This window comes from Esox lucius, chromosome 11 (assembly GCF_011004845.1).
Source record: "Esox lucius isolate fEsoLuc1 chromosome 11, fEsoLuc1.pri, whole genome shotgun sequence".
Lineage (NCBI taxonomy): Eukaryota > Metazoa > Chordata > Actinopteri > Esociformes > Esocidae > Esox > Esox lucius.
The window spans coordinates 36,703,128-36,825,023 of NC_047579.1; the positions used below are offsets into that span (position 1 = coordinate 36,703,128).

A 121,896-nucleotide genomic window follows, 5' to 3' on the forward strand; every position below is an offset into this window, starting at 1 on the left:
CTACCATTTTCATAGAACTTTTTGGATTTTAGAAATTGCCATCACAGTGTCTCCGTGAGGGACTTGGTAGAGTGAAGCATGATGACATGCTCTCCTGTTTGGTGGGGGTAGTGTAGCGACCTTGGTAGGGCCGCTACTCGCCCCTCCAAATGGGATATCCCCATTTGCAGCAGTGGTTAGTGTGCCCATCTGGGGAGCCGAAAGTCACGGGTTCGAGACCCTGCCCCACCAGACGCTACAGTATCAAATGTTACGAGTGCTATTCAAACGTAAAATAACATACGAACACAAGACAAACGCATGATATTGACGAACGCTATGAAAGAAAAAAAAGTTAACAAAATGTTTGGCCTGTGTTTTGAACCAGCAACATTTGGATGAGAAGGCAGTCACCTTATTCACTGCCCCACACTAGACATGTGGATTTAGGATGAGCAATAGCAATGTCGCTAGAATATGTTATAAAAGCATTTTATCATTAACGTTAGGCATCACAGCACTGGGGTTAGGGGTAAGGTAAGATCTCACAGCACTGGGGTTAAGGTTTGGGTTACGGTTAGGAAACAAGAACTGCACTGCACTGGGGTAAAGGTTAGGGTTATGGTTTGGGTTAGGATTACAAAGAAAATCACTTCAAAGGTTACAGGTTCCTCACCGGAGCAGTGGGTAGCCTGCCTGTCTACGATGTGGAAGGTCACCGATTCAAATCATGGTAACTGCTTTTTTTTCTCCATTCCGTCTCTAACGTTATTTTACTGCACGTAATATATCTTACGAAATCCCCTGCCTAAAATGTACGTAAAATAGTCTACGTCTTCCTTCTGAGACCAGGTTGCAAAAACGCCGTCCTCACTGTTCTTCCACCAGCCCAGACTGATCTACACATCATGTGCCTTCCTCTTTTATTTCTGCTGCTATATAAGCCAGTTTTGCATGGGCTGTAAGTCAGAAAAAATACTTGCGCTACGATACCCCTTCAGTCTAGTTGAAAACTCCAGTTGGCAAAATGTTCGCTTTTGGTCTCTGTGTGACCTTAAGGGGATTATTGCCAAATGGATGCGTTTTCTTAAAATGAAATTAGTTTTTGTTTTGGCACTCTCATTCATACTATTCAGATACATTGCATAAAGATATATTTCCAGTCTATCTCGAATCAAGTAAAAACAATCCAGCTGAGGGAAAAATCTAATTAGATTTTAATCTGTCTGTCTCATCTTTTTGAATGCCTGCCATTTAGCAAGTAATCATCGTTGGAGAACAAATACCGGTTCCTCATGTCAGCACAGTGACAACAAACAACACATCTTTCCTTCCCAGCTATGAGGTAGGACTTATTTCCTTCCCAGCTGTGAGGTAGGACATATTTCCTTCCCAGCTGTGAGGTAGAACATCTTTCCTTCCAAGCTATGTGGTAGGACATCTTTTCTTCCCAGCGATGAGGAACATGGTGGTTGACTGGGAGGGTGGACATTAAATAGGTCGCTCAATATAAAACCAAAAATGTCATCACCAGGGTTTGAGTTGATTCCCGGCCGTTCACTATTCTTCCAATTCCAATTGACTTCAATATGTTTCTGTTAAGGTGAAATCAAATATTTTGCGTCTGTTTGGGCATGGTCATGGAATCAGTTAAGATGATACACTGATTAGGCTACACTTGTTTTGAGTGAAACATCTTTCTTCCTCCAGTTATTCGTTGTTACTCATTGAAAATTCCACATTTGAAAGCGAGTGGTTTTGATTACATACGACACATAGTACTTGACCGTACACAGTTTCTGGGGACCCATATTCCCTCACATCGCCACTTTTCCAAACAGTGGCGGAAAATCACAAAATGCATCTTTAAATCAGATGTAAAATATATGTCAGTTGCTGTCTAGATGATCATCCAGGAACTGTGATTGAAAATTAGCTGGCTGGCTAAAACCGGCACTTTTATGGAAATGTTGATTCATGTGCACTGTCCCTGTAAAAATAAATAAAATAACAACAACAATCCACCTTGACAAAGCCTGAAATATTTTTAAACGAAAAATGAAAGATTAAGCATTTCGGGTATGCAGTTCACCTACTCTGTCACTCTGTCACATTGAAATCGAATGCCCCCTCTCTCTCATTTGGACCGCAGACACCTGTTTGTCAGTATCACCCTCACCTGTGTTCCTCACTGTCCCTATTTAAATTCCTCCTTTCCTGGTCTACTTGTTGGTCATTGTCGGATTCTGTTCCTTTTTTCTTAAATTGTTCTGTTATTATGTGTTGTTACATAATAACAACACGATAACATTACTTAAAGACCTCCGTTTACCCAGTGACTTTATCCAGCTTCCTATGTGCCACATTACATACCCAAGAAGACATTTAGTTGCTACCAAAGGAGTTTCTAAAGTCTACTGACTTTTAATTGTCTGAATAGTCACCTGCAGACACATCCTTTGAAAATTAGAGGGTGCACAATCTTAATGAATTTGGATCAGGCAGTGGTCCAGTTATCAATGCTGTTAGAGCAGTAAAAAGATCAGGCAGTGGTCCAGTTATCAATGCTGTTAAATCAGTAAAAAGATCAGGCAGTGGTCCAGTTTTCAATGCTGTTAAATCAGTAAAAAGATCAGGCAGTGGTCCAGTTGTCAATGCTGTCAGAGCAGTAAAAAGGGATGTCATGTGATACCCGAGGAATAGTCTCAAATCAGTGATTGGAATCCAAAACAGTCAGTTTATAAATGATCATAACCGACAATTATAATTTCAATAGACAGCACAAAATGTGTGTTAATATGCAGAAATAATATTCGGTTTAAAGCAACAAAATTGGGGGATGATTACTCATACATTTCACTGTTCTTTATGCTGTCCTGTGTTTCTCTACAGACTGTGAACTTCCCAAAGGAACCTGAGAGAGCCGGTACTGGTACAGGGTTTCAACAGTACAACCCGCCTCCACAATATAACTATGTTTTCCCCTGAAAAACAGGCCCAAGTAATTTATTTTCTATGTTGGAATCATGTTTTAATCTAGACCTATGTTTCTGATGCAGTGAAGTAATGTTTTAATTGAGACCAGTGTTTCTGATGCAGTGAAATCATGTTTTAATCTAGACCAGTGTTTCTGATGCAGTGAAATCATGTTTAAATCTAGACCAGTGTTTCTGATGCAGTGAAATCATGTTTAAATCTAGACCAGTGTTTCTGATGCAGTGAAATCATGTTTTAATCTAGACCAGTGTTTCTGATGCAGTGAAATCATGTTTTAATCTAGACCTACAGTATGTTTATGATGCAGTGAAATCATGTTTTAATTTAGACCTACAGTAGGTTTCTGATGCAGTGAAATCATGTTTTAATCTAGACCAGTGTTTCTGAGGCAGTGAAATCATGTTTTAATCCAGGTTTATGTTTCCTGTTGAACAAAACATGTTGTGTCGCTCCAGGTTCAATACTGTTAAGTATGAACAATGCAGTCTCTAAGTATCAGCTGTGCTTGGCTTGGGCTACAATGAAAATGTGTACTGTTGGGGGTACTTGAGGACCGTAGTTGGGAACCACTGACTTACATGAACAGAATCGAAAAATAAAGACTGAAACTGATCAAAATTCTCACCACAAGCACAAACGCGACAAGGAACAATGACCGACAAATGAGGGGGGCAGAGGAGCAACGATTAAACACATACTGATTACTTAATTGGGACCTGGTGTGAGTGACAATTGGAGACAAGACAAATGAAGGAGTCCGGGGTGAGTTCATGAACCATGGGAAACCGGGAGAAGCGGGAGATGACGGAGCTGTCCGTCACCTCACCGTTACTGTTCTAACAAAGACTCAAATGAGGGAACATGCATTTTGAAGTCCCTGCATTGGCTGCCTATTTATTTTAGAATGTATCATGTTTTATTATTAATTGTTTATGAATTAATAATATATTTTTATTCAAATTACCTTTGAGGTACTACTTGCACTGTTTTTGCTATCCAGCTGGTCCTATTGCAAAAGGATAATGATGACCACAGCAGTGGTTTTATACTTTTCCTTGTTAAATTAGATTTGTCCCATTTCTTATATTACTGAAGAAGCCAATTCAATGGTACACAAGTGGAAGCCAAACGTAAGGTAACATCCTTTTTAGGGCATTTTCTTTATAATCCTATCTGTTTTAACTAAAAGCCCCCTCATACTAGCCTTACTGATAACAATTATCTGTCATGTCATCAATGTTAGAATGCCCACAGGTTGAACAAGGACTTAAGGTATGTTTTATCTTTCACTTTACATCCCATTTCTTGGGGATGTTAGTTGGCATGGGTGTTTGATGTTATGGGTTTTAATAGTCACATTTAGAATAAAATAGAAATTCATTGATCCCTGAGGGGACATTTCTTAGTAGCAGCAGCATAGCACAATTTACATTTAGAGTGGATATAAAAAGTCTACACACCCCTGTTAAAATGCCAGGTTTTTGTGATGTAAAAGAATGAGATAAAGATAAATCATGTCAGACCTTTATCCACTTTTAATGTGACCTGGCATTTTAATTGGGGTGTGTAGACTTTTTATATCCATCGTACATTTTGCATTACATTTAGCAGATGCTCCTATCCAGAGCGACTTACAATAGGTGCATACATTTAAGAGAAGCTAGATGAAACAACGACAAATCAGTGGTAGTATTTGGACAGTGAATGGGCAAAAGTAGTGCTAAAATAAAGAACATACAAATAGGCATAACACAGCTTTTAACACAACAGAGATGGTGGACGTCGTCTAATATAATTACTCATTGAAAAGGAAGGTTTTCAAATGTTTCCTGAAAATGGGTAGGGACTCTGCGCTTCTAGCCTCCAGTGGAAGCTGGTTAAAAAATGTAGGAACCAGGGCAGAGAAGAGTCTTGACTGCGTGGATCAGGAAGTGGCTTCCCAAAGGCGTGGGACGACAAGGAGCCCAGACAAGGTTCGTACAAAGAGCCTGTGTAGGGATGTAGGATTTGAACATTGCAATATAATATTAAAACTGTATGTATTCTTTTTATCAAACATTTGTTTTCAATACACATCTTCATTACTTCAATCATTGAACAGTAATGTTTTAATTCTGGCTTTATGTTTCAAAAGCTGTGATAAAAGAAAATGGTTTCTATAAAGTTAATTATAGATTCTGCATTTTTATATATAATATCAGGACACCAATTGTATTGGTATGAAATCATATACATTAATAATGATAATAACCTTTATCTATATAGCACCTGTCATACAGGGAATGCAGCTCAAAGTGTTTTACATTAATAAAAGTAAAGTACAGTGAAAGACATAAAACAATAAAATCAGACATTTGCATCAATAAAAATAAAATGACCAAAATTATGTTGTTTCAGAATGTCTTAATCTTGCCTATGGGGTAACCTAAAAGCTTGAACTAATGTGGTTTCAGGGGATCCGCAGAGTAAGTCAGTTAATTTGACAGCCTTAGGGTGACCAGATGAGAATGGGTAAAATTCGGGACAAGGGAGGGGGGGGGGGAGCGGCAACATCCAACTTCACAACTTCATAGCACAGTCAAGCAATCTGTATGACTGTTGGTGGGTCACACAGTGGAACACAGATGTCAGCTCAGCAGCAGCTATTTTATTATACATGGAGTCATCCTCCCGCTTAAAGAACGAGGAGACCAACGTGTTGGTCTGTACAGTTGTGCTGTTAGCTGTATGTAGTTTGCTGCTAGCATGCAGCCTGACGTCGGACTCCCCCCGTGTGAAACACCAAACTCCTTCCTACATACATTGCAGAACACTTTGTTTGCATCGCATAAAACTGCAGTAGTCCAGGGGTATTTCCCTACCCAGTCCTCCTGGTATCTGCAGAGGCGTTTTTGCTTTTTAGCTACGGGTCCCGGGACACCAGCCTGAGCCTCCATTTCAAAAATGAATGAATGAAAATTCGCGCCTGTAGCCACCTATACATACTATTGCAACTTGCAGCCAATGAGCAGCCGACGGGAGTTGGCAGCAGGACGCCTCAATGCATGGACAGTTTTTAATGTTCTATCATCCTAGAACTAAAATATATATATATTATTTGAGAGTCTGCTTTTGAGACTTTGTTCTAATTTTCGGGACAATTAGGGCAGGATTCGGGATTTGGGACAACTGCTTGGATTTCGGGACTGTCCCGAATTTTTCGGGACGTCTGGTCACCCTAGACAGCCTGCACTAGCCGGTACACAATCAGCTTCTGTGTAATTCCTTGTATATTCAATAAATTCAACTTTTGATATTTGGACTCCTGTCATCTAACATGTTTAGTATTTGGTTTCTTATCCTTTGCATGAAATCCAAAAAAGTCCAAAGAAATCTGTCACTCAATTATAATTCCTGGACACTGGGTATCTAATCAAGTGATGCCCAGCAAGGCATGTACAACACCTGTCTTCATTGTTTTTTTCAAATGACATTTGACTTTTACTGTATACATTTTTCTTACTTAAGCGTTTAAATTTTTATTTAAAAGACGAAAAACACATTGAGAAACGTTGACTGCTTTGGGGTGCAAACCATTCTTTAAGAGTCCACACACTGTGCTAGGCAATGAATGTTGAATCATCTAGTTTTTTTCTTAGAGGAAGACTAGCAAACTAGCTAGGTTTCTTCAGAGTCATGAATAGTAAAGAGTACTATATTTACATAATAAAAGGTGGTGCATGCTACGGTGGTTAATTTAGCATATCAAATCAGACAAACATTTATCTAGCACCTGCAAGCGTTTATCTAGCAGCCGATGGTAACGGGTCTAGGCGTTAGATTAATAGGCGTAGGCGTTAATGTAACAGGCGCAGGCGTTGCTTTAGCAGGTGTCGGCTACAGGTGTAGGCGTTTATATAACAGGCGTAGGCGTTACCTTAACAGGCGCAAATGTATGCGTTTGTAACAGGCGTTGCTAACAGTCGCACGCGCTTATTTAACAGGCGCATTCGCTTATTTAACAGCCGTAGGCGCTAAACAATCGCGTTCTGAACGCATTCATTCTTACCCCTTTGTCGTTCCATATGTAAGTAGCTTTCGTAACATTATATATTTTAGCAAATTCGTAACACGCTTAGCGACTTTTTTTCAAAAAAGCAACTAGCAACAAATCCAGCGACTTTTTGTGGTGTTATTGGAGACTTGTTCTTACTCCTCTCAATGAGCAGCGGGTGCCGCCGTGGGCCCCTCCCCCATTTGAAAGCACTCACAGGCGGCCCAGTCCTCGAACAGCAGTTCCTCCGAGCAACATATTCTCGAATGATTTTGTTGAAAAATCATGAGGAGATTTTTGGCACAATTTAAAAAATCAACAGGTTATGACAATTAAGGATCATTCAAACTTTTAATAAATGTGTGTTTTCTGCTCCTTCAAATTGGAGATGAAAAGGGGTGTGTTAAATGTGTTTTGCGCCCTCTGGTTGGAAACCCTATACATCCACGCCTTGTTTCAACTATAAATGCACAAAACCTCAATAGGTGTGTGTCTGGTGACATTGAAAACTGATCTGACTGGATGCTATATTATGTCAGCAAACATGACAGCAAACCGGTTAGTTTACTGACACTCACTACACATCTCTTGTCTTCAGGGAGAAAAGGTCAGTTAAATTTTTATTTATTATTATATTCCACATTAAATAATGGTTATTTCAGTGTTAAAATAGTTTAGCTTTATAAAAAAGATTATCCATACATAGTCTGGATATGTTTTTAGTAGTATTACAACTTTTTTTTACTTTGTTTTTATTCGATGGGGTGTCTATATACAGCTCCGAAAGAAATTAAGAGACAACTGCACCTTTTTCTTTCCTATCCAAAAAGTCAAAAAGGAAGGTTTTGAGTGAGGAACAGAAGGGTTAAAATTAAGAGACGTGCACGTGCAGGTGCAGTTGTCTCTTAATTTTTTCCGGAGCTGTATTATTAAATTAATTAGTTAGAACTCTTGGCACAATAATTAATCATTAGTCATTGTTATTACCAGGGAGCTTGAGGCTCAACCAGTCAGATCACCTCACTACTAAACAGATATTCTGTCTCGGCTGTAAAAGATGTCCAACCCTGTAACAACCACAACTAATGGGGTGGTAGTCATCACCACTGTACACCCCACGGAGAACGGGATGGGGGTCACTTCTGCCCCTCATTCCCTGGGACAGATTTCCGGTCAGGGCATCCAAAAGCCCTTGGGGTAAGCGTTCATGTTTTAGATCAGTTTTTAGATCAAACCAGTTCCACGGAGGGCCGAGTGTCTGCAGGTTTTCGCTCTCACTTTGTAATTAATTGACTAATTAGGTCACTAATTGGTTCGTTTCTACCCCCACCTGGTTGTTTAGGTCTGAACTGGGAACCAATTTAAAGGAAAACCCAAAAACCTGCAGACACAGGGCCTCCGTGGAACCAGTTTGAGACCTCTGTTTTAGATCATTCAGAAAATATGGTATAGTTATTAAAAAAGAACTTTAGGTTGACTGAAATTAAAGTGAAGAACACTGCATGTATTGTACTATATTGTACTTTTCTTACACAGACGGTGCAAATCATGATTGCTTTGGTAATGCTGTTGATAGGAATCGTAATGGCTTCATCACCACGTCCAGACAATATTGGAGTCCTTAGTGGAATTTTTGCATGGGGATCTATAATTGTAAGTGAGCGACTCTGTCTCTAAATCGTACAATCCATTTCCTGTCTGGAGAATACAAAAAAAATATCTTCAGTCATTGTCAAATTGTTCATCGATATTCATTGAGACATTTGCTATTCAAACAATAAAGGCTTTCAGTTTTTATTGTCTTCTGTGATTCCAATTCAACTTTAACTTTAGTCTTAAAGTAAAAATACAGTGAGGGAAAAATATATTTATCCCCTGCTGATTTTGTACGTTTGCCTCCTGACAAAGAAATGCTAATTTTAATGGTAGGTTTATTTGAACAGTGAGGGACAGAATAACAACCAAAAAATCCTGAAAAACGCATGTCAGCAATTTTATAAATTGATTTGCATTTTAATGAGTGAAATAAGTATTTCATCCCCTCTCAATCAGAAATATTTCTGGCTCCCAAGTGTCTTTTATACAGGTAACGAGCTGAAATTAGGAGCACACTCCTAAGCTAAAAGGGAATGCTCTTATAATCTCAATTTGTTACCAGTATAAAAGACACCTTTCCACAGAAGCAATCAATCAATCAGATTCCAAAACTTTCCACCATGGCCAAGACCAAAGAGCTGTCCAAGGATGTCAGGGACAAGATTGTAGACCTACACAAGGCTGGAATGGGCTACAAGACCATCGCCAAGCAGCTTGTTGAGAAGGTGATAACAGTTGGTGCGATTATTAGCAAATGGAAGAAACACAAAAGGACTGTCAATATCCCTTTGTCTGGGGCTCCATGCAAGATCTCACCTTGTGGAGTTGCATGGATCATGAGAACGGTGAGGAATCAGCCCAGAACTACACAGGAGGGTCTTGTCAATGATTTCAAGACAGCTGGGACTATAGTCACCAAGAAAACAATTGGTAACACACTATGTCGTGAAGGAATGAAATCCTGCAGCACCCGCACGGTCCCCCTGCTCAAGAAAGAACATGTACAGGCCCGTCTTAAGTTTGCCAATGAACATTTGAATGATTCAGAGGAGCACTGGGTGAAAGTGTTGTGGTTAGATGAGACCAAAATCGAGCTCTTTGACATCAACTTAACCCGCCATGTTTGGAGGAGGAAGAATCCTGCCTATGACCCCAAGAACACCATCCCCACCATCAAACATGCTAAGGGGACAGGACAACTTCACAGGACAGGGACAGGGCCATGTACCGTCAAATCTTGGGTGAGAACCTCCTTCCCACAGCCAGGGCATTGAAAATGGGTCATGGATGGGTGTTCCAACATGACAATGACCCAAAACACACGGCCAAGGCAACAAAGGAGTGGCACAAGAAGAGGCCTAGCCAGTCTCCAGACCTTAATCCCATAGAAAATCTGTGTAGGCAGCTGAAGGTTCGAGTTTCCAAACGTCAGCCTCGAAATCTTAATGACTTGGAGTGGGACAAAATCCCGCCTGAGATGTGTTCAAACCTGGTGGCCAACTACAAGAAACATCTGACCTCTGTGATTGCCAACAAGTGTTTTACCCCCAAGTACTAAGTCATGTTTTGCAGAGGGGTTGAATACTCATTAAAATGAAAATACATTTATAACCTTTTTTACATGCGTTTTTCTGGATTTCTTTTGTTGTTATTCTGTCTCTCACTCCTCAGATACATGTACCATTAACATTATAGACTGATAATTTCTTTGTCAGTGGGAAAACATTAAAAATCAGCAGGGGTTCAAAAAAAACAATCACTGTACAGTGCGTATAGAAAGTCACTGCCCCCTTTCAAAATGTGAATTTTTTGTTGCCTTACAGTCTGAAAATGAAAACACATGGAATCTGACTTTTTATGGCTTCATTTACATACAGTAACACAATAAGTTACAAAACATATTTTCAAAAAACTCTGAAAATGTATTTAACAATATTAGTATTGTGTACTTTTTATTTCTCCGGCTACATCAGCCAGTTTTGTATATTCTGGAAGAAGCATTTTGTAGAGAACATTTGTGACGTGCACCTGAATAATCTCTTCTATCTTGTTCCTCAGTTTGTCATTGCTGGCTCTCTCACTGTTGCTGCTGACAACCACTTGAACAAATGTCTGGTCAGTATGAATGATATTTTCATACTATTTATTTGGCTTTTGATTTAAAGTTATACTTCAGTACTCTCACAAGTCTCTTGTGTTTTTCTCTGACAAAGCAAGATGTGCGTTGGATGTTGCCTGTGAGGTAACATTTCTATACCTTTCAGAGGTACATCATGGAGAATCTCTGCATCGTAATATGGGAATATGTCCGGAACGTATCTGCAGTAATAGTGGAGTGATAGGGTTTCGCAACATTTATTCATCAGAAATAATTTAGGGTGAAACCAAAGGCTCTTCCTAAAATGCAAAAATTACATTTGTTGATCTGAAGAGGGCTGTTCAAATGTCCTCACAATCTGACAGATTTGGAGCGCTTTTGCAAAGAAGAGGGGGCAAATATTGCCACGCTAATAGACTTCTACCCAAAAAGACTGAGTGCTGTAATAAAATCAAAAGGTGCTTCAACATAGTATTAGTTTAAGGGTGTGCACACTTATGCAACCAGGTTATTGTGAGTTTTTTATTTTCAATTTTTTTATTTTTATTTTCCCCCTCAATATTCAATTGAATTGTTCACATTATGGGTCACATTAAAGGTGGAAAAGGTTCTGACATGATTTATCCTTGTCTCATTCTTTTACATCACAAGAACCTAGCATTTTAACAGGGGTGTGTAGACTTTTTATATCCACTGTATGTTTAATAACAATCACTTCAGTTAAATTAGTCACTTCAGTTTAAAAATAAGAATAAGAATCACTTGACCTAACAAAACACATGTACTTTTACATGTACTTGTAACAGTAGTTCAGCAAATGTCCATAACAGAAATCATTGATCCGTTTACAATTGTTTTTATATTATAAAAATATAATGTGAATCCCAACTTATCCCAAAATATTGTTTTCACCACTTTTGTATGCTGGTCAACCAAAAGTATAGTGGAGAGTTGGTTTGAATACAAAATTGTGCTTCCGCAGAAAAAGATATTTTGACATATTGACCCTGTAACATGACATTCTATTTGAAAAATTATTTGAATCACTAATATTTCCATGTCTTCTCTCTGCTCTTTTTAGGTGAAAGGCTCTCTGGGAATGAATGTTGTCGCCGCAGTTATGTCGTTCGTCGGCATCATTCTGTATTCTATGGACACTGGGGGTATCATGCTGTACTACTACTGTAATCATCCAGCGAGTCACGGCCATTATTATGATACAGACATTGTGTACTCAAGCTGTCCAGCTTATTTGGTATATATACCAAAAATAATATAATTGTTCTATTTTCTTCTCATTGCTCTAGAGACATTTGCAGATTTCATGAGTAATTATCATGAGCTTATTGATATTAGGTTAATGTATTTCAATTGTGTCTCTCTCTATGTCTGTCCATAGACCAGATCTCAAGGAATTTCGGGTGTTTTGGTTATTTTGTCACTGCTGGAGTTTATAGTGTCCATCTGTGTTTCGTCCTTCGGCTGCAAAGCCGTCTGTCAGTGCTGCAAGTGCTGTCTGTGCTGCCACACACCTGAGGTGAGACATGTATAATAGCAACCTGCATATCCGTTTCTTTGGAGCCAATCTCCCTACAGTCAGGCTGTTATTGGCTTCTCAAACTTTCAGCCTCTGCACAAATGACACCTGACTGTTAACAAAAGCCTAAATGTGTCCAATAATAACACCAGTGTTGCCTTTTTACATGTATTCCTCCAGACATTCCTGACTAAATATTTTTTTTGCTTTAAAATTGCTATTACATGTTTTCAGACATGTCCAGACGCTGTGTAAAAAGTCTTTTTTTATGTATTTTTATTCAATTTCTGTCGCCAACTGCGCTTAGTTACAGTATGCTTGAGATATGGGTTTCGTTCCTACTAAAGGTGAAAACAGACATGAATTTCTCTGCCTTTCCCTGACTTCCCTGATTTGGTTGGGTTGTCTTTAGTACAGCCATCTGATTTTCCTGTGACGAAACCTCATTTTCACATTTCTTGGAAGAGCTGAAGGCTTCCTGTAGTCCTCATTCTGGTCCCCTGCCTTATAAAACATTTGCTGGACTCAGTCGTCTCTCAATCTTTGAAGGGAGCCCTTCAGGTGTAAATACTGTTCACCTGCTCAACAGGTTCAGTGTACAGTGTACTCCAACATCATTAACATGTCTTGCCTGAGCTATGAGTCAGGGAAAGTCACTAAAAACCTCTTTCCACCTGCTCCAGCATTTTTCCATGAGAATGTCACTTGAATCTTTTTTTCTGATTTTGAAGACGGCCTCAATATGACCTGCCTTTCAGCTAGGTGTGTGGTGGAGGCTTATTCTAGGGGCTGGATGTCAGTGGGAAGGCGAAGCTGCTTCACAGCATTGTCCGTTAAAACACATCAAACATGGGGAAAGGCCAAGGGCTTTGATACAGCCTCACTGTCCTCCCTGCAAGCTCAATGTGGTGGTGCCCCCAAGTGGCGGGACCTAGGAGGTACTGTTGATGCCAAAACTTAACTCCCAATGTCAAAAAATATATTTTATAACCAACTCGAAAATGGAAAAGTGTTCCATTAGCATGGGCCTTGTTGCTTATGTCAACCAATGACATCAGGGCATTGCCACCATGGCTACGCAGGCTTACAATCTTTGGTTCACATTAAGCAAATGGACTCAACATGGCCCCTCCAAGAACTGCCACCTTAACGTGGTGGAGGGGTTTGAGTACCCGAGTGACCCTAGGAGCTATGTTGTCTGGGGCTATATGCCCCTGGTAGGGTCTCCCAAGGCAAACAGGTCTTAGGCGACGGGTCAGACTAAGAGCGGTTCAAACCCCCCTTAATGAAGAACAACATAATGAGTACCGTGACGTCGCCCGGTATGGCGCAGCCGGGGCCCCACCCTGGAGCCAGGCCCGGGGTTGGGGCTCGTATGCGAGCGCCTGGTGGCCGGGCCTTCCCCCATGGGGCCCGGCCGGGCTCAGCCCGAACGGGTGACGTGGGGCCGCCCTCCCGTGGGCTCACCACCCACAGGAGGGACCATAAGGGGCCGGTGCGAAGAGGATCGGGCGGCAGTCGAAGGCGGGGGCCTAGACAACCCGATCTCTGGACACAGAAACTAGCTCTAGGGACGTGGAATGTCACCTCGCTGGCGGGGAAGGAGCCTGAGCTAGTGCGTGAGGTTGAGAGGTTCCGATTAGAGGTAGTCGGGATCACCTCTACGCACGGCTTGGGCTCTGGAACCACACTCCTTGAGAGAGGATGGACTCTTCACCACTCTGGAGTTGCCCATGGTGAGAGGCGGCGGGCTGGTGTGGGTTTGCTTATAGCTCCCCAGCTCTGCCGCCATGTGTTGGAGTTTACCCCGGTGAACGAGAGGGTCGTTTCCCTGCGCCTACGGGTCAGGGATAGGTCTCTCACTGTTGTTTGTGCCTACGGGCCGAACGGCAGTGCAGAGTACCCGACCTTCTTGGAGTCTCTGGGAGGGGTGCTGGAAAGTGCTCCGACTGGGGACTCTATTGTTCTACTGGGGGACTTCAACGCCCACGTGGGCAACGACAGTGACACCTGGAGGGGCGTGATTGGGAGGAACGGCCCCCCTGATCTGAACCCGAGTGGTGTTCAGTTATTGGACTTCTGTGCTAGTCACAGTTTGTCCATAACGAACACCATGTTCAAGCATAAGGGTGTCCATCAGTGCACGTGGCACCAGGACACCCTAGGCCGCAGGTCGATGATCGACTTTGTTGTCGTCTCATCTGACCTGCGGCCGTATGTCTTGGACACTCGGGTGAAGAGAGGGGCGGAGCTGTCAACTGATCACCACCTGGTGGTGAGTTGGATCCGATGGCGGGGGAGAAAGCTGGACAGACTCGGCAGGCCCAAGCGAACTGTAAGGGTCTGCTGGGAACGTCTGGCCGAGTCTCCTGTCAGAGAGATCTTTAACTCCCACCTCCGGCAGAGCTTCGACTGGATCCCGAGGGAGGTTGGAGATATTGAGTCCGAGTGGACCATGTTCTCCACCGCCATTGTCGAAGCGGCCGCTCGGAGCTGTGGCCGTAAGGTCTCCGGTGCCTGTCGAGGCGGCAATCCCCGAACCCGGTGGTGGACACCGGAAGTAAGGGATGCCGTCAAGCTGAAGAAGGAGTCCTATCAGGCCTGGTTGGCTTGTGGGACTCCTGACGCAGCTGACGGGTACCGACAGGCCAAGTGGGCTGCAGCCCGGGTGGTTGTGGAGGCAAAAACTCGGGCCTGGGAGGAGTTCGGTGAGGCCATGGAGAAGGACTATCAGCTGGCCTCGAAGAGATTCTGGCAAACCATCTGGCGCCTCAGGAGAGGGAAACAGTGCCCTACCAACGCTGTTTACAGTAGAGGTGGGCAGCTGTTGACCTCAACTGAGGATGTCGTCGGGCGGTGGAAGGAATACTTCGAGGATCTCCTCAATCCCGCTGTCACTTCTTCCATTGAGGAAGCAGAGGATGAGGGCTCAGAGGTGGACTCGTCCATCACCCGGGCTGAAGTCACTGAGGTGGTCAAGAAACTCCTCGGTGGCAAGGCACCGGGGGTGGATGAGATCCGCCCTGAGTACCTCAAGTCTCTGGATGTTGTGGGGCTGTCTTGGTTGACACGCCTGTGCAACATCGCGTGGCGGTCGGGGACAGTGCCTCTGGGATGGCAGACCGGTGTGGTGGTCCCTCTTTTTAAGAAGGGGGACCGGAGGGTGTGTTCCAACTATAGGGGGATCACACTTCTCAGCCTCCCCGGGAAAGTCTATGCCAGGGTACTGGAGAGGAGAATACGGCCGATAGTAGAACCTCGGATTCAGGAGGAACAGTGTGGTTTTCGTCCGGGCCGTGGAACACTGGACCAGCTCTATACCCTCTACGGGGTGTTGGAGGGTTCATGGGAGTTTGCCCAACCAATCCACATGTGTTTTGTGGATTTGGAAAAGGCATTCGACTGTGTGCCTCGCGGCATCTTGTGGAGGGTGCTTGGGGAATATGGGGTCCTGGGTCCTTTGCTAAGGGCTGTCAGGTCCCTGTACAACCGAAGCAGGAGCTTGGTCCGCATTGCCGGCAGTAAGTCAGACTTGTTCCCAGTGCATGTTGGACTCCGGCAGGGCTGCCCTTTGTCACCGGTTCTGTTCGTAATTTTTATGGACAGAATTTCTAGGCGCAGCCAGGGGCCGGAGGGTGTCAGGTTTGGGGACCACACAATTTCGTCTCTGCTTTTTGCAGATGATGTTGTCGTGTTGGCCCCTTCTAACCAGGACCTTCAGCATGCGCTGGGACGGTTTGCAGCCGAGTGTGAAGCGGTGGGGATGAAAATCAGTACCTCCAAATCAGAGGCCATGGTCCTCAGTCGGAAAAGGGTGGCTTGCCCGCTTCAGGTTGGTGGAGAGTGCCTGCCTCAAGTGGAGGAGTTTAAGTATCTAGGGGTCTTGTTCACGAGTGAGGGAAGGATGGAACGGGAGATTGACAGACGGATCGGTGCAGCTTCTGCAGTAATGCAGTCGATGTATCGGTCTGTCGTGGTGAAGAAAGAGCTGAGCCGCAAGGCGAAGCTCTCGATTTACCAGTCAATCTACGTTCCTACTCTCACCTATGGTCATGAGCTTTGGGTCATTACCGAAAGGACAAGATCCCGGATACAGGCGGCCGAAATGAGCTTTCTCCGCAGGGTGGCCGGGCGATCCCTTAGAGATAGGGTGAGAAGCTCGGTCACCCGGGAGGAGCTCAGAGTAGAGCCGCTGCTCCTCCACATCGAGAGGGGTCAGCTGAGGTGGCTTGGGCATCTTTTTCGGATGCCTCCGGAACGCCTTCCTGGGAAGGTGTTCCGGTCCCGTCCCACCGGGAGGAGACCCCGGGGAAGACCTAGGACTCGCTGGAGGGACTATGTCTCCCGGCTGGCCTGGGAACGCCTCGGTGTCCCCCCGGAAGAGCTAGAGGAAGTGTCTGGGGAGAGGGAAGTCTGGGCATCCCTGCTTAGACTGCTGCCCCCGCGACCCGGCCCCGGATAAGCGGAAGAAGATGACATGACATGACTCAACATGGATGTGTCTGTTTTTTAGCAGGTGATCATTTTTGGAGAACAAATGCCGGTTCCCCAAGTTGGCATGATGCCTCCAAACCCTGCGTGTGTCCTTCCCAGATGTGAGGTATGACAGTCCCTGGTTGTGTTAGAGGGTGGACATTAAATAGGTTGCTCAAAATAAAACCAATGTCATCAACAGGGTTAGGGTCGAATCCAGGCCATTTAGGAAATGTATTGCCCTTCTAGTTCCAATTCACATCAATGCCTTTCAATTTAGATGCCAAGTGTGGTTAACTTTTTGACTGGGACAAATAAACTTGATAATTGCCTAGAAAAGGAATCGGCACGTCGTAATGCCAATAAAACCTAGTGCCAAAATGGGACACTACCAATAAATATAGTCAAAGATATAGATAAATGTCACCTTTTTCTGTAGATATTGCCTATAATCAGAGGTGAACCTACACGAAACACAGACCTTATTTCTGGCTGATAAAAAAATTCCCTATGGAAGAATTAAATGGTGTAATAACACAAATAAAGTTTGGCCGCAAAGTTTTATAGGGATTATGACTCATACTATTTCAGTCAATAGGCACAGGCAAAGTCCTGGACGAAATAATGCTTTAATCACGTTTACACAGACACTGGAAGAGGCATTTACCTTTCAGCAGGTCAAGGACGTTTTTGCTCAAATTAGTTTAATATGGTAAGATGGCAGTCTAGCCATGATCTGCCACATTTTAACACAGTCTTGATGCAACTTTTGAAAGTATAATGGAAGATATTATGTACTAATTTGATGTGTATATACATCCTGCCATAAGAGGGCACTGTTGCCCTTAGAAAAGGGGTGGTCGTTATACCTTGCATTTTTGTTTGCTATCAAATGCAAGATTACTAGAAGTGTCACACTGTCCCATGTATGTGTTTTTATGAATACAGTTACAAACATAACAGAAGACATTCAATAATTCTGACGGGTAAAGCATTTAGAGAGTTACCCAGGAATCACACATTTAATCAGGGATTGAATTAGGAGTGTTAATAATTTCTTTCCCACTTTGACATTGTTGGAAATATACATTTATATTACTAACATTTTGTAAAACAACCAACTGGCCTGTATTTCTCTACAGACTGTGAACAACCCAAAGGAACCTGAGAGGGGTAGTATGGGTACAGAATTTCAACAGTACAACCCGCCTCCACAATACACAGCCGTCTTCCCCTGAAAAACAGACCTCACATGGATATTTTCCATGTTGAAGTCATCTTTTAGTCTTGGCCGATGTTTCCTTCTACAGAAAATCTACTTTAATGATAGGCCTGTTAGCAATTAAATAAATGTATGTTTTAATGTAGACCTGTTTTTAATACATTTAATCATGTTTTATTATTTTTAATTCATTGCGTGGCCCGCGAGCCACAAATGCACCTTGGTGGCAGAATGTGTGGCCCTTGATGTGCCCACCATTGCATTAAAGGTTGCATGGTTTTGTCTGGTGGTATTCCTCAAGCTAATGTTTTATCAACCAAAGTGTGTCTATACCTACATTTCCTACTAAACAAAATCAAGTTTTATTCAAGGCCTGTGATGTCTATTAAATTAATTACATCCAAATACATTTAATTGTGTTCTTGTCTAGCCCTATGTTTCCTACTGTATTAATCAAAATGTGTAAATTTACACTTGTCTTTTCGCATCGCATCATCTTCCGCTTATCCGGGGCCGGGTCGCGGGGGCAGCAGTCTAAGCAGGGATGCCCAGACTTCCCTCTCCCCAGACACTTCCTCCAGCTCTTCCGGGGGGACACCGAGGCGTTCCCAGGCCAGCCGGGAGACATAGTCCCTCCAGCGTGTCCTAGGTCTTCCCCGGGGTCTCTTCCCGGTGGGACGGGACCGGAACACCTTCCCAGGAAGGCGTTGCGGAGGCATCCGAAACAGATGCCCAAGCCACCTCAGCTGACCCCTCTCGATGTGGAGGAGCAGCGGCTCTACTCTGAGCTCCTCCCGGGTGACCGAGCTTCTCACCCTATCTCTAAGGGATCGCCCAGCCACCCTGCGGAGAAAGCTCATTTCGGCCGCCTCTATCCGGGATCTTGTCCTTTCGGTCATGACCCAAAGCTCATGACCATAGGTGAGAGTAGGAACGTAGATTGACCGGTAAATCGAGAGCTTCGCCTTGCGGCTCAGCTCTTTCTTCACCACGACAGACCGATACATCGACCGCATTACTGCAGAAGCTGCACCGATCCGTCTGTCAATCTCCCGTTCCATCTTTCCCTCACTCGTGAACAAGACCCCTAGATACTTAAACTCCTCCACTTGAGGCAGGCACTCTCCACCAACCTGAAGTGGGCAAGCCACCCTTTTCCGACTGAGGACCATGGCCTCGGATTTGGAGGTACTGATTTTCATCCCCACCGCTTCACACTCGGCTGCAAACCGTCCAAGTGCATGCTGAAGGTCCTGGCTTGAAGGGGCCAACACGACAACATCATCCGCAAAGAGCAGAGACGAAATCGTGTGGTCCCCAAACCTGACACCCTCCGGCCCCTGGCTGCGCCTAGAAATTCTGTCCATAAAAATTACGAACAGAACCGGTGACAAAGGGCAGCCCTGCCGGAGTCCAACATGCACAGGGAACAAGTCTGACTTACTGCCGGCAATGCGGACCAAGCTCCTGCTTCGGTCGTACAGGGACCTGACAGCCCTTAGCAAAGGACCCAGGACCCCATATTCCCAAAGCACTCTCCACAGGATGCCGCTAGGGACACAGTCGAATGCCTTCTCCAAATCCACAAAACACATGTGGACTGGTTGGGCAAACTCCCATGAACCCTCCATCACCCTGTAGAGGGTATAGAGTTGGTCCAGTGTTCCACGGCCTGGACGAAAACCACACTGTTCCTCCTGAATCCGAGGTTCTACTATCGGCCGTATTCTCCTCTTCAGAACCCTGGCATAGACTTTCCCGGGGAGGCTGAGAAGTGTGATCCCCCTATAGTTGGAACACACCCTCCGGTCCCCCTTCTTATAAAGAGGGACCACCACCCCGGTCTGCCATCCCAGAGGCACTGTCCCCGACTGCCACGCGATGTTGCACAGGCGTGTCAACCAAGACAGCCCCACAACATCCAGAGACTTGAGGTACTCAGGGCGGATCTCATCCACCCCCGGTGCCTTGCCACCGAGGAGTTTCTTAACCACCTCGGTGACTTCAGCCCGGGTGATGGACGAGTCCACCTCTGAGCCATCATCCTCTGCTTCCTCAATGGAAGACGTGACGGCGGGATTGAGGAGATCCTCGAAGTACTCCTTCCACCGCCCGACGACATCCCCAGTTGAGGTCAACAGCTGCCCACCTCTACTGTAAACAGCGTTGGTAGGGCACTGTTTCCCTCTCCTGAGGCGCCGGATGGTTTGCCAGAATCTCTTCGAGGCCAGCCGATAGTCCTTCTCCATGGCCTCACCGAACTCCTCCCAGGCCCGAGTTTTTGCCTCCACAACCACCCGGGCTGCAGTCCGCTTGGCCTGTCGGTACCCGTCAGCTGCCTCTGGAGTCCCACAAGCCAACCAGGCCTGATAGGACTCCTTCTTCAGCTTGACAGCATCCCTTACTTCCGGTGTCCACCACCGGGTTCGGGGATTGCCGCCTCGACAGGCACCGGAGACCTTACGGCCACAGCTCCGAGCGGCCGCTTCGACAATGGCGGTGGAGAACATGGTCCACTCGGACTCAATATCTCCAGCCTCCCTCGGGATCCAGTCAAAGCTCTGCCGGAGGTGGGAGTTAAAGATCTCTCTGACAGGAGACTCGGCCAGACGTTCCCAGCAGACCCTTACAGTACGCTTGGGCCTGCCGAGTCTGTCCAGCTTCCTCCCCCGCCATCGGATCCAACTCACAACCAGGTGGTGATCAGTTGACAGCTCCGCCCCTCTCTTCACCCGAGTGTCCAAGACATGTGGCCGCAAGTCAGATGAAACGACAACAAAGTCGATCATCGACCTGCGGCCTAGGGTGTCCTGGTGCCACGTGCACTGATGGACACCCTTATGCTTGAACATGGTGTTCGTTATGGACAAACTGTGACTAGCACAGAAGTCCAATAACTGAACACCGCTCGGGTTCAGATCAGGGGGGCCGTTCCTCCCAATCACGCCCCTCCAGGTGTCACTGTCGTTGCCCACGTGGGCGTTGAAGTCCCCCAGTAGAACGATAGAGTCCCCAGTCGGAGCACTTTCCAGCACCCCTCCCAGAGACTCCAAGAAGGTCGGGTACTCTACACTGCCGTTCGGCCCGTAGGCACAAACAACAGTGAGAGACCTATCCCCGACCCGTAGGCGCAGGGAAACGACCCTCTCGTTCACCGGGGTAAACTCCAACACATGGCAGCAGAGCTGGGGAGCTATAAGCAAACCCACACCAGCCCGCCGCCTCTCACCATGGGCAACTCCAGAGTGGTGAAGAGTCCATCCTCTCTCAAGGAGTGTGGTTCCAGAGCCCAAGCCATGCGTAGAGGTGATCCCGACTACCTCTAGTCGGAACCTCTCAACCTCACGCACCATCTCAGGCTCCTTCCCCGCCAGCGAGGTGACATTCCACGTCCCTAGAGCTAGTTTCCGTGTCCGGGGATCGGGTTGTCTAGGCCCCCGCCTTCGACTGCCACCCGATCCTCTCTGCACCGGCCCCTTATGGTCCCTCCTGTGGGTGGTGAGCCCACGGGAGGGCGGCCCCATGTCGCTCGTTCGGGCTGGGCTCGGCCGGGCCCCATGGGGAAAGGCCCGGCCACCAGGCGCTCGCGAACGAGCCCCAACCCCGGGCCTGGCTCCAGGGTGGGGCCCCGGCTACGCCATGCCGGGCGACGTCACAGGACACAAATTATTTATCATCATTAAGGGGTTTTTGAACCGCTCTTAGTCTGACCCGTCGCCTAGGACCTGTTTGCCTTGGGAGACCCTACCAGGGGCATATAGCCCCAGACAACATAGCTCCTAGGGTCACTCGGGTACTCAAACCCCTCCACCACGTTAAGGTGGCAGTTCAAGGAGAGGACTTGTCTTTTCCATTAAACAAAATCATCTTATCTGTACTTCTGGAAACATCTTGAATTCACTCCAGGATTTAATGGTTTGTATCTGCCGTGTAGTTAGTTTAAAAATAAAAACATTGGGCCACTAAATAATGTAGGTTGATGCAAACAGATGTAAGGTTTTACACAGTTGTGAGGCTAGTATATGTCTACTGTAGTACAAGGTCAAAATCCCAAGGTAAAACAGTCAATGTATTACTACTATGTATGTATTAGCGAATATGCCATCTTCATAAACGTTTTAATTCAGACATTTTAACATGCAGAGTAAAAACACAATGTACAGAAATTACATTTGTTAGTGGGTGGCAAAAAAAAACTAAAATCCTGAAACCTGATTTTACCAGCTTCCACCAAAATTATTCTACAAGATTTCATTATAAAGATTTCAAATGCAGTTGCATATTCATAGATGTTAACAAAAGGTTTTTACTTGAAAGCAGTTGTACTAAAATATTTGTTTACATATACAGCAGTCAATAGGTTTTTGTTAGTGAGGAGGGAATTACATTTGTGTGTACAGTCACGTCCTGGGAAGGCAGGCCTGCCAAGCCAGTGAGATCAAACGTGCAGTGAGCCAGTGAGATCAAACGTGCAGTGAGCCAGTGAGATCAAACACCCTCTCTCTCCCTCCTGTGCAGCAGGGACACCTGTTCATTTCGCATTATTGCCCTCACCTGTGTCTTTTCAGTCATTGTTTGGATTCCATTTCAGTGGTTTCATTGCCGTTGTTTCTGGTTTCCAGTTCTTTTTTATTTCTGCTACTGAAGTCCCCATTCTCACTGGGGGAAAGTGTGATTTTGTGATTGATATTCAGAGTTTGATTGTTAATAGAGCTCCCCAACAACATCCTACAAAGACAACAGTGATATACACTCACCTAAAGGATTATTAGGAACACCATACTAATACTGTGTTTGACCCCCTTTCGCCTTCAGAACTGCCTTAATTCTATGTGGCATTGATTCAACAAGGTGCTGAAAGCATTCTTTAGAAATGTTGGCCCATATTGATAGGATAGCATCTTGCAGTTGATGGAGATTTGTGGGATGCACATCCAGGGAACAAAGCTCCCGTTCCACCACATCCCAAAGATGCTCTATTAGGTTGAGATCTGGTGACTGTGGGGGCCATTTCAGTACAGTGAACTCATTGTCATGTTCAAGAAACCAATTTGAAATGATTCGAGCTTTATGACATGGTGCATTATCCTGCTGGAAGTAGCCATCAGAGGATGGGTACATGGTGGTCATAAAGGGATGGACATGGTCCAATGCTCAGGTAGGCTGTGGCATTTAAACGATGCCCAATTGGCACTAAGGGGCCTAAAGTGTGCCAAGAAAACATCCCCCACACCATTACACCACCACCACCAGCCTGCACAGTGGTAACAAGGCATGATGGATCCATGTTCTCATTCTGTTTACGCCAAATTCTGACTCTACCATCTGAATGTCTCAACAGAAATCGAGACTCATCAGACCAGGCAACATTCTTCCAGTCTTCAACTGTCTAATTTTAGTGAGCTCGTACAAATTGTAGCCTCTTTTTCCTATTTGTAGTGGAGATGAGTGGTACCCGGTGGGGTCTTCTGCTGTTGTAGCCCATCCGCCTCAAGGTTGTGCGTGTTGTGGCTTCACAAATGCTTTGCTGTATACCTCAGTTGTAACGAGTGGTTATTTCAGTCAAAGTTGCTCTTCTATCAGCTTGAATCAGTCGGCCCATTCTCCTCTGACCTCTAGCATCAACAAGGCATTTTCGCCCACAGGACTGCCACATACTGGATGTTTTTCCCTTTTCACACCATTCTTTGTAAACCCTAGAAATGGTTGTGTGTAAAAATGCCAGTAACTGAGCAGATTGTGAAATACTCAGACCGGCCCGTCTGGCACCAAAAACCATGCCACGCTCAAAATTGCTTAAATCACCTTTCTTTCCCATTCTGACATTCAGTTTAGAGTTCAGGAGATTGTCTTGACCAGGACCACACCCCTAAATGCATTGAAGCAACTGCCATGTGATTGGTTGATTAGATAATTGCATTAATAAGAAATTGTACAGGTGTTCCTAATAATCCTTTAAGTGAGTGTATATAGAATTAGGTGAAGGTAAAGAGCAAGGTACACCCTTTGGTTTGTCAGTTTTGTTCCGTTTTTCAAAAAACTCCCTGAGAAGGCCGAATTTTAGGAAGAAACCCAGAGGACCCAGGCTCAGAGGGGTGACCAGTCCTCTTTTGGCTGTGCCAGGTGAGATATTAAGAGTCCAATTGGAATAATTAATAAATGCATGTGGGCTAAATCCAGAGTCTATTTAAATGTAGACTAGTTCAGAAGTATGACCAGATGGACAAGGACAAGGACAGCAACGGGCCCCCCAAACCAGGTACAATAGTATAGCAGCGTAAGACCTTGGAACTGAGACGGGGGGGTCCGGCAACACTGTGGCCCTACCCGGGGGAGGCCCCGGACAGGGCCCAACAGGCAGGAAATCAATCCACCCACATTGCCAGGCATCAACCAAAGGGACACCCACCAACCGCAACCACCCTAAATGAGGGCTGAGTATTGCCAGCAGAGTACAGCCCAGTATTAGTAATATTGTATCTGTCAGGACTCAATTAAAATGATCAGATATATGAATGAACTTTTTCTCATGGTCCTTCTCATCCTGCAAACATATCTTCAGGATCACAGGAAAGAACCGCAATGACTAAGGAGAAGATAGCATAAGTATTTCAATCTTTTGGAGCTTCGAGTCTCTCGTTGTCAGCTGTAGTATAGAGAATTAATGCAAAAAAGGTATTTGGTCTATTATCATCTATTAGACTAAAATAGTAGTATTAGTTCATTTTAAAAGTTGTAATGATAGGATAAATATCATCACGTTTAAAAATTACTTTTATTACTATGTTCTAATTATCTGAATTGAACCTTGATTTTGACTCTTGATTTTGAATCTAGACAATGAGTTGCGCTTGTTGGATTTTTGTACAATAATTAATGCCCCCTGCCTGTAGTCAGATGTTTTTTAAATATTCTAAATAATACCCATAATGAACATGGTTTTGTTGATGGTTGTAAATAGGCTTACCACCTGTCCTGTATAATATGGGATCGTCCTTTATTGAAAAATAAAATGCACTGTCCCTTATAGAATCAATACGGGACGCGATTTGTCCCGTATTTTCGAGCACATCCTACACTAATGCATACACTACATTTTCACAAACTGGGATTGACATGATAAATAATAAAACCAAAAGAGTTTAATGAGACATTGCAGAAAGTAATAGTAATTCAGAATGAAAGGCGTGTCTGTCGTTCAACGTCATCGTTGTCCTGGTTACGGAGACTCATTTGAATAAAACCAACAACAGATGAAAACACAGTAAGAGGATGTTAAAAATAAGTAAAGAGTGGAGTTGACAAAAACCAAGGGACAACCTCAGACTGAACTCAAAGCAAGAGAAAAAAAGTGGCTCTTAAAATTTGATTTAAAATTGTCAATGGTGGAACTTGACCTAATGTGGGATGGGATATTCCAGAGCATGGGAGCAGCAACAGACAAAACTAGGCTTCCTCATCCTTCCTGTATCGTGTGTTCTTGCTTCTTCCAAATATACCCAATAGTTTATTTTGAAAGGCCAAACATCTTGCCCATGTCTATGATCTGATGTTTTAATCCTTAATTGATGCAACTGTTCTCTTATTTTTCCACATTGAAGGTGGCAACCCTAAAGCATGATGGGCTTGGGGCGGGTCAATTTGCAGATAGGGGTGTATAGGTTCAGGTGTTTTTTTTCTAGAGTCTGCGGGTGATTTTGTAGTTTACAGTCAATCAAATCTGGCAACACTGAGAGTAGGCCATGTCGGTAAACTTCCCGTAACTGCAGACCAGTTGGTTTACTGATACTCAGTACACATCTGTGGGTGTCTTCAGGGAAAAAGGTCTGTTTAATTTCGGTTCATATTTGTCATATTCCACATAAAATAATGGTTGTTTCCCTATAAATTACCGTTTGGCTTTATTTAAAATATTATCCATAATTAAGTTTTTAGTACTATCATAATGATTTTGACTACATTTAATTCCTTGGGGTGTCTATATCACATAAAATGTATTAGGTACCATGCACTTACGGTGTTCCGTTCAGATTTACCCTAACTGCTGATGCTACAACGAGAACCAATATAAGTATAGCAAGGTGCATCACCAGACCCGGGCTTTCGGGCCTCTAGCCCTAGATATTTTTTGGTCAGCCCCTAGTGTTCCGCTAGCTGACATAAACACTGCGATGGAGTCAACATTTGCAAGGTCAGTCGACAAGTGCTTCATGAATGGTGACTTCTGTATGCGCTGTGTATTGTCAGATATCGCAAGAGAAGCAAGCAAGCAGGGCTGTCAAAACAAGCCCAAATCAAACAACTTGGAGCTGCAGACAAAGCCCCCCAAACCAACGCCTTTTTGCACACACGTACCATTTAGTTACAGAGAGCTGGCTGCTCTAATGGGGCCGAGTACCTGACATATAAGTTACATTAAAAAGCTCTCTTAAAGGTGGAATTACATTTCAAGCCACACTTTGATAACGCTTTGTTTTGTGGTGTCCTTATTACAGTGTACTTAGATATGTAATTACACTGTAACACGTATTGTAACTGAGTGTAACAACACATTGTTACAGTGTAAGTATATAGTGTAAATGGTTGTTATTAAGGTATGTTATTACACCTGTGTAACAATAAACGCTTGTTACCATGTTTGTTATAAATATGCAGATTTACAATAAATCACCTTTTTGCTGTTTTATTTTTATTTCATCTTAATTTGATGCATTATCATCAGGGGAAAACAATTTGTCTGAGGGATGAAAGAGGAAAGCCCATGCTCAATAGCCTAATTACTTCCACATCAACCTGCACTCATATCTCTGGTAACTGCACTGGATTCTCTTTTAATTGCATGCTGGTTGAACTAGGCTTGCCTGGTTACTTTTCTGGTTTCAAAGAAACTGTTGTTCTTTCCGTGGCTTACTTAAATCTTGTAACGAGTGAAACTGTGAATGTCTCCACAATTATTTAGTTAGAAAGAGTGGAAATTAAACTTAATTTGGGTATTTTAATCCTATTTAACTTGGTAGAATTCATTTTTTATTGACCTACACAGTGTTAACTGTACGAAATAGCTTGAGTGTACAGATCAACATGAGCACAGTAATTAATTAGTAATTGTACTCACCAGGAAGTTGGAGGCTCAGCCTGGCAGATCACCTCACTAGCCTACTAAACAAACGTTCTGTCTCGGCTGTGAAAGATGTCTAACACTGTAACGACCGCAGCTAACAGGGTGGTGGTCATCACCACTGTACAACCCGCGGGGAACGGGATGGGGGTCACTTCTGCCCCTCATTTCATGGGACAGACGGTGTCCAAAAAGCTCGGACGATTCCAGTTAGGGCATCCAAAAGCACTTGGGGTAAGCATTCATGTTTTAGATCATTCAGAATGTTTTATAGTATTGTATATACAACAAGATTTTAGTTTGAACGTAATGAAAGTGAAGAACACGGTATGCATTGTACTTTGTTTTTCTTTCACAGACGGTGCAAATCATGATTGCTTTGGTAATGCTGTTGATAGGAATCGTAATGGCCTGGTCACCACGTCCTGACAATATTGGAGTCCTTAGTGGAATCTTTGTATATGGGTCTATAATTGTAAGTGAGCGACTCCGTCTAAAAATCGTACATTCCATTTCCTGTCTGGAGAATACAAAAAAGTATCTTCTGACATTTTTTTTTTCATTGATGTTCATTGAGACATTTACCATTTTAAAACGAATGGCTTTCAGTTTGTATTGTGACTGCTATGTGGTTCTAATTCAACTGTAACTTCCGTCATGAAGTTGTTATAGAAAGTCATAACCCCTTTCAAAGCTTTCACCTTTTATTGCCTTTCAGCCTGAAATGAAAAAGGGGGCTTTATTTACACACAGGAACCCATAATATCCAAGTGAAAGAAAATATAAAAGATATTCTCTGAAAATGAATTAAAACTGAAATATTAAAATACTCTATTATACATTCCCACATCCAACTTTTTTATTTCTCCTTTTATTTCTCAGATTTTATATGTTTTCATTTCAGGCTGTAAGGCAACTAGATGTGAACATTGTGAGAGGGGCTGGTGTCTTTATATACCCTCTGCATGTTTAGAACACATTGGATCCTATTCCTGCAAGTTTTCACCAGAGCCTATGACATAAAGTAGTCAAATGTAGTACATTTTGTAGAGAACACTGCTCCATACTCTACAAAATGCACTACATTTGTCTACTTCATGTCATAGGCTCTGGGGAAAACTACAGTTGAATAATCTCTTCCTTGTTCCTTCTCAGTTTGTCATTGCTGGCTCTCTTACTGTTGCTGCTGACAACCACCTGAATAAATGTCGAGTAAGTATGAAATAAATTATTTCCTCAGTAAATGTTTGACTTTTGATTTAAGGTTCTACCTGAATACTCTTACAAGTCCCTCCTGTATTCTCTGACAAAACAAGTTGTCCACTCGATGTGAGTTAATAACTATGGACTGCCACTTTCAAGACTTGTAATAACTGTCATACACAAAATTAAAGGTGCATTTCGTATATTTTTTGCATCTTAATATGGGAAAATCCAGAACATATCTGCGGTAATATTGGAATGATAGTGTTTCGCATTTATTCATCACAACTAATTATGGGTGAATCAAAACATACCTCTTGAATGCAGAAATTCTATTTGTCAACAATAGCCAAAATATCTTCTTTTGTCAAATGGAAAAGCTGGACACTCTCCAGAAATCTATGAAAAAACCATGGCAGATGGGGAATGGAAATTCTTCAACAAATTTTCTGTAATTTCCAGGTTGCTAAAACTTTACACATTTGACTGAATTTTGGTTCAAGTGGGAAAACAAGCATTGAACAGTTTAGCGAATCATTGTTCCATTTGCATTTCTTTTTATATTTTTAGAATTTCCCAAAATATAATTTTAACAGCTTGTCGACCAAAAGTAGAATGGAGAGTTGGTTTGAATACAGAATTGTGCTTCCAAAGAGAAATTGGAAGCCAATCTTTGCATTGGCTTCCAGTCAGTTACAGAATAGATTTCAAAGTGGTGTTTTTAGTTTATAAATCTCTGAATGGTTTAGGACCCGAATACATTTCTGATATATTTGCAGAATATAAACCGAGTAGGGCTCTTAGATCCATGAACAACGGTCAGCGAGTAGAGCCAAAAGAGTCCAAACTAAACATGGAGGATACATTTTTAAAGCCAGGTTAAAAACACTTCTCTACTCACGTGCCTATGACTGAGCACATCAACTTAACCACACTGTTTAGCCATATAGCTTCCCACTTTTAATCGTTAGCCTTATAGCTTCCCACTTTGAATCATTATACTGTATGTTTTCTTATTGCATTTTTTTATTATTACAATGTATTAATTTGCTTAGATGTTTTTATTTGAGCATTTGTTTTTATATTATTGTACTTTCATATATTTTTTATTTGTAATGCACATTGAATTGCTTCGATAATGAATTCGACAAATTGCCCCTGTAATATGACATCTTATTAAAAGAAATAAAAATGTATCACTAATATTTCCATGTCTTCTCTCTGATCTTTCTTTTAGGTGAAAGGCTCTCTGGGAATGAATGTTGTTGCCGCAGTTACGTCTTTCTTCGGCCTCTTTCTGTATTCTATGGACACTGGGGGTATCATGCTGTACTTCTACTGTAATCATCCATCGAGTCACGGCCAGTATTATAATACAGACATTGTGTCCGGAAGCTGTCCAGCTTATTTGGTATATATACAATTGTTTTATTTTTTTCTCATTGTTCTAGATACATTTGCACATTTCATGAGTAATTATCATGAGCTTATTGGTATTAGGTTAATGTAGTTCAATTGTGTCTCTCTCCATGTCTGTCTATAGACCAGATCTCAAGGAATTTCGGGTGTTTTGGTTATTTTGTCGCTGCTGGAGTTTATAGTGTCCATCTGTGTTTCGTCCTTCGGCTGCAAAGCCGTCTGTCAGTGCTGCAAGTGCTGCCACACACCTGAGGTGAGACCTGTATAATAGCAACCTGTATATCCGTTTCTTTGGAGCCAATCTGCCTACAGTCAGGCTGTTATTGGCTTCTCAAACTTTCAGCCTCTGCACAAATGACACCTGACTGTTAACAAAAGCCTAAATGTGTCCAATAATAACACCAGTGTTGCCTTTTTTACATGTATTCCTCCAGACATTCCTGACTAAACATATTTTTTGCTTTAAAATTGCTGTTACATGTTTTCAGATGTGTCCAGACGCTGTGAATATGTCTTTTTTTCATGTATTTTTATTCAATTTCTGTCGCCAACTGCGCTTAGTTACAGTACACTTGAGACAGGTTGTGTTCCAACTAAAGGTGAAAACAGACATGAATTTCTCTGCCTTTCCCTGACTTTAGTGAGCGATGAATCTTAGTATTTGTTTGGGTTGTCTTTAGTGCAGCCATCCAATTTTCCTGTTCTTGGAAGAACTGAAGGCTTCCTGTAGTCCTCATTCTGGTCCCGGGCCTTATAAAACATTCGCTGGACTCAGTCGTCTCTCAATCTTTGAAGGGAGCCCTTCAGGTGTAAATACTGTTCACCTGCTCAACAGGTTCAGTGTACAGTGTACTCCAACATCATTAACATGTCTTGCCTGAGCTATGAGTCAGGGAAAGTCTCTAAAACACTAATTAACTAAGTGTTCCATTTCATTCGGTCTCTCTGTATGACGCTATGGGAAGTTCACATTTTCATGCACACAAATCTTATTTTGGATCTTGATTTGGCAGGGTTTTTCCATGAGAATGTCACTTAAACATTTGTTTCCGGATTTTGAAGACGGCCTCAATATGACCTGCCTTTCAGCAAGGTGTGTGGTGGAGGCTTATTCTAGGGAATGGATGTCAGTGGGAAGGCGAAGCTGCTTTACAGCATTGTCCGTTAAAACACATCAAACATGGGGAAAGGCCAAGGGCTTGGGTCCAGCCTCACTGTCCTCCCTGCAAGCTCAATGTGGTGGTGTCCCCAAGTGGCAGGACCTAGGAGGTGCTGCTGTGTCACTGTTGATGCCAAAACTTAACTCCCAATGTCAAAAAATATATTTTATAACCAACTCAAAAATGGAAAAGTCTTCCATTAGCTTGGGCCTGGTTGCCTGTGTCGACCAATGACGTCAGGGCATTGCCACCACGGCTATGCAGGCTTACAATCTTTGGTTCACATTAAGGCTCATATTTCCATAATTTATATAATTTTTACAAATGGACTCAACATGGATGTGTCTGTCTTTTAGCAGGTAATCATTTTTGGAGAACAAATTCTGGTTCCCCAAGTTGGCATGATGCCTCCAAACCCTGCGGGTGTGCTTCCCAGATGTGAGGTATGACAGTCCCTAGTTGTTTTGGAGGGTGGACATTAAATAGGTTGCTCAAAATAAAACCAATGTCATCAACAGCGTTGGGGTCGAATCCAGGCTTGAATTCAGGAAGTTGAATTCAGGAAGTTCATTCCTCTTCCATTTCCAATTCACATCAATGCTTTTCAGTTAGATGCTTAGTGTGGCTACCTTTTTGACGGAACAAATAACTCGGTAATTCTCTAGAAAAGGAATCGACACCTCGTAATGCCAATAAAACTTAGTGCCAAAATGGGACATTGGTTCTTTTCACATTTCACCATTCATTTATCTCATTAGGAATTTTAGAATCACTTCCAATAAGGTCTTTCTTTAATTAAATTAAATTTAGCTTACCCCAGCTCTGCGTTTGACAACTGTGAAAATCTCAGGACATGGGGATGTTTGTCAACATATTTGGATCAGTTCATGCTATCTATAAATATTTGCTAAATATAGTTAAAGACATTGATAAATGTAACATTTCCTATAGATATTTCCTATCATCAGAGGTGAACCTACACGAAACACAGACCTTATTTCAGTCTGATTTAAAAGAAATGAATGGTGTAATAACGCAAATAACCACTTTTCAAGTTTGGCCGCAAAGTTTTTTAGGGATTATGACTCATACTATTTCACTCAATATGCACAGGCAAAGTCCTAGACGAAATAATGCTTTAATCACCTTTACACAGACACTGGAAGAGGCATTAACCTTTCAGCAGGTCAAGGACGTTTTTGCTCAAATTAGTTTAATATGGTAAAATGGCAGTCAAGCCATGATCTGCCACATTTTGATGCAATTTTTGGAAAGCAAAATGGAAGATATTATGCACTGATTTTATGTTTTTATAAGCTCTTAGAGAGTTACCCAAGACTCACACATGTAATCAGGGATTGACTCAGGATTGTAAATGTTTTCCACTTTGACACTGTTGGAAATATTTATATATATATATTTATATTACTAACACATTGTAAAACAACAAACTGTCCTATGTTTCTCTACAGACTGTGAACAACCCAAAGGATCCTGAGAGAGAGAGTATGGGTACAGAATTTCTACAGTCCAACCCGCCTTCACAATACAACTATGCCTTCCCCTGAAAAACAGACCTCACATGGTTATTTTTAGTGTTGGCCAATGTTTCTTCTACACAAAATCAACTTAAATTCTAGGCCTGTTTTAACAATTAAATAAATGTAGGTTGTAATGTAGACCTGTTTTTAATACATTTAATTTAATATATTTAATCCATTATTTTTAATTCATTGCGCGGCCCGCGAGCCACAGATTGGCCCTGGTGGGAGAATGTGTGGCCCTTGATGTGTCCACCATTGCATTAAGGGTTGCATGGTTTTGTCTGGTGGTATCCCTCAAACTGATGTTTTATCAACCAAAGTGTGTCTATACCTACATTTCCTACTAAACAAAATCAAGTTTTATTCTAGGCCTGTGATGTCTATTAAATTCATTTAACTTAAAACCTAGGCCTGTTTCCAAATACATGTAATCATTTTCTTGTCTAGGCCTATGCTTCCTATTAACCAAAATTGTGTGTAGATTTACAGCAGTTTTTTCTATTAAACAAAATCATTTTATCTATTCTTCTAGAATCAGTGTATCTTGAATTCACTCCAGGATTCAATGTTTCGTATCTGCTGTGTAGTTTGTTGTGGTGTTTGTGGAGTAATACTGGAGTGGTGGTGTGATTTTTAAATATTTAAAATAAAAACGTTGGGCCACTAAATAAAGTACAGTGTTCTGGTTGATGTTAAGAGATATAAGAGGTGAACATTATTGAGGCAAGAATATTTGTACTGTAGTACTGTAGTCTTGACAAATCCCAATGGAAAAACAGTCAATGTATTACTATTACTAACAGTCAATATATTACCTAAGTACGACATCACTCAATACTATTAATATTATTAAGAATATGTCAACTTTATATAAGGACAATTTTACTTTGCAGAGTATACAAACTTAGCTGTACAGAAATTACATTTATGTTAGTGGGTGCCAAGAAAACCTGAAAATGTAAGCCTCCAACCAGCCACACTTCCTACTCTGTAATATTTCATTATAAAGATATCAAATTCTGTTGCAGATTCAAAACTGTTAGCAAAACATTTTTTTTTACTTGAAATTATTTGCTTTTTATGATATAAGTTAGGAGAATGGGAGGATTGGGGTTAAAGTTTGCAGTTAAGTGGTTTAAAAGGCGTTCAAATATTTCAAATAAAGTCTAGAGGTTTGTATTAGTGAGGAGTGAATAACATTTGTACGTCCTGGGAAGCAGGCCTGCCGAGCCAATGAGATCAAATGTGCAGTGAGCCAGCGAGATCTCCCTCCTGTGCAGCAGGGACACCTGTTCATTGGCATTATTGCCCTCACCTGTGTCCCTGATCTCCGTCCATATTCTTGGCTCCTCCTTCCTCATGCGTCTTGTCGATAATTTTTTGGATTTCATTCCAGTTGTTTTGTTGTCGTGGTTTCTGTTTCATGAATCACACTTAGAGATGATTGTAAGTCTCTTCCAATGTTCGAATTTGAGATATTTTCTGAGAAGGTTTCATGAATGAGGGCCAGTGTCTTTTTCAATGACAGTTAAAATGATAGAAACAGGTCAGTGTCCAGGGCCGTGGCAACTGTAGGAATCCTAGGCTCCTTGAAAAGATATATGCCAAGGCCCCCTCACTTTGATATTCAAACATTGATATTATTGAAATCAGTGGGCCCCTCCCAGCCATTTGCCCCATGAATCATATCCACCATTCCCTGTGTTAAAGGCTAAAGGACGCATGCCTGCCATGAGGTCACAGAAAATAAAAGGGGCATGCAACAGGTTGAAGATGCCCGTAAGGATGCCCGTGAAGATGCCCGTGAGAACTTCTGTCAGCAGGTCTGTGCCTTTCTGGCCCCACAGTGAGACATGGCGGAAAGTGTTGTATTGTTTTTCCTAATAACAAACCATGGATACTGTTGCATAAACACAAAACCAACTAATAAAGGAATCGCAAACCAACAACATAGGGGTTTTAGTGACTCTGAAAGACACCCAAAAACCTGTCGCCTACCTACCATTTATTTGTAATTTACCACAAGGTTCGCACCTTTACTAAGGTAATCAACCTGGAACTACACGTTTTTATCATTTACATTGTTAAAGAATATAAATCTGTGAGAACAATATATGTAACAACAGTTTTGCTTAACTCATGCCGATGATAGCTTTGTGAGAACTTGTGAAATGAGTTGATGATATTTGACTTGGGTTAACAAAAACACACAAGCTCTCTTCTGCATAATCCCCCTGTGTTGGATAGATTCCGGACGGGGCATCCAGAAAGAATTCTGTTACAATTTTTATTTTAAATTATTAACAGTAAAAAAGAGAAATAAAGCATGATAAATAAAGCATCAAAATGCCTGAAAAATACATATATTTTTAAACACCAGGTCACCGCCTGCAAGGGGGCCCACCCGCCCTTAAAACAATATAATAAAAAATAAAAAATGTATATTTATATATATGGGGGAAATCAATCCATATGTAGTTTTAGTAATTATTAAAACATATTAAACCATCCGTCTCTGGTTTAAGCTATTTAAAATGTAGCGCACTTAGCTGGCTAACTAGCTAAGCTATTTAGTTAAGCCGCTTTTCCACCAAAAAGTACCCGGAACTGCTATTCAAGGAACTAAAGGTTGCCCATTGTTGTGTGCGTTTCCACCACGGTTCAAAGACCTGCGAAGATTAGGCTAATTAGGCCGCTGACATATGCACCATACACCATACAAAGCGACAGACCGAGGAGGGTATATCTGCAGACCGCAAGTCAGGGGCATAACTTAATATGGGTGTTCCTTAATATTAAGTTACGCCCATTGAAGGTTTCCATTGGTGTGGTGTTTTCGATTAAGTGCATGCATTTATGAAGGAAGTATTACAGGGTCAATGATGAAGATTTTGGTAAGTGCTTCCAATTGACAACCGCTAGTTATATATTTAGGGATAGTTAACGAATCCTGGTTGAGGCTTATTGACAGTGCATGAGGCTCCAAAAGAGGGTGGTTTAAAATGTACACGGCCCGGGATTTGACAGGTGGATGTCAAACACGGTTGCCTTGTCTCGCACCACATGGGGCTTAAGCCAGGTCTAGTCTATTAGGGTATGTTATAACTAGCTAAAGATGTGTGATACACCTGTCACTCTATGCAAGCAGGCAAGATCCATTTATTTTGTAGCTTAATATAAACTATGTTGTCATTATTTAGAAATGTAAACAAAATAATAATTTGTCATGGCCATCTTCTATGCAGTGGTGTAAAAAATAGTATTTGGCTGTGTTCACCGGATTTGTGAAATTGCTAAGGATGAACTAAATTACCTAAACAGATAATTAACCAGTGATCTTAATTGATTATTTACACTCTTCCTTTTAATTTTATTGATCACTGGTTAGTTTTGAACTCCCAAAATTGTGTACAATTATGAGATGTGTGTTTGGCAACAAAAAAACAAAAACAAGTATTAGTAAAGAGCTGGATTCTCAGGCCCTTAAAACCAGGGATCAAGTGCGTAATCTTGGTGTTCTGATAAAACTCAGACCTCACATTTAACAGTCATATTCAAACGGTCACCAAAACAGCATTCTATCATCTAAATAATATTGCAAGATTTGCAGGCTTGGTGCCCCAAAAAGACCCAGAGAAGCTCATCCATACTTTTATCTCTAGTAGGGTTGAGTACTGTAATGGCCTCTTAACTGGACTCCCCAAAAATACTTTAAAACAGCTGCAGCTCATTCAGAATGCTAACCAGGACCAAGACTAAAGAGCACATCACTCCGGTTCTTAAATCTTTGCATTGGCTTCCAGTCAATTACAGAATAGATTTCAAAGTGGTGCTTTTAGTTTATAAATCTCTGAATGGTTACATTTTGAAGAATATGTCAAACCAGGATGTACCCAAACTGGCCAATGGCAAAATCAGTGGGTGTTACTTAATATTCAGGAACCCCCATTTAAACTGATCAATAGCGAACATCAGAGGGCGTAACTTAATATTCAGGAACCCCCATATTAAGTAACGCCCCCGACTTGCGGTCTGCAGATATACTTTATTGCGCACAGAAAAGGAAGATTTTTTTAGTAGGCCTATATACGTTTCTGTACCTGTATCGTCGATTGCAACCATAACGTGGGTGACATGACATCGCAGTCGTGTACCTATTCAAAAAAGGATGAGATTTAATCAATATTTCAGCAGTGAGCAGTGTGTGGAAGTTCCTCTGTTTTCAGATTTACACAAACAGCCACTATACACACGTATTTGGTTCAACAACTATTTAATCTACAAAAATGTAGGTGCAAAATACAAAGAGTACTGTAAACCAGCAGCAATCTGGGTAGTATTATTGAACATTTAGATATGGCAGTAACATAAGTAAATCAGCAGCATATTACATGAGTGTAATATGCTTATTGTAATGACCACCGAGGCCAGGGGTGTGTGATTCCAATTGCAGAAACGCAACTGTCGATTTATTTTTGTACAGGGGAGTAGGCAGGAGCAAAAACAGTAGAGACGGGCAGGTAGGTTCAGCAACCAGGAGATCAATCCACGAAGGCAAAGGCACAGGCAGGAATCGGCAGAGAGGAGAAACCAGAAGCAGGCAGGCAGGTCAGGATACCGGGTGATCAGTCCGCGAAGGCAACAGTACAGGCAGCGGTAGACGGCAGAAGAATCCAGGGGCAGGCAGGCAGGTCGGAATACCGGGTGATCAGTCCGCGATGGCAACAGTACAGGCAGGGTTAAACGGTAGGAGAATCCAAGGGGCAGGCAGACAGGTCAGGAGGCAGGCTTCTAGATAACAAGATAGGACGGGGACGGGAAGGGAGAGAACAGGCTGGGAGTCAAAAGGCAAATGCAACAAGCTATACAAACGGCTTGGCAGGTCCGTAAGTGAGAAACTACGTAATGAGAATCATACAAATATAGCAAGAAGATAAAGCAATAACATACATAACACTGTACATGGTTAATACACACAGCACAGTTTCTTTCGCCGGGGACTTGAGGAATGCCAACTCACGTCTCCTTATCGCTCTTTATGCGGCTCTCCTCAGCCTGGCTCTTTTCTCATTATAGCAGCTGCATATACTGATCCTGCTGCTCCTGTCCTTTTGCTGAAGGACTGTCCGGTTAGCGTCGTAGATAGTTTTATCTACCTTACATGCCTTCTGGTGACGGGAAGAAAGTCAGATCACTGATAACAGCCTACTTGATTATGTCTGGTCTGTCGCGGAAGTCGACACGTTCACGATTTGCAACAAACATTTCCATATATTACAAGTATTTAACCTCCATACATTGATGTTCCTGTAGCTAATGTTGGTTTCTGTCTAGAAGAACAATAGCATGACAGTAACATGTAGTATACAAATATCCTGACTTTTCCAAAACATAACGTTTTAGCATTTAACATGCATCATGTAAAATATAGTGATTTACCTTAAACCGACTGGTTATCCAGTATCTGTGTCTTCCACCATGACTTCCCAACAACGCAGCAGCCGAGTCAATCGTTGCCGCAGTGCCGTAGAAGGCCGACCTCTGACCCTGCAACGCATGTAGAAGGTCAAACTATTTGCTCCGCCGGTCAGAACAGCTTCTGGTATTGTGATCCTCGATCTTCCTTTCATTTTGTTTTCATTTTTTAAGCTTCTTCCGGCACTGTCTCCCGGTGTGAATAATGGTCAGCTCACCTAACTTGTTGGATATTTTCGTGTACACCTTATCATTACGAATCGCCGTTTCGAATTTGGTCGTCAGCATAAACACTCAATAAGGACTGTATCACCTCGCATCTCAATGGGACTCCTAAATATTAGATCTCTTGCACCAAAGACAGTTGCAGTGAATGAATTAATCTCTGATCATAAACTAGATGTTATTGGATTTAAATTTAGACTAGGTCAGAAGTATGACCAGATGGACAAGGACAGGGACAGCAAACCAGGTACTCCACAGGTGGGGACCAGGACCTCATGTCCTCCTAAAGTTTAAAACGGGAGGAGACTGGGAAAATTCAGAAACTGCATTCCTCATTTCAACAACGATTTATAGTGGAGAAGGAGAATTTAGTGGGGAAGGAGAACTGACCCAATCCTCCAGCACAATAGTATAGCAGCGTAAGACCTTGGAACTGAGACAGGGTGTCCAGCGACACTGTGGCCCTACCCGGGGGAGGCCCCGGACAGGGCCCAACAGGCAGGAAATCAATCCACCCACATTGCCAGGCATCAACCAAAGGGACACCCACCAACCGCAATCACCCTGAATGAGGGCCGACTATTGCCAGCAGAGTACAGCCCAGTATTAGTAATACTGTAACTGTCAGGACTCAATTAAAATGATCAGATATATGAATAAACTTTTTCTCATGGTCCTTTTCATCCTGCAAACATATCTTCAGGATCACAGGAAAGAACCGCAATGACTAAGGAGAAGATAGCATAAGTATTTCAATCTTTTGGAGCTTCGAGTCTCTCGTTGTCAGCTGTAGTATTCAGAATTCATGCAAAAAAGGTATTTGGTCTATTATCATCTATTAGACTAAAATAGTAGTATTAGTTCATTTTAAAAGTTGTAATGACAGGATAAATATCATTACGTTTAAAAAAAAAAATTATTACTATTTTCTAATTATCTGAATTGAACCTTGATTTTGACTCTTGATTTTGAATCTAGACAATGAGTAAAGCTTGTGCGTTTTTTGTACAATAATTAATGCCCCCTGCCTGTAGTCAGATGTTTTTTAAATATTCTAAATAATACCCATAATGAACATGGTTTTGTTGATGGTTGTAAATAGGGTTACCACCCGTCCCGTATAATATGGGATCGTCCTTTATTGAAAAATAAATGCACTGTCCCATATAGAATCAATACGGGACGCGATTTGTCCCCGTATTTTCGAGCACATCCTACACTAATGCATACACTACATTTTCACAAGCTTGGATTGACATGATAAATAATAAAACCAAAAGAGTTTAATGAGACATTGCAGTAAGTAATAGTAATTCAGAATGAAAGGCGTGTCTGTCGTTCAACGTCATCGTTGTCCTGGTTACGGAGACTTATTTGAATAAAACCAACAACAGATGAAAACACAGTAAGAGGATGTTAAAAATAAGTAAAGAGTGGAGTTGACAAAAACCAAGGGACAACCTCAGACTGAACTCAAAGCAAGAGAAAAAAAGTGGCTCTTAAAATTTGATTTAAAATTGTCAATGGTGGAACTTGACTTAATGTGGGATGGGATATTCCAGAGCATGGGAGCAGCAACAGACAAAACTAGGCTTCCTCATCCTTCCTGTATCGTGGGTTCTTGCTTCTTCCAAATATACCCAATAGTTTATTTTGAAAGACCAATCATCTTGCCCATGTCTATGATCTGATGTTTTAATCCTTAATTGATGCAACTGTTCTTTACTCTTATTTGCTCTATTTCCAGTACATTCATGTTCACAGTAGCAGATGACTTTTAAAATGATGCATAAAAGAACAACAAATTGGTGCATAAAAATCCACCAAAACGCAGGAAATGAAGCATCTGACACTCATTTGGGAGGAACCCCTGCTCCATTTGTGTACCCCAGGGATACTGGCTAGGTGTCTCTTATTTTTCCACATTGAAGGTGGCAACCCTAAAGCATGATGGGCTTGGGGCAGGTCGATTTTCAGATAGGGGTGTATAGGTTCAGGTGTTTTTTTTCTAGAGTCTGCGGGTGATTTTGTAGTTTACAGTCAATCAAATCTGGCAACACTGAGAGTAGGCCATGTCGGTAAACTTCCCATAACTGCAGACCAGTTGGTTTACTGATACTCAGTACACATCTGTGGGTGTCTTCAGGGAAAAAGGTCTGTTTAATTTCAGTTCATATTTGTCATATTCCACATAAAATAATGGTTGTTTCCCTATAAATTACCGTTTGGCTTTATTTAAAATATTATCCATAATTAAGTTTTTAGTACTATCATAATGTTTTTGACTACATTTAATTCCTTGGGGTGTCTATATCACATAAAATGTATTAGGTACCATGCACTTACGGTGTTCCGTTCAGATTTACCCTAACTGCTGATGCTACAACGAGAACCAATATAAGTATAGCAAGGTGCATCACCAGACCCGGGCTTTCGGGCCTCTAGCCCTAGATATTTTTTGGTCAGCCCCTAGTGTTCCGCGAGCTGACATAAACACTGCGATGGAGTCAACATTTGCAAAGTGAGTCGACGACTGCTTCATGAATGGTGAATTCTGCATGTGCTGTGCATTGTCAGATATCGCAAGAGAAGCAAGCAATCGGGGCTGTCAAAACAAGCCCAAATCATTGTAACTGGTTGTTTTTAAGGTATGTAATTACACCTGTGTAACAATGAATGCTTGTTACCATGCTTGTTACAAATATGCAGATTTCCAATAAATCACCTTTATGCAGTTTTTTTTATTTTTATTTCATCTTAATTTGATGCATTATCATCAGGGGGAAACGATTTGTCTGAGGGATGAAAGAGGAAAGCCCATCCTCAATAGCCTAATTACTTCCACATCAACCTGCACTCATATCTCTGGTAACTGCACTGGATTCACTTTTAATTGGATTCTGGTTGAACTAGGCTTGCCTGGTTACTTTTCTGGTTTCAAAGAAACTGTTGTTCTTTCCATTACTTACTTAAATCTTGTAACGAGTGAAACTGTGAATGTCTCCACAATTATTTAGTTGGAAAGAGTGGAAATTAAACTTAATTTGGGTATTTTAATCCTATTTAACTTGGTAGAATTCATTTTTTATTGACCTACACAGTGTTAACTGTACGAAATAGCTTGAGTGTACAGATCAACATGAGCACAGTAATTAATGAGTAATTGTACTCACCAGGAAGTTGGAGGCTCAGCCTGGCAGATCACCTCACTAGCCTACTAAACAAACGTTCTGTCTCGGCTGTGAAAGATGTCTAACACTGTAACGACCGCAGCTAACAGGGTGGTGGTCATCACCACTGTACAACCCGCGGGGAACGGGATGGGGGTCACTTCTGCCCCTCATTTCATGGGACAGACGGTGTCCAAAAAGCTCGGACGTTTCCAGTTAGGGCATCCAAAAGCACTTGGGGTAAGCATTCATGTTTTAGATCATTCAGAATGTTTTATAGTATTGTATATACAACAAGATTTTAGTTTGAATTTAATGAAAGTGAAGAACACGGTATGCATTGTACTTTGTTTTTCTTTCACAGACAGTGCAAATCATGATTGCTTTGGTAATGCTGTTGATAGGAATCGTAATGGCCTGGTCACCACGTCCAGACAATATTGGAGTCCTTAGTGGAATCTTTGTATGGGGGTCTATAATTGTAAGTGAGTGACTCCGTCTAAAAATCGTACATTCCATTTCCTGTCTGGAGAATACAAAAAAGTATCTTCTGACATGTTTTTTTCATTGATGTTCATTGAGACATTTACCATTTTAAAACGAATGGCTTTCAGTTTGTATTGTGACTGCTATGTGGTTCTAATTCAACTGTAACTTCCGTCATGAAGTTAAAATACAGTTGTTATAGAAAGTCATAACCCCTTTCAAAACTTTCACCTTTTATTGCCTTTCAGCCTGAAATGAAAAATGGGGCTTTATTTACACACAGGAACCCATAATATCCAAGTGAAAGAAAATATAAAAAATATTCTCTGAAAAAGAATTAAAACTGAAATATTAAAATACCCTATTATACATTCCCACATCCAACTTTTTTATTTCTCCTGCTACGCTAGCCAGTTTTGTAAATACCAGAAAAAGTCAGATTTTATATGTTTACATTTCAGGCTGTAAGGCAACTAGATGTGAACATTGTGAAAGGGGCTGGTGTCTTTATATACCCTCTGCATGTTTAGAACACATTGGATCCTATTCCTGCTAGTTTTCACCAGAGCCTATGACATAAAGTAGTCAAATGTAGTACATTTTGTAGAGAACACTGCTCCATACTCTACAAAATGCACTACATTTGTCTACTTCATGTCATAGGCTCTGGGGAAAACTACAGTTGAATAATTTCTTCCTTGTTCCTTCTCAGTTTGTCATTGCTGGCTCTCTTACTGTTGCTGCTGACAACCACCTGAATAAATGTCGAGTAAGTATGAAATAAATATTTTCCTCAATAAATGTTTGGCTTTTCATTTAAGGTTCTACCTGAATACCCTTACAAGTCCCTCCTGTTTTCTCTGACAAAACAAGTTGTCCACTCGATGTGAATTAATAACTATGGACTGCCACTTTCAAGACTTGTAATAACTGTCATACACAAAATTAAAGGTGCATTTCGTATACTTTTTGCATTTTAATATGAACGTATCTGTAGTAATATTGGAATGATAGTGTTTCGCATTTATTCATCATAAATCATTTTGGGTGAATCAAAACATACCTCTTAAATGCAGAAATTCTATTTGTCAACAAAAGCCATAATATCTTCTTTTGTCAAGCTGGACACTCTCCAGAAATCTATGAAAAAACCATGGCAGATGGGGAATGGAAATTCTTCAACAAATTCTCTGTATTTTCCAGGTTGCTAAAACTTTACACATTTGAAAGAATTTTGGTTCAAGTGGGAAAACAAGCACTGAATATTTTCGGGAATCATTGTTCCATTTACATTTCTTTTTATATTTTTAGAATTTTCCAAAATATTATTTTAACAGCTTTTGTAAGTTTGTCAACCAAAAGTAGAATGGAGAGTTGGTTTGAATACAGAATTGTGCTTCCAAAGAGAAATTGGAAGACAATCTTTGCATTGGCTTCCAGTCAGTTACAGAATAGATTTCAAAGTGGTGCTTTTAGTTTATAAATCTCTGAATGGTTTAGGACCCGAATACATTTCTGATATGTTTGCAGAGTATAAACCGAGTAGGGCTCTTAGATCCATGAACACAGGTCAGCTAGTAGAGCCTAGAGTCCAAACTAAACATGGAGAAGCTGCATTTAGCACTTATGCTGTACAAAACTGGAATAAACTACCAGAAGGTCTTAGACGTGCCCCAAACGTATCAATTTTTAAAGCCAGGTTAAAAACACTTCTCTACTCACGTGCCTATGACTGAGCACATCAACTTAACCACACTGTTTAGCCATATAGCTTCCCACTTTTAATCGTTAGCCTTATAGCTTCCCACTTTGAATCATTATACTGTATGTTTTCTTATTGTCTTTTTTTATTATTACAATGTATTAATTTGCTTAGATGTTTTCATTTGAGCATTTGTTTTTATATTATTGTACTTTCATATATTTTTATTTGTAATGCACATTGAATTGCTTCGATGATGAATTGTGCTATATTAATAAACTTGCTTGCTTGCTTTCTTGCAAAGAATTTGACAAATTGCCCCTGTAATATGACATTTTATTAAAAAGAATAAATATATATCACTAATATTTCCAAGTCTTCTCTCTGATCTTTCTTTTAGGTGCAAGGCTCTCTGGGAATGAATGTTGTTGCCGCAGTTACGTCTTTCTTCGGCCTCTTTCTGTATTCTATGGACACTGGGGGTATCATGCTGTACTACTACTGTAATCATCCATCGAGTCACGGCCATTATTATGATACAGACATTGTGTCCGGAAGCTGTCCAGCTTATTTGGTATATATACAATTGTTTTATTTTTTTCTCATTGTTCTAGATACATTTGCACATTTCATGAGTAATTATCATGAGCTTATTGGTATTAGGTTAATGTAGTTCAATTGTGTCTCTCTCCATGTCTGTCTATAGACCAGATCTCAAGGAATTTCGGGTGTTTTGGTAATTTTGTCGCTGCTGGAGTTTATAGTGTCCATCTGTGTTTCGTCCTTCGGCTGCAAAGCCGTCTGTCAGTGCTGCAAGTGCTGCCACACACCTGAGGTGAGACCTGTATAATAGCAACCTGTATATCCGTTTCTTTGGAGCCAATCTGCCTACAGTCAGGCTGTTATTGGCTTCTCAAACTTTCAGCCTCTGCACAAATGACACCTGACTGTTAACAAAAGCCTAAATGTGTCCAATAATAACACCAGTGTTGCCTTTTTTACATGTATTCCTCCAGACATTCCTGACTAAACATATTTTTTGCTTTAAAATTGCTGTTACATGTTTTCAGATGTGTCCAGACGCTGTGAATATGTCTTTTTTTCATGTATTTTTATTCAATTTCTGTCGCCAACTGCGCTTAGTTACAGTACACTTGAGACAGGTTGTGTTCCAACTAAAGGTGAAAACAGACATGAATTTCTCTGCCTTTCCCTGACTTTAGTGAGCGATGAATCTTAGTATTTGTTTGGGTTGTCTTTAGTGCAGCCATCCAATTTTCCTGTTCTTGGAAGAACTGAAGGCTTCCTGTAGTCCTCATTCTGGTCCTGGGCCTTATAAAACATTCGCTGGACTCAGTCGTCTCTCAATCTTTGAAGGGAGCCCTTCAGGTGTAAATACTGTTCACCTGCTCAACAGGTTCAGTGTACAGTGTACTCCAACATCATTAACATGTCTTGCCTGAGCTATGAGTCAGGGAAAGTCTCTAAAACACTAATTAACTAAGTGTTCCATTTCATTCGGTCTCTCTGTATGACGCTATGGGAAGTTCACATTTTCATGCACACAAATCTTATTTTGGATCTTGATTTGGCAGGGTTTTTCCATGAGAATGTCACTTAAACATTTGTTTCCGGATTTTGAAGACGGCCTCAATAAGACCTGCCTTTCAGCAAGGTGTGTCGGGGTCAAATCCAGTCTTGAATTCAGGAAGTTGAATTCAGGAAGTTCATTCCTCTTCCATTTCCAATTCACATCAATGCTTTTCAATTAGATGCTTAGTGTGGTTAACTTTTTGACTGGAACAAATAACTTGGTAACTCCCTAGAAAAGGAATCGACAACTCGTAATGCCAATAAAACCTAGTGCCAAAATGGGACATGGGTTCTTTTCACATTTCACCATTCATTTATCTCATTAGGAATATCACTTCCAATAAGGTCTTTGTTTTATTTAGGCTTACCTCAGCTCTGCGTTTGTCTCAGGACAAGGGGATGTTTGACAACATATTTGCATCAGTTCACGCTACCTATAAATATTTGCTAAATATAGTCAAAGACATTGATAAATGTCACATTTCCTATAGATATTTCCTATAATCAGAGGTGAACCTACACGAAACACAGACTTTATTTCAGGCTGATTTAAAAATAACCACTTTTCAAGTTTTCAAGTTTTATAGGGATTATGACTCATACTATTTCAGTCAATAGGCACAGCCAGAGTCCTAGATGAAATAATGCTTTGATCACCTTTACACAGACACTGGAAGAGGCATTAACCTTTCAGCAGGTCAAGGACGTTTTTGCTCAAATTAGTTTAATATGGTAAAATGGCAGTCAAGCCGTGATCTGCCACAATTTGATGCAATTTTTAGATAGCAAAATGGAAGATATTATGCACTGATTTGATGTTTTTATACATCATGCCATAAGAGGGCACTGTTGCCCTTAGATAAGGGGTGGCCGTTATACCTTGTGTTTTGCCCCCGGGTTACGGTTTCCAATCAAGGCCAAGATTACTAGAAGTGTCACACTGTCCCGTGTATGTGTTTTTATTAATTCAGCTAAGGACAGAAGACATATTAAATTATCCTGATGGGTAACTCTCTAAGAGCTTTTCCCAAGACTCACACATTTAATCAGGGATTGCCTCATGAGTGTAAATGTTTTCCACTTTGACATTGTTGGAAATGTATACATTTATATTACTAACACATTGTAAAACAACAAACTGTCTTGTATTTCTCTACAGACTGTGAACTACCCACAGGAACCTGAGTGGGGTAGTATGGGTACAGGGTTTCAACAGTACAACCCGCCTCCACAATACACAGCCGTCTTCCCCTGAAAAACAGACCTCACATGGATATTTTTCATGTTGAAGTCATCTTTTAGTCTTGGCCGATGTTTCCTTCTACACAAAATCAACTTTATTGATAGGCCTGTTTTAGCAATTAAATAAATGTATGTTTTAATGTAGACCTGTTTTTAATACATTTAATCATGTTTTATTATTTTTAATTCATTGCGTGGCCCGCGAGCCACAGATGGGCCCTGGTGGCAGAATGTGTGGCCCTTGATGTGCCCACCATTGCATTAAGGGTTGCATGGTTTTGTCTGGTGGTATTCCTCAAACTGATGATTTATCAACCAAAGTGTGTCTATACCTACATTTCCTACTAAACAAAATCAAGTTTTATTCTAGGCCTGTGTTGTCTATTAAATTAATTTAACTTAAAACCTAGGCCTGTTTCCAAATACATGTGATCATGTTCTTGTCTAGGCCTATGCTTCCTATTAACCAAAATTGTGTGTAGATTTACAGCAGTTTTTTCTATTAAACAAGATAATCTTATCTATACTTCTAGAATCAGTGTATCTTAAATTCACTCCAGGATTCAATGTTTTGTATCTGCTGTGTAGTTAGTTGAGGGGTTTGTGGAGTAATACTGGAGTGGTGATTACTTAAAATAAAAGCGTTGGCTCACTAAATAAAGTACGGTGTTCTGGTTGATGTTAAGAGATATAAGAGGTGAACATTCTTGAGGCAAGAATATTTGTACTGTAGTACTGTACTCATGACAAATCCCAATGGAAAAACGGTCAATTTATTACTATTACTAACGGTCAATTTATTATCTATGTACGACATCACTCAATAGGCTCTGTGCACAAGCATAAGGACGAAGTTCTGCTTTAGCCAGATGTCGGCATGTCAGTTTCCGGTTTTCTTAAGGCAATCACCGGCATTGCCCAAAATTTCAGTTTTTAGTAGATGTCTCCAAGACCTGCCTAAAATAAGCATTGTGATGTCCATCGAATTGTTGATGCCTGGTCCCCTGCTCCAACAAGCAAGCGGAACAAGGGATTCAAACTCTACGTATCGAGTTATCTGCACAACTACGAGGGTAAGTAGTTCACTGTGCTGTTGTGAGGTTTTCTCGTCACTCCCGGTCCAACTCCTCCCCGCCACGCTCCGCACCTGCCACCGTTTCACTTCCCAACACGCATGAACGCACCCAACACTCCAGATCCCAATCACCGGAATATTGAACACCTGTGCCCTGTTAACCCCTCTATTTAGCCCGTGCTCTACCTCCCCTCCAGTGTGAGGTATTGTTCTCAGTGGACCTGCCAAGCCTTCTATCGCGCTCTCGCATTACTTTGTTGATTCCCAGCCTATTGTGTCGCTACCCTCCTGTCACGTCCTATCTCCTTGTTACAGAACCCTGTGTCTTGACCTGTTCGTCTGCCCCGTAGCGTCTCTCCCCGCCTAACCCTGCCTGTGTTGTTGCCTGTACGGACTGCCTTCCCGGATCACCGACCTCCCTGCCTGCCCCTGGATATCCTTACCGTCTCTCCCAGCCTGTACTGTAGCCTCCGCAGATTGATCACCCGGCTTCCTGACCTGCTTGCCTGCTTCTTGGTTTCGCATCCCTGTTCATCCCTGCCTGTGCCTTCGCCCTCAAGGACTGATATTCTGGTTACCGACTCTCTGCCTGTCTTTATCGTTTGTGCGCTAGCCTACTCCCTAGTACGTTGTACAATAAATCTACAATTGCACTTCTGCAATTGGAGCCACACTACTCTGGTCCTGGTGATCACTACAGCTGTAAGCTAGTTAGCGATGGGTTCTTTTTTAGTGTACTATTAGGCAGGACAATAGAACGCATACAAATTCACCCTAGCCTCAAAAACGGTAAAAGAACGATGGCTGAGCTGGAACGCTAGCGCATCCCTATAGCAAGTGAATTGAAACAAACCTTCATTTAGCCTCTTCTAACCTGAATTAAGCTTAAAATTCCATAGCCTCAAAAAAGCACCAAAACAGGTCTCCTCTTTTATTTTACTACTGTAACCTCATTTCACAACGAAACTGAAAAATAACAACTGGCATAGGAAGTAAACACCTTTTCTGACTATTTCTAGTCTAGCGTTTGAAGTCATTGAAGGGCGCAAGCCATATTTTATTAAAAAGAGGACATTCTCCTGATTAAAATTATGCCCCACTTGTACCTTGAAACTTAAATGAGTCACGTACATTATATTTCTTTTTTTCCTTACAACAGCATCACTCATCTTGTTGTGAGTTTAGGTGGTTACTAATGCGGTTGAGTATTAGTAAGTAAACCGGAAACTGCAATACCGACTTCTAGACAAAAGCGGAAGTTTGTTACTACGCTGGTGCACAGAGCCTATACTATTAATATTATTAGGAATATGTCAACTTTATATCTTTAAGGACATTTTTACTTTGCAGAGTATACAAACTTAGCTTGATGTCCAGAAATTACATTTATGTTAGTGGGAGCCAAGAAAACCTGAAAATCTCAAATGCTGTTGCAGATTATAAACTTTTTTAATGACTGTAAAAATGAAAGAAATAGGTCAGTGTCCAGGGCCGTGGCTTCCGTAGGAATCCTAGGCTCCTTGAAAAGATATATGCCAAGGCCCCCTCAATTTGATATTCAAACATTGATATTATTGCGATCAGTGGGCCCCTCCAAGCCATTGGCCCCATGAATCATATCCACCATTCCCTGTGTTAGCTACAGCCCTGTCCAGGGCTAAAGGTTGTTTTGGCTTATGGACGCATGCCTACCATGAGGTTAACAGTAAAAAAGATAAATAAAGCATGACAAAAAAAGCATAAAAATGCCTGAATAGTACATATATTTTTAAACACCAGGCCACCGCCTGCATGGGGGCCCACCCGCCCTTAAAACAATATAATAAAAAATAAATAATATATATTTATATATATGGGGGAAATCAATCCATATGTAGTTTTAGTAATTCTTAAAACATATTAAAGCATCTGTCTCTGGTTTAAGCTATTTAAAATGTAGCGCACTAAGCTGGCTAACTAGCTAAGCTATTAACGAGCTAAGTTAAGCCGCTTTTCCACCAAAAAGTACCCGGAACTTTGAGTCCCAGGAACTGCAATTCAAGGAACTAAAGGTTTCCCTCAGCCCATTGTTGTGTGCGTTTCAACCGCGGTCCAAAGACCTGCGAAGATTAGGCTAATTAGTCCGCTGACATATGCACCATACGCCATAAAAAGCAACAGATCGGCATCTTTATTATTTATGCGACATTGCAACACTACAGCAACTGGGGAGATTCAAGTTGTGTTGGTCATGATTTATTGGTTTGTAAATGTGGTCATTGAGTCAACAGTGGAAGAGACAAGCAGTAGTAGCAAAGTGGATTCAAAATCCCAGAATTGCTAGTTGAATACAAATAAAGTGAACAGATTTTACAAGTTATCGATGAGATTGACCATGAGATGACTGATGAGACGGATTTGCGTCATCGCGCACAGAAAAGGAAGATTTTTTTTTTAGTAGGCCTATATATGTTTAAGTAAATCACAATTGGGAATAATGTTACTGTAAACAACATCGACTTATTATTGGCACCTTTTGTGTGTGTTTCAGATATGCGTGTTCTACATAATGCGTTGTGTTTCTACATCCGTTTGGGTACACCAAAGGTGTTATACCATGGTTTCAACTTTCACCGAGGCCTAGTGGATAAAGAATTTAAGGACACGTTTCTGTACCTGTACCGTCGATTGCAACCATAACTGGGATGACATGACATCGCAGTCTTCTACCTATTCAAAAAAAGGATCGCCATTGCACTGTGGAAACCTGAAACCAACTCAGTACAGGAGCATTTCTCATTTGGAGTCGGTGTTACTTCGGTTTGTCACTGTACACAATTTCTGCAAACGTTGAGATTTAATAAATATTTCAGCAGTGAGCAGTGTGTGGAAGTTCCTCTGTTTTTAGATTTACACAAGCAGCCACTATACACACGTATTTGGTTCAACAACTATTTAATCTGCAAAAACGTAGGTGCAAAATACAAAGAGTACTGTAAACCAGCAGCAATCTGGGTAGTATTATTGAACATTTAGATATGGCAGTAACATAAGTAAACCAGCAGCAATTGGTAGTATTATTGAATATTATACATGAGTGTAATATATTATGAATGGTGGCATAGCACACCAACTACGTAGTGAGAATCATACAAATATAGCAAGAAGATAAAGCAATAATATACATAACACTGTACATGGTTAATACGCACAGCACAGTTTCTTCCGCCGGAGACTTGAGGAATGCCATCTCTCGTCTCCTTATGGCTCTTTATGAAGCTCTCCTCAGTCTGGCTCTTTCCTCATTATAGCAGCTGCATATACTGGTCCTGCTGCTCCTGTCCTCGCTGCAGGTCAGTCCGGTTAGCATCGCCCATGTCCTTCAGCGCGTCATGGAAGTCTGTGTCTCTTATCCTCTTTCCTAAGAAGAAAAATATACACAAACACACCACAATAAATTAATAATACACAAACACAGTCGGCATAGCCAACAGCAGTTTTGAAAAATATCTTGTACCGACTAATCATTTGATCAAGTTGTTAATGTTTAGTGATTAATAGCTACATACAAATGTTAACTATCATGTAATAAATTATCATTTCTGAAATTCCAGTGGAAATATTACTATTTTCAGCTAGTTGGTTAGCGACGTGCCTAGAAAATATGACCCCTATTATCAGCCACCATCCTCTATTATCAGCCGCCTTCCTATTTTGTCCAATAACGTTTAATTTCCTCTATATTTGTGTTACTAGATAGTTTTAGCTACCTTTCATGCCTTCTGGTGAAGGGAAAAAAGTCAGATCACTGATAACAGCCTACTTGATGAAGTCAACACGTTCATGATTTGCAACTACAATTTCCATATATTAAATTTTTAAGTATTGAACCTCCATACATTACTGTATAATAGGGGGTGGCCGATAATAGGGGACGTTAGCTAGGCTAACATCATTGATGTTCCTGTAGCTAACGTTGGTTTCTGTCATACAAGAACAATAGCATGACAGTAACATGTAGTATACAAATATCCTGACTTTTCCAGAACATAACGTTTTAGCATTTAACATGCATCATGTAAAACATTGTGATTTACCTTAAACCGACTGGTTATCCAGTTTCTGTGTTTTCTGCCATGACTTCCCAACAACGCAGCAGCCGAGTCAATCGTTGCCGCAGTGCCGTAGAAGGCCGACCTGTGACCCAGCAACGCATGTAGACGGTCAAACTATTTGCTCCGCCGGTCAGAACAGCTTCTGTTATTGTGATCCTCGATCTTCTTTTAATCTTGTTTTCATTTTTTAAGCTTCTCCCGGCACTGTTTCCCGGTGTGAATAATGTTCAGCTCACCTAATTTGTAGGATATTTTCGTGTACACCTTATCGTTACGAATCGCCGTTTCGAATTCTCCCTGGATTTGGTCATCAGCATAAACACTCAATAAGGCCTAGACTTCATCGTTGGTCCATCTGTTACTCGATTTCCTCTCCATAATATATATATATATATATATATATATATATATATATATATATATATATATATATTGTAAGCAAAATAAACTCATTTAATAACACCTGTAAATTTACTCCGCTGAGGCCATTTAAAAATGGCGGTTGAAAACTTCTGCGCGTAAACTCTACTACTACTAGACCAATCAGAAATGTTCAGCATTGCAAGCCCCACCCCAAAGGTTCCAGTACTCTGGGAGAGTCCTACCTCCCGAGCAGGGACTGTTTTGGGGGTAAAATGCAGTTCCTGGTTGCTGAGGAGCCACGGACTCAATCCTAGCTGGAGTGGTGCTCTTCTTTTATCTGGGAACATTGACAGGAGTCTCACTCCTATAGCCTCACCATGAGATAGGTTGCAGGTCAGGTCGCCAGCTGTTAGCCAGCCTGCTATCATAGTGGAGTCTGTCGATAGCACAGCCAGAGTAGTTAGTACAGTTTTACCTATTGCCACTGTGACTCGTTCCAGGCTGAGAAAAGTTAAACAAGGTAGTGCTAACAACAGCAACCTTATTAAGATAAAGCTTTCCTCCACCTTGGTCACAAATAAAAATGCATACACAAATAAAAAATAATAAATTGCTCCCTTTCCTCCGGATGTGTACCAAGCTCACTAAAAATTGCGGAATTTAAGCCTCTTCTAAAAAAAATCTAATCTGGATCCAGATATATTAAACAATTATAGGCCAATATCGAACCTCCCGTTCCTCTCAAAAATCTTAGAAAATTGCGTTTCCCAACAACTGAATGCCTTCCTGAAGACAAAAAACATTTATGAAATACTCCAGTCTGGTTTTAAACCCCATCATAGTACATAGCACTTGTGAAAGTAACAAATGACCTTCTAATGGCCTCAGACAAAGGTTCCACATCCGTTCTGTTGCTTCTTGATCTTAGTGCTGCTTTTGACACTATTGATCACTCATTTCTCTTAGAGAGACTGGAAACCCATATTGGGCTACGTGGACATGTTCTAACCTGGTTTAAATCTTATTTATCTGAAAGATATCAGTTTGTTAGTGTGATTGGCATATCCTCTGACAAGTCAAAGGTATGTTTTGGTGTTCCTCAAGGCTCGGTACTGGGCCCATTATTGTTCCCACTATATATGCTGCCTCTGGGTGATGCTGCCTCTATAAATCCCAGTCTCCTCCCGTTTTGAACTTAGGAGGGCATGAGGTCCTGGCCCACAATTGAGTACCTGGCTTGGGGGACCCGTTGTTGTCCCTGTCCAGAATCCTCCTGGTTGTGTTGTATATCCAACATAAACCCAAACAGTGTGGTGTGAATGGCAATAACGGCATTGCCCGTTTGAAAACTTGCAACAACGACTTTAGAATGGTGTGAGGGCGTGCTGGGTTCGTGTGCAACGGAAATCCGATAGACGTGAAGTGGAGTGATGTGAAGGTGTATGGTGGAACTGTGACAGTATGGCTAAACAGTATGACATAAGTCATGCCAGAGCAGGTAGACTGCGCTGCACAGTCTATACAACATGGACAGCCATGTCTGAGAAAACCCACATATAGAATATTTCTTCAGGTAGCGCGCATCATTATTAGGCTATTATTTGACACTACTTAGCCTGAGAATGATGACTGCCAGCGGAGAGGCAAAGGTAAATTAGCCCTATTACCGCATTATATGCATTATTATGTTGCCATTTTTCGTTGGCTTCTAGCCTTCTAAAGGCATTTTCACACTGCATTTCTCTAAGAAACATGCTAATTGAACCGGCCAAGCCCATTTTTACCGACACGCTGTCCTAAGGAATTGTGCCGAAAACCTCTCCCATCTGGCAACACTGACTGCAGAGCTGGTTCGCTCTTAAAAGGGCTGGTCTAGTAAAACGTTGAATAACAGTTTCACTTTCGATACGTCATTTGATGACATCCTTTCCATGTTTGGACATCTATTAAACGCTCTAAAAACAGGTACAAATGCGAACTTTATATTTCGGCTTCCCAAACCCACGTCTATCCATATGCAGCGATCGCTTTATTAGAATAAATAAATCTTACCGTGGTCCATATAGATTATATCACTTTTTAAATAGAACTTTAATTTATGAGTATGTTACGTAATGATCCAGTAATAACATTGTAGCATCCTGTGTAACTTGTTTTACAACAGCAATAACTAAAATCGAAATGGAAACATTATTCGCGCCAATGGACCTGTCGGATTTTCTGACAGATCAGGACCCGTTGGAGTCTCTAAATAATGAGCATTTACTTGAGTTTTTCCGAGTTAATAGGTTCCTGCATGGAACACACACACCTTCCTAAACCAGCTCCGAGTCCATGAACTAATTCCGAAAGAAATGTAGCAGCCAGGTATGAGCCGGTAGCCAGCCAGTCGGCAAACATTCAACCAGACATGTATAACAATAAAATCTGACCGTGGAGAGAACTTACACCTTGTTCATTGTCGTTTAAGTGACGTAGGCTATTCGTGTGTCAGCATTTGTTTGACTGTTCTCTTATCGCTGGTCGCATTGAGCAACTAGAGGAACATTAGTGGGTCCGGCTTTGGTCTTCAAAATAAAAAGTTAATAGGCAATATTATGTGCTTGGATTATGTGCTTAGTGTATTCACTAGTTATTGTTTGTGTTATGTCACGGCGGTGGTTGACACCCAATATCGTTGGTGTATCTCTAGGTTTCGCTGTGTATAATTATATTGACTGCACTAATGCGATAAGGTCTAGCCTAATAGATAAATCCACAGTAGGACTGTTTATTGTGGAAATCGTAACATTCTTTGGGTTCGATGCTTCCCAATAATGTACTAAACTAATTACTGTTGGGATTGCAGCTCCCTTGCCTTCAACTGCAAATGCAATTGAAGATTTGCTTTAGCCTTTTAAGTTATGTGATCAATATAAGCGACAAATGTGCAAGTCAGGGATTTTGGGCCCCATGAGAATATTTTCACATCATTCATTGGAATTCACTATTTGATGCAAGATTGATACCCCCAATAAGAAATGTGCTAAATGCCGTCTGTTACAGTCTAAATGTAATTTTAATGGTACAAGTCTTGACTTGAATGAATGATTTGAACACTTACACAGATGGAGTAACTCCAGCATCCAGTACAGACCATAGGCTGTTTCTGTTTCGTATAATGATCACTATATGTGGAAAAATAATTAGTGTTTGAATAGGGTTTGAATTAGTGTTTGAAAAGGGTTTAATAATTGTTATTCTTTTCATAATAATAAAATAAATTCTTACAGACCCCTTGGTTCGCTCCTGGTTTAGGGACAGGATCGAACCATCTAATATGGGAGGATGCACAATACAGTGACTCTCTGGATGTTTCATTTTTGCAAAAAAAAAAACAAGATAAGAAAATAGGATAGGTGGATAGGTTAAAAAATTATTGTTGATTTTTTTAACCTAATGTCCTGATAATGTTTTAGGGCCACTGTCTGTCACAGGCCCTTAGAATCATCCTACAGATTCATATTTACAGACTGACAAAAAACAAAACATTACAAGTGTCTCCCACGTGAACAAACAGCTATTTTTTTTCCCCTATTTAATGTTGTCTTTAATTACACAAATGAAAAATGTTTTTTTCTACTAAGAGCAGTGAAATGTATGCTAAATTGACAACGAAGTGAGGAAACCTCTCCACAAGCAAGTTGCAGCAATGGAGAATAGAGTGTGTGCGCATTCACAAGTAGTGGATTCTGGTAGGGGGTAGGTTTTCGGTAGAACACCGGATTCAAAACCCCCCTGTTTGATGCAGCTAAATGCACCAATCAGAGGCACTTATATGTTTTTTATTTGGCCTCTTCTTCAGAAGCTGAAGTGGATAAAGAGTAAGGAGCAGAGGGAGAAGGGTTTGTACCAGATGTTGAACTGGCTGGAGGAAAAGAGACCTGACTGCATACAGCTGTTCTGGCACTGTGTGTTTAAGGACCACCTCCTTCAACAGTACCATACGCTACACCAGCTCCAAAAAAGCCTTACTGATGGTCTTTTCTTAGGTTGTACTAATCAATTGTACCATTACTTGTATTTCTCTGGAAATTTCTGGTAGCATTTTGGTTTGTCTTGGAATGCCAAAGGGAAATAAGAGTAGTGAGGAAGAGGAGCAGCCCAGCACATCCACCCAGTCCACACCCAGTCAGAAGAAGGATGTCCACAAACCTGTCTTCAGTGAGTCCCAGGATTCACACTGACTAGGGGGGCAAGAGGTGGCCTTGACTGAGAAAGTCTAAAGTCCCCCAGTAACTTCAAATATACATCATCTTCAATAAATAATTTATGAATTTACATGTTTATTTTAAAGAAAATATATTTTTCACTAAAGTCACACTGTCTCCAACGTGTCCTGATGCAGGTTCTCCTCTCAAGAAGGGGGAGACAGCTGACATCTGGACTTGGCCCAAATACAAGACCCAGCTACCAGTTACCTGCGGGGACAAGAAGGCCACACTTTACCGGGACAAGCTGGCCAGAGGTGAGGAGAGGGAAATCTCAATTGTTATATATTAATATAGTTAGTGAGTTATTAGCTCAGTTATATGTGTCTTGGTCAACAATGGGGAAGTTACTGATTCCTACAACTACACAATATTTGTAGTGTGCATTATGAGGAGAACAATAATTCAGGTGAAAAACAAGTTACATTTAAGTCTTTTAGCAAATCCTGTTACCGTCAGCATTCATTGTTAACTCACACTGGACTTTGGACAGAATCGCATGTTTCTGCTCACAAGACATTCGCTCGGTGTCCTCAGAAATGCCACAGGACATTTCTAGTCACAGTTCTGACCTCCTCATCAATGGTCTGTTTAAGGGGAGGACTGCTTACAGGCCGGGGATCAGTGGTTCACCCCAGCTGGTTTTGAGGAGTTTGGGGGGAAGAACAGACGTAAAAACTGGAAGACCAGTATCCGCTGTGAAGGGACCACTCTGGAAAAACTGATCCAGGTACAGCGTATAGACATGCAAACTGATCCTGGTACAGCATAAAGATATACAAACTGATCCTGGTACAGCATACAGACATGCAAACTGATCCTGGTACAGCATACAGACATACAAACTGATCCTGGTACAGCATACAGACATACAAACTGATCCTGGTACAGCATACAGACATGCAAACGGATCCTGGTACAGCATACAGACATACAAACTGATCCTGGTACAGCATACAGACATGCAAACTGATCCTGGTACAGCATACAGACATACAAACTGATCCTGGTACAGCATACAGACACACAAACTGATCTTGGTACAGCATGTATCTGCTTTTCACACTCCAATTAAGCCCAGAGTATTTCAAGACTGTTCACATGTTGTACTCCACACCAGATCAGCGGTATTCAAACCTAAAAGCAAAGACAAAAAACAAGCTCCATAATGTGTTTAGACCTGTGGCGGCCCATCTGACTTTGCACTCTGCTGCTCCAGGTTTAGATTTGCTAGCAGATCCAACCCTTAGCTTGATTACAACTGTTCATTGTGGAGTACTTTCTGTGCCATCCTGTCCGCATAGTGTCTTAATCCGAACAGAAAGCCTATCATAATCAAGGGCAGCTATAAGAACGGGTAGGCTTGGACGTGCTAGGCAGGTCTAGATATACATAAGACTACATTTATGTACAGAGGACTACATAGGACTGTCTTCTGTTACCACTGGAAAGAGGTGTGGCGTTCTGTGTACCAACACGTTGAGCAAGACAGCCTCTACATTCATCTCTACACTGTTAAAACAAAGGGTAACTTTGCTGCCAACTTTAAGATCAAAACTGAATGTTGCTGTATTTCTGTAAAGAAAGTTACTCAACCGGTATTTGTTTGATGTGCCGTCAAGTCTTTGAACATTGGAAAGCAGTGTACTTCTCTTACTTCTCTCTTTCTTTACCCTCTCCCGTCACCTCTACAGGAAGGTTATTTAACTTCTCCAATCTTTAAAATAAGAAAAACTGAACAGGTATGAAACCAATCTTAAAATGTTCTACATCCTTCGGATGACACAAAATAGGCCTGTCTGACGTGAAAAGGTCTGTTGTTATTGGTCCAAACATCTATTAATGTAAAAGGTATAATGATTGGGCTGCCTGCATACTGTGTATATCAGCCTTTGACTGATGTGATCTGAGTATAACTGATCTGTCCATATTGTCCCAACTAGTCCAAGAGAGAACTGTTTCCCTCCAACCAATCAGCTGTCTCAAGCACAGGTATGTACACCAATCACCATTCAATAGAACCTTCCTGACAGCTCCTAATAGACATCTTTATTTGTCCTTCCATCCGTCAGACTCAGAACATGAGGCGAATGACAAAGAGGAAGCAGAACAGGAATGGGAGGAAGTTGTGGGGTGTATGTTTGAATCAGGTATATATTTGAATCTCTAAAGTTGTAATTAATATTAGAAAGTTCCATAGCTTTTGTCATTTGTCTGATGCTTTTGGAGAACCCTAAGGAAAATTTTACACATTAACATCCTTCGTTTTTCGATGTTCTTTACATGAAATGCTTTTAGTATTTTCCTGCCTTGCATCTTCTGTTCTCATCAAGATTACATCTGAGATTTGTCTTTTCTAGCCAGAACCAATTACAGTTGATCTCTATTGACAGTAGCCCACAAGCATTTCTTTTAACCTGCGGTATAAGGGTATTTCAGATCGGAGGGCAAAGCTTTTGGGTGTGTTGTTGCTATGATTTGCTAGTTAGCGAGTTAGTAGTTAAGTATACCAAGTTATATGTACGTGTTGGTAAACAACAGATGAGTTACGGATTCCAACTAGCACTCAAAACATTCTGAACTATACTTGAAGTTGTCTTTGAACATCAATTTGATTATGTAACATCCAAAGGGGAACTGTTGTATTTTGAGACAGGCTAGAATATGCAAATGAAGCAGTCAGAGAATCAGCCTACCCGGTGTAAGTATCTCTATTGTAATACTTATCATTTTATTTGGTAAATTGGTTTCTTGCATCATACAGCACGGTACAATGCTAAGTGGCACGCTGAACTGTAACTGTACCGTAAACGGGTGCAGCCTCAGTGTTCACTGTGTACTCAGATTGACAAATGCCTCAGTGTTCACTGTGTACTCACACTGACAACTGCCTCAGTGTTCACTGTGTACTCAGATTGACAAATGCCTCAGTGTTCACTGTGTACTCACACTGACAAATGCCTGTGTTCACTGTGTACTCACACTGACAAATGCCTCAGTGTTCACTGTGTACTCAGACTGACAAATGCCTCAGTGTTCACTGTGTACTCAGATTGACAAATGCCTCAGTGTTCACTGTGTACTCACACTGACAAATGCCTCAGTGTTCACTGTGTACTCACACTGACAAATGCCTCAGTGTTCACTGTGTACTCACACTGACAAATGCCTCAGTGTTCACTGTGTACTCAGATTGACAAATGCCTCAGTGTTCACTGTGTACTCAGATTGACAAATGCCTCAGTGTTCACTGTGTACTCAGACTGACAAATGCCTCAGTGTTCACTGTGTACTCAGATTGACAAATGCCTCAGTGTTCACTGTGTACTCACACTGACAAATGCCTCAGTGTTCACTGTGTACTCACACTGACAAATGCCTCAGTGTTCACTGTGTACTCACACTGACAAATGCCTCAGTGTTCACTGTGTACTCAGATTGACAAATGCCTCAGTGTTCACTGTGTACTCACACTGACAAATGCCTCAGTGTTCACTGTGTACTCACACTGACAAATGCCTCAGTGTTCACTGTGTACTCACACTGACAAATGCCTCAGTGTTCACTGTGTACTCAGATTGACAAATGCCTCAGTGTTCACTGTGTACTCAAACTGACAAATGCCTCAGTGTTCACTGTGTACTCAGACTGACAAATGCCTCAGTGTTCACTGTGTACTCAGACTGACAAATGCCTCAGTGTTCACTGTGTACTCAGACTGACAAATGCCTGTGTTCACTGTGTACTCACACTGACAAATGCCTCAGTGTTCACTGTGTACTCAGACTGACAAATGCCTCAGTGTTCACTGTGTACTCAGATTGACAAATGCCTCAGTGTTCACTGTGTACTCACACTGACAAATGCCTCAGTGTTCACTGTGTACTCAGATTGACAAATGCCTCGGTGTTCACTGTGTACTCACACTGACAAATACCTGTGTTCACTGTGTACTCACATTGACAAATGCCTCAGTGTTCACTGTGTACTCAGACTGACAAATGCCTCAGTGTTTACTGTGTACTCAGATTGACAAATGCCTCGGTGTTCACTGTGTACTCACACTGACAAATACCTGTGTTCACTGTGTACTCACATTGACAAATGCCTCAGTGTTCACTGTGTACTCAGACTGACAAATGCCTCAGTGTTCACTGTGTACTCAGACTGACAAATACACAAGATTCTTCACCACTTGTTAGCTTTACTGTAACTAAAACTCAAGGAAAGGCCTTAAATGGAAAGTCATGACTATTGGTGGAAAACTTTAGAGAGGGCTCTATGCAGAACCATTAGATGATAAAATTGTTCTTTGTAGAACCATATGCATTCTGTTCTTGGAATAACCATTCATCTAAAGTTTAAGGTTGGACCACATGCAAAGAGTTCTGCTGGGCACAAGAAAGTTTTCCTCTAACCTTTTCAACTTTTTTAGTTTTCATCTAACTCAGTGTAACAGCCTGTAACTGTAATATTGTTGTCCTTGTTACACTCTAGATTCAATCCCAGAGTCGCCCGATTTTCCATTCTATGATTCAGCTGAAGAAGAGGAGGCTCAGAAGGAGCAAGAAACAGGCAATAGAAAGAGGAAAATGTCAAAGGGAAATGAGAGGGATGAGGAAGGTGAGCAGCCCAGCACATCCACCCAGTCCACGCCGATTAAGATGAAGAAAGTCCAGAAGCCTGTCTTCTGTGAGTGCCAGGGTTCACACTGACTAGGGGGCAAGAGGTGGCCTTGACAGGGAAAGTCTAAAGTCCCCCTGTAATTCCAAAATTACATAATTTTCAACAAATTATTTATGTATTTACATATTTATTTTTTAATAAAATCATTACAGTCACAAGTAAATTGTCTCCAACTTGTCCTGATGCAGGTTCTCCTCTCAAGAAGGGGGAGACAGCTGACATCTGGACTTGGCCCAAATACAAGACCCAGCTACAAGTTACCTGCGGGGACAAGAAGGCCACACTTTACCGGGACAAGCTGGCCAGAGGTGAGGAGAGGGAAATCTCAATTGTTATATATTAATATAGTTAGCGAGTTATTAGCTCAGTTATATGTGTCTTGGTCAACAATGGGGAAGTTACTGATTCCTTCAACAACACAATATTTGTAGTGTGCATTATGAGGAGAACAATAATTCAGGTGAAAAACAAGTTACATTTAAGTCTTTTAGCAAATCCTGTTACCGTCAGCATTCATTGTTAACTCACACTGGACTTTGGACAGAATCGCATGTTTCTGCTCACAAGACATTCGCTCGGTGTCCTCAGAAATGCCACAGGACATTTCTAGTCACAGTTCTGACCTCCTCATCAATGGTCTGTTTAAGGGGAGGACTGCTTACAGGCCGGGGATCAGTGGTTCACCCCAGCTGGTTTTGAGGAGTTTGGGGGGAAGAAGAGCTTTAAAAACTGGAAGACCAGTATCCGCTGTGAAGGGACCACTCTAAAAAAACTATTCCAGGTACAGCATGTATCTGCTTTTCATACTCCAATCAAGCCCAGATAATTTGCACACTGTTCACATACATTACTAAACACTACATCAGTAGTATTCAAACTTTTTAGGCAAAGAAGGTTAATTGTGTCTGCCAGAATTTAAAAGGACCCTATTCGTCAATCAGAATATGTTGTGCGCCCACTTTATTTGTGCATGTTTTTGAAGAGAATAATTAAAAAAATTGAATTCTTAGTACATCAAGTAGTCAACTCAAGAAATGTCAGCACAATTCATGCAAATATTATGCAATGCAGTTAATTTCATATTTTGGGCTGAAACTTATTTAAACACAATAATTCTCTCACACAAAACATTTTATTAAGTTGTGTGATATCTTTCTGAAAAAACAGGTTTCACAATTATTTGAACTTATGTTTGGAGTGGAGAACAGCATTAAGACACTTCCTTTGAAGTCTAACAAGACTGGCACCCATTTTTGGAAGGATCTTGCATCTACATAGGACTGTATTTCATAATAGTTTCTTTACACTGGATAGAGGCAAGACAAAATCTACATTAAACCCTACCCTATTAAAATGAAGGGCGCTGTAACACTATAACTACAGTATAGAGGCAACTGAGCTGCCACCAACTTTTCAGAAGACCAAAACTGAATGTTGCTGTATTTCTGTGAAGATACTAACTGGACCAGTGTCTGTCTGATGTGCCATCAAGTCATTGAACATAGGAAGGCAATGTCCATCTCTCTTTCTTTACCCTCTCCCATCACCTCTACAGGAAGGTTATTTAACTTCTCCAATCTTTAAAAGAAGAAAACCTGAACAGGTATGAAACCATTCTTAAAATGTTCTACATCCTCCGGATGACACAAAATAGGCCTGTCTGACGTGAAAAGGTCTGTTGTTATTGGTCCAAACATCTATTAATGTAAAAGGTATAATGATTGGGCTGCCTGCATACTGTGTATATCAGCCTTTGACTGATGTGATCTGAGTATAACTGATCTGTCCATATTGTCCCAACTAGTCCAAGAGAGAACTGTTTCCCTCCAACCAATCAGCTGTCTCAAGCACAGGTATGTCCACCAATCACCATTCAATAGAACCTTCCTGACAGCTCCTAATAGATATCTTTATTTGTCCTTCCATCCGTCAGACTCAGAACATGAGGCGAATGACAAAGAGGAAGCAGAACAGGAATGGGAGGAAGTTGTGGGGTGTATGTTTGAATCAGATATATATTTGAATCTCTAAAGTTGTAATTAATATTAGAACGTTCCATAGCTTATGTCATTTGTCTAATGCTTTTGGAGAACCCTAAGGAAAATTTTACACATTAGCAACCTTCTTTTTCTTGGTGTTCCTCACATTAAACTCTTTTAGTATTTTCCTGCCTTGCATCTTCTATCCTCATCAAGATTACGTCTAGGATTTTTCTTTTGTATCCAGAGCCAATCTAGGAGATTCTAGTAACCTACAAGCATTTTTTGTAGTCGGCTGTGCGGGAATGTTAGTTTTCACCCAATGAGCTATTTTCTTATAGCCATTTCCTGATTTGTGCAGCTCAACATCCTTCTGTCACACATCATTGCTGAATTGTCGGGTCTTTCCCGTAGTGATGGATGATTATGGGAATTTGGCCTGTGTGTAACCTCATATCTATACCCTAGTGAAACAGGAAGTTATGGCTTACCACTTAAGTATGCCTAATCACTCAAGTGAACCTAAAAACATGAAATGTGAATTGGAAGATACTTCAGTTAGATTTTACTCCTAATAATTTCTAGGGTTTCCAAAAATCGTAGCAAATGTTTTGGAGAAGATATTTTGTTTCATTTGTTTCACATGTATTTTTTTCAGTCATTTTACCTGAATTAAAGGTTTGATTTTTGTGAATATTTTGAATGAAAGACCAAGAGGATTGTTTTCACTGCCCATTTTGCTCATTTTTACCATGGTACCAATATTAGTTGAGAGCACTGTACCATTCCACATGTGGACATATCCTATCTGTGGCTGAATTCCAATAGGAATGATGCGTGACTTTGCAAGCCAGCTAAATGTGACATGTAGCCCTGGTGTGGTCCGTAAACCAGGAGTTTCCTAACACCACTTGTTAGCTTTACTGTAACTAAAACTCAAGGAAAGGCCTTAAATGTAAAGTCATGACTATTGGTGGAAAACTTTAGAGAGGGCTCTATGCAGAACCATTAGATGATAAAATTGTTCTTTGTAGAACCATATGCATTCTGTTCTTGGAATAACCATTCATCTAAAGTTTAAGGTTGGACCACATGCAAAGAGTTCTGCTAGGCACCAGAAAGTTTTCCTCTAACCTTTTCAACTTTTTTAGTTTTCATCTAACTCAGTGTAACAGCCTGTAACTGTAATATTGTTGTCCTTGTTACACTCTAGATTCAATCCCAGGGTCGCCCGATTTTCCATTCTATGATTCAGCTGAAGAAGAGGAGGCTCAGAAGGAGCAAGAAACAGGCAATAGAAAGAGGAAAATGTCAAAGGGAAATGAGAGGGATGAGGAAGGTGAGCAGCCCAGCACATCCACCCAGTCCACGCCGATTAAGATGAAGAAAGTCCAGAAGCCTGTCTTCTGTGAGTGCCAGGGTAGAGCCAGAACATTCTATTGACAAGTAGCTCAAAAGTTTTTTGGGTTAGCAGTGTGGATTGTTGATCTGCTAGTTAATAGGCCAGTTATATGTAACAAAAAAAAATAAAAATAAGAAAAATGTTACAAAACAGGGGCAGTCATGTATTTTTATATTTCCTTTGAGATAACTTCTGATGTGATTGTTCAAAACACCAATTAGTGGAGGAAATTATTATTATAGAGCTGCCTTTGCATTGGATTTAATCAGCCTATATAACTTATCTGAGTAACACTGATCAGTTCATGTCAACCCTAACTCTAACTAGTCCAATTGGTTTCCCTCCAAACAATTAGCAATGTCAGCCAGAGGTATGTACACTCTTTCTGACAGCTCTTAATAGACTTTTTTGTTTGTCCTTCAATTTCTCTCAGATTCAGAACATAAGGATCACGAAGAGGATGATGAAGAAGTGGAAGTTGAACAGGAAAGGGAGGAAGGAGAAAGAGGAGAGCAGACAACTCCTGCTGGAGGAGGAACCAGTCCAGGAGGGAGTCAGGTTGTTCCGCAAAAGACTGTCTTCCAAGTCACCTGTGGGGTCATTGACGGGATGTTACACAAGGACCGCTTTGCATCAGGTATGTAATTACAAAAATACACCTCTAATAAGTCATCAAGACACTATAGGGCTATATGACATTGACATTCAATGTAACCACCCCATATTCACAGTGACCATAACCTTTATTGAGTGGAATAAACTGATTTAACACTAGGCACAACACCTATGAGACTTACAATACACTAACTGACACGACATGAACACAGTGACTGAAACCATCAAGAATGTACCAGTATAACGCAGTATAACAGGATGCTGCATCACACACAGCCATCGCATAGCCCAAATCAATGTCCTCACCAAATAATAAGAACAAACACACAACAACCAGTCACATTTACTCTTATGACCAAGAAGCAAGCAAAAATGCCGGGAGGAACAACACAAACAGGATTCAGGTTTCCCCAGAGATTACAGCCAAGCTGCTGAACCTAAACGCACATGTATGCCACCACGCACATTCAAAGGCACATCGGGTAGGCCACTGAAACTGAACATGCTTCACACCAGCAGCAACCATCTAAAACAAGCAATAATAATAAATATCTATAACCAAGTCCAGCACCAGGATTAAGATGTCTGTTTATCGATCACCTCCTGCTGTCTTAAATTCAGTCTTAAATACAACTGGATACAAAAACACTAAGCCCTTTTAAGACCCATCATGGCGCCGGTCCTGATAGTAATCTAACAAACTTACCAAAGCTGCTTATTGTTTGAAGACAAATTGCATCATCCTTTCTTTTTTTGAAAAAGACAAAATTTACCAACAAATCTATTTATTCTCCTCCATCTGCCATTTGGCCAAAAGTAAAAATCTAAATCTAAATCACTACAGCTAAAAATCGAAAGTTTCAAACAACCGGAGATAATGCTAGGTCAGGTTCGCAAGTTTTCTGCAGTTAACTAACTGCCACTCCTATCAGCAATACAAAGTGCTGACGTAAGCTTAGGCCAGCTTGAAGTCTCCAGTGTGTCAAAAAATACGCCCTACACGGAAAACTCTAAATCTGATTGGTTAATTAATATGACAATCAACAACATGCGTCTGTAGCAAAGGGGATTCACTCAAAATTCTGAAGGCCTCCAGTTTACCCGGAGACAGCACAGGTGAAAAATATTATTGGATAAAAGCTTTCATTTATGAGCTGCAGGAGAAGGAACTGAGGGAGAGAGTAGAATTGAAATTACGTTAATAGACTGATGGGAATGAACTTTGTAAAATACAAATAGCGTTAATGAAAACATACTAAATAATAAAATATAATTTTCTGATTCTGACAATTTTAGGCAAGCAGATAAGGCCTTGCTGGCCCTGACACCCCACCACGGCTCCTTTGTGATGCTTTGCCAGGCCTTTACTGCAGCTGTCTTCAGTTGTTGTTTTTCTTGGGTCTTTCTGCCTTAAGTTTTGCATGCTCGATCAGGTAGAGATTAGGTGATTGACTCTGCCATTGCACTCCTTTGCCTTAAAAAACTCTTGGGTTGTTTCGCAGTATGTTTTGGGTCATTGTCCATATGTAAAGTGAAGCGCTGTCCTATTAATTTCAATGCATTTTGAATCTGAGCAGATAATATATCCCTTTACATTTCAGAATTGATCCGGCTGCTTCTGTCTTCTGTCACATCTTCAATATACAATAGTTACCCAGTGCCAATGGAAGCCATGCCTGGGCTTGCCATCACACTGCCTCCACCGTGTTTTACACATGATGTGGTATGCTTCAGATCGTGAGCCGTTCCAAGCCTTCTCCATACTTTTTTCTTTCAAAATTACTTTTGGTACCTTGAGAAAGAGGGGACTACATAATAAAGAACTGTAATTCCAAAACCCTTCCTCCAATTTGGATGTGAATACCCTCAAATTAAAACAGAGAGACTACACTTCTAGCCCATATTCGTTATTTACCTGTAACTTGAATATATTTTGGCAAACAGCCAAAATTACAAAACTCTCCATGTCCAATTATTTCCGGACCTAATTGTGTGTATATAAGTATTGCCCAAAATGTTTACAATTATAATAGTACCCTATTATAATAATACACTTATAATAATACCCTAAAATACTAACAGTCCCCAGTAGTTAAAATTAGCCATACTGTTTTTACGACATTTCTTTAAAAAGTCAGCAGAAACATACATTTTATAAAAACAAAATATTTCTTTAAATATTTCTATATTTCTTTCACCAATAGCTGGAAACAGAAGTTCCTAGTATTAATTTACCTTTATCCCCAAAATGCATTGCAAACCAACACTCATTGATTGCGCTAGTGGGACATTGCCCTCTTACAGATTTCAATAGTGGTTCTTTCAGCCATAACCCAATTTCAGTACATTTTTTATCTCCAGTCCTTTGGTACACCCAACTGGACGGACCTTTGTTGTAGCCAGGTACAATAACACCTTAGTCACTTGTCCACTAATCATCAAGCCCTCTTGGAGATGAATCAGGTGAGTTCATCCAGGGCTTAAACAAATACATGTCCTGTATTTGGGACCTCAGGTACAGGAGTTGAGAGACACTGATCCAATGTCACTCCTGTCAGAAGTAGGTCTATATTAGATTGACACTTGGGTCCATACCTTTTCTGTTTTCCCAGGGACATGTGGGAAAAGTATCCGTACAGAGCTGAGCTGGATGACCCCAATGGAGTTTTTGATGGAGGGGTCAGTCATGGCAGAGACCTCCTGGAAGAAAGACATCCTGTGTGATGGGAATCCTCTCAGTGTCCTCATCAAGGTACAGAGGGATAAAGATAAACTCTTTAATAACCTTTCTTTACTATGTTTCCCATTTTTACATGATTTTACATTTAAATGGTTGTTTCTCCTTTCAGAATAAGGATTTGATAATGCACCCTCTCTTGTGCGACTGCAAGTTGTGCAAAACCGGAGACTTGGTATGAAGCCCCCTTGACCCTCTGGGACTTGGTTGATCCAATTACCCATTAGCCAATCAGAGTAATCCTTTATTTTAAGAGTCCCAATTTCTATATGTAGAATTTCTATAGACAGTAATACTATCAACAAGCATTCAACATAATGTCTGTTTATAAGCAACTACTTGCTAAAGTTAGGGTTAGGTTTTGAATACTGTTTAGGGTGGAGGTTCAGGTTAGGATTAGGATAAATGTTAAGATTTGTGTTACCGTTATTTGATAGTTAAAATATTACTGATAGTCAGTACATAATCTATTATAGCTTCATTTAAAATCATACAATTTAAGTTTTTGAAAAATAAGGCATAATCAATTAATAAATTGTATTTTATTAAGGTCTTTTTACATCAGCAGCTTTCAAGTGCTTGTACAGATAACCAACCTAAAACTACAATAGTAGATGTTTGTTTGCTAACCAAGTTCTTCTGAAATTCTTCTCTACTCTTTCTTCACAGCAAGACCAGATTAAGGATGATGACTGCTTCATCTGTAGAAGCCAAGGAAACTTGATATGCTGTGAGGAATGTCCACGCTCTTTCCATCAGGGATGTCACTTACCTAATTTAAATAATGCAATGCTGCGGTGAGTTCTGTTGTAGCCAAAGCAAATACATTTCTTTATTGACAGTCAGAAACCGTCATCCAGATGGATTTTAAACAGTACTGTCACCTGATAAACAACTATAAATCACTGCCATAGCAAGTAAATGTTTTCGTTATAGAGAAGGGTGTTGCTGTTTGAGATGGCTACTAACAAATATACTGCACAGTTGTAATGTATATAAATAAAGGTCTATGTAGCTCACCTGCTATAGCATGATGCTTACCAGTACGGAAAAGTATGGAAACGCATGCAGTACGAGAATTTGATAAATTACTTAAATGTAAATTCAGGTGTTGAAGTTGTTGAAGTATTTTGTACCTTGATACGATTAACTATTCTTTACAGTATTTTGTCCATGGGCATTTATTCTAACACAAAACACACATGAATAGCATCCAGGGGTTTAATCAAGGAAACCGGCACACAGACCTGGACATCAGTCTCCTTGCTGGGCAGTTAGGCTGCGTGACCCTCCCTTTTGTCAAATGAAACACACAAACAGCACAGTTAGTACCGCCAGACTGACCTCCCGTCACCTGTCTGGGAGTCCCTATTTGTCTGATGAGCCCTGCTAGTACTACTATCAGGGGTGCATTTGGAAACCCAGTTCTTCTCTTATGGGGGACCTTCCACAGGTGTTGGCGCGAGGCTGATGTTCAGGACGGTGCACCACACTAGATATTGTTTGACCATCACTTTGTGTTTGTATCAATACAGGAAGGATCTTCACTGGGTGTGCACGTTCTGTATACTGAGAAACAGTCAATCATGGCGTCAGCCCAGTAAGAAAACTTACCAGGAGGTTCTGAACTACCGAACCTCTGAACATCTTCTGGTGAGAAAAGTTATTAACTAATAGCATCGGACCAAATGCCAATCAATTTATCATCATATTGTATCTGTCTGTCTACACGTCCGTCCATTACATACAGTGAGGGATTTTTTTTTTTTATCCACAGCTGATTTTGTACGTTTGCCCAAATGAGCGGTCTATAATTTTAAACAAAAAAATCCAGAAAGACACATGTCAAAATTTTATAAAATGATTTGCATTTTAATGGGTGAAATAAGTATTTGATCCCCTCTCAATCAGAAAGATTTCTGTCTCCCTGGTGTCTTTTATACAGGTAACAAGCTGAGATTAGGAGCACGAGTGTGCTCCTAATCTCAGCTTGTTACCTGTATAAAAGACACCTGTCCACAGAAGCAATCAATCAATCAGATTCCAAACTCTACACCATGGCTAAGACCAAAGAGCTGTCCAAGGATGTCAGGGAAAAGATTGTAGACCTACACAAGGCTGGAATGGGCTACAAAACCATCGCCAAGCAGTTTGGTGAGAAGGTCACAACAGTTGGTGTGATTATTCACAAATGGAAGAAACACAAAAGAACTGTCAATCTCCCTCGGTCTGGGCCTCCAAGCAAGATCTCACCTCGTGGAATTGCAATGATCATGAGAACGGTGAGGAATCAGCCCAGAACTACACGAGAGGATCTTGTCAATGATCTCAAGGCAGCTAGGACCATAGTCACCAAGAAAACAATTGGTAACACACTACGCTGTGAAAGACTGAAATCCTGCAGTGCCCGCAAGGTCCCACTCCTCAAGAAAGCACATGTACAGGCCCGTCTGAAGTTTGCCAATGAACATCTGAATGATTCAGAGGAGAACTGGGTGAAAGTGTTGTGGTTAGATTTGACGAAAATGTAGCTCTTTGGCATGAACTCAACTTGCAGTGTTTGGAGGAGGAATGCTGCATATGACCCCAAGAACACCATCCCCACCATCAAACATGGAGGTGGAAACATAATGCTTTGGGGGTGTTTTTCTGCTAAGGGGACAAGACAACATCAAAGGGACGAATCTTGGGGGAGAACCTCCCCCAAATCTTGGGGGAGAACCTCTTTCTCTCAGCCAGGGCAATGAAAATGGGTCATGGACGGGTATTCCAGCATGATAATGACCCAAAACACACAGCCAAGGCAACAAAGGAGTGGCTCAAGAAGAAGCACATTAAGGTACAGGAGTCAATCAATCAATCAAATGTATTTATAAAGCCCTTTTTACAACAGCAGTTGTCACAAAGTGCTTTACAGAGACACCCAGCCTTAAACCCCAAGGAGCAAACAGTATTGTTGAATTTCAGTGGGTAGGAAAAACTCCCTAAGAAGGCAGAATTTTAGGAAGAAACCTAGAGAGGACCCAGGCTCAGAGGGGTAACCAGTCCTCTTCTGGCTGTGCCGGGTGAGATATTATGAGTCCAATTAGAATAATAAATACATTTCTCTGGGCTAAATCCAGAGTCTATTTGATTCTAGACTAGGTCAAAAGTATGACCAGGTGGACAAGGACAGGGACAGCAACGGGCCCCCCAAACCAGGTACTCCGCAGGTGTGGACCAGGACCTCATCTCCTCCTAAAATGTAAAACTGGAGGAGACTGAGAAAAGTTAGAAAGTGCATTCCTCATATCCCCCAGCACAAAAATATAGCAGCGTAACACCTTGGAATTGAGACGGGGGGTCCGGTGACACTGTGGCCCTATCCGGGGGAGGCCCCGGACAGGGCCCAACAGGCAGGAAATCAATCCACCCACATTGCCAGGCATCAACCAAAGGGACACCCCACCAACCGCAACCCCCCTGAATGAGGGCCGAGTATTGCCAGCAGCATACAGCCTGATTGCACAAGTGTGCAACAGAGTCAACAACAAGCCAGTGACTCTTCCCCTGAAAAGCACTGGAGGGAGGGCATCCCAGTGGCAATGAGAGCCCACCTGGCAAGACAGCAAGAGTGGACAGTATCAAGCCTACTGGTCACCTTCACACCCCCGGGCCAGGCTACACCTAATTATAAACCGTGCTGTAGAGATGAGTTTTTAGTAGACACTTGAAAGTTTGCACTGAGTTTGAATTTCTAACCTTAATTGGCAGATCATTCCACAGTAGTGGAGCTCTATGAGAAAAGGCCCTGCCGCCAGCTGTTTGTTTAGAAAATCTAGGTACAATTAAAAGGCCTGCATCTTGTGATCGTAGGTTATGTGTAGGTATTATTGGCTGGATCATTTCAGCAAGGTAAGTAGGAGCAAGTCCATGTATTGATTTATAGGTTAAGAGTAAAACCTTAAAATCAGCCCTAACCCTAACAGGCAGCCAGTGTAAGGACGCTTGGACAGGAGTAATGTGTTCAAATCTTTTTGTTCTAGTTAGGATTCTAGCAGCCGTGTGCAGCACTAATTGAAGTTTATTTATTAATTTGTCTGGATAACCAGAGAGAAGAGCATTGCAGTAATCTAGTCTAGAAGTAACGAAAGCATGGATTAATTTTTCTGCAACAGTTTTTGATAGAAAGTTTCAAATTTTTTGCAATGTTTCAAAGATGAAAATAAGCAACTCTTGAGACATATTTTATATGTTCTTCAAAGGAGAGGTCAGGGTCAAGGGTAACGCCAAGGTTTTTTACAGTTTTTTGGGATACGACCATGCAGCCATCGAGGTTCACAGTGAGATCTGCTAACAACAATATTTGTTTCTTGGGTCCTAAAACGAGCATTTCTGTTTTCCTTGAGTTTAAGAGCAAGAAATTCTCTGTCATCCACTTCCTAATATCTGAAACGCATGCTTCCAAAGTAGCTAATTTAGGGGCTTCTCCATGCTTCATTGAAATATATAACTGTGTGTCATCAGCGTAACAGTGAAAGTTTACATTGTGATTTCGGGTTACAACGCCCAGAGGGAGCATATATAGTGAGAACAATAATTGGCCCAGAACCGAGCCTTGAGGAACACCAAAACATACCTTTGACTTGTCAGAGGATATGCCATCCACAGTAACAAACTGATATCTTTCAGATAAATAAGATTTAAACCAGGCTAGAACATGTCCACGTAGCCCAATATTGGTTTCCAGTCTCTCTAAGAGAAGGGAGTGATCAATAGTGTCAAAAGCAGCACTAAGATCAAAAAGCAACAGGACGGAGGCGGAACCTTTGTCCGAGGCCATTAGAAGGTCATTTGTTACCTTCACGAGTGCAATCTCAGTACTATGATGGGATGTGAAACCGGACTGGAGTATTTCATAAATGTTGTTTGTCTTTAGGAAGGCATTCAGTTGTTGGAAAACACATTTTTCAAAGATTTTTGAGAGGAACGGGAGGTTCGATCCAGATTTGATTTTTTTAGAAGAGGCATAATTTTCGCTATTTTTTGTGAGTTTGGTACACATCCGGAGTAAAGGGAGCAATTTATTATGTTCAGCATTGGCTGACCTAGCAAAGGAAATAGCTACTTAAGTAATTTTGTTGGAATCGGGGTCTAGCTGAGAGTTTGTGGGTTTAGAAGTCATTACAAATTTAGTAAATGTGTCGAGCGATACGGTATCAAAAAATGCAAGTGTCCCCATTGACACCTGGTCAGGGAGGTTCGGGACATTTTTAGGACAATTGAGATTTTGAGGACCATAACTATTTAAGGAGTGGCCTAGCCAGTCTCCAGACTTTAATCCCATAAAAATTATGTGGAGGGAGCTTAAGGTTCAAGTTGCCAAATGTCAGCCTCGAAACCTTAATGACTTGGAGAAGATCTGCAAAGAGGAGTGGGACAAAATCCCTCCTGAGATGTGTGCAAACCTGTTGGCCAACTACAAGAAACATCTGATATTTTTCCACCAAGTACTAAGTCATGTTTTGTAGAGGGGTCGAATACTTATTTCACTCATTAAAATGCAAATAAATTGATAACATTTATAACATGTGTTTTTCTGGATTTTTTTGTTGTTATTTCTGTCTCTTGCTGTTCAAATAAACCCATCCATCCATCATCTTCCGCTTATCCGGGGCCGGGTCGCGGGGGCAGTAGTCTAAGCAGGGATGCCCAGACTTCCCTCTCCCCAGACACTTCCTCCAGCTCTTCCGGGGGGACACCGAGGCGTTCCCAGGCCAGCCAGGAGACATAGTCCCTCCAGCGTGTCCTAGGTCTTCCCCGGGGTCTCCTCCCGGTGGGACGGGACCGGAACACCTTCCCAGGAAGGCGTTCCGGAGGCATCCGAAACAGATGCCCAAGCCACTTTAGCTGACCCCTCTCGATGTGGAGGAACAGCGGCTCTACTCTGAGCTCCTCCCGGGTGACCGAGCTTCTCACCCTATCTCTAAGGGATCGCCCAGCCACCCTGCGGAGAAAGCTAATTTCGGCCGCCTGTATCCGGGATCTTGTCCTTTCGGTCATGACCCAAAGCTCATGACCATATGTGAGAGTAGGAACGTAGATTGACCGGTAAATCGAGAGCTTCGCCTTGCAGCTCAGCTCTTTCTTCACCACGACAGACCGATACATCGACCGCATTACTGCAGAAGCTGCACCGATCTGTCTGTCAATCGCCCGTTCCATCCTTCCCTCACTCGTGAACAAGACCCCTAGATACTTAAACTCCTCCGCTTGAGGCAGGCACTCTCCGCCAACCTGAAGTGGGCAAGCCACCCTTTTCCGTCTGAGGACCATGGCCTCGGATTTGAAGGTACTGATTTTCATCCCCACCGCTTCACACTCGGCTGCATACCATCCCAGTGCATGCTGAAGGTCCTGGCTTGAAGGGGCCAACACGACAACATCATCCGCAAAGAGCAGAGGCGAAATCGTGTGGTCCCCAAACCTGACACCCTCCGGCCCCTGGCTGCGCCTTAAAAATTACGAACAAAACACACGTGGATTGGTTGGGCAAACTCCCATGAACCCTCCAACACCCCGTAGAGGGTATAGAGCTGGTCCAGTGTTCCACAGCCCGGACGAAAACCACACTGTTCCTCCTGAATCCGAGGTTCTACTATCGGCTGTATTCTCCTCTCCAGAACCCTGGCATAGACTTTCCCGGGGAGGCTGAGAAGTGTGATCCCCTATAGTTGGAACACACCCTCCGGTCCCCCTTCTTAAAAAGAGGGACCACCACCCCGGTCTGCCATCCCAGAGGCACTGTCCCCGACCGCCACGCGATGTTGCACAGGCGTGTCAACCAAGAAAGCCCAACAACATCCAGAGTTTCTTGACCACCTCTGTGACTTCAGCCCGGGTGATGGACGAGTCCACCTCTGAGCCCTCATCCTCTGCTTCCTCAATGGAAGACAAGACGGAGGGATTGAGGAGATCCTCGAAGTACTCCTTCCACCGCCCGACGACATCCCCAGTTGAGGTCAACAGCTGTCCACCTCTACTGTAAACAGCGTTGGTAGGGCACTGTTTCCCTCTCCTGAGGCGCCGGATGGTTTGCCATAATCTCTTCGAGGCCAGCCGATATTCCTTCTCCATGGCCTCACCGAACTCCTCCCAGGCCCGATTTTTTGCCTCCACAACCACCAGGGCTGCAGTCCGCTTGGCCTGTCGGTACCCGTCAGCTGCCTCAGGAGTCCCACAAGCCAACCAGGCCTGATAGGACTCCTTCTTCAGCTTGACGGCATCCCTTACTTCCGGTGTCCACCACCGGGTTTGGGGATTGCCGCCTCGACAGGCACCGGAGACCTTACGGCCACAGCTCCGAGCGGCCGCCTGGACAATGGCGGTGGAGAACATGGTCCACTCGGACTCAATATCTCCAGCCTCCCTCAGGTGGTGATCAGTTGACAGCTCCGCCCCTCTCTTCACCCGAGTGTCCAAGACATACGGCCGCAGGTCAGATGAAACGACAACAAAGTCAATCATCGACCTGCGGCCTAGGGTGTCCTGGTGCCACGTGCACTGATGGACACCCTTATGCTTGAACATGGTGTTCGTTATGGACGAACTGTGACTAGCACAGAAGTCCAATAACTGAACACCGCTCGGGTTCAGATCAGGGGGGCCGTTCCTACCAATCACGCCCCTCCAGATGTCACTGTCGTTTCCCACGTGGGCGTTGAAGTCCCCCAGTAGAACGATAGAGTCCCCAGTCGGAGCACTTTCCAGCACCCCTGCCAGAGACTCCAAGAAGGTCGGGTACTCTGCACTGCCGTTCGGCCCGTAGGCACAAACAACAGCGACCCGTAGGCGCAGGGAATCGACCCTCTCGTTCACCGGGGTAAACTCCAACACATGGCGGCAGAGCTGGGGAACTATAAGCAAACCCACAACAGCCCGCTGCCTCTCACCAAATAAACCTACCATTAAAATTATAGACTGATCATTTCTTTGTCATTGGGCAAGCGTACAAAATCAGCAGAGGATCAAATACATTTTTCCCTCATTGTCTGTAACATTAAATTATTGTACTGAATGAAATGTAAGCCAGTTTGGGGTGTGTGTTGACTGACAGGAATGCCAGTACCTCCTGCTGTGTCTGTACCACACAGACGAAGACCAAATCTTTGTGAAAAATCCTTGCATCAAAGTAAGTTTAGTTAATTCTGTCTCTCTCATTCCCACTCTATCTCTTTTTTCACTTTCTGTATTCCTCTGTCTCTCTCATCATCTCCCTTTCACATTCTTTCATTTTCACCCTCTTTCTTTTTCTCTCTCTCTTTCCTCTATGCATGCTTATAGTTTCTGCATGTGTGTGCAGAGGAATCACTCCACATTCACTTTAAGACAGTCCAGCTAGCAATAACGTCCTCAGAAAGCTTCATTACTGTCTGGGATTTAGGTTTTACCGAAGGCTTAATGGAAATGGGAAAGAAATCCTAGTCTTTTATTTATCAAATGCACTGAATAACATACAATACTGTAGCACCATTTTGAAAAATGAAAGTCTTGTGACATGGTGTTACGAACCCTGTAGCTCTAGCAGTCTAGGGTGGATGGTACAGAGACCCGTAATATTAGCCAAAAAGGGGAAGAAATTAAAACAAAACAGAAATAAAACAAAACCCAGATCTGTTTTACACTATTTGTTTGCCCCTGGGCTGGAGTCACAGGCTCTATTTGGCAGGTGGCTCTTCCCGTGCCAGGTGGTCTTCCCCGGGCCAGGTGGACCTCCCCAAGCCAGGTGGTTTTCCCCGGGCAAGATGGTTCTGTCCGGGCCAAGTGGTCCTCCACGGGCCAGGTGGTCCTGTCCGGGCCAGATGGTTCTCCCCGGGCCAGGTGGTCCTGTCCGGGCCAGCTGGTTCTCCCCGGGCCAGGTGGTTCTCCCAAAGCCAGGTGTTTCTGCCCGGGCCACATGGTTCTCCCTGAGCCACCGATTACCCTTTATTCAGACTCAGGTCAACCACTACCTCCTAGGTTTGGTGTGTGGGTTCCAGGCCACCTGCCGGTTGAGACATTACTATGGGACATGGACTCATAACCTGATCAGTGTCATCCATGATTAGCCTCACTAATGAAGTCAAATAGGGATATACATTGTGTGTGTGTGTTGTGTGTGTGTGCGTGTATGTGTGGGCATGTCTGTCAAAATTAACCTGTTCTGTATTTCCGTCCGTGTGTTTCACTGCCAGGTGAGAAACTATTCCAGCGTGATAGAGACTCCAATGTGGCTGGATGAGGTGGCGGCGAAGCTGCAGAACAGTCAGTACCAGACGGTGAAGGCCTTCGTGGCCGACGTGTTGCTCATCTTCACCGCCTTCAAAAGGGTGAGGTTGAAATGTTGCTCCCTTTCATTTCTGGAATTTGAGCTAAAACCTGATGCACACTTTGAAGGACAGTTGGATTCATGCAGGACAATCCTGATGGCCCTCCAACACCACTTACAGCTGCATCTGACTAGGAGCAGACCTGTTAAAACTCAGCGACAGGCCAGTTTAGTACTGGTGTTACTACAGGTGTTGCTACTGGTGTTACTACTGGTGTTACTACTAGTGTTACTACAGTACACCGCGTGCACAATTATTAGCCTTTCAAAAATATTCAGTGACCAAAATAGCCACCTTTCTTTTCAATAACTGCCATGAGCCTTCCATCCATGCAGTCTGTCAGTTTCTAGATCTGTTCACAATCAACTTTCGCTGAAGCAGGAACCACAGCCTCCCAAATGCTATTCCAAGAGGTGTATTGTCTTCCTTGACTGTAAATCTCACATTCGAGAAGGGTCCACAAATTCTCAGTAGGATTTAAGTCAGTTCAGGAAGGGGGCCAGGTCATTATTGCTAGCCAAGCAGTGAAGTACTTGGATACATGTGATGGAGCATTGTCCTGCATAAAGAACATGGCCTTCTTGAATGCTGAGGACATCTTCCTGTACCACTGCTTGAAGAAAGTACTACTGGTAGTTTGTTTCACTTGCTTACCAGAGGACCAGGATATACTGCAGATAGAATGTATGAAAATTTTTTTTACAAAGTACTAATACCATTAGATTATAATTTGAAGACAAAAACGTGCAGTGCCCTCTTTATATTAAGATGGCACGCTTCATTGGAGTTCAACCCCTCCCTGGAAGAAACCATATGTTGCTCAATTCCGAATGACACTGGCTGAATCTCAAATCGCATACTAGCCATAGTATGCCAGAAAATGTGCATGTCCCAAACCAAAGTAAGCTGGAAATAGTAAGGCACAAGTGCTCAGATGGTCTACTGTTTCTGTATCCATTCATGCTTTTTGGGTGCCATAGACCACAACCCCTTGCACAGTGAAAGAGGAGGGGTTTGCAACTTTTCCCTTGTCTCTTCATTTTACAACAAAGTAAGTTATAATCATCTATAATACAGCTCCGGAAAAAATTAAGAGACCACGGCACCTTTTTCTATCCTTTCCAAAAAATTTGAAAAGAAAGGTTTTGAGTGATTAACAGAAGGGTTAAAATTAAGCGACCACTGCAAATTGAACGTTTCTGTTCACCTGCGGACTCCTAAAAAAACTTCCAAATGATATTTTTTATATCTGTAAATGGACCCCCCCAAGGCCATTTTGGGCCGACACACTGTCATTAAAAATTGCCCAATTGAGCAGGAAACATCCCCACCTGGCAACACTGTCCACACCTGCTCTGGTATATTCTAATTATTCTACTGTGGAGTGAATTTGGTAGTTGGCAACCATACTTGTAGGTTCATTAATGCCACCAACTGGACTGGAGTGTGGACCAGAGATAGGGAAGGCCTAAATCCTCCCCATTAATCCAGCCTTCCAGAGGAAACGTAAGACAAATTGAAAAACGATACATACCTAACTGTTTGGCAAAAAATTTTCCCCTAACTGTACCAGCAGTCCTCCCCTCTCCCTCTCATAATTTTGCACTGAAACATAACATGTATCAGTATCTCCCCAGTATCGTGTTTACCTAACAATGTCCTGGTGGTATTGAGCCTCGTTTGTCCCATTTCCTCCCCTCCTGCCCCCACCTTACCTTTCTCACTTTTTCATAGTCACTGGTAAACCTATGTAATCAAGCTGAAGCCCACCTTCCTCCTCATTGCCTTCCACCTCCAGGTGGTACAGAGAGAAACATCACAACAATCCCCATACATCTGAACCTGAAAAGACACTGCAGAATGTCACACAATATGTCCTGTCTGCTTGGAGACACACGACTCCAAACTGCTGAGGGCTGCCTTGCAGTTGGAACATATGACCACCCTATCTTGCCTCACCTCCTCCACCCATTCCTATCTTGCCTCACCTCCTCCACCCATTCCTATCTGGCCTCACCTCCTCCACCCATTCCTATCTGGCCTCACCTCCTCCACCCATTCCTATCTGGCCTCACCTCCTCCACCCATTCCTATCTGGCCTCACCTCCTCCACCCATTCCTGTCTTACCTCACCTAGTCCCACGTGACCCCTAATCTCACTTTGTCCCACGTGACCCCTAATCTCACTTTGTCCCACGTGACCCATAACCTCACTTTGTCCCACGTGACCCATAACCTCACTTTGTCCCACGTGACCCATAACCTCACTTTGTCCCACGTGACCCATAACCTCACTTTGTCCCACGTGACCCCTAATCTCACTTTGTCCCACGTGACCCCTAATCTCACTTTGTCCCACGTGACCCATAACCTCACTTTGTCCCACGTGACCCATAACCTCACTTTGTCCCACGTGACCCATAACCTCACTTAGTCCCACGTGACCCCTAATCTCACTTTGTCCCACGTGACCCATAACCTCACTTGGTCCCACGTGACTCCTAATCTCACTTTGTCCCACGTGACCCATAACCTCACTTAGTCCCACGTGACCTCTAACCTCACTTTGTCCCACGTGACTCCTAATCTCACTTTGTCCCACGTGACCCATAACCTCACTTTGTCCCACGTGACCCATAACCTCACTTAGTCCCACGTGACCCATAACCTCACCTAGTCCCACGTGACCCATAACCTCACTTAGTCCCACGTGACCTCTAACCTCACTTTGTCCCACGTGACCCCTAATCTCACTTAGTTCCAAGTGAGCCTAATCTCACTTTGTCCCACGTGACCCATAACCTCACTTAGTCCCACGTGACCTCTAACCTCACTTTGTCCCAAGTGACCCCTAATCTCACTTAGTTCCAAGTGACCCCTAATCTCACTTTGTCCCACGTGACCCCTAATCTCACTTTGTCCCACGTGACTTCTAACCTCCCAGAGTTCACAAAATGTATGCACTTCTCACATGCACACAAAGAAAAAACAATACGAAAGACAGAACATTAGTCTTTGCCCTTAATGAAGGGCATTCATGTTTTGAAGTCTGAACATTTAAGTAAAACAAAAATGTTTCCAATACAGTTTAATACAATAAAAACTTTCTAATGAATTATTCTAATGCATATTTCAATGGAGTATTAATATTGCATTAAGCAAATCATTTGTGGTAATGTTACTTATACCTTGACTTTGATTGTTTTTCTAATAATCAAATGTTTTTTTGCTTTGAAGGATAATGCAGAGACTTTGAAGAATAATGCAGAGACTTTGAAGGATATTGCGAAGACTTTGATGGATAATGCAGAGACGGCTGAAAGATTGAAGGATGTATTTAAAGGAGAGTTCAAGAAAGCGTTCAGCCTCTAACTAAACTATCCACCTTCATACAACATCCAGTAGAGCCTTTGTAAAGGGGTTACTTGTGTTTCAATTAAATTTATAACTAAAAGAAAGATAAGATGTTCTCCTAAGTGGGGTAGTGGCAGGTAGAAATACTGAAAAGGTTCTGAAAAACATTTTTAACATCAAATATATTTCAAATATTTAAGATAGTGTAAAATTGGCATTACAAGTAATATTGTCCTACTGAGAGAGGTTGGAGGTGGATTAAAAAACTATTAAAATTACTTTAAATTCTTTAAATTATCAGAAAATATAAATGTCAGTTTTAGGTGTGAAACTAGGCATCACTGAAACATTTTCCTCCTGGGGGTGGGCTGAATGAAAGATAAAATAAGGATTTGTTATACACAGTAGAGAATACTTAAAGGAATTAGTGGAAAGCTGCTAATAGCCCTATATTGTGCATCACATACTATATAATGGACAGAAACAAATCCCACCCCCCAACATTTCCCAATGCCCCTCAATAAAAGCTGTCTAGAACCGTGTCTGCTAGAGATGCCATTGTGTGGAATAATATCGAGCTAGTAGCTAGCAGTACCTAATATGCCAAGAAGATGTTTGAAATAAATCTGCCTTGGGGGAGACACTCTGCACGTTTATCAAGGTATCTGCTGCTAGAAACATCACCAAAAGACACCACCTTGACTACACACAAATAGACGAAACACCTTGATTGACTTAATTTGGAACGTTCAACGTCGTCACGAGGTGAGGGGTCGACAAGGGAGGAACAGGGATGATAGCCTTTTTAGGGGGATATGAGGCAGGAGGGTCATGTTTGGCTTTTCTATTCAACTTTCATTTGTTTTCCCGTCATGTGTCCGTTTCATTGTTTCATTGTGATAAATGTTAATATATTTTTGTATGTGAGATTTTAGGTAAGTTTGGGGTGACATCTGTGTTTTTGTTATACAACCTGCGACTCCTCTCATTGGAATGTTGAATAAACCTTGTGGAATTATTGTTCCAACACATTTCCTGTGTTCTGCTTGATTTACCTATAAGGTTATCTGAGGATTTTGTTACTTAGCTAAAATAAATGCCTGTGTTTCTGAAACTAAAGGAATCAAGACCTATGTCATTGTACTAACACATTAGTAAGAATTCTAGAAAAGGATCTAACTCAGTGTTCTGGCCAAGCCTAACTAATACTCACTTGTGTCTATAGTAGAAACTAATTAAAGTCAGGTAGCATTTCTAGGGCTGCCAGACAGAATGTAAATCCTTGGTGACCAGAACATGATAACATCCGCTAGCTGTTGCTGGGTACTGTTGGTATATCAGCTTCCTCAAAGTCCCTCAGACTTGAGCCAGGTATAATCAACTGTTATGAGGGATAGGACAGTTTCTCCTGAGGGTCAGTTTGAGTGTAGGGCTGGGTCGTAACTCCAACAATGAGGCCTGTTTATTAAAACTCAGTGTCAATAGTCGGGTGCCACTGGTTTCAAAGTAAATAAGAACCAACCAATGGGCCGTGGGGCAGAACAGGACCTCAGTGGTGCTCTTGTCCGAACGACCGCTCGTTCTCGGCCCTCTCCGTACTCAGCATCTGTAGGGGTCCCGCGCTGGAGCCAGGAAGGCGTTGCATTCCCCAGTCGCGGGCATTCCCTGCGACCTACAAATCAGGTCGCTGCACCCATAGCGACTGTCAAAAGATATATATATTGGGGGGGGAGCTATCCACCAGTCACTTGCCCTCTCTCCCGAGTGTTGTATTGATAAATTGTACTGTTGTAGAGGAGAGTGAACAATCACTAGCTACTAGGCTAGGGGTGCAACAGTACGTTAAAGTCACGGTTCGGTACGTACAGGAAATGTTAAGACAGGGATCAGTACGATTTTGGTACAGTGGAAAAAGATACACAAAACATAACATTTCTTTTAATTTATTATGAAGTTACACATTTTGCCCATTGCCACTGTAGCTAAAGCTGCACTATGTAGGATTTTTTCAGTAAAAAAACAATTACAGCATTTTGCAAATACTCACTGGTGAGAAAGTGGTTCCACACCAGTGCGACAGGGAATGAATTTCTGAATAATAATATGAAAAATAGAATTACCTTTTCTTAAATGAGCGCTAACTCAGAGTTCAATGTTATAGTTAGATACCTATTGTGTTGATGGTGAAGTACTGAGTCCATGTATTTAGACAGTAGGAAAATGCAAGATGTGCTGATACAGAGCTAGACTAATCAAAGGAACAAGCCTAGACTGACTGAGACTGATAGACATTTTTCTCAAAGGTCAGCTGTTTTGTAAAATGTGGTCACACCTTCTTGCCTATAAAAAAGTTATTCTGGGCTCCACCTTAGAGACATTTCACTGGCAACCCTGTGGCTATGTTTTCTCTCTCCTTGCAAGTTTAATAAAACCTTTATTGTGCTAAGAGACTTTTGCTTCTGTACCTACTTAAAGAGTTCTATTTGGTGGAATTTCCATCACCAATGGCTAATTCCACCAGTTTGATCTATGAGAAAAACAGGCATCTAGCCAAATTCTGCATGTATTACAACAGCATGGTTCTGTAGTAAGAGTCCAGGTTCTAAACTGGCCTGCCTGCAGTCCAGACCTGTCACCCATTGAAAACATTTGGCCCATGACAAAGGAGACCCTGAACTGTTGAGCAGCTGAAATCCTATATCAAGCAAGAATGGGAAAAGATATTCACTTTCAAAACTACAGCAAATTGTCTCCTCAGTTCTTAAATGCTTACAGAGTATTGGTAAAAGAAGAGATGGTACAACCCAGTAGTAACCCAGTAGTCCCAATTTATTTATTTTTTAAATGTGATGCTGTCATCAAATTCAAAATGGGAATGTATTTTTCCCAACAATATAAATATAATATAAATATAATTTCACCTGTTGTCTTGTTTAGCGCACCTGGTCCTCATTCTAATCATTCCCCCCAGTATATATGTTCCCCTCTGCTTCCCCTGTCTTTGTGTGTTATTGTCTCACTGTTTGTGAGCACAAGTCAGTGCTTCCGCTTCTAAACGACTACACGTCTCCTGCTCCTCATTTTCACCTCAGCCCTGACAATATGTTGTCTTTGTACTATTTTCATTTAAATATTAGGATAAATGATTTGGACATCTTTGCATTCTGTCTTCATATGCATTTTACACAGCATCCCAACTTGGAAACTGGGTTGTAGAAAATTACTCAAATATAACAAATGCTGACTAACAAAATTATTCCAAACAGTCCCAGCCTTGGTAAAACCATTGCCTATAACAAGAATACATTATTATGGAGAAGGAAACAAAACTACAATATTCAGTGGAGAGAGGTTAAAGTCTAAGTTGTGGGTGTCACATTTCATATCCATAAGTCAACAGGTAAATTATTATCCCGGAAGAACATAAAGCGTGAGGCTCAACAGTACACCTGTCAGATCAACTGTGCTTCAAACACCCCTTCCTCCTCTGAAGATGTCCGGCTCTGTAACAACCACCTCTAACGGGGTAGTGGTCGTCACCCATGTGTACCCCATGGGGAACAGGGAGGGGGTCTCTTCTACCCCTCACTCTCTTGGACCCAGGCTCTCCTCAGTGCTGGAGAGATTCCGTGTGGGGCATCCAGCAGCTCTGGGGGTGAGAATTCTATTGAAATAAACATTCAAATATGAACAGGAGTGGAGGAATATGAAGACATAATTTCCTTTGTTTTTCTCCTACAGACCGTACAGATCATGACTGGTTTGACTATGCTGTTGTTAGGAATCGTGATGTCAGTTCTTTCAGATAGTATCGGAGTGTTTAGTGGAGTATTTGTCTGGGGATCTATCATTGTAAGTGAGAAATTTAATTTCCTGTCCATTTGGATAAAACAAAGCATCCTCATTTATTAAACCATGTCACAGTTACGAATCATTTCACAGTTATGCATTTTCTCTCTTATTTACATTTTATTTTAGACTATATTATGCATTGCCTGATGACTTGTCCTAACTAATAACTTGTATCTATGTATGTATTCAGGTACACATATGCACTTAATATTCAGGTTGTAACTACACAGATTTAATTAAAACAATTGATTGAACTATTGTCAACAGGAAGGTATGTCAAGTATGGACAAACAATCTCTTCCTTGTTCCTTCTTAGTTTGTCATTGCTGGCTCTCTCACTGTTGCTGCTGACAACCACTTGAACAAATGTCTGGTTAGTATCAACTCTTTTGATTCCCCAAAAAAGTTTGGGATTCTAGAAATTCAAGAAATGTAATCTTCTTTATTGTCCAGCTTGTTTCGTAAAAACAAAAAAACAAGCAGTGCTGGGAGGCAATTGGCATAAGTTGTGTATGGATCTTTTAAAGACATGAATACAATTATACAGTGAATGACAACACAGATAATTATATCTGACCTTATCAACCAATGGCCTCTTTAATGTCACATTTTTGCCCTCTGTCTGTCAATCAGGTGAAAGGCTCCCTGGGAATGAACGTTGTTGCTGCTGTCACTGCTGGGACTGGCCTGGTCATTCATTCACTAGATGCTGCAGGGGTCATGTTCTATTGTTACAACGCAGACTACACTTCATGTGAAATGTATTGGGTACCTGACAAGTTCATATTATTTTCTTAGTCTCTCTCTTGGTTTGGGGATTTTTTAAAATTAATAATACATACTCATTAAGTGCTGTTTAATTTGTTTGTTATCGGTGTTGTAACATATGTAGCCAGCATGTGACATTGTGAATGTGAGGGTTAAAGTTTGGCTTAAAAATGTAATTTTGAGATCACTGCAACATAGAATGGGTTCTATGGCCCTTGTAAATCTGTCACCTGGCATGTACAGACGAACAGCACAGTGATATTTATAAAAAGACTCTTAACTGTTCTAAACTCTGTACATCTCCCTATATCTAGATGCCACTATAAATCTGTAAATGTGTACACCAACTGTATATTACTCTAAATGAATGTATAGGATATACTCATGTCGCTTCGTCTTATATACTCATCACTTGACCTATTGTACATAAATGTATGTTGACAAGAAAAAAACACTAAAAAACATTCCAGTATCTGTAAATGTACTCAGTGAATGTAGGCGATTCAGATTATGCAATAGGGAAATTGTAGTCATTTTGACTTTTACTCTTGAAGCGCGTGACAGCAACTTTCATTTCACTGCTGTTCGTTGTTCCTCCCTGTCTGTAGACCAGGTCCCAGGGAGTGTCTGGTGTTTTGGCTGTTTTCTCACTACTGGAGTTCGTAGTGTCCCTCTGTGTCTCAGGGTTTGCCTGCAGAGCCGTCTGCGAGGGTTCAGACCCTGAGGTGAGTCCGTGGAGACGACAGCAGTGTATTCTGACACTGTATGAGGACTTCACAGACACAAAAAAATCTATCTGAATTTAATATAAACCAGTTTTTCTTAAATCAATTGACCCTGTACATTTTTAAAGCAAATAAATGAAATTGTCTTAAATTAGACATGTCTGTCTTATAGCCAGTCTTCATAGTTGGGAATCACATTCCGGTACCTCGCGACAGCTTAATGACTTCAAGTTATGAACCTTTCCCTCTGCAAAACAACTATGAGGTATGACGTATTTGGTGGTTGAATTGGACGGGTGACAACTGAAATAATGCAGGTTGCCAGGGGTGTAAAAAGTACAAAGTAGAAGGGCTCGGCTGTGTTCACCAGTTTTGGGAAGTTCCTAAAGAAGGGTTAAATGACCATGTAAACAGAGTTCATAACTCATCAGTGTCCTTAATTGATAATTTACACTCTCCCTTTTTATTTAATTGATCCCTAGTTAGTTTTGAACTCCCTTTACCTGGTTATTTAGATCTTAATTAGATACTTCCCAAAAGTGGTGAACACAGCCAAACCCAGTTGAGTACTTTTACTTTGTACTTTTCACACCCCTGCAGGTTGCTCAATATAAAGACAAATATCTTACCAGTGTGCTGGTAAAATCATTACTGACTTCAAACATTTGTTTAAACAAATTATTCGTCACCATCTGAAACTGTATATAGTGAAAACACCCAACTCATAAATCAGTTAATATACTGTGTACCAAAGTTAGTGTCCTGTTTAATGCAAATGGCACCCTATTCACTATATAGTGCACTTATTTTGACCAGTTTATTACGTAGGCGATATGGTGCCGATTCTGGTTAAAAGCAGTGCACAATCCTAATCTGCATAATCAATAGTGTGTCAATTGTGACGTGGTCATAGTCCAAAGTCATACATGTTCTATGTTTCTCTACAGACTGTGAACTACCCAAAGGAACCTGAGGGAGAGAGTACCGCTAGAGGATTTCAACAGTGCAACCTGCCACCTGAATACACTGCTGTCGTCCCTTGAAAAACCGACCTCAGTGAATACCTGGCTATTTTTGTTGTGGAATTGTATGTCTCTGATGCAGTTAAATTAATCTAGTTTTATGTTTCTGCTGCAGTGAAATCGGGTTTTAATCTAGGTTTATGTTTCTGCTGCAGTGAAATAGGGTTTTAATTTAGCTTTATGTTTCTGCTGCAGTGAATTAGAGTTTTAATCAAGGTTTATGTTTCTGCTGCAGTGAAATAGGATTTTAATCTAGGTTTATGTTTCTGTTGCAGTGAAATGGGGTTTTGATCTATGTTTATAACTCCAGAAAATGGTTAGCATCACATTCAAGATCAGAATAATTTGGGTTATACTGTTATCATACTTCAATGCATTCCTTTACTGTGAATGTTTTGGCATTCCAAAGATAAATTATTATCTTTTCAAAAGATAAATTAAGATTAAGAGACTGCCATCGTTTGTTTTGTTTCTTTTTCCTTTTCGCCTCTCTTTTATGCAAACACTAACTCGCACCCTCACAAGTTACGTTCACTAATATGACCACAAAGTATAAAGCATGCTCATATAGTGGCTCAAAATACACACAAATATTTTCTAAAGTTGAAATGACCATTTCAAACATAGTTACAGAATCACATACAGCCACGTAACAAGCTAATGTTTTCCCATTAGCGTAGAATAGAAATTCTTAACGAAAAGGAAACTAAGTCAAAGGTAAAGAAATGTACTTTAGTTAAAACATATAGAAACTTACAAGCAAAGCTTCCTGAGACGCAATCAGTGTAGAACATAGAGCTAGTTGACCACATTTTCCTCACATATGATCTTTATAATTGAGAGCACCTACAAGATAACTGGGTTGAGCCAGAAACAAATAACAAATGCCCTACATGATGTTTACAATGATCATTTGTATTACCTTATCTCTAATGTCAGCAGAAGAATCAGATTTACCTTCAGATCACAGTTGGACCAATGATAGGCTCACTGGTGGAGGCCAATGGTAAAGGAAGGGTGCCCTCATTAGGGAACGGTCTTTTATCCATGTAAACTGGGAGCTTCCACATCTCAGGCAGTTGAATACTCACACAAACAACATGTCAATTCTTGACTTGAGAAATGTGAACAATATTCAGCGGACGGTTTGAGAATTTACTTGACATGTTCCATCTCTGAATATGCTGAATGTGAGGAAGTATGGAACATTACCTACAGGGTATTTAGGATAAACAATTTACACCAAACCACACTGAACTAAATGGATGGTATTTGCAGGCCCAGTGACTGTGAAGTAGTGGGGCATGCCGTACATCCCCCGTGTCAGCTCTTCGAGTGGTGTCAGCTCTACGGGTGGTGTCAGCTCTACGGGTGGTGTCAGCTCTACGGGTGGTGTCAGCTCTTCGAGTGGTGTCAGCTCTACGGGTGGTGTCAGCTCTACGGGTGGTGTCAGCTCTACAGGTGGAGGTGGGAGAGTGGTAATCTCAGATTAGGAGGGGGTAACTGTAATTCAATTATTAATCAATAACAATTCATCTGCATTATTAATCATACCATAACAAACAAGGTGCTACAGGCGTTCTGGGAACACAGTGTAGGAAATAACATGAGCTTTGTGTGGGTGGTTTGTCTAATCAAACAATCAAATATACTTGTAAAGCCCTTGTTACATCAGCAGTTGTCACAAAGTGTTTTTACAAAACACCCAGCCTAAAACCCCAAGGAGCAAACAACAACAGTGTTGAAGCACAGTGGCTAGAAAACACTCCCTAAAAGGGGTCGAAATGGAGGAAGAAACCTAGAAAGGAACCACCCTCGGAGGGGTGACCAGTCCTCTTCTGGCTGTGCCGGGTGAACATTTTAAGAGTACAAATTATAGTAATTAATTATTGCGGCTTCAATGAGGCTTCATATCCAGAGTCTATAAAACCTAATCCTAGTCAGTAGCATGACCAGATGGGCAAGGACAGGGACAACCCGGGTGGGGGTCAGCAGAGTGCCAGATGGAATCGACAGTTTTTGTCTTGATCTGCAACACAACCAGGAGGACCTTGGACCAGGGCAGCAACAAGTCTTTAGAGCCTGGTACTCCAGAGCTGTGGGCCAAGGCCTCATGTCCTCCTAAGTTTAAATGGAACAGGAGACAGGGAAACATTTACAAGGATTTTCAATGGAGAAGAATACTGAACCTACTCCTCTGGCACATGAATATACCAGCAAATAACCTTGGGGCTAAGACAGGGGTTTCCGGTGATACTGTGATAAGGGGGAGGACCCGGACAGGGTCCAACAGGCAGGAAATCAGTCCACTCACATTGCCAAGCATCAACCAAAGCATTGCCAAACACCAACCAACCACAACCACCCTGAATGAGGGCAGAGTATTGCCAACAGAGTTCACTCCAGGTATACACAAACACTCTGTTCTGCCTCAGGAACCATGGATTCCAAAAAAGCACTGGGAAGAAAAACGGATGTAACAGCGGATTGCCTGCTATTCAATATTTTTTTATGCTATGACAGAGTCTGAGCCCTCTAAATCTTGGAAAACCGCTAACTCACTTAAACGTGGTAACTCCTCGATAACCCTACCAAAGCAAATTATATCAGATGCTGGGATCATCAGTGACCAATCTGAAATATGTGATACCCTTAATAAGCACTTCATCTTTCTTTATGAAAGAAAAAATTGCCAATATAATCCTGACTGGGCTATTTCCTCAGCCCCTCGGCTATCTGGGGAAGTGGAAAACAATAAGCCTGTTTGTAATTTCCAAAAATTCACAAAAAGTGAGGTCTTATAAACTTAATCTCAGATAGACTCTCAGGAATTGGTAGGCACTGACAATCTGGATCCATACTTGCTCATGGGTGCCGTTCCTGTCATTGCTAATACAGTGACGCATATCTTCATTCAAACACTAGTTGTAGAAAAGATTGCTAAAGCTTTGAAACAGTTTGAACAGTCCACAAGGGAGGTGATAGTAGTGAATTGGATAATTACCAGCTCATCCCTAATCTTGCCTGTATGGCAGAAAATCTAGATTAATTGGTGAATAAGGAACTCCAATAATTTCTAATGAGTTACAATTCTCTTTCCAGCATTCAATCTGGTTTCAGACCTAAACACAGTACCACTAGAGCCACAGTATGTGTTGTAAATGATATTAGTAATGCCTTAGACAATAACAAGTGCTGTGTTGCCATGTTTGTGGATTTGACTAAAGCCTTTGACACTGTGGATCATGCGATACTTTTGAATAAGGCTGCCTGTTGATGGTTTCAGAACTATCTTAAGGAAAGAAGTCAGGCTTCTTTCAGAAAACTTTTGACCTCTGTCATTGCCAACAAAGGGTATATAACAAAGTATTGAGATGAACTTTTGTTATTGACCAAATACTTATTTTCCACCCGAATTTACCAATAAATTCATTTAAAATCCTACAATGTGATTTTCTGGATTTTCTTTTCTCATTTTGTCTCTCATAGTTGAAGTGTATCTATGATGAAAATTATAGACCTCTCTCATCTTTTTAAGTAGGAGAACTTGCACAATTGGTGGCTGACTAAGTACAATTTTATTGTTTTGGAGGGGGCGCCGCTGAGGCCGGGTCAGGGAGGGCGCCGCTGAGGCCGGGTCAGGAGAGGGTGGCGGGGCGGTCGGGTCAGGAGGGGACGGCGGCGGCTGCCCAGTCCTCGGCGGGCGGCGTCAGCCAGTCCTCGAGCCACTACCACTGCCAGGGATGGAGCTGAGCTTTCTCTCCCATGGGTGTGAACCTTAGTCTCCCCCTTTGGTGCTAAAATCTTCTGCTCCCCGATTTCCCAACAAAAAGATAGAGGCAGATAATATTATTATAATTAGCCTTTTAGGGTTGTTATGAGGCTACAACAAAACATACCTGTAGTTACAAAACTTCACTGTTAGCTGCTGTTGGACCTGGATCCTAACTGTATTGTGTGGGTGGTGATGTATATCTTGGGGGGTTAGGTGGACCAGTCTGAGTCAAAAGGTCCAGGGCCATTTTCCATTCCCAGTCTGTCCCTGTTAGGTTGTATCAGCTGGTACCATAGTTGTTACAAATTCATATTTTTATAGATGTTTGTAAAAGTAAAAACAACCCTGTAATATGGGCTTGAATTTTCAGGCACGATAAAATCTTTATGATAGAATACCATCTGCGTTTTAAATATATAGCTAATATATAGGTTATATACGTTTTACTATTTCCACTTTCATTGGGTCAGTTATTTGGACAGTGGGCCTTTAGGTTACCATTGCATGCATGTGGTTGAGCAGGAGAGTTTGTCTGAGACCAAATGCGCTAAATCTACTTTTTAATCTGCATTTGGGCACTGACCTAAAACGTGCCCAACGCCTAACCACTGCAAACCGAAATTGTGTCTGCATTCAGACGGTGAGGACTTTACACTAAATTATACAGTTTATTTTATTGCACAAACACAAATATTTATATACAGGAAGTATAGAACATTCATGAACAAAAATGCAAGGGAGTACAAGAAAATACAGATTATACTAACGCCTTATTAGAAATGTGAACGCATCCAAAAGAACCAGTTCACCAAAAAGACTCGGAATCACAAATTAATTCACTGTCCTCCAGGACAGCTCGGTGTATTGAACAACTGCGCGGAGAACAACAGACCTAGACTATCTGCAGGGAAGAGTCGAGATTACATTGCATGATAGACACAGCTTTATAGAACCTACAAACCGAGACTTTGCTTCAAGTTAAAGATACTAAATGTAATCATTCGATCGATGAGTAATCTATCGTTAGCGTAGTCGTTACTCTAAACTTTACTCTATACGTCAATGCCACAAATGAACGAATGACAGATTATTTTTACAGAACGACTCGAAAAGACAAATTTGTACAAAGAGTCGGATGTCACAACACTAGCCTATTGCGCAGCGACGTTCTCCTCTTGGAAGGGCGGGTCTGGTGTTATATGATACTTTCATCAGCGTCTTTTGAGCAACATTAAAGAAACACTTCGAAAATCTGGAATTTTTCAAAATAAAAGAGACCAACGAATTACTTATAAACTGAGATAAATTGAGTTTATTAATTGTTTGAGAACATGTACCTCTCAAAACATTGACAACAATTCAAATATGATCATATTTAAGTGTAATTTCGATAAAAAGTGGGTGTTAAAACACGTTCCAAGGGTAAAATTCAGACAATGCCAATGACAGAATATGGAATACATATTGCCTCATAGCTCATAAACTATTGAATATTCCACAGAGAAAGCAGTGTAGGAAATGTCCAGGAGAATGTGTAGAGTAAGTCAAACCTGTCTAATCATGGGGAACAGTGTGCTACATCTAGCAACACAATATTTCCACACCCTCTTTTTCCACAATGTAACTTAATGGATATGAAATACATATTGACTCATACAGAAAAAACGATTCTATACGCCACAGTGAATGTATTGTAGGAAATGATCAGGAGACTCTATAGATTGATTATATGCAAAGAAATCAAGGGGCACTGTGTATTTGCAATTGTTGCTGGTGTTTAACTCCGCCCACCCCATTGGCCATAATGTAACTCAATGGATATGAAATACATATTGGCCTATAAAAAAATAACTATTCTACACGCCGCGGTGAATGTATTGTAGGAAATGTTCAGGAGAGTGGATAAGTAATTATATGCAAAGAAATCAAGGGGCACTGTGTATTTGCCATTGGCCACAATCCAAATGACTGATTAGCCATCAATTTAGATCCATTATCCCTTGTGTTAATGGTGGTGATAATCACTACTGTACTTAGTGATTACTTAACAATTCAGCCAACGATCTTAAGTAGTTGTCAATGGCTTACATTAACCGGTCATTAGCTTCCTGTTCCACCTTTAAAGGTGAATCCCAAAAGAATGTTTTCAGTTGTATACTTTTTGATAAACAAAATCATTTTTACAACAAAATCACGCCATAACCAATTTCCAACTATTACATACTAGAATACATTCAACTTCATCATCTCTATAAGAAGGATTTATTTAATTACAACTACATTTAAACAATAGCTTAAAAAATAAGTATTTGTCCTTATATTAAAAGTAGGAAATTGCAAAGTAGGAAGGCTTGTATTGTGTATGAGTGTTCAGTACGATTTGTGGACTCTAGAGAAAATAATAACACTTTAAAAACTTCTTGCTCGGGTACAGACATTGTCTCAGAGCCCTGGTGGTCCAGTGCCCCCTGCCAGACGGTAACAGAGCAGATGTCTTGGATGTCCTTATGTAAGATTAGGGTCAGGATATCAGCACCTGAAATACAACAAACATTTTGAGAGCCATAGTGCAAGTGCACATATTGCATGATCACATTATTTCAGACTAATCTTGTAACAATGTACATGGATTAATTTGTTCATGGGGTTCCCCATCTGCTGAATATGTTCTGACATTAATGCAATAACTCATATAAAATAGAACATCTCATGTTGTTTTTAATTAATTAATTAATGTTATCTCCAAATAGGACTTCTTTAGTGAACACACACACATAGGGACCACAACTATTTCCATCTACCTGAGCTTTGAAATTCCCACAACGATGATAAAATTCATATTTGAGAACAATGTCCACAACTTTTGCATGTAAAGCCAAATACTGTAAAGCCAGATACTTCTGTAGTGGGTGAAGAATGCTCTGCAGTTGATTCTCATGCTGCTTTAAGGAGTCCGTTAGTTTAACATTCAGTGTTATACCGTTCTGTGCATGTACTTTCTTTTTAATGTCTATAGCTATGGCCATCCAATGGTCATTTAAAATGACAGGTATTATTACATTTTCAAAACACCACCAATTGTGTGCTACTCTAGGTACCTCAGGCAGAACATCCATCCTTTCAGAAAATAGATTTTGTAGCTGTTGGCTAACGAAAGACGCAGGGCACATCAGCACAAAGTGATCCTCCAAATGAGATTTAATTAGATCAAGGTACTCGTCAATTATCTTATCACTGAACCAATTTCCATAGCTTATTGTATCAAAATCCTCAGCAGCCAGTAAAGATGGTTTTCTGTGAGTTGGCTTAGGAATGTCTTTATTTAGAGAGAAATCACATTCCTTACATTTGTCAGTACACATGTGAATGACTTCTTTCTGACCAAAGTGGAGAACTTCTACACTACTTGTAAGATCATATGCAAGAAGACAGAATGTGTCCTTAAGCAACACTTTCTTGAGTAATACAAAAGTATAGCCCACTGGCATCTTTGATGTCTTAGTGCAGTTTGCATGCCAAAGCTGGTCATTGTATTTATACAGTTTCATAAATGGGTATTCATCTGAAAATGTGACTACACTGGAAAGAGTATAGGTGTGTTTGCTAAATATTGAAGGTAAAGTAAAACTTCTAGGTAAGTGTGTGCTCACTGTGTCCATTTTTATAAGCAACGTCTTTGGGGTAACATAACAGTTGGAATGTTGGGAGCCTTTTGATTTCTTAGATACATTACATGCTCTGATCTGTTGGACTGAAACAAGATATTCACCAATGCTTTCTGCAGAAATCTCCCTTGGTTCTACTATGAGTTGTTTTGTGTTTAGACTGTGAATGTAGAGCAGGTCATTTGCCAAGAAGTTAGCAGGTAGAATTTCATGAACAAAATCTTCAACTATATCCTTTACACAACTATAATGAAGTTGGTATTGAACCATGGATTGTGAAAACATGGTTGAATCCACTGCTTCTAACTAGGAAATGGCCTTTTTGAAGTGACAAGATGGTTTCACTTGATCAGCTCTAAGTAATCTCTTATGGCATTCTTGAAATGCTAATGTAGTTTTCAGAAAAATCTAAATGGGTAACGCTCCATCCACTGTATGGTTGGAAAAGTAGTCATACTGTGGAATCACAGAAATATCTGATTCTGCATCATGTTGGTGTACATCACTACAATTGGTTTGTGTCTGAGGCTCATTAGCTACTTCATAGAAATATATAACCCCGTCTGTACTTATGCTAACCCCTTCCCTAGTCCTGCCAACAGAAATGTATATGTCATCAGCCCAAATATTTAAAGTGTCAAAATCCAGCACTGACCAGAAATGCTCACCTGTAGATGTTTTACCTGAATGGCATATCACAGAGCTCAATCTGTACTTCTCCTTCTTGTTGCCAACAACTGGGATTTCAATTGTACGGGAGGGAAGAACTGAGTTTCTATTAACTGTATAGTTGTCTGCAACATGGGGCACAAAAAACACTAGAATATCTGGTGTGGTGTTCCAAACGGTTTGTCTAATCAATACACCATCACACTGACTGCATTTGTTGGGTACTCCACCGTTGGTGATTAGTTGTCTGAAAAGACTATCAAGCGATATTGTGTCTGTATTCAGTCTAAGTTGAAAATGTGAGTTGAAGTAATGCTCATTGTGTGAGGTGCTGATTTTGTACATTTCACATCTATCAGTATTGCATAGCACTGACCGTTGTTTTGATACCCAGCTGTTGTAACCAGGGGAGTAATTGATATATAAAATCTATGGGGTCATTATGCTGACCTAATTTCAATGTTGGAATTGTGTGGTTTATCTCTATCAAAACTTGCTTTAATACACAATGCTTAAATTTGTGTCCAGGCCTCTGAACTGCAGACAAGAGAGCAGCAAAGTTCTCTTTAATATCTGAACATTCTGTAATGGATTGTGAGTCAAGATTTTTAAAAGAAGTTTTTACTATGCTGAGATGTAACAAAGACTGCAAGGTTGAGTTGAACCAACAGTTTGAAGCTCTGTTTTCAAATCTACATATAGTTCTTTTAGGATCAAAATCCTGCTGAGAATTTAACAATTTGGCCAAATTTGACTCATTACGCAATGCATTCTGATCATTGGTCATCCCTATATTTTCATTAAGACTAAATGAATTAGAACTTATAGGTGGAGGAACCTGAAAAGACCTAAGAAGATGCTTTGGTGCTTTTCTCATTTTCTCCCAGCCTTCCTCCGGTTGCGGCAATATGTGTTGCCTTTTGGGATTTCGAACTTTGATTTTCTCCCATATGTCTCTCTGGCCAGCTTTATGCAGAGTATACAGTTTGCCAATACATTCGTCAATTCTATGTTTTTTATCATCAAGGAATAGAACTTTTGTGTTTTTGAACATTACCTCACTAATTGCTGTACTTTTCTTATTCTGTCTTGGTTTTGACTTGTATGATTCTGAAAACCTCTGTAAATCTCCTGTCATAAGGTCAGACCAAATTGGTATTACAGGGATAGTGTGTCCAACATCCCTTTCTTAAAGTAAAGGTTCTGATCTGTGTATGGGACACTACTGCTAATATCTTTGATGCTTTTTTCTCGAATTTGAATAAAACAATAAAAGGTGATTTTATGTATTTTAGAACTTCCTGATCACCCAGTCGCTCAGATAATCTGCCATCTAATTCATCCATTGAGTTGCATGGTTCACTTTTACAATGGCTGTTCAACCTTCCTGCTTGACTATGCACACTTACAAGGCTCTGTATTACCAATGTACTATTAGTTCTGCTCCCCAGGACTATGCAAATGTCATACACCAAAGCACAGATGTCCTTGAGATGTGTGGAATTCAACAACAAGCTGAACATGTACATGCCGACTCTATACCTATCATCTTTACCAGTAAACTGTTTTTTACAGAGTTCGCTAGCCTGTCACATTAAATGACTTTTACAAGCCCGTATGATACAGAAGTCAAGATCTCCTGTTGTGGCATGTCCTTTGACTATTCTCCAGCAACGCTGCAAATACATCTCCATATTGTTATTGTTAAACACTTTCATAGCTGCATTCAACAACACTAAGGACCTATCACTATTCATTTGTACAGGTACTGCATTATTGTTAAACACCAGCCTTTCTTTGTCTCTCATTGTATTCAAAAACTGCTCTACTGCACTCTGTGTATGATCCTCACTTATCATAACTGCAACAGGAGCATAATTCTTTGGCGAGGATGGGCAAGCTACAACTATATCATAGAGTAAAATCATTTTTTTATTGACTCTAGAGTTGATCACACCACCAGTGGCATCCCAGAAAGCTTGGTCATATCATGCCAGAGTCTGATTCCCCCCTCAGTAAAACAAATTACCTTAAAAGGAGATACTTGTAACACATGAATGAACCCCTTGATGACCTTATTACCGTAATCTTCATTCTCCAGTTTTTCTTTCAGTAATTGCAGTGACTTGATTTCATCACATTCCAAAAAGTTCTTTGTGCGTTGTTCTGATTTTATGTTTCTTAGCACTGATGTATCTACTCCAATGCCACTTCTGTTCTGAGCCGCTCAACATCAGAGGTCAGCATTTGCTATTAATTCCCTGTGAACTTTATATGGGGCAGTATTATGTAATGACAATGCAAGTTTCTTCCTCTCTGGACCACGAAATGGTCTGGTCTTGATACCATCTTTAACAGAATGTATAATACTGCCTAAATATGAGACATGGAAATCTTGTATATTCACATTGTTCAGAACAATATTAAATGTTAACTCGCATGAAGAATGGCCACAGTATCCATTTATTGTAAGATATGTTTTTTTTTATATCCTTTTCTGAGCAATTGTGAAGTGATGATTTCGAAAAGTTACTAGTACACAGTAAGGATTGGACTCTTACATTTTTTCTGCAAATAGACCTACCCATGAAAATCTCTTAAAATATCTACCACTCTTTTCAGAATGGACCCTGTCCCATTCATGATGAGTCAAAGTAAACACACTCTTGTTTGGAGTGGGAAGCCTGAACCCTCCAAAATCCGCTGCATCTGACAAAACACACTTCAGTGTATCCTTGCTTATACTGATATCAACCTCTCCAGATAAATGTTGCTCATAAGATTTAGTTTCCATAGAGCTTGCAATGTCGTCATCAGATGCACCTTTATCAGAACGGTCTGTCTCAAACTGATAGTATTCATTTCCAATGTCTTCGGTGTCTGAGATTTTATCGGGCACTTTGGACATTGATACTTCATCATATGAAATATAGGCTACATCGGGATGAACATTAAAACCAGTTTCTTTATCTTCAAACGTGTCTAAAGGTTGCAAATTAAGTTGGCCTTCTGAGGGTGTTGTCTGACAAGTTGACATTCTCTCATTTAAAGTGTCTTTAGGAAACGGATGTTCTACATGAGCCTCATTTACAAAATCGATACATTTAATATTATTAAAATCGCGTTTTAACGCGGACTTCTATTTTGAAGGCATTATTGTTGCTACGGAATCTCTAATGTTGCCAGCATGACGCTAATGATACTTTCACTTTCAATAATGTGATTTGAATATCACGGAAAACTTGAAGATTACCGCCACAAAACAAATCAATATTACTGTAACTTGTAAATTCTATGTTCTTACATGACATCACTTACATTGTAGCTAAGTTCATTTATAAACGCGCAATCGGAGAAAGATATTGATGTAACAACAACACAGTGAATTAAAGACGCAAGAACTGGCGCCAATGGACCCGTTGGATTTTGTGACAGATTATCAATTACTTAATTTTTTCCGATGTAGAAGGACAGAAATGTCGTGCATGGAGCAACCACACATCTTCCTTTATCAACTCCGAGACCACAACCTCATTCCAGAGGAAGTGTACAAGGTGAGAGACAATAACGCTTGATCCCGGCCTCCTTCAAAACAAGTAGCTATACCATTACAATCTGTCCCAGGCCTGGCCAGGGTAAACCATGTTGTACAGAACATCGTGGTAAAATGTTTTATCCTATAGTTCAAAAGGTTTATTTGTCATTTGCAATATGGCAATGAAATGCTTGGTTTTCCTACTCCCGGCAGTTCAGTTAAGTAACTGTAATTATATATATAAATAAGAAGATAACAAGATAACACTAACTATCAATAATAACACCTACAAAAAAACAGGAAGAAGAGGGTACCTGCACTAGTGACGGCCATAGGCTTCGTTACCGATCTTCTAGCAGCAGGATAATGTGCATGCAGCGCTAACTCAGATTTTCGTATTCAAAATAAAAGCAATAATTGAACTATATAAGGCAATATAGTTAACAATGCAGTCTGTACATTTTATGTTTAATGTCCGTTCCAATATTGTTCTTGTCTGTTCTTTTTTACAGACTAGATTGTTAACTGTATTCCCTTATACATTTCAATTATGGCTTTTTGTGATAAAGGGTGCTGCCAGCGTAATGTCTGCAGGTTTTAGTTTTTTTCTATAAATTGGTTCCCAGTTCAGACATAAACAACCAGGTGAGGGTAGAAACTAACCATTTAGTGACCTAATTAACCAATCAAGTACAAGGTGAGAGGAAAACCCTCCAGACAACCTGCCGTGTAACCTGTTTGACACCTTTGGTAACATATTGAGATGCAGGTTGTTTCAATCTAGAGCACGGATTGGAAACTTTGAGAATTAAGGCCACAAAATATCTGAATTGATCAGCATAAACACTACCATAAAAAAAACGTTGATCCATCTGACAACCCAGGGCCACAAATTGGACTACATTTTTTATATTTCTGGTTGTTATCATGCCATTCGCTCAACTAGACAAATAAGATAGGAATCCCTAAGAAACACACTCTGGTGGACTTCTACCGTGAGCTCCCCGGGATATCTGGGTCATTTCGAGACCGGTTTAAATCCTTCCGTTTGGAAAAGCTAAATGTGACGCAGTGAATATACCGCTATGCCATTCAGATGCCCTCATATGTTTTATATCGGACTTCTTCAGAAGCTGATTCGGAAGAAGAGTAAGGAGCAGAGGGAGAAGGGTTTGTACGACATGCTGAACTGGTTGGAGGAAAAGAGACCTGAATGCATCCAGCTCTTCTGGCGCTGTGTGTTTAAGGACCACCTCCTGCAACAGTACCCCACGCTACGCCTGCTTCGTAATAGCCTGCTGGACGGTCAGTGGGTCTTTTCTTTGGTTGTTAAATCTGTTATTATATAATCAGTGATATTGTGTTTATTTCTCTGGTAAATTCTGTTAGTGTTTTAGTTTTCCATGAAACCAATACTGTATGGTTTGAAATTGTGCCATTGACTAAGTATTCTAGCACCTGCTTCTTTCCCACAAGTGACACGTCAGAACGTCTTAAAAGCCCTGTACGGTAGGCTGCAGAAGTTGAAGTGAATTAACAAAGTTCACACACGAACTGGCTTGTGCTAAAAAAAAAATGCATCCATCAAGCTTAAGGTAAAGTGATTCATCAACGTGAACCTTCAGTGGTAAACACAGGGAACAGTTGGGTGGCAGTGTGCTTGCTATTGTTGACAGTTTGCAAACATGAAGCCACAAAGGACAGCAATGATCTTGGCTAGCCTCACAGCGGCCATCTCAGGCAGAGAGTATAGAGAGGAGAGGAGGCTAAGAAGAAGAAAGTCTACAGTCCCTCAGTAACTTCGAATATCCACTGATCAGCCATAACATTATGACCACTGACAGCTGAAGTGAATAACACTGATCTCGTTATCATGGCACTTGTCAGTGGGTGGGATATTTTGGGCAGCAAGGGAACATTCTGTCCTCAAAGTTGATGTGTTAGAAGCAGGGAAAATGGGCAAGAGTAAGGATCTGAGCGACTTTGAAAAGGGTCATGGGTGGCCATGGCTCATTGATGCATGTGGGGAGTGAAGGCTGGCCCGTGTGGTCCGATCCCACAGACAAGCTATTGTAACTAAAATTGCTGAAAAAGTTAATGTTGGTACTGATAGATAGGTGTCTGAACACACAGTGCATTGCAGTTTGTTGCGTATGGGGCTGCGTAGACGAAAACCAGTCAGGGTGCCCATGCTGACACCTGTCCACTGCCGAAAGCATCTACAATGGGCACGTGAGCATCAGAACTGGACCACGGTGCAATGGAAGGTGGTCTGGTCTGATTAATCCTGTTTACCTTCACATCCTGTGGATAGCTGTGTGTCACTTACCTGGAGAACACAGGCATCAGGGTGCACTATGGGGCGGAGGCAAGTCGGTGGAGGCAGTGTGATGCTTTTAACAGCCTGTAACTGTAATGTTATTGTCCTTGTTACACTCTGTATCCAATCCCAGGGTCGTTCACATTATGTGAGAAATTGCCAGAGAAGATGGAGAAGAAAGTGGAGGAGGAGGTGAATGGAAAGAAGAGGAAGTATTCAGGGGAAGGAGAAGAGGAGCCTAAGAAGAAGAAAACAACTGTCATTAGAAAGAGGCAAACGTCAAAGGAAAATGAGAGTGGTGAGGAAGAGGAGCAGCCCAGCACATCCACCCAGTCCACACCCAGTCAAAAGAAGAAAGTCCAGAAACCTGTCTTCAGTAAGTCCCATGATTCACACTGACTAGGGGGGCAAGAGGTGGTCTACAGTCCCTCAGTAACTTCAAATATCCACTGATCAGCCATAAACACAGTGAACAGTTGGGTGGCAGTGTGCTTGCTATTGTTGACAGTTTGCAAACATGAAGCCACAAAGGACAGCAATGATCTTGGCTAGCCTCACAGCGGCCATCTCAGGCAGAGAGTATAGAGAGGAGAGGAGGCTAAGAAGAAGAAAGTCTACAGTCCCTCAGTAACTTTGAATATCCACTGATCAGCCATAACATTATGACCACTGACAGCTGAAGTGAATAACACTGATCTCGTTATCATGGCACTTGTCAGTGGGTGGGATATTTTGGGCAGCAAGGGAACATTCTGTCCTCAAAGTTGATGTGTTAGAAGCAGGGAAAATGGGCAAGAGTAAGGATCTGAGCGACTTTGAAAAGGGTCATGGGTGGCCATGGCTCATTGATGCATGTGGGGAGTGAAGGCTGGCCCGTGTGGTCTGATCCAACGGACAAGCTACTGTTGCTAAAATTGCTGAAAAAGTTAATGCTGGTACTGATAGAAAGGTGTCAGAACACACAGTGCATTGCAGTTTGTTGCATCTGGGGCTGCGTAGCCACAGACCAGTCAGGTGCTGACCCCTGTCCACTGCCCAAAGTGGCTACAATGGTCACATGAGCATCAGAACTGAACCACAGAGCAATGGAAGGTGGCCTGGTCTGATGAATCATGTTTCTGTTTACATCCATGGATGCACTAATGGGAAGGAGGCAAGCCAGCGGAGGCAGTGTGATGCTTTGGGCAATGTTCTGCTGGGAAACACTGGGTCCTGCCATTCATGTGGATGTTACTTTGACACGTACCACCTACCTAAGCATTGTTGCAGAACATGTGCACCCTTTCATGGCAACAGTTTCCCTTATGGCATTGGCCTCTTTCAGCAAGATAGTGCGCCCTGACACAAAGCAAAAATGGTTCAGGAATGGTTTGAGGAACACAACGAGTTCAAGGTGTTGACTTGGCCTTCAAATTCCCCAGATCTCAATCCAATCGAGCATCTGTGGGATGTGCTGGACAAACAAGTTTGATCCATGGAGGCCCTACCTCGCAACTTACGGGACTTAAAGAATCTGCTGCTGAAGTCTTTGTGCCAGATACCACAGTCCATGCCTCGACGGGTCAGCCTGTTTTGGCAGCAAAAGGGGGACCAACACAATATTAGGCAGGTGGTCATAATGTTATGGCTGAACGGTGTACATCATTCAATAAAAAATGTAAGACTTATTGTAAGACAATTGTAATAAAATCTTTTTTTCACTACATTCACAAGTTAATTGTCTCCAACTTGTCCTGATGCAGGTTCTCCTCTCAAGAAGGGGGAGACAGCTGACATCTGGACGTGGCCCTCCTACAAGACCCAGCTACCAGTTACCTGCGGGGACAAGAAGGCCACACTCTACCGGGACAAGCTGGCCAGAGGTAGTAGGTTAACAGACTCTGTGAACCATGTCTGAGGGGGGGGGGGGGGTGTATGGCATTCTATTGATAAGTCACCCAAAATAATTTTTTTTGGTCAGCAGTATGGATTGTTGATATCTGCTATTTAATTGGCCAATGTGTAAGTATTAGTCAGCAATGCAGCAGCTACAGATTCAACTAAGAAAAAGGTTTAAAAAGCAGGTTGCATTGTTTTATTTTGAGATATGCAATCAAGGCCAGTAGTCTGAGAGTATCCTTCCTGGTCAGTAGTCTGAGAGTCCAGGATATGTGAGGCAGGATGTCAAGTTGCTGTACTGACTTCCTCAATCAAATGTTTTAGGGGAGGACTGCATTTTGGTAGATGATCAGTGGTTCACCCCGACTGGCTTTGAGGTGTTTGGGGGGAAGAAGAGCAGTAAGAACTGGAAGACCAGTATCCGCTGTGAAGGGATCACTCTGGCAAAACTGATTCAGGTACAGCATACAGACATACAAACTGATCCAGGTACAGCATACAGACATACAAACTGTTCCAGGTACAGCATACAGACATACAAACTGATCCTGGTACAGCATACAGACATACAAATGGAGGTGTGTCATTCCATGTAACCAAAGTGCCACCAAGTCATTGAATATTGGAAAGCAATGTCCTTCTGTCTGTCTATAACCTCTCCCATCACCGCCACAGGGAGGTCATTTAATTTCACCAAGTTTCAAAAGAAGAAAAGTTGGAAAGGTGAGACACCAATGTTTAAATATTCAAAATCTTCTAAATACAATTTTTTTGTCCATCTAGTTATACAAAGGTCTTTAAGCTTGGTACATTAAGATCTTTATAAACATCAGATGTGATTGGTCAAAACACCAATTAGTGGAGGAAAGTGTTATTATAGAGCTGCCTTTGCATTTAATCAGCCTCTGTAACATATGTGATTTGAGTAACACTGATCAGTCCCTGTCTCCCCAACTAGATCAAGACAGAACTGTTTCCCTCCAACAAATCAGCAGTCTCGAGCACAGGTATATATACCAATCACCGTTCAATAGAATATTTCTGAAACTACTTAAATTTCTTAACAAATATCTTAATTTCTATTTGTCAGATTCAGAATATGAGAGTGATCAGGAAGAGGACGATGAAGAAGTGGAGGTTGAAAATGAAAAGGAGGAAGGAGAAAGAGGAGAGCAATCAACCTCTGCTGGAGGAGGGGCCAGTCCAGGAGGGAGTCAGGTTGTTGGTTTGCGAAAGACTGTCTTCCAAGTCACCTGTGGCGTCCTCAGTGGGATGCTACACAAGGACCGCTTTGCATCAGGTATTTGAATCTTTTCATCTAATTACAAAAATACACTTCTAATTTGATTTGGTTTGATGAATTTGCGTTACCACACAGAAGATTTACACTTTTCTGCGAGCTGATATTAACACAACTGGGATGGTGTTACAAAACACAAACAACGATAGCTAATAGGTGATTTGATTTCACAGACCGGCCCTCTTTCCAATAACGCTGGCTTGTATGCACTTCCCCATTATGCCCACGACGATCATCTAGTCTGGTGATGAGACCCAAAGACACTGTACATCTACAAAAAACAAAAAACACAATAGTAGGAACAGTAAACAAGGCTCAGGGTGAACTACACAGAAGGAAAAGCCAGCATGTACAAGTCTGTTTTCAGTCTATTTCTGAAGATGGTGATGGAATCTGAATTGTGGGTGGCAATAGGGAGAGAGGTCCAAAGTTTAGGGGCAACAACACTGAATGCCCGGTCCCTCATGTTACAGAGTCTAGTCTTTGGAATGGTGAGAAGTTCAGTATCAGAGGAACGGAGCCTACGAGAGGGGTTGTGTATGTAAAGGAGGTTGGACAGGTATGAGGGGGCAAGGCCATGAAGGGCCTTGTAAGTGAGGAGCAGAATTTTGTAATTGATGCAGAACTTGACTGGAAGCCAGTGAAGATTGTACAGTGTTGGAGTGATGTGCTCCCTGGGTTTGGTGTGTGTGAGAATTCTGGCAGCTGAGTTTTAAAGATGCTGGAGCCTGTCCAGGGTTTGCCTGTTACTCCGTACCAGACTCCATTACAGTAGTCCAGACGTGATGTTGTGAAGGCATGTATGAGGGTCTCTGCAACTGGGTCCGTGAGGGATGAGCGGAGCCGAGAGATGTTACGTAGGTGGAAGAAAGCTGATTTGGTGACAGACTTCATGTGGAGGTCAAAAGAGAGGGTAGAGTCAAAAACTACACCCAGGTTTTTGACCATGGAGGATGGGCAGATGGAGCAGCCGTTGATCGACACACAAAGTCACCAATTTTGTTGAGTAGAGCCTTGGGAGCCACCAACATGATCTCAGTTTTACTGCTGTTGAGTTTGAGTACATTTTGTGTCATCCATTTTTTTATGTCTTAAGACAGCTGATCTGAGATGGGGGAGGAAGTTGAGAGTTGGGATTGGTGTGGATGTAGATCTGCGTGTCATCTGCGTAAAAATGGAATTGAAGACCAATGCCGGCGAATGATCTGGCCCAGGAGTAGCATGTAAATTATAAGCTATATTGTAGTAAGCTATATTGTAGTATATTGTAGTTACATTGCTACTATTTCTGATGGATTTTCAAAGTACACATCCATGCATGCTTTTTGGGGTAATATACACTAGATCACAACCCCTTGCGCAGTAAAAGAGGATGGGTTTCCACAATTCTCTCGTCTTTTCACTTGATGAAAAAGTAAGTTATCGTCACCTATATTGATAGGTATGTCATTCATGAATGAAAGAAAAACAAACATTGTTGTGCCATGAAATGAAATAGCACAACACAAATTCTGTTCACTTGATGAATAGGTTATCGTCACCTATGTTGAAAGAAAAGTGAATGTTGTTGTGCCATGAAATTATATTGATTTGGCATTGTTCAACTTCAGTCTTGCTAGCAATGGCTCAATTCCAAGTAGTGGGTTAGTAGATACTAGTAAGCCTATTACTGGCTAATATGCTGTTAAAACGGCAAGTAGCAAAAGCCATACAGTTCATAGTTACTATTTGTGGTGGAGGTAAACTTAATAAGAAACGTTAGTCAGTTTAACACAATGCTTAATGGTGTCTAGCGAAATATTCAAACTTGGCGTTATGTTAATGTGTGACAAAATGATTTAATGTCAAGACACTTGGTATATGTATAGCTTAGTGGGGTAGCGGTTAAAGACACAGCCTCTCACATGGGAGACCCCGGTTTGAATCCAGTGAGGGCAACAACATACATCCCTTGTAATCGCGGGCCGGCTGAACTAGGCTTTCCTGGTTCCTTTACTTGTTATTTGTTTTTCATCTCCAGTCCTTTAGTAAACCCAGCAAGACACTGTTCTTGTTGTAGCCAGGTACAATAACACCTTAGTAACTTGTCCACTAATCATCAAGCCCTCTAAGAGATGAATCAGGTCAGTTCATCCAGGGCTTAAACAAATACATGTCCTGTATTTGGGACCTCAGGGACTAGAGTTTAGAGACACTGACCCAATGTCACTCCTGTCAGAAGTAGGTCTATATTGGATTGACACTTGGGTCCATACCTTTTCTGTTTCCCCAGGGACTCGTGGGAAAAGTATCCGTACAGAGCGGAGCTGGATGACCCCAATGGAGTTTTTGAGGGGGGGGTCAGTCATGGCAGACACCACCTGGAAAAAAGACATCCTGTGTGATGGGAATCCTCTCAGTGTCCTCATCGAGGTGCAGATAAAGATAAAGCCTTTAATAACATTTCTTTCCCATTTTTACATGAAAAGGTTTTACAAATTGTAATGTCCTTGTTGGTTTCTCCTGTCAGAATGAGGTGTTGATAATCCACTCTGTCTTGTGCGAGTGCAATTTGTGCGATCCCAATGCCGAAGACTTGGTATGTTTCCCCCCTGACCCTCTGGAACATTAGCAAACATCCAATTAAATGCTTCAGTTGAAATAAAATTCTAGGATGTTTCTTTATAAAGGATAATTGTAAAGAAAGTGAGCTGTAGGGGAGGTTTTTAATTAACCAAGCCATTCTGACCTTCCTCTCTCCTCGGTCTGGGCAGCAAGAACAGGTTAACGATGATGACTGCTTCATCTGTAGGCTCCAAGGCAGCTTGATTTGCTGTGATGAATGTCCACGCTCTTTCCATCAGGGATGTCACCTACCTAATGTAGACGATGCATTGCTGGGGTTGGTTCTGTTTAAGATTGAAAAAAATACTTTCTGGGTTCTTGATGAGAGACTGGGTGTGGTCCATTTGTTTTGTTTTATCTACATATCGTGTGTGTGTGTGTGTTGTTGCAAACATGTGTATATATAAAGATAAGCTGTGTTTCGGTCACATCTTTTAATTACTTAAGAGTAATTTCTTAAATTGTAATTCACTGTCTTGAAGTCCAATATATATTTTTATAAATACCTGTCATTTGTGGTCCCCTTAAGTCCTTGTAAGATATATGATGGCACTAAGGTGGGTCAAGACAACATGGAAGAGATATACACTCACCTAAAGGATTATTAGGAACACCTGTTCAATTTCTCATTAATGCAATTATCTAATCAACCAATCACATGGCAGTTGCTTCAATGCATTTAGGGGTGTGGTCCTGGTCAAGACAATCTCCTGAACTCCAAACTGAATGTCAGAATGGGAAAGAAAGGTGATTTAAGCAATTTTGAGCGTGGCATGGTTGTTGGTGCCAGACGGGCCGGTCTGAGTATTTCACAATCTGCTCAGTTACTGGGATTTTCACGCACAACCATTTCTAGGGTTTACAAAGAATGGTGTGAAAAGGGAAGAACATCCAGTATGCGGCAGTCCTGTGGGCGAAAATGCCTTGTTGATGCTAGAGGTCAGAGGAGAATGGGCCGACTGATTCAAGCTGATAGAAGAGCAACTTTAACTGAAATAACCACTCGTTACAACCGAGGTATGCAGCAAAGCATTTGTGAACACGCACAACTTGAGGAGGATGGGCTACAACAGCAGAAGACCCCACCGGGTACCACTCATCTCCACTACAAATAGGAAAAAGAGGCTACAATTTGCATGAGCTCACCAAAATTGGACAGTTGAAGACTGGAAGAATGTTGCCTGGTCTGATGAGTCTCGATTTCTGTTGAGACATTCAGATGGTAGAGTCAGAATTTGGCGTGAACAGAATGAGAACATGGATCCATCGTGCCTTGTTACCACTGTGCAGGCTGGTGGTGGTGGTGTAATGGTGTAGGGGATGTTTTCTTGGCACACTTTAGGCCCCTTAGTGCCAATTGGGCATTGTTTAAATGCCATGGCCTACCTGAGCATTGTTTCTGACCATGTCCATCCCTTTATGACCACCATGTACCCATCCTCTGATGGCTACTTCCAGCAGGATAATGCACCATGTCACAAAGCTCGAATCATTTCAAATTGGTTTCTTGAACATGACAATGAGTTCACTGTACTGAAATGGCCCCAACAGTCACCAGATCTCAACCCAATAGAGCATCTTTGGGATGTGGTGGAACGGGAGCTTCGTGCCCTGGATGTGCATCCTACAAATCTCCATCAACTGCAAGATGCTATCCTATCAATATGGGCCAACATTTCTAAAGAATGCTTTCAGCACCTTGTTGAATCAATGCCACGTAGAATTAAGGCAGTTCTGAAGGCGAAAGGGGGTCAAACACAGTATTAGTATGGTGTTCCTAATAATCCTTTAGGTGAGTGTTAGTCTAGAGTGTACTTCATAGTGAACTTTGCAAAATGTTTACTTTGTGTCCCTCAGAAAACACCTCAAGTGACATTCAGTCAGTACAACAAAATTTAAATGGTTCCATTAGGTTCATACAAAATTCCTTCAGAAAAATGTATTTTAATTAAATAAAATCCCTGTAGCTTTTTTCGAATTAGAGCATTTTCTAAACTACTTAAATCAAAATACAACACTTTTGTTTTGTAATTATTAGATACATTGGTTTTTAGAGTATTTAGTCATTCTGACTGGAATGGGGGACCTTCCACACCTGTTGGCGCGAGGCTGATGTTCAGGACGGTGCACCCACACCACACTAGATATTGTTTGACCATCACTTTGTGTTTGTATCAATACAGGAATGATCGTCCCTGGGAGTGCACGTTCTGTATACTGAGAAACAGTCGATCATGGCGTCAGCCCAGTAAGAAAACTTACCAGGAGGTTCTGAACTACCGAACCTCTGACCGTCTTCTGGTGAGAAAAGTTATTAACTACTAGCATCGGGCCAAATGCCAATCAATTCATCTTTAAACTTTCTGTCTATCGTCCATCCATTATATATGTAACAGTGAATAATTGTACTGAATGAAATGTAAACCTGTTTTGGGTGTGTGTTGACTGACAGGAATGCCAGTACCTCCTGCTGTGTCTGTACCACACAGACGAGGACCAAATCTTTGTGAAAAATCCTTGCATCAAAGTAAGTTTAGTTAATTCTGTCTCTCTCATTCCCACCCTATCTCTTTTTACACTTTCTGTATTCCTCTGTCTCTCTCATCATCTCCCTTTCACATTCTTTCATTTTCACCCTCTTTCTTTTTCTCTCTCTCTTTCCTCTATGCATGCTTATAGTTTCTGCATGTGTGTGCAGAGGAATCACTCCACATTCACTTTAAGACAGTCCAGCTAGCAATAACGTCCTCAGAAAGGTTCATTACTGTCTGGGATTTAGGTTTCACCGAAGGCTTAATGGAAATGGGAAAGAAGTCCTAGTCTTTTATTTATCAAATGCACTGAATAACATACAATACTGTGGCACCATTTTGAAAAATGAAAGTCTTGTGACATGGTGTTACGAACCCTGTAGCTCTAGCAGTCTAGGGTGGATGGTACAGAGACCCGTAAAATATTAGCCAAAAAGGGGAAGAAATTAAAACAAAACAGATATAAAACCCAGATCTGTTTTACACCAGCTGGTTCTCCCCGGGCCAGGTGGTTCTCCCAAAGCCAGGTGTTTCTGCCCGGGCCACGTGGTTCTCCCTGAGCCACCGATTACCCTTTATTCAGACTCAGGTCAACCACTACCTCCTAGGTTTGGTGTGTGGGTTCCAGGCCACCTGCCGGTTGAGACATTACTATGGGACATGGACTCATAACCTGATCAGTGTCATCCATGATTAGCCTCACTAATGAAGTCAAATAGGGATATACATTGTGTGTGTTTGTGTTGTGTGTTTGTTGTGTGTGTGTGGGTGTGTGTGTGGGCATGTCTGTCAAAATTAACCTGTTCTGTATTTCCATCTGTGTGTTTCACTGCCAGGTGAGAAACTATTCCAGCGTGATAGAGACTCCAATGTGGCTGGATGAGGTGGCGGCGAAGCTGCAGAACAGTCAGTACCAGACGGTGAAGGCCTTTGTGGCCGACGTGTTGCTCATCTTCACCAACTGTGCCGCCTTCAACAGGGTGAGGTTGAAATGTTGCTCCCTTTCATTTCTGGAATTTGAGCTAAAACCTGATGCACACTTTGAAGGACAGTTGGATTCATGCAGGACAATCCTGATGGCCCTCCAACACCACTTACAGCTGCATCTGACTAGGAGCAGACCTGTTAAAACTCAGCGACAGGCCAGTTTAGTACTGGTGTTACTACAGGTGTTGCTACTGGTGTTACTACTGGTGTTACTACTGGTGTTACTACTGGTGTTACTACAGTACACTGCGTGCACAATATTAGGCAAATCGTATTCCTCAAGACTTATTTTATTGTTGAACAAACACAATGCTCTCAGTCAATCCAAAATATAATTGAACCTGAATGTTTAACAAAGGAAAAATTAGTTTAGATCTTTCTCAGGGGAATACATAAGTGTGCACAATTATTAGCCTTTCAAAAATATTCAGTGACCAAAATAGCCACCTTTCTTTTCAATAACTGCCATGAGCCTTCCATCCATGCAGTCTGTCAGTTTCTTGATCTGTTCACAATCAACTTTCGCTGAAGCAGGAACCACAGCCTTCCAAATGCTATTCCAAGAGGTGTATTGTCTTCCTTGACTGTAAATCTCACATTCGAGAAGGGTCCACAAATTCTCAGTAGGATTTAAGTCAGTTCAGGAAGGGGGCCAGGTCATTATTGCTAGCCAAGCAGTGAAGTACTTGGATACATGTGATGGAGCATTGTCCTGCATAAAGAACATGGCCTTCTTGAATGCTGAGGACATCTTCCTGTACCACTGCTTGAAGAAAGTACTACTGGTAGTTTGTTTCACTTGCTTACCAGAGGACCAGGATATACTGCAGATAGAATGTATTAAAAACAAATTTTACAAAGTACTAATACCATTAGATTATAATTTGAAGACAAAAACGTGCAGTGCCCTCTTTATATTAAGATGGCTAGCTTCATTGGAGTTCAACCCCTCCCTGGAAGAAACCATATGTTGCTCAATTCCGAATGACACTGGCTGAATCTCAAATCGCATACTAGCCATAGTATGCCAGAAAATGTGCATGTCCCAAACCAAAGTAAGCTGGAAATAGTAAGGCACAAGTGCTCAGATGGTCTACTGTTTCTGGTGCATTTTTGAAGTATATGCATCCATTCATGCTTTTTGGGTGCCATAGACCACAACCCCTTGCACAGTGAAAGAGGAGGGGTTTGCAACTTTTCCCTTGTCTCTTCATTTTACAACAAAGTAAGTTATAATCATCTATAATACAGCTCCGGAAAAAATTAAGAGACCATGGCACCTTTTTCTATCCTTTCCAAAAAATTTGAAAAGAAAGGTTTTGAGTGATTAACAGAAGGGTTAAAATTAAGCGACCACTGCAAATTGAACGTTTCTGTTCACCTGCGGACTCCTAAAAAAAACTTCCAAATGATATTTTTTATATCTGTAAATGGACCCCCCCAAGGCCATTTTGGGCCGACACACTGTCATTAAAAATTGCCCAATTGAGCAGGAAACATCCCCACCTGGCAACACTGTCCACACCTGCTCTGGTATATTCTAATTATTCTACTGTGGAGTGAATTTGGTAGTTGGCAACCATACTTGTAGGTTCATTAATGCCACCAACTGGACTGGAGTGTGGACCAGAGATAGGGAAGGCCTAAATCCTCCCCATTAATCCAGCCTTCCAGAGGAAACGTAAGACAAATTGAAAAACGATACATACCTAACTGTTTGGCAAAACTCATGCCTTCAGCCCCATTTTCCCCTAACTGTACCAGCAGTCCTCCCCTCTCCCTCTCATAATTTTGCACTGAAACATAACATGTATCAGTATCTCCCCAGTATCGTGTTTACCTAACAATGTCCTGGTGGTATTGAGCCTCGTTTGTCCCATTTCCTCCCCTCCTGCCCCCACCTTACCTTTCTCACTTTTTCATAGTCACTGGTAAACCTATGTAATCAAGCTGAAGCCCACCTTCCTCCTCATTGCCTTCCACCTCCAGGTGGTACAGAGAGAAACATCACAACAATCCCCATACATCTGAACCTGAAAAGACACTGCAGAATGTCACACAATATGTCCTGTCTGCTTGGAGACACACGACTCCAAACTGCTGAGGGCTGCCTTGCAGTTGGAACATATGACCACCCTATCTTGCCTCACCTCCTCCACCCATTCCTATCTGGCCTCACCTCCTCCACCCATTCCTATCTGGCCTCACCTCCTCCACCCATTCCTATCTGGCCTCACCTCCTCCACCCATTCCTGTCTGGCCTCACCTCCTCCACCCATTCCTGTCTTACCTCACCTAGTCCCACGTGACCCATAACCTCACTTTGTCCCACGTGACCCATAACCTCACTTTGTCCCACGTGACCCCTAATCTCACTTTGTCCCACGTGACCCCTAATCTCACTTTGTCCCACGTGACCCATAACCTCACTTTGTCCCACGTGACCCATAACCTCACTTTGTCCCACGTGACCCATAACCTCACTTTGTCCCACGTGACCTCTAACCTCACTTAGTCCCACGTGACCCCTAATCTCACTTTGTCCCACGTGACCCATAACCTCACTTAGTCCCACGTGACCCCTAATCTCACTTTGTCCCACGTGACTTCTAACCTCCCAGAGTTCACAAAATGTATGCACTTCTCACATGCACACAAAGAAAAAACAATAAGAAAGACAGAACATTAGTCTTTGCCCTTAATGAAGGGCATTCATGTTTTGAAGTCTGAACATTTAAGTAAAACAAAAATGTTTCCAATACAGTTTAATACAATAAAAACTTTCTAATGAATTATTCTAATGCATATTTCAATGGAGTATTAATATTGCATTAAGCAAATCATTTGTGGTAATGTTACTTATACCTTGACTTTGATTGTTTTTCTAATAATCAAATGTTTTTTTGCTTTGAAGGATAATGCAGAGACTTTGAAGAATAATGCAGAGACTTTGAAGGATATTGCGAAGACTTTGATGGATAATGCAGAGACGGCTGAAAGATTGAAGGATGTATTTAAAGGAGAGTTCAAGAAAGCGTTCAGCCTCTAACTAAACTATCCACCTTCATACAACATCCAGTAGAGCCTTTGTAAAGGGGTTACTTGTGTTTCAATTAAATTTATAACTAAAAGAAAGATAAGATGTTCTCCTAAGTGGGGTAGTGGCAGGTAGAAATACTGAAAAGGTTCTGAAAAACATTTTTAACATCAAATATATTTCAAATATTTAAGATAGTGTAAAATTGGCATTACAAGTAATATTGTCCTACTGAGAGAGGTTGGAGGTGGATTAAAAAACTATTAAAATTACTTTAAATTCTTTAAATTATCAGAAAATATAAATGTCAGTTTTAGGTGTGAAACTAGGCATCACTGAAACATTTTCCTCCTGGGGGTGGGCTGAATGAAAGATAAAATAAGGATTTGTTATACACAGTAGAGAATACTTAAAGGAATTAGTGGAAAGCTGCTAATAGCCCTATATTGTGCATCACATACTATATAATGGACAGAAACAAATCCCACCCCCCAACATTTCCCAATGCCCCTCAATAAAAGCTGTCTAGAACCGTGTCTGCTAGAGATGCCATTGTGTGGAATAATATCGAGCTAGTAGCTATCAGTACCTAATATGCCAAGAAGATGTTTGAAATAAATCTGCCTTGGAGGAGACACCTGCACGTTTATCAAGGTATCTGCTGCTAGAAACATCACCAAAAGACACCACCTTGACTACACAAAAATAGACGAATAGACTTAATTTGGAACGTTCAACATCGTCACGGGGTGAGGGGTCGACAAGGGAGGAACAGGGATGATAGCCTTTTTAGGGGGATATGAGGCAGGAGGGTCATGTTTGGCTTTTCTATTCAACTTTCATTTGTTTTCCCGTCATGTGTCCGTTTCATTGTTTCATTGTGATAAATGTTAATATATTTTTGTATGTGAGATTTTAGGTAAGTTTGGGGTGACATCTGTGTTTTTGTTATATAACCTGCGACTCCTCTCATTGGAATGTTGAATAAACCTTGTGGAACTATTGTTCAAACACATTTCCTGTGTTCTGCTTGATTTACCTATAAGGTTATCTGAGGATTTTGTTACTTAGCTAAAATAAATGCCTGTGTTTCTGAAACTAAAGGAATCAAGACCTATGTCATTGTACTAACACATTAGTAAGAATTCTAGAAAAGGATCTAACTCAGTGTTCTGGCCAAGCCTAACTAATACTCACTTGTGTCTATAGTAGAAACTAATTAAAGTCAGGTAGCATTTCTAGGGCAGACAGAATGTAAATCCTTGGTGACCAGAACATGATAACATCCGCTAGCTGTTGCTGGGTACTGTTGGTATATCAGCTTCCTCAAAGTCCCTCAGACTTGAGCCAGGTATAATCAACTGTTATGAGGGATAGGACAGTTTCTCCTGAGGGTCAGTTTGAGTGTAGGGCTGGGTCGTAACTCCAACAATGAGGCCTGTTTATTAACAGGACCTCAGTGGTGCTCTTGTCCGAACGACCGCTCGTTCTCGGCCCTCTCCGTACTCAGCCTCTGTAGGGGTCCCGCGCTGGAGCCAGGAAGGCGTTGCATTCCCCAGTCGCGGGCATTCCCCAGTCGCGGGCATTCCCTGCGACCTACAAATCAGGTCGCTGCACCCATAGCGACTGTCAAAAGATATATATATTGGGGGGGGAGCTATCCACCAGTCACTTGCCCTCTCTCCCGAGTCCTTGGTTCAGCCGCGGTGTCCTTTGTTGTTGTCGGTCTATATGTTACATTGTGCAGCAGGACACAGGTGGTCTATCTGTAACGTTGGTAGACGTTAATTTACTATAAACTAGAGTTGACAAATGTGGCTAAATAGTACAGCCTTTTTTGTGACTTTTGTTGCTGTTGGATGGATGAAGACAGAGTGGATTTTTATTTAATTCATTTTAATTTCTTTATTTAGATAGAATTTAAGTCATATTAGATCATTGTCTAACAAATCTATGAGACAGGTTTACATTTAGACAACTTTGACCAAAAATAACCTTATTTTGATATAATCTACACCTGTTGTTATTCTAAAAATAAATGATGAAAATGTGTTTTGGGGAGTATGCTGTTGTATTGATAAATTGTACTGTTGTAGAGGAGAGTGAACAATCACTAGCTACTAGGCTAGGGGTGCAACAGTACGTTAAAGTCACGGTTCGGTACGTACAGGAAATGTTAAGACACGGTTCAGTACGATTTTGGTACAGTGGAAAAAGATATACAAAACATAACATTTCTTTAAATTTATTATGAAGTTATACATTTTGCCCATTGCCACTGTAGCTAAAGCTGCACTATGTAGGATTTTTTCAGTAAAAAAACAATTACAGCGTTTTGCAAATACTCACTGGTGAGAAAGTGGTTCCACACCAGTGCGACAGGGAATGAATTTCTGAATAATAATATGAAAAATAGAATTACCTTTTCTTAAATGAGCGCTAACTCAGAGTTCAATGTTATAGTTAGCTACCTATTGTGTTGATGGTGAAGTACTGAGTCCATGTATTTAGACAGTAGGAAAATGCAAGATGTGCTGATACAGAGCTAAACTAATCAAAGGAACAAGCCTAGACTGACTGAGACCGATAGACATGTTTTCTCAAAGGTCAGCTGTTTTGTAAAATGTGGTCACACCTTCTTGCCTATAAAAAAGTTATTCTGGGCTCCACCTTAGAGACATTTCACTGGCAACCCTGTGGCTATGTTTTCTCTCTCCTTGCAAGTTTAATAAAACCTTTATTGTGCTAAGAGACTTTTGCCTCTGTACCTACTTAAAGAGTTCTATTTGGTGGAATTTCCATCACAGTCTCACATTCAGTAACTAATAACTAATCACAGTCATGATAAATGAAACCAAATCCCTCACCAATGGCTAATTCCACCAGTTTGATCTATGAGAAAAACAGGCGTCTAGCCATTTGAGAAAAACAGGCGTCTAGCCAAATTCTGCATGTATTATTCTGTAGTAAGAGTCCAGGTGCTAAACTGGCCAGACCTGTCACCCATTGAAAACATTTGGCCCATGACAAAGGAGACCCTGAACTGTTGAGCAGCTGAAATCCTATATCAAGCAAGAATGGGAAAAGATATTCACTTTCAAAACTACAGCAAATTGTCTCCTCAGTTCTTAAATGCTTACAGAGTATTGGTAAAAGAAGAGATGGTGCAACCCAGTAGTAAACATGCCCTTGTCCCAATTTATTTATTTTTTAAATGTGATGCTGTCATCAAATTCAAAATGGGCATGTATTTTTCCCAACAATATAAATATAATATAAATATAATTTCACCTGTTGTCTTGTTTAGCGCACCTGGTCCTCATTCTAATCATTCCCCCCAGTATATATGTTCCCCTCTGCTTCCCCTGTCTTTGTGTGTTATTGTCTCACTGTTTGTGAACACAAGTCAGTGCTTCCGCATTTTTACTAAACAAAATTGTGTTTCTAAACGATTACACGTCTCCTGCTCCTCATTTTCACCTCAGCCCTGACAATATGTTGTCTTTGTACAATTTTCATTTAAATATTAGGATAAATGATTTGGACATCTTTGCATTCTGTCTTTATATGCATTTTACACAGCATCCCAACTTGGAAAATTACACAAATATAACAAATGCTGACCAACGAAATTATTCCAAACAGTCCCAGCCTTGGTAAAACCATTGCCTATAACAAGAATACATTATTATGGAGAAGGAAACAAAACTACAATATTCAGTGGAGAGAGGTTAAAGTCTAAGTTGTGGGTGTCACATTTCATATCCATAAGTCAACAGGTAAATTATTATCCCGGAAGAACATAAAGCGTGAGGCTCAACAGTACACCTGTCAGATCAACTGTGCTTCAAACACCCCTTCCTCCTCTGAAGATGTCCGGCTCTGTAACAACCACCTCTAACGGGGTATTGGTCGTCACCCATGTGTACCCCATGGGGAACAGGGAGGGGGTCTCTTCTCCCCCTCACTCTCTTGGACCCAGGCTCTCCTCAGTGCTGGAGAGATTCCGTGTGGGGCATCCAGCAGCTCTGGGGGTGAGAATTCTATTGAAATAAACATTCAAATATGAACAGGAGTGGAGGAATATGAAGACATAATTTCCTTTGTTTTTCTCCTACAGACCGTACAGATCATGACTGGTTTGACTATGCTGTTGTTAGGAATCGTGATGTCAGTTCTTTCAGATAGTATCGGAGTGTTTAGTGGAGTATTTGTCTGGGGATCTATCATTGTAAGTGAGAAATTTAATTTCCTGTCCATTTGGATAAAACAAAGCATCCTCATATATTAACCCATGTCACAGTTACGAATCATTTCACAGTTATGCATTTTCTCTCTTATTTAAATTTTATTTTAGACTATATTATGCATTGCCTGATGACTTGTCCTAACTAATAACTTGTATCTATGTATGTATTCAGGTACACATATGCACTTAATATTCAGGTTGTAACTACACAGATTTCATTAAAAACAATTGTTTGAACTATTGTCAACAGGAAGGTATGTCAAGTATGGACAAACAATCTCTTCCTTGTTCCTTCTCAGTTTGTCATTGCTGGCTCTCTCACTGTTGCTGCTGACAACCACTTGAACCAATGTCTGGTTAGTATCAACTCTTTTGATTCCCCAAAAAAGTTTGGGATTCTAGAAATTCAAGAAATGTAATCTTCTTTATTGTCCAGCTTGTTTCGTAAAAACAAAAAAACAAGCAGTGCTGGGAGGCAATTGGCATAAGTCGTGTATTGATCTTTTAAAGACATGAATACAATTATACAGTGAATGACAACACAGATAATTATATCTGACCTTATCAACCAATGGCCTCTTTAATGTCACATTTTTGCCCTCTGTCTGTCAATCAGGTGAAAGGCTCCCTGGGAATGAACGTTGTTGCTGCTGTCACGGTCTGGCCTGGTCATTCATTCACTAGATGCTGGAGGGATCATGTTCCATTGTTACAACGCAGACTACACTTCATGTGAAATGTATTGGGTACCTGACAAGTTCATATTATTTTCTTAGTCTCTCTCTTGGTTTGGGGATTTTCTTTTATTAATAATACATACTCATTAAGTGCTGTTTAATTTGTTTGTTATCGGTGTTGTAACATATGTAGCCAGCATGTGACATTGTGAATGTGAGGGTTAAAGTTTGGCTTAAAAATGTAATTTTGAGATCACTGCAACATAGAATGGGTTCTATGGCCCTTGTAAATCTGTCACCTGGCATGTACAGACGAACAGCACAGTGATATTTATAAAAAGACTCTTAACTGTTCTAAACTCTGTACATCTCCCTATATCTAGATGCCACTATAAATCTGTAAATGTGTACACCAACTGTATATTACTCTAAATGAATGTATAGGATATACTCATGTCGCTTCGTCTTATATACTCATCACTTGACCTATTGTACATAAATGTATGTTGACAAGAAAAAAACACTAAAAAACATTCCAGTATCTGTAAATGTACTCAGTGAATGTAGGCGATTCAGATTATGCAATAGGGAAATTGTAGTCATTTTGACTTTTACTCTTGAAGCGCGTGACAGCAACTTTCATTTCACTGCTGTTCGTTGTTCCTCCCTGTCTGTAGACCAGGTCCCAGGGAGTGTCTGGTGTTTTGGCTGTTTTCTCACTACTGGAGTTCGTAGTGTCCCTCTGTGTCTCAGGGTTTGCCTGCAGAGCCGTCTGCGAGGGTTCAGACCCTGAGGTGAGTCCGTGGAGACGACAGCAGTGTATTCTGACACTGTATGAGGACTTCACAGACACAAAAAAATCTATCTGAATTTAATATAAACCAGTTTTTCTTAAATCAATTGACCCTGTACATTTTTAAAGCAAATAAATGAAATTGTCTTAAATTAGACATGTCTGTCTTATAGCCAGTCTTCATAGTTGGGAATCACATTCCGGTACCTCGCGACAGCTTAATGACTTCAAGTTATGAACCTTTCCCTCTGCAAAACAACTATGAGGTATGACGTATTTGGTGGTTGAATTGGACGGGTGACAACTGAAATAATGCAGGTTGCCAGGGGTGTAAAAAGTACAAAGTAGAAGGGCTCGGCTGTGTTCACCAGTTTTGGGAAGTTCCTAAAGAAGGGTTAAATGACCATGTAAACAGAGTTCATAACTCATCAGTGTCCTTAATTGATAATTTACACTCTCCCTTTTTATTTAATTGATCCCTAGTTAGTTTTGAACTCCCTTTACCTGGTTATTTAGATCTTAATTAGATACTTCCCAAAAGTGGTGAACACAGCCAAACCCAGTTGAGTACTTTTACTTTGTACTTTTCACACCCCTGCAGGTTGCTCAATATAAAGACAAATATCTTACCAGTGTGCTGGTAAAATCATTACTGACTTCAAACATTTGTTTAAACAAATTATTCGTCACCATCTGAAACTGTATATAGTGAAAACACCCAACTCATAAATCAGTTAATATACTGTGTACCAAAGTTAGTGTCCTGTTTAATGCAAATGGCACCCTATTCACTATATAGTGCACTTATTTTGACCAGTTTATTACGTAGGCGATATGGTGCCGATTCTGGTTAAAAGCAGTGCACAATCCTAATCTGCATAATCAATAGTGTGTCAATTGTGACGTGGTCATAGTCCAAAGTCATACATGTTCTATGTTTCTCTACAGACTGTGAACTACCCAAAGGAACCTGAGGGAGAGAGTACCGCTAGAGGATTTCAACAGTGCAACCTGCCACCTGAATACACTGCTGTCGTCCCTTGAAAAACCGACCTCAGTGAATACCTGGCTATTTTTGTTGTGGAATTGTATGTCTCTGATGCAGTTAAATTAATCTAGTTTTATGTTTCTGCTGCAGTGAAATCGGGTTTTAATCTAGGTTTATGTTTCTGCTGCAGTGAAATAGGGTTTTAATTTAGCTTTATGTTTCTGCTGCAGTGAATTAGAGTTTTAATCAAGGTTTATGTTTCTGCTGCAGTGAAATAGGATTTTAATCTAGGTTTATGTTTCTGTTGCAGTGAAATGGGGTTTTGATCTATGTTTATAACTCCAGAAAATGGTTAGCATCACATTCAAGATCAGAATAATTTGGGTTATACTGTTATCATACTTCAATGCATTCCTTACTGTGAATGTTTTGGCATTCCAAAGATAAATTATTATCTTTTCAAAAGATAAATTAAGATTAAGAGACTGCCATCGTTTGTTTTGTTTCTTTTTCCTTTTCGCCTCTCTTTTATGCAAACACTAACTCGCACCCTCACAAGTTACGTTCACTAATATGACCACAAAGTATAAAGCATGCTCATATAGTGGCTCAAAATACACACAAATATTTTCTAAAGTTGAAATGACCATTTCAAACATAGTTACAGAATCACATACAGCCACGTAACAAGCTAATGTTTTCCCATTAGCGTAGAATAGAAATTCTTAACGAAAAGGAAACTAAGTCAAAGGTAAAGAAATGTACTTTAGTTAAAACATATAGAAACTTACAAGCAAAGCTTCCTGAGACGCAATCAGTGTAGAACATAGAGCTAGTTGACCACATTTTCCTCACATATGATCTTTATAATTGAGAGCACCTACAAGATAACTGGGTTGAGCCAGAAACAAATAACAAATGCCCTACATGATGTTTACAATGATCATTTGTATTACCTTATCTCTAATGTCAGCAGAAGAATCAGATTTACCTTCAGATCACAGTTGGACCAATGATAGGCTCACTGGTGGAGGCCAATGGTAAAGGAAGGGTGCCCTCATTAGGGAACGGTCTTTTATCCATGTAAACTGGGAGCTTCCACATCTCAGGCAGTTGAATACTCACACAAACAACATGTCAATTCTTGACTTGAGAAATGTGAACAATATTCAGCGGACGGTTTGAGAATTTACTTGACATGTTCCATCTCTGAATATGCTGAATGTGAGGAAGTATGGAACATTACCTACAGGGTATTTAGGATAAACAATTTACACCAAACCACACTGAACTAAATGGATGGTATTTGCAGGCCCAGTGACTGTGAAGTAGTGGGGCATGCCGTACATCCCCCGTGTCAGCTCTTCGAGTGGTGTCAGCTCTACGGGTGGTGTCAGCTCTACGGGTGGTGTCAGCTCTACGGGTGGTGTCAGCTCTACGGGTGGTGTCAGCTCTACGGGTGGTGTCAGCTCTTCGAGTGGTGTCAGCTCTACGGGTGGTGTCAGCTCTACGGGTGGTGTCAGCTCTACAGGTGGAGGTGGGAGAGTGGTAATCTCAGATTAGGAGGGGGTAACTGTAATTCAATTATTAATCAATAACAATTCATCTGCATTATTAATCATACCATAACAAACAAGGTGCTACAGGCGTTCTGGGAACACAGTGTAGGAAATAACATGAGCTTTGTGTGGGTGGTTTGTCTAATCAAACAATCAAATATACTTGTAAAGCCCTTGTTACATCAGCAGTTGTCACAAAGTGTTTTTACAAAACACCCAGCCTAAAACCCCAAGGAGCAAACAACAACAGTGTTGAAGCACAGTGGCTAGAAAACACTCCCTAAAAGGGGTCGAAATGGAGGAAGAAACCTAGAAAGGAACCACCCTCGGAGGGGTGACCAGTCCTCTTCTGGCTGTGCCGGGTGAACATTTTAAGAGTACAAATTATAGTAATTAATTATTGCGGCTTCAATGAGGCTTCATATCCAGAGTCTATAAAACCTAATCCTAGTCAGTAGCATGACCAGATGGGCAAGGACAGGGACAACCCGGGTGGGGGGTCAGCAGAGTGCCAGATGGAATCGACAGTTTTTGTCTTGATCTGCAACACAACCAGGAGGACCTTGGACCAGGGCAGCAACAAGTCTTTAGAGCCTGGTACTCCAGAGCTGTGGGCCAAGGCCTCATGTCCTCCTAAGTTTAAATGGAACAGGAGACAGGGAAACATTTACAAGGATTTTCAATGGAGAAGAATACTGAACCTACTCCTCTGGCACATGAATATACCAGCAAATAACCTTGGGGCTAAGACAGGGGTTTCCGGTGATACTGTGATAAGGGGGAGGACC

At 41.4% G+C, this 121,896-nt stretch overlaps 3 protein-coding genes, 2 long non-coding RNA genes and 2 pseudogenes across 19 annotated transcripts; 6 read left to right on the plus strand and 1 right to left on the minus strand.

The window, feature by feature from the left end:
* Positions 1 to 7,416: 7,416 nt before the first annotated feature.
* Positions 7,417 to 18,336, plus strand: LOC105009034 (annotated as a pseudogene).
* Positions 18,337 to 27,060: 8,724 nt separating this feature from the next.
* Positions 27,061 to 33,063, plus strand: LOC106024531. Of its 3 annotated transcripts, none has more exons than XR_003782507.2 (7): positions 27,061 to 27,287; positions 27,412 to 27,528; positions 28,209 to 28,265; positions 29,494 to 29,667; positions 29,800 to 29,928; positions 30,689 to 30,768; positions 31,195 to 31,263. It is a non-coding gene; the product is annotated as a membrane-spanning 4-domains subfamily A member 4A (long non-coding RNA). The 3 variants fall into 3 exon arrangements; XR_003782506.2 differs by lacking the exon at positions 30,689 to 30,768 and adding an exon at positions 32,308 to 33,063 and having other exon boundaries at positions 27,071 to 27,287; positions 31,195 to 31,278; XR_003782505.1 differs by lacking the exon at positions 30,689 to 30,768 and adding an exon at positions 32,308 to 33,063 and having other exon boundaries at positions 27,074 to 27,287; positions 31,192 to 31,278.
* A 3,978-nt stretch (positions 33,064 to 37,041) lies between these two features.
* LOC114840323 lies at positions 37,042 to 38,089 on the minus strand. The gene is made up of 3 exons (XR_004576472.1): positions 37,819 to 38,089; positions 37,400 to 37,547; positions 37,042 to 37,170 (listed from the first exon to the last, which is right to left on the minus strand). It is a non-coding gene; the product is annotated as an uncharacterized LOC114840323 (long non-coding RNA).
* Positions 38,090 to 41,261: 3,172 nt separating this feature from the next.
* On the plus strand, positions 41,262 to 46,913 carry LOC114835255 (membrane-spanning 4-domains subfamily A member 4A-like). The gene is made up of 6 exons (XM_034295368.1): positions 41,262 to 41,489; positions 41,614 to 41,730; positions 42,448 to 42,504; positions 43,838 to 44,011; positions 44,144 to 44,272; positions 46,190 to 46,913. Exons 1-6 carry the CDS (start codon positions 41,328 to 41,330, stop codon positions 46,283 to 46,285), a joined length of 735 nt encoding a protein of 244 aa, XP_034151259.1. The 5' UTR covers positions 41,262 to 41,327; the 3' UTR covers positions 46,286 to 46,913.
* A 6,635-nt stretch (positions 46,914 to 53,548) lies between these two features.
* LOC105010094 (sp110 nuclear body protein) lies at positions 53,549 to 113,876 on the plus strand. 13 transcript variants are annotated; one of them, XM_029123262.2, is made up of 25 exons: positions 53,549 to 53,769; positions 55,889 to 56,007; positions 56,192 to 56,311; positions 56,651 to 56,784; positions 57,749 to 57,796; positions 57,998 to 58,046; positions 58,127 to 58,204; positions 60,552 to 60,746; positions 60,929 to 61,048; positions 61,388 to 61,521; positions 62,296 to 62,343; positions 62,545 to 62,593; positions 63,933 to 64,127; positions 102,248 to 102,370; positions 102,708 to 102,841; positions 103,059 to 103,106; positions 103,342 to 103,390; positions 103,474 to 103,683; positions 105,956 to 106,095; positions 106,193 to 106,261; positions 106,437 to 106,564; positions 108,471 to 108,588; positions 108,740 to 108,814; positions 109,655 to 109,798; positions 112,720 to 113,876. In XM_029123262.2, the coding sequence occupies exons 2-25, from the start codon at positions 55,908 to 55,910 to the stop codon at positions 112,852 to 112,854; spliced, it is 2,643 nt and encodes an 880-aa protein (XP_028979095.2). In that variant the 5' UTR covers positions 53,549 to 53,769; positions 55,889 to 55,907; the 3' UTR covers positions 112,855 to 113,876. The 13 variants fall into 13 exon arrangements, with proteins under 13 accessions (XP_028979095.2, XP_028979093.2, XP_028979094.2 ...); XM_029123260.2 differs by having other exon boundaries at positions 53,550 to 53,769; positions 55,649 to 56,007; XM_029123261.2 differs by lacking the exon at positions 53,549 to 53,769 and adding an exon at positions 53,803 to 54,171 and having other exon boundaries at positions 55,649 to 56,007.
* Positions 83,578 to 86,993, plus strand: LOC106024530 (membrane-spanning 4-domains subfamily A member 4A-like). Its single transcript, XM_013135923.4, has 7 exons — positions 83,578 to 83,829; positions 83,916 to 84,026; positions 84,343 to 84,399; positions 84,660 to 84,794; positions 85,403 to 85,519; positions 85,692 to 85,784; positions 86,467 to 86,993. Exons 1-7 carry the CDS (start codon positions 83,668 to 83,670, stop codon positions 86,560 to 86,562), a joined length of 771 nt encoding a protein of 256 aa, XP_012991377.2. The 5' UTR covers positions 83,578 to 83,667; the 3' UTR covers positions 86,563 to 86,993.
* A 2,567-nt stretch (positions 113,877 to 116,443) lies between the features above and the next one.
* On the plus strand, positions 116,444 to 119,605 carry LOC114840319 (annotated as a pseudogene).
* Positions 119,606 to 121,896: the final 2,291 nt, after the last annotated feature.

Coding starts and splice junctions, on each gene's coding strand:
- LOC106024530 (XM_013135923.4), top strand. CDS start 83,668: ATGTCCGGCTCTGTAACAACCACCTCTAACGGGGTAGTGGTCGTCACC. Junction 84,027..84,342: donor TTGTCTGGGGATCTATCATT/GTAAGTGAGAAA, acceptor GTTCCTTCTTAG/TTTGTCATTGCTGGCTCTCT. Junction 85,785..86,466: donor CTCTGCAAAACAACTATGAG/GTATGACGTATT, acceptor GTTTCTCTACAG/ACTGTGAACTACCCAAAGGA.
- LOC114835255 (XM_034295368.1), top strand. CDS start 41,328: ATGTCTAACACTGTAACGACCGCAGCTAACAGGGTGGTGGTCATCACC. Junction 42,505..43,837: donor ACCACCTGAATAAATGTCGA/GTAAGTATGAAA, acceptor TCTTTCTTTTAG/GTGCAAGGCTCTCTGGGAAT. Junction 44,012..44,143: donor GAAGCTGTCCAGCTTATTTG/GTATATATACAA, acceptor GTCTGTCTATAG/ACCAGATCTCAAGGAATTTC.
- LOC105010094 (XM_029123262.2), top strand. CDS start 55,908: ATGCCAAAGGGAAATAAGAGTAGTGAGGAAGAGGAGCAGCCCAGCACA. Junction 58,047..58,126: donor ATCAGCTGTCTCAAGCACAG/GTATGTACACCA, acceptor TCCATCCGTCAG/ACTCAGAACATGAGGCGAAT. Junction 102,842..103,058: donor CTCTGGCAAAACTGATTCAG/GTACAGCATACA, acceptor TCACCGCCACAG/GGAGGTCATTTAATTTCACC.